At 42.1% G+C, this 127,877-nt stretch overlaps 1 protein-coding gene and 1 pseudogene across 1 annotated transcript; one reads left to right on the forward strand and one right to left on the reverse strand.

Annotated features, from left to right (window-relative positions):
- Window positions 1-2,157: 2,157 nt before the first annotated feature.
- Hacd2 (3-hydroxyacyl-CoA dehydratase 2) lies at window positions 2,158-83,436 on the forward strand. Its single transcript, XM_090345281.1, has 7 exons — window positions 2,158-2,355; window positions 6,842-6,959; window positions 14,440-14,458; window positions 52,368-52,456; window positions 75,913-76,034; window positions 78,279-78,457; window positions 83,150-83,436. The coding sequence occupies exons 1-7, from the start codon at window positions 2,198-2,200 to the stop codon at window positions 83,230-83,232; spliced, it is 768 nt and encodes a 255-aa protein (XP_090201407.1). The 5' UTR covers window positions 2,158-2,197; the 3' UTR covers window positions 83,233-83,436.
- On the reverse strand, window positions 63,105-75,791 carry LOC150069232 (transcription factor 7-like 2 pseudogene; annotated as a pseudogene).
- Window positions 83,437-127,877: the final 44,441 nt, after the last annotated feature.

Here is a 127,877-nt window from a genome sequence, read left to right on the forward strand (position 1 = left end):
ACACACACACACACACACAGAGAGGTTATAAACCAGTCAGGAGCTATTCTGTAATCCTAGGTAGTTATTAGAGAGCTGAAAATCGGAAGATTGTGGTTCAAAAATGTCCTCCAGACTCTATCACTAATTAACTAGCAAAAAAAAACCCTTGAACTCAGGGCCTGAGCACTGTCTCTGAGCTATTTTTGCTCAAAACTATTCCTCTACCACTTGAGCTCCAGAAACCAGCCTTTTTGCAGGGTGCTTCTTTTTTCTTGAACTGGTAAGGCTCCAAGGAGATCTCCAAAGGGGGAGACCAGAATAGTCCTCCAGACTCTATCTCTAATTAACCAGTAAAAAAGCCAGACTGGGAGCATGGATGGCTCAAACACCAGCTGTGAGCAAGAAAGTACAGTGGGGATGAAGCCTCAAGGGAGGGGAGGGGAACGGACTTTGATCCTTTTGGTTCTTTTGGTTAGGAAGACAAATATGAGAGATTAAATGAAAAATATTACAATTTTGGAAGATGGAAAGCAAAGAGTGGGTAATTGACTCTGAGCAGAGAAGCTGTAACTAACACTGCAGGGGAAGAAGCCAAAAGGAAGGCAAGGGGGCTTGTCCTGAAGAATCTGAAAAGGCTAAAAGGTGGTAGAACCCAGGAGCCTATGAAATGTAGTCTCAAGTGAATGTGAGTGTCCACTCAGCTGCAAAGCAGGAACTCCAAGGCCAAGGCCAACAGTTCAATAAGGGATCAAGGCAGAGGGAGGGGTTGGCCGGGAGTTAGGAGAGCAAATCAGGATGATCTGAATACATCAATAGTGTCTGCCAAACAGCAGGAGAGAGCCTGATTTTAGAAGGACATTTGATCGCTCAAGTCATTTTAAAAGGCAGATTTTGAAGTTAGGTGCACTTGCTATCCCAGCTACATCAGAGGAATCAATAGGAAGACGGAGGTGCGGTCAGACCAGGGGAAAAACTGAGAAGCTATCTCTAAAAAAATCAAAGCCAAAAAGCATTGATGGAGTGGCTCAAGTACAACCACGTTCAGTGCAGCATTATTTACCATAGCTAAGACATGGATTGAACCCAGATGCGCCTCCGTGGATGAACAGATCAAGCAAATGGATACACAGCGGAATCCCAGGCTTCCGTCAGGAAGAATGCCATGGCCCCTTTCTCGAAGGAAATGGAAAGACTTGGGGAAAAAATTCTTATCAAATGAAATAAGCCAGACCCAAAGAAACATACATTCCGCGGTTTTCCCTCATTTGTAATCATTAGTATATGTGTGGATCTTCCCGGCAGAGGGCCACACTAGCTCCATAAGCGGTGCACGTACGGCCACACAGGACATGGCCGCAAGAGGCTTCCCTCCATGACTGCTTTTGATATACTCCGCCAAGTCATTTCTTTTCCTCCCCCGCCCTTTCCCCGGTCGTCACCGTATTTGATTTTGGTGCCCTGTGTCTTTTTTTTTTTTTTTTTTTGCCAGTCCTGGGCTTGAGCTCAGGGCCTGCGCACTGTCCTTGGACTTTCTCAAGGCTAGAGCTCTACCACTTGAGCCTCAGCACCACTTCCGGCTTTTTGCTATGTATGTGGTACCGAGGAATCGAACCCGGGTCTTCGTGCATGCTAGGCGAGCACTTTAACCACTAGGCCAAACTCCCGGTCCCTGCCCTGTGTCTTGTATATATGTTTCTGTGAATTAGGGAAGGGAAGTAATACAAAGGACTAAGAGCGAACCAATGCACCGTGATACCAGACGGTCTGTGGAAACGATCTTTACAGGAATGGCCAGGAGAGGGCGCCGGAGGGAGAGGGAAAGTGGCAGGGAAACGGGGAAGGGGTGACAGCGTCAGACGGGACATGAACGCACTGCCTTAGGTAACCTCTCTCTGTGTACCTACCTCGACAATAGCATTCCATTTACAGATAATAAATTCAGCCAGAAGAAAAGAAGAAATGGCTCCCGGCAGCGCGCCGGGGGCGGGATTACCCTCCCCCAAGATGGCGGCGGCCGCGGAGGCGAGCGGAGGCGCGGGAAGCGCCGCGGCGGCGCTGCCCGCACCAAAGATGGCGCCACCACGTGGGCCAAGCCCCGGCTCCGCCCGGCGCCCCGCGCCCCGCCCCGCCTCCTCCTCCGCCCTCTCTCCGCCCCCTCGACCTATAGCGTCCAGCGGGGCTCGCTCGCGCAACCGAGGGGGCTGCGGGCACTGACATGGCGGCGGCGACGGTGACTGCAGCGGCCAAAGGGAATGAGGGCGGCGGTGGTCGAGCCGGGGCTGGCAAAGCCGGCGGCGGCACGCGGAAGAAGAAGGGCCCGGGGCCTCTGGCCACGGCGTGTCTGGTCATCTACAATGTGGTGATGACGGCGGGGTGAGAGGCTGGCGCTCAGCTCGGGGAGCCGGGGAGCGTGGTGGCGGCGCGGTCCGGCCCGGGCGGGCGGTGCCGGGCGGGCGGTGTCCAGCACCGGCGCCGCTCAGCACCGGCACCTGGGCGTGGAGACGAGGCCTGCGTGCTCCGGGGCGGGGAGATTTGGCCGGGCCTGGCGTGGGCCGGCGAGCCGGCCGCAGCTGCAGGTGTGGGGCGGCGTGGGGGACGCGCGGGCGGCCAGTCCCGCCCCGCCGGCGCTCGCCGGCCCGGGGAGCCGAGGCCGGGGCCGGGGCGGCCGGGGCTGCGGGGAGACCGTGCGTTCCGGGGTTGCTGCCGAAGTCCAAGTGGAGCTTTTAGCCGAGATGTGCAAGCGGGGAAAGCGTTCAAAGTTTTCGGCCTGCTACTGTGCTGCAGGCGAATGTAGACGTTTTAGGGCGTATTTGGGTGGAGAGAGGGAATTAACTGGGGTGTCACAGGCAGAGTTGCTAGGGGAGGGAGAAAGAGACCTTTGGAAGGAATGGTCTCACCTCTCGGGTCTCCCCCATCTCAGTCCATCCCTTGTAAAGCAGGCTTTTAGTACTAGTTTTGACACTTACTCGCGGTGTGACTTGAATAAATCTCCTTTTCCTGGGCCTCCTGTTTCTTTTTTTTAATTTGTATAATCTAAAAAAATCGGGCTAAGTGATATTCAAGATTCTTGTATCTCTGCAGTCTTTTGATCGCAACATCAGGTCATTATTATGAAGTTTTAAATTGTGTTCATTTATTTAAAAATTTTAAATCTCTAACCTATTTTTTAAATGAGAAGTTTCAAGCATACAGAGAAGCCTAAAAAATAGTATATGGAGCATCCAATTTTGATTTAGACTAGGTAGTACATTGTCAAAATTCAAGATAGGCACAAGATACACAGTAAAAAAAAAACACCTCAATTTCCATTCCATCAGACCCCCAACCCTGAGGTAGCTAATTTCATGTGTCCTTCAGATGCTGACACAAATACATGACTGGATAGAGTCACACAATTGTTGAGATAAATTGATAGTTCAGGACCTTCTCTTTTTCATGGAAAAAATAATCTTGGTAGAATCATGTGTCTTTTGCTTGTGTTACAAATGATAGGTGTTGAAGTCTAGGCTGAGAGAAGTTCTGGCTGGCTGGAGACCATAGAACTTCGTAGACATCCTGGATTTAGACTCAGATCGACAAAAAGTTATCACAGATACAAGTTTTATTTCATAAATAGCCACAGATTTTAAAAAAAATCACCTTTGGAACAGAGCAATAATACTATTGATGAAAATGATCAAATTAAAAAAGAATATTCAGAAATTTATGTGTTAGGGTAAAAGATGTTTCTCTTAGCAAAGGCATTAGTAGGAGTGATTTTAACATTGTTGGGCAAGGAGAGAGGTTTTTATTGCCTGGAATGAACATACTCAAATAGAAAGTAGAGGAGTGGCTTTGTAAACCAGACAGGATTTAGAGTTGTGAGCGGCAAGTGATACTTTAATTTACTGCTAATAAGTTATTAGCAGAAAACATACACTTCTGCATATCCTTATTTGATATTCCTTATGCTGGTTTTGCTTTTTTTTTTTTTTTTTTTGTGCTGGTCCTGGGACTTGAGCTCAGAGCCAATGTGCTGTCTCTGAGCTTTTGTGCTCAACACTAGTGCTTTACCATTTTGAGCCACAGTATCATTACCTGCTTTCTGATAAGTAAGATGGAAATTCACGGACTTTCCTTCACAGGCTGGCTCTAAACTGTATCCTCAGATCTCAGCCTCCTAACTAGCTAGGCTTACAGGCATGGACTACTGACACCTGGCTTTTAGAAGTAACTAAAATTGCATATCTTATTGCCTAGTTGATATCAAATAATTAGGCAAATCTATAATTCTTTTTCAGGAGACATGCCATAATAATAAGCATCAATTTATTCTGATAAGGAATTTGACAAAATTAACAATGCTAAACATTTTTTTTGGGGGGGAGGGTGGCCGTCATGGGACTTGAAACTCTGGGCCTAGGCACTGTCCCTGAGCTTTTCAGCTCAAGGCCATCTCCCTACCCCTTGAACCACAGTCCCACTTCCCATTTTCTAGTGGTTAATTGGAGATAAGAGTCTCATAGTCTTTGGTGCCCAGGCTGGCTTTGAACCTCAATCCTCAGAACTCAGCCTCCTGAGTAGCTAGAATTACAGGCATGAGCCACCATGCCCAGCTTAAACATTTATTTTTGAAAAGTAACTTGGAGGCAAATGTAATTTTCACAGCTGTGTGCCTGAGCACTTGTTTTGTCATTTTCTAATAAACAGGCCTATTGATTTGTCTTTTCTGAGTTGGTTTGGGGAAAATTCAGCTAAAAACCACTATTTAAAGAGCGAACCCTTAAGCCAAGTGTGGTGGCTCACGTCTGTAATCCTAGCTACTCAGGAGGATGAGATCTGAGGGTCACGATTCAAAGCCAGTTTGGACACTGAAGACTGTGAGACTCTTATCTCCAATTAATCACTAGAAAATGGGAAGTGGGACTGTGTCTCTAGGGGTAGGGCGGTAGCTTTGAGCTGAAGTGCTCAGTGATAGCGCCCAGGCCCAGAGTTCAAGCCCTGTGACCTACAAAAAACAAAAATAAAAAGCCAACCCTTAAAAAATTGTTTTTGTCATCCCTTCCTTTGCTTTTTTCCCAGTTATTCCCTCCTATCCCACCAAAAAAAAAAAAAAACCAAAAAAAAAAAAACAAAAATCAAGCCAACCTTCTATTATTTAATTTGTAATTTGGGGAGAGTATGTTGCAATGCAACACTTGTGAAAGTAGTTTCAAACATCTCTTGTTTCCAAAGGCCCTGTAACTACACAGGCCATTTAGATTTTTTTCTTAAACATTTTGTTCCCCTTTGCCCCAGATTTTCTTTTTTTGTCTTTCCTTTGCTTCTTTCTTTCTTTCTTTTCTTTCTCTCTCTCTCTCTCTCTCTCTCTCTCTCTCTCTCTCTCTCTCTCTCTCTTTCTCTCTTTCTCTCTCTCTTTCTTTCTTTCTTTCTTTCTTTCTTTCTTTCTTTCTTTCTTTCTTTCTTTTTTGTGGGTCTTAGGGCTTGAACTCAGCCTGCTGTCCTTGAGCTTCTTAGCTCAAGGCTACCACCTTGCCCTTGAGCCAAGCCACACTTTCTGTTTTCTGGAGGTTAATTGGAGTCTCAGGTCTTTTTTGCCCGGGCTGGCTCTGGTCTTTAATCCTCAGATCTCAGCCTCCTGAGTAGTAGCTAGGATTAGAGGCATGAGCCACCATGCCCAGCTTTTCTTTCTTTTTGGTGGATCATGGGGCTTGAACTCTGGGCCTGGGCGCTGCCCCTGAGCTTTTCAGCTCAAGCCTACCACCCTACTCCTTGAGCCATAGCCCCACTGTTGTTTTCTAATGATTAATTGGAAATAAGAGTCTCACATTCTTTAGTGCCCAAGTTGGCTTTAATCTGGGATCCTCAGATTTCAGCCTCCTGTGTAGCTAGGGTTATAGGTGCGAGCCATTGGCTCTAGCTTGCCCCAGATTTTCTGGCACCTGATTTCTCTGCACAAGGACCATTTTAGCTTCTTGTTCCTTTCATTTTGTCCTTGTTCTGACCATACAATATAGCCAAAAAGGCTAGTTCCAGATGGGGAGGTGCCACAATACTTCTGCCAAGTAATTTGAGTAGGATACTGTTGGTGTAGCCTTTCTTTTCACACTTAGTTCTTATGTTAGTCACTTAGACAACTCTACAATAGCTGTGCCAATTACCTTATAATAAGGTAAGGTTTACTTTGGCTCACAGATTTTGATACTCTACTCCATGAACATCAATTGCTTTGGGCTTTTGGCAAGGTAAGGCATCATAGCAAGAGTGGTTGCAGAGTAAGTCCACTTATCTTGAGGCCAGGGAGCAAATGTAAGAAAAAAGGAAGGACCAGAGACCTACAATTACCTTTCAAGCCATACTCTCAGTGCCTTATAAGACTTCCCACTACTCAGGCCCCAGTGACTCACACTAGTCAAGAGGCTGGTATCTGAGGATCTCGGTTCAAAGCCAGCCAGAACATAAAAGTCCATAAGACTCTGATCTCCAGTTAACTGGAAATCAGAAACTTCCAGAAAACTGGAAGTGACTCTGTGGCTCAAGTGGTAGAGGGCTAGCCTGGAGCTGAAGAGCTCAGGAACAGCTCCCAGGCACCAGAGTTCAAGCCCCATTGACCACTAAAAAAAAAAAAAAAATTCCCAATGCCTTTTAAAGTTTCCATTATCTCCCAGTAGTGCCACCATAGAGACCAAGCCTTTAACACATGGATGTTTGCAGGAACATTTAAGATATAAACCATAGCATTTGATAATCTAAGATCATTGATTCTTGATGAAGAGGCAGAGCTGCTAAAGAACTAGGTCTGCCACATTTTTTTTTTTTATTGTCCTAAGGTCTGCCTGCTTTTTCTCCCCATCCTGATTGCTTTTTTCTCTCTTACTAGGTGGCTGGTTATAGCTGTTGGTCTGGTCAGAGCATACCTGGCTAAGGGAAGTTATCATAGCCTTTATTATTCAATTGAAAAACCTTTGAAATTCTTCCAAACTGGAGCCTTACTGGAGGTAGGTTTGAGATTTTGTTAACTCATTTCAAATGTTATGAAGTGGAAAGCTACTAAATTATATCAGAATAGCAATATGTGTTGCATTTGCATTGGGTTTTGACATTTTGAATTGATACTTAAGTTATCTTTTTAATTTATGTTTTAGATAAGATAAAAAACCCATTTAACTTGTATACTTGAGATATATTTTATATTCTCCTTTCCTTGGAAATCAAATGATACAAGCTAATTAAAATTTTTACACATTCTAATATCCTAGGAAAGTGTTGCCAAACATACTTTGAAGGTTTGTGTAATGGTTAACAGAGCAGTTGGTAGGCATAGTGTATGAGGAGTGATAGGAAAGAGAATCTATCAAAAGGTCTCCAAATTAAAAAAAAACAAAACAGAACAAAAAGAAGTTGTAAAGGACAATGTGTCAGAAAATTCAGAGACTTTAAGGTCCCATTTAATAAAAGCAATGAAATTGGTGATTATAAATGTACTTGTTATGGTTCCCTCTCCTGGAATAATATGTTAGGATTCAGATTATTTTGAGGAAAAAAGGAATGTTTTTTATTTTGTTTTGCCAGTCCTAGGCCTTGAACTCAGGGCCTGAACACTGTCCCTGGATTTTCTCAAGGCTAAGAGCTCTACCACTTGAGCTACAGCACCAGTTCTGGCTTTTTTCTTTTCTATGTATATGGTACTGAGGAATTGAACCCCGGTCTTCATGTATACTAGGCAAGCTCTCTTCCACTAGGCCAAACTCCTGGCCCAAGAGAGGAATGTCTTATAGATGGGTTTGTTTCCCTGTAAGATAAAAGGAACCAACTGAAGATTGAGAATCAGGATTTGACATTGCCAGCTCATGTGTTTCTGTTCATGTCTGCTTATTTCCATTTCTCTTTGAGTGTTGTTCTGAGGCTTCTGTACTGCAGGTGCCGGTGGTGGGAAGTAGAGAAGAAGGTGATTTTTCTCAGGACCTGTGCCACAGTTGTAGGGAAGGTTCATGGTTGGCCCTGTTTGTACTTAAAGATTCTTCGCATTAATGTAAAGCACTTGATTAGTCCTTCTGCCAAGGAAGATTGTGTTAGTGGGAAAAGGGAAATAGGAACATTTTGGAGCCTGTGAAATCAATAGCCATTGTGGTGAAAAACCTTTAGGTTGCAGGGAAGATCTGCTACATCATCAGTTTCATTTCCCTTAGCTTTCAAGACAAGTCTATCATGACATTTATACAAAAAGGCAATTTTTACAACCTAAACCTGTGGCAGATAATGGCTGAGATTATAGTTCATTCTATTAAGAGAGCCGCTAATGGAAAACAGAATCTTGCTCTCAGTTCTGCATTCCAAGTGAAGGCTTAAGTAGCTTGAACTAAGTGTAAATTCCTGAACCAATCACCTGTAGACATGAACAGAGTCACAGTAACAATACAGGAGGAAAGAGAGAAAAGGTACTTGGTAAAAAGGCCAAGAACTGTTCACCAAAACACCCATAACACACAAAATACAATGAAGATTAGAGTACTTTTATTTATTGAATTTGCATCTCCCTAGGTTGCCCAGTTTGTTCTCATGTTCCTGGACTTAAGGAACCTACTTCCTTGAGTCTTCAGTAGCTGGGACTCTAGATGGATACCAGCATGTCCAGCTGTGATGTGATTTATAAGTGGACTTAAGTGTTGATAGTGTTCTAGGACAAGAAATCAGTTTGTGAATAATGTGTCTTGAGTTGAATCGTAAATAATTCTAAGAACTAATTAGCCTAAACCGTAAACACATGTTTGCAAAATGCTACAATAAATAACAAAACTGATATATTCATATCTCAAAAATGAAATACTAATAGATGTAATACCTACATGACCCTTGAAAGCATACTGTGTAAAAGAAAGCAGACACAGAGTCACATAGCAAGTGCATAATTCCATTAAAGGGAATATCTAAAACAGATGAGTCAATACAGAAAGAAGGTAGATAGCTGGGCACCAGTGGCTTACACTTATAATCCTGGCTACTCAGGAAGTTGACATCTGAGGATTGCAGTTCAAAGCCAATGCAGGCAGGAAAATCCATGAGACTCTTATCTCAAATTAACCATCAGAAAGTCAAAGTGGAAGAGTACTAGCCTTAAGCTCAGGGACAGCACCCAGGACTTGAGTTCAAGTCCAATGACCTACGAAAAAACAAAGTAATAATAGGGAAGAGAGGATGAGGAGTGACTGTCTAATTGGCTGATGGTTTCCTTTTAAAAGGGTTACACACTCCTTTAAGTATATCTAAAAGTACTGAACGCTTTGGCAAGACAAATTTTATGGAATGTAAATTTTATCTTTTTTTTTTTCTTTTGCCAGTTGTGGGGCTTGAACTCAGGGCCTGAGCACTGTCCTTGGGCTTTTTCCTCAAGGCTAGTGTTCTGCCACTTGAGCCACAGCACCAGCTCCAGCTTTTCTATGTATGTGCTACTGAGAAATCAAACCTGGGTCTCCGTGAGTGATAGGCAAGCACTCTACCACTAGGCAAAACTGCCAGCCCTCTGTTTTTGAAATTGCTATTTCTCTCTAATGAGCAATAGGTGAATTTTCATTTTACTTCATTCTTTTCTTGAATCCATGATATTCATTGATAAGGCAGACTGTTTTTGTAGCTTTGTTGAATAGCATAGGTTGATGGCAACTTAAAATGATTTATTTCTAAATGCCTTTGGTTAACTAAGACTAATTATAATAGACATTTTAAATATGCGTAATTGTTAATGCCTCTTGATTGAGAGTGAGGGTTCAAATGGGTCACAGTTGCTCTGCAAAGACTTCAGCAGATGTTGAGGCTCTTACAGACTGTCCTCCACCTGTGTGTACTGCTATGCATGTGGTCTACCTGCCACTGTCCTGGGAATGCCTCTTAAACCACAGAACTCTCTTTTCTTCCTATTCCCTCTCCTGGAAGGAAAATTAACAAAGGCTACATGGCCTCATTATTTAATTTGAAATTTTCTTTTGAGAAAACAGATCTTAAAAGGAGATACTTACAAAGCTAGCAGAACCAGTCCCTAAAAAGAGATACTTACAAAGCTAGCAGAGCCAGTCCTAGTGGATAAATCCCAGAAAAGTCTGCTTCAGAAGCAGTGTGAGAACCAGAAAGGAAAAAAATGAACTTGAGTGTAATTAGTGAGTGTCACAGCATTAGATGGGAAGAACTTGTGGGAAACAGGAACTCACCCACACAGGCCTCATTGCTTGACAACTTAAGCAAATAGAAGTAAAATGAGATGGTGTTCAAAGAGGTGAGAAAGCTAATGATTGTGTAATAGGATGTACTGAAATTAAGAAAGGGAGAAAAAAAAATAGCTCAAAATAGCTATGGTAGTGTAGGGCAGAAAAGAGGCCAACAGCATACAAAAATGGGTAAACCTGGAAATTCAGGAAAGGCAAATATTCCCAGTATTAGATTGTCTTACCAAAAAAAAAATTACAAAGCAGAAGCTATTGAGAAATGTTTGGAGTTCACCATTTTAATATACTTTAAAAATTATAAAATTTGGAATGCCCATTATGAAATTTGGAATGTCTGGCACAGCAGAGTCTATCTGTTCATGCCAACAGAAAAAGGAAATATATAGAAATTCAGCCTGACACCTATTTTTAATCTAATCCTAGCTAATCCGGAGGCTAAGATATGGAGGAGGAACAAAAGGCTAGCCTGTGCAGAAAGGTTCTTGAGACTCCATCTCTAATTTAAAAATAGAAGCAAAATCTTGGTAGCAAGCATGAGGCTCTGAGTTCATACCTTGATACCAGCACTATCCCTGAGCTTCTTTTGCTCAAAGCTAGCACTCTACCACTTGAGTCACAGCACCACTTAGGACCTTTTCTGTTTTTGTAGTACTGAGGAATCCAACTCAGGGCTTCATGCATGCTAGGCAAGCACTCTACCCACTAAGCTACACTCCCACATTCCCAGCCCCTTGCCTTGACCTTCTGATGAAGAATTTTTTTTTTTTTTAAAGCAGCACAAGGATCTGTACTTAGGACCTTATGCTTGCCAGGCTAGTGCTCAATCATTTGAGCCATGTGCCCCCAGCCCTTCTGTTTTTATTTACTTTTGCACTACTGAGGATCAAATCCAAAGCCATGTGATAGAACTGCTGTTGTGTGTGTGTGTGTGTGTGTCTGTGTCTGTGTCTGTGTCTGTGTCTGTAATACACTGTCTCTGAACTTTTGCCCAAGGCTAGCTAGCACTTTCACTTGAACCACAGCTCCATTTCCCGCTGTTTTGGTAGTTTATTGGCGATAACAATCTCATGGACCTTCCTACCCAGGCTAGCTTCAAACCATGATCTTCATGTATCAGCTTTCTGAGTAGTTAGGATTAGAGTCATGAGCCACCAATGCCCAACTGAGAACTGCTTTTCTTTTAAAGGACTTTTCCTAGTTTGATTAGATCTGCCCACATAAATAATCTCTGTGCCTTAAAATCAGTTGACATGAGACTTTTTTTCATCTTCATATTCCTTATTCTATAGTACCTAAATGAGTGTTTGATTGCATAGCTAAAGAACCGTGATCTTAGGGGATTGTCTTCAGATTTGGTCTAAACAGAGAAACTTACATGAAATGAAGATAATATCTTGGAATAATTTGTTCACTCTGTACATTCTGTTCTTCTGGAAGTACTAGAGCATTTCCTGGTAGCATATTTAGTTGAAAGGGAATCTAATGTTTTAGTATTAGTACTGTAAAAGTAATGAGACTGATGAAAACATTTATCAAGGGAGTTGAAATTCTTGCTCACTTGTTATTAAATTAGTGGGAATGTTTGAAAAGTGAGAATCTCATTAGATTTTTTAAATTTAGACAACTCCAGTAAAATATTATTTTGTGTGTATGTGTTAAAAAATCTTAGTCGTGAAATAGTTTTATTTTGAGCTGCAGATTTTCATTTTATCATGAATTATCCCCAATTTATTACAAAATTGCTTTTAAAAATGTGATCTCCTAAGTCTTTTTACAGGTTAGGCACTAGTAGTCCTTAACAAGATTTAAAGAGAGAAGGATAGGTTTTCTGAGATCATTTCAGTTTACACCAGTCCTTGGCATAAGCTAGGGGATTATTTTGACACCATACTCTACTTTGTTAACATTTTGATTATTATATCCTAATACTGTTTTTCCTTCTAGTGTTAGTTTGTACCTCTCCTGTTTAATTCTTCTATTCTTAGTCAGTTTTTACTAGTCATTTTATTTTTAAATTCCAAGCTTATTCATTGTAAGTTTGTATGTATACCTGGCTGCATGGCTGTCATTAGACATCTAGCTATTTACACATTGAAATACATATGAGCTAAGTGCATGGTTCAAGTGAAATACCTATGACTATGTATATGTATAATATACATTTGTCAGTATGGACTTATGTGTGTGTATAAATGTAGTATATCATAGGTGTATGTGTTGTGTCCCATTGGGTATTACTGGAGTTTGAAGTCAGGAATTTGTACTTGGTAGGCTGGTGGTCTTCCACTGGAGCCATACTTCTAACCGACTTTACCCGACTTTTTGCTGGTTAGTTTGGAGATGGAGCCTAGTGACCTTTTCTGTTCTGTGTTGACCTGGAAACCATAGCCCTGCAGATTCCAGCCTTTTAAATAGCTATGATTATTAGCTTGAGTTACTGGCACTGGTTAGAATACATATTTTTCTAAATAAACTAATTTCTTTTTTTTTCTGTGTATGTGTTTGTTTTTTGGGGGAGAGGGGGGTGGTTGTTGTTCTTTTTGTTTTGTGCCAGTACTGGAGCTTTGAACTTAGAGCCTACTGGTTTTGCTCAGCTTTTTCTGCTCATGCTGGTACTCTGTCACTTGAACCACATTACCAAAAGTCTTGTCACCTATGTGAATACAATAGCAACTGCCTATGCCTTTTTACCTCACAGCGTGTTTTTTATTCTTGACATTCATTTCTCATTTTAATCTAGATACACTTTTGTTTTCCTCAAAACAAAGTAACTAGAGGTTCAGCTTATCTTTTAACATTGAAAGTTTTTTCATCTTCTTTTGAAAAAAGATTATGTGGTTTCCAGTATGGAAAGGCTTTTGTTCTTTTCTCAGTTATCAGCAAATTTTTACAGCTTATTTTTTAATCCAAGCCCTTTCCTCTATCCCCCTGATAAGAAAAGAAGGAAAAAACCCTAGTTGAAGTATGGATTTTGAGCAGTCTTACCAGTCATGTTTTAGATAAAATTTTGTCAAGCTCTGGCCTCTATAGGTATCTCATAATTAGTGCATAGTGAAATACTAGGACAGAAAAAGTAGAGAGATAGCCATAGTGCACACCTATAATCCCAGCTATGTAGGAGACAGAGATCAGGAGATTGAAGCTTTAAGGCCAGCCTGGGAAAAAAGTTAGCAATAGTCCACCTCAACAGCAAGGAAGACATATTAACATATATATCTGTACTCATACAGACATAGGTATATACATATATAGACATATTTGTATAGATACAGACATTCACACACACACACACACACACACACACACACACACACTGCTATTACCAGGGCTAAACTAGTGCTATGGATTAGAAAGCAATTTAGAAGAACCTAATTGGTTGTTTGAGAAACTTGAGATAGGATGGAATGGAAGTTCACTGAAGGCACTATAAGGATCAGAGAAGACAGCAGCAGGGCTTGGAAAGCATTTTGTTTTGTTTTGTTTTGTTTTTTGGGAAAACTTTGGCCAGAATTTATTTTTTTTTAAATTTTTTTAATTTTTTTTATTGTAATTAGTAAAAGGGTTACATGATATTTGCCAGATAGAAGGTGCATTAATTCACATAGGAAAGCATTTTGAATTGGGCTGAGAAATAGCTCTCAGCTATTTGGGTGATCACAGGCAGAAGTTACAAAGAACAATGGGTATACTTATCAGAGCCATGTTTGAGCTGCTGCTAGTGCAGTAGATGGCTAGTTATAAAGCAGTTTGGAATGTAGGCCTGGAGCCTGAAAGATGCAGGATTAGAACTGGATCAGGAAATACTTAGAAGTAAGATAACTAAATGAAGCATGAAGGGATTGGAGGTAGAGCCTTGTGGAGTGAATGTGTGTATTGAAGGGATAACAAAGGCCTTCTGACCACCTACTGCGTAGTCTGTGACAGTTCTTTGGAGAATGAGACACTGATGACCTCAATCTTACGGCTCTCTGAGATACTTGTGTTACAAAAGAGACCTTTGATCTCTGACAAACCCCTGAGTAATGATTAAGTCTCCCTTAGGTTATCTTCCAAAGATCCACTAAGTAAAAGTGAGCAAACAAATATAACAAGAATTTACATTTTGTTCAATGTCTTATAGCTAAGTTTAAAAATGGAATGTTTTATTTTTCAAATTCAGCATTGCTGGCAGACACTGTTCAGTTCTTACTAGAAGTTTATATGAAATGAAACTATGATACTGATCCTTACTAATTTTTCCCTCCCTTTTTCCCCTCTCTAGATTTTATATTGTGCTATAGGTAAGTATGAAACTTTCCTCCTTTTCTATATGGTGAATTGTGCCTTTAAAAAATGATACACAGTGAATTGTGCCTTTGTTGTAAGTCAAGGATAATAGGCTTACTTTGATTGTTAATGAATCTCATAAACCATTTAATCATATATAAAGTTTCTCAAATTGAAATGGCTTTTATTTTCTCATAGCAGAGATACTATTTAGTTGTTATCACTGTCACAGTTTTTTTCTTTTGGAATTTAAGAAGTATATTTCCCCCCTTCTCAGGACAGGGTATTAGAGAAATTTATATAAGTATAGCTTGGGTCCAGGTTCTGGCTGTGTTGGAAGGCTCTCTCTGATCATTTACAGGATATATTCTCTGCTTATCCTTAAAATAGGAGCACTGTGTATATTGTCTTCCTCTTAAGTGAGTATTATATGAATATGAAAATATAAAGATTTGTAATGCTAAGGTAAGGGATTTCTGCTAAAACCACACATTGTATACATTGTATCTTCTTTGTGTGTGGGGGGAGGGAATATTGTATTCTGCCTTGGAATTGAGGCATAGCTTCCAGAATAGGAGAGATAGACCTTTCTAGTTAAATTATTAGCATTTTGGAAAGTTACCAGATCCTGCAGAGCAAGCTCATAGCACTTGCCATGCATTCTGGGTCTGTCAGAATATGAAGTTGATACTCATTCAGAAGCACTGGAAATCTGAAAACTTGAGAACTGTGAGTCCAAAGTCTTATGGCTGTGATCATTTTAGCTCCCATCTAAAGTGTACACTTGCTGGGCATGGTGGCTCACGCCTGTAATCCTAGCTACTCAGGAGGCTGAGATCTGAGGATCAAGGTTCAAAGCTACCCTGGGCACAAAAGGACCTGAGACTTTTTTTTTTTTTTTTTTTTTTTTTGCCAGTTTTGGGTTTTGAACTCAAGCCTGAGCACTGTCCTTGGACGTTTTTTTCTCAAGGCCAGAGCTCTACCCTTGAGCCATAGTACCACTTCCAGCTTTTCTCTGTGTATGTGGTGCTGAGGAATCGAACCTGGGTCTTGGTGCATGCTAGGCAAGCACTTTACCCCTAAGCCAAACTCCTGGCCCCCCCCTTTTTTAAGAGTTTATTAACGTTGATTTTTATATCATATTTCAAATGACGTATTTAACAAACAAGTATTCAAGAAGGGAATCTCTGTATACAATCACTGGCACTAGATTTTAGAACATAATTAAACTTAGGCTGAGGGTTTGTATTTCATATATACATACTAATCTATGTAATAAAACATGTCTATAGAGTCATAAATTTTTTTTTTTTTTTTTGCCAGTCCTGGGCTTGAGCTCAGGGTCTGAGCACTGTCCTTGGACTTTCTCAAGGCTAGAGCTCTACCACTTGAGCCTCAGCACCACTTCTGGCTTTTTTCTATGTATGTGGTACCGAGGAACTGAACCCAGGTCTTCATGCATGCTAGGCAAGCACTTTAACCACTAGGCCAAACTCCAGGCCCCTAGAGTCATAAATTTTTATGCCTATATAGTTGTGTTTATATTTCCAATACCATATCCATAGCATTGGGTATGCAAATATTGAGTCCTTGCTCTTGTACTATTTGGATCTAATAGCCACATATTAAGAATACCATGCGCCTTTTGTTCCTTTGGTCTTGACTTGTCTCACTCAACATGATTTACTCTAGATTCATCCATTTCCCTGCAAATGCCATTATTTTATCTTGTCTGTTGGCTATGTAGAATTCCATTGTGCATATATACCACATTTTCTGTATCCATTCATCTGCAGTAGGGCATCTAGATTGTTTCCATCGCCTGGCTATTGTGAATAGTGCTTAGATGAATGTAACCGAGCAGGTGTCCTTATCATATCTTGGATTATGATGTTCACGATAGATGCCCAGGAGTGGTATGGCGGGATCATAGGGAAAGTCAATTTTCAGTTCTTTTTTTTTTTTTTTTGCCAGTCCTGGGCTTGAGCTCAGGGTCTGAGCACTGTCCTTGGACTTTCTCAAGGCTAGAGCTCTACCCCTTGAGCCTCAGCACCACTTCTGGCTTTTTTCTATGTATGTGGTACCAAGGAATCGAACCCGGGTCTTCATGCATGCTAGGCAAGCACTTTAACCACTAGGCCAAACTCCCGGCCCAATTTTCAGTTCTTTAAGAAACCTCCACACTGCTTTCCAGAGAACTAGTTTACAATTCCACCAGCAGTCCAGGAGGGTTCCTTTTTCTCCACAACCCCGCCAGCATCTGTCATTGTCTGAGTTCAAAATCTTGGCCATTCTTGTTGGGGTAAGGTAGTATACTAGGGTTGTTTTTATTTGCATTTTCTTTATGACCATGGATGATGAACATTTCCTCATATGCTTCTCTGCCATTTTAACCTCTTCTTTTGATAAGACTCTCTTTAGTTCCCTTGCCCAGACTCTCTTTAGTTCTCTTGCCCATTTAGTGATTGGTTTGTTGGGTTTTGGGGAGGGGGTTAGTTTCTTGGGTTTCAAGTAGATACTGGATATTAAGCATTTGTCTGATGTATTATTGGTAAATATCTTTTCCCAATTGGTTGGCTGTCTCTACTTTAGTGGCTATGCTTTTATCTATGCAGAAACATTTTATTTTTAGGTCGTCCCATTTATCGAGTCTCTCTCCACAATCTGTTGTGACCTTGGGATTCTGTTCAGGAATCTTTTGCCTTTGCCTGTGAGTTCCAGTGTCTTTCCAACTCTATCCTGTAGCAGTTTCAAGGTCTTTGATCCATTTTGAGTTAATGCTTGTGCATGGTGAAAAGCAATTTCTGCATGTGGCTGCCCAGTTTTGCCAGCACCAGTAATTGAATAGGCTATGTTTGTTCCACTGTGTATCTTTGGCTCCTTTGTCAAATACAAGTTGACAATAGGTATATGGTTCTATTTCTGGATCTTCTATTCTGTTCCATTGATCTCTGGTCTATTTTTGTGCCAATACAATGCTGTTTTTGTTATTATGGCTCTATAGTAGAGTTTGAAGTCTGGTATTGTAATACCACCTGCCTTGGTCTTTTTGCCTAGAATTGTTTTGGCTATTCTAGGTCTTTTCTTGTTCCATATGAACCTTTGGATTTTATCTTCTATTTCAGTAAAGAATGTTTTTGGGATTTTAATGGGGATTGCATTGAATTTGTATATCAATTTTGGCAATATGGCCATTTTCACTATATTGGTTCTCCCTATCCATGAGCATGGGATGTCTTTCCATTTCCTGGTGTCCTCTTTAATTTCTTTTATTAGGCTTTTATAGTTTTTATTAAATAATTCCTTTACATCTTTGGTTAAGTTAATTCCTAAGTATTTTATTCTTTTGGGGGCTATTGCAAATGGGATCATTTTCTTGATTTCGCCTTCTGTTTGTGTATTGTTGGCATACAAGAAGGCTACTGACTTTTACAGGTTAATTTTGTATCCTGCCACTTTGCTAAAGTGGTTTATTAATTCAGGATTTGGGGAGTTGGGTCACTCAGGTAGAGAGGATCATGTCATCTGCGAATAGGGATAGTTTAATTTGTTCTTTCCCTATGTCGATCCCTTTGATGTCCTTCTCTTGCCTTATTGCTCTGGCACTATATTAAAGAGAAGTGGAGAGAGTGGGCATCCCTGTCTAGTTCCTGATTTTAAGGCAAATGTTTCAGTCTTTCACCATTTAGTACAATTCTGGCTATAGGTTTTTCATATATGGCTTTAATTATTTTAAGGAATGTACCACTTATTCCTATTTTTTCTAGTGCTTTCAACATGAATGGATGTTGTATTTTGTCAAAATGCCTTCTCCGCATTCAGAGATATTATCATATGATTCTTATCCTTAGCTCTATTGATGTGATGTATTACATTGATTGATTTGCAAATGTTAAACCAGCCTTGCATCTGTGGGATGAAGCCTAATTGATTGTAGTGTATAATTTTTTAAATTTGTTTCTGGATTCTGTTGGCTAGTATTTTATTGAGGAGCTTTGCATCTGTGTTCATTAGAGAGATAGGTCTGTAGTTTTCTTTTTTTGTTGGGTCTTTCCCTGGTTTGGGGATGAGTGTAACATGAACTTCATAAAGTGAGTTTGGTATTGCTCTTGCTGCTTCTATTTCTCGGAAGAGAAATAGAAGACTTTAAACGTCTTGTAGAATTCTGCAGTGAAACCGTCTAGACCTGGGCTCTTTTTGGTTGGCATTTCTCTGATTGCTTCTGTTATTTCATTGTATGAAATTGGCTTGTTCAATTTGTTTACCTCATCATTGTTCAATGTGGGTAGCCTATATTTAAGAAGTCATCCATTTCTACTATATTTTCTTGTTTTTTTGAATATAGGCCCTGGTAGTACTGATAATGGATTGAATTTCTTGGGAATCAGTTGTGATTGTTCCCGTGGGGTCTCTAATCTTGTTTATTTGCGTTTCCCCTCTCCTTTTTTTGATTAATCTTGCCAGGGGTCTGTCAATTTTGTTGACTCTTTCAAAGAACCAACTTTTTGATTTATTAATTTTGTGTATAGTGGATCTTATTTCAATCTCTGATATTTCTGATTTTATTTTTGTTATTTCTGCGCTTCTAGTTGTTTTAGAATTAACTTTTTCTTGTTCCTCTAGGTGCTTCAACTTCTTTAGGTTATTTACATGCTCTTCTGTATTTTTAATATGGGCTCCTCGTGTGATAAATTTGCTCCTTAGAACTGCCTTTGCTGTGTCCCATAAGTTCCAAGAAAGTTTTGAATTTCTTCTTTGATCTGATCTGTAACCCAGGAGTTATTCAAAAGTATGTTCAGCTTCCAAGTGTTTGAATGTTTTTTGACTTGTACTGCATTGTTCAGAGCTAGTCTGACTCCACTGTGATCAGATAGAATGCATGGGATTATATCAATCCTCTTATATCTGCTGAAGTTTTCTGTATGAACTATTATATGATCTATTTTGGAGTATGTTCCATGTGCTGCTGAGAAAAATGTATAAAGTTTTGCCATTGAATGGAAGAATCTGTATATCTGTTAAGCACAGCTGGGTTATAGTGTCGTTTAAGTCGATGGTGTCTTTGCTTATCTTTTGTTGAGTTGACCTGTCATTTGGTGAGAGTGGCGTATTGAAGTCTCCCACTATGATTGTGTTTGAATCTATCTTGTTCTGTAACTCTAAGAGAGTTTGCTTGATGAATTAAGGTACTCCCGTGTTGGGGGAGTAAATGTTTATAACTGTAATATTCTGGGTATGGATTGTCCCCTTTACTAATATGTAGTAGGCATCTCTATGTTTATGTACTGATTTTACTGAGAAGTTAATTTTGTCAGAGATTAAGATTGCTACTCCTGCTTTTTTTCCCAGTGCGTTAGAGTGGAAAATTCTTTTCCATCCTTTCACTTGGAGTTTGTTTCTGTCCTTGGCAGTGAGGTGGGTCTCTTGGAGGCAACATATGGATGGGTCTTGTTTCTTAATCCAGTCTGCTGCTCTGTGTCTTTTGATTGGATTGTTCAGCCTGTTCACATTTAGGGGAAATTATAGAGAAGTGGTTAGTGTTCTTTGTCATGATTTATTTTTACTTCTGAGTTTCTCTCTCTCTCTTTTTTTCCCTTTTGTGTTTACTGATTTATAGGTGATTACTTCTTGATGGGGGTTCTTGCTGTTCTTCAGTTTGTTCTTGATTATTTAATATTTTTTGTAATGCTGGTTAGTGTGCATGTATTCATATAGCTTCTCTTTGGGATGAAATATTCTTGTTTCTCCCTCAAATGTAAATGCTAGTTTCGTTGGATATATCAGTCTGGATTGGCAGTTGTTGGTCTTCAGGGCATGAATGATATTTTTCCAAGCTTTTCTTGCATTTAGGGTTTGTGTGGAAAGGTCTGCAGTTATTCTAATTTTTTTCCCATTGTAGTATAGCTCTGTCTTTGTTTTTGCGGCATTTAAGAGTAGCTCCTTAGTATTTGGGTCTAGTGTTTTTACTATGACGAGTTCCTTCCAAGATCTTGCCTGCTTGGAGTTGTGAAGTCTTCAATAATGTGAGTATTTTCCCTTTTGAGGTTGGGGAAGTTTCTCTGTTATGATTTTGGTGAATAAGTTTTGCATTCCTTTATTAATGAACTCTGCCCCTTCATCGATCCCTATTATTCAAAGATTAGATTTCTTGGCTGCGTCTGCGAGGTCTTGGAGTTCTCTTTGGTGAATTCTGACTGATTCCTCCAGATTGATGATTCTCTGTTCCAGCTCTTGCGTTTTATCTTCCGTTCCTTCATCTCAGTCAATCTGTTGCTTAATGCCTCCATTTTTGTTTGCATTGTGGACACTGAGCTGATCATGTCTGCCATGAGGGTATTAATCTTTTCTTCTAGGGATGTATACTTTTTTTCTATTTCTCATTTGAATTCAAGGAGGTCCTTTAGTCATGTCCACAATCATCTCCTTGAATAGAGTCATGTTTCATGTCTCTTCAGGTGTCATTTCTTGGGATGGTGACATCTCTCTCGTCCCTTCACTCTTGTTTCCTTTTGGGCTTTGTGTGAGACTTTGATTATTTATATATTTCGTGATTTACCTCTGCGATTTCTGCCACATTTGAATCGAGACCATTGTAGGTTCGCTCTGTGGTCAGTAGGTGGTGGTCTTGGTTTGGGACTGGTGGTTCTGGGAATCTGTGTATACGTGTGGTTCTTAGCCAGATTAGTTCCACTGCTGACTAGGTCAGAGTTTGCAGCTTTTACAGGGGTGTTGGCCTGTTCCCAGAGGCTGTGTGCCGCTGCACAGCTAGCTCTCAGCCCAACCAGTGGCTCCACAGTGGGCTGTAGGATGGAGTTGCACACTTCGGTCTCAGCTAGTTTGGCAGATGGCTAGTTTTCCTCCCCTGTACCGAGGGGCAGGGCCCAGCTGATGATGTGGGGTCCGCGGGTGGAGCTGCACCTTTCTGGCTCTCAGAGTGTGAACTACTGGGCCCCTGCTGGTCTGCCCTTCAGTTCCCATCTGTGTTTCAGGGAAGTACCCGTTTCGGCTGAGAGTCTTTCTGTGACTCTGTTGGGGGCGGGGGGAGCCCTTAGTCTTGTCTTTCTGGAAGCTCCCAGCAGGAAGGCCCCCCACTTAGGTTTGGGTCAGTCAGATGCTGGCACGCAGATTCACACCCCCCACACCACCACCTGCTGTTGGGAGGCAGGGTCTTAGCACCCCTCAGTCTCCAGTTTCAGTGGCCTGGGAGAGGAGGCTGTTGGGCAGGTGGGAGCAGGGACACCTCTGCCCCTTTTGGTGGGGTGCTGGGTCTTAGCGCCTGCCCGCCTGTCAGTCTCCAGTCAATGTCTGGGCAAGGGGGCAGTTGGGGAAGGGACAGGATTCTGAATTCCTTGCCCCTCTGCACTTGCCAGTCTTTCTTGGGCGGAGTGGAGGGGTCTGGGTTAAGGTGTGTAGCTCGCCTCCAGCTCTGCTTTCCCCATGGGTTTGGGGAACCCACTGAACTACTTACTCATTGGGGTTTGGTTGTGAGCTGCTCAGCGGTGTTGGAGGGTCGTTCGCCTCCCCTCTGGTCTCTGCCGCCATCTGCGCTGCCCGTGCCCGGTCTGTATGGGATTCCTGCGTCTAGAGTCCGCTGCTTTCTGGAGTTCCAGGCTTGCTGGTGCTGGCACTGGCCACTGCCGCTTTTGTGCCTGGTCTATGTGGGCTTCCTGTGTCTGGATTCCACTGTGGTCTGTGTAAGGTTCCTGAGTCTGGATTCTGCTGCTTGCTGGAGTTAGGACCTGAGACTCTTTATTTCCAATTAACCTGTAGAAAACGGGAAGTGGGGCTGTGGCTCAAGGATAAGGTGTTAGCCTTGAGCTAAAGAGCTCAGGGACAGCGCCCAGGCCAAGTTCAAGCCCCATGGCCCACAAAAATAAAATAAAGTGCACACTTACTATATTCAGTGCATTGACCTTGACACTGGCAACTTAAAGAGCCTTATAGTTAAGAAGGTAATGACTCCACAGTGATAACTGGTCCCACAACTGTTAAGGAAGACAAAACGTCTTCATTGTTTAAAACTCTGCATCTTTGCTGGTTTCTATTTTGTAGTTTGTAGGTGGAGTTCAGGGATCCCTCACAAGGGAGATGGGGATGGGGGAATTCATAGTTAATGTTAGATTCCCCTAAAAGCTTTGAAAATGCTGCTTTAGAACTTTTTTTTTTTTTTTTTTTTTTGCCAGTCCTGGGCTTGAGCTCAGGGCCTGAGCACTGTCCTTGGACTTTCTCAAGGCTAGAGCTTGAGCTTGAGCCTCAGCACCACTTCCGGCTTTTTTCTATGTATGTGGTACCGAGGAATCGAACCCGGGTCTTCATGCATGCTAGGCAAGCACTTTAACCACTAGGCCAAACTCCCGGCCCCGTCTTTTTTTTTTTTTTTTTTTTTTTGCCATTCCTTGGCTTGAGCTCAGGGCTTGAGCGCTGTCCTTGGGCTTTCTCAAGGCGAGAGCTCTACCACTTGAACCTCAGCACCACTTCCGGCTTTTTTCTATGTATGTGGTACCAAGGAATCGAACCCGGGCCTTCATGCATGCTAGGCAAGCACACTACCACTAGGCCAAACTCCTGGCCCCACTTATTTTTTTAATAAAGAATTTATTAACATTGATTTTTACATCATATCTCAAATGTCATGTTTAACAAACAAGTATTCAAGAAGGGAATCTATATACAATCACTGGCACTTAGGTTTTAGAACATAATTAAAATTAAGATGAGGGTTTATATGTCATAGATACATATTAATATTTGTAATAAAACATGTCTATAGAGTATATAGCCCATCATAGATGGAATGTTTCTTCATATTTCTATAGGCCATTCTTTCTTCTTCAGAGACGTCTGTCTTTAAGCCTTTAGCCCACCTTTTAATGGGATGGTTGTTCCTTTGAAGATTTGTTTTGGAGAGATTCAATTTTTTTAGCTGTAGATACATCTTAGATATGAGGCCTTTTGTTTGTTGTGTGGCTAGTAAAGATCTTCTCCCACTCTGGGGCTTTCTATTTAACTTGATAGCTATGTCCTTTGCCATTCAGAAGCTCTGCAGTTTAATGCAGTCCCATTTGTCCAAACTTTCTTTAATTTGTTGTGTTTCTGGGTGTTTATTAAGGGAGTTTCTAGCTGTGCCAAGGAGACCTAGTATATCTCCTATTCCTTCTTGTAAAGTTTTCAGGGTATCTGCTTTTACCTCAAGGTCTTTGATCCATTTGGAATTAATCATGGTGCAGGGTGACACAGAAGGAGTCAACTTTAGTTTTCTGCAGGTGTTTAACCAGTTCTGCCAGGACCACTTGTTGAAGAGGCTTTCTTCCATTCTATTTTTTTGGCTCCCTTACCAAAGATTAGGGGGCCATAGGTCTGGGTTTTTTTTTTCTGGGTCTTCAGTTCTATTCCATTGGTCCTCAGGCCTGTTCTTGTGCCAGTACCAAGCTGTTTTGGTTACTATAGCTTTGTAATAGAGTCTAAAGTTTGGTATTGAAGTTCCTCCTGCACTGTTCTTTCTGCTAAGGATTGTTTTTGCTATACTGGGTCTTTTATTATTCTATATGAAATTTTGGATTGCCTCTTCTATTTCTTTAAAGAATGACATTGAGATATTGATAGGTATTGCATTGAATTTGTCATTCTGAAAGTTTTTATACAACAGTCTAGTTGTTTAGAAACTTACTTTAGAACCTTGGGGTATTTTATTTTGCCTCTACACTTAATAAAAAGACAAAATTCACACTAACTTATTTACTGTGAGACTCCAGGAAACAGTGCAGCTCTTGTGCACCATTTCTCAGTAAAAAGAGGATATGTATCGCTATCTATAAAACTAGTTGGAAACTAGGTAGAAACTTACTTGGAAAACTAGATGGACCCGCAATGACACCCACAATATCTGAAACATGGTGAGTTTGAAGCTATTGTTATTAACTAAAGATATAATGCCATAGAAGGTTAAAAGGTTTTTTTCTAAGTTTTATTCTGAATTTATACTGAATAATATTCAATATTTACTTTTACATAAATGTAAGTCTAGGTTTATACATGTAACTTTCACATTCCTGTTTTTCTTAAATGAGAACTTTGTCAGTGAGCATTCCAGAGTCGCTTACTCTTAGTGTGGTTTGGAGTTTCATGTTGTTCGTGGTTGTGGTTGTGTGTAACTTGGAAAAAATGGCCTACAGAGTCAAAAAGCTCAAATTCCAAATGAGAGGTCCATTCTGTGAGGACGTAAATGAGTTTCCTCGTCTCAGCTTTTTCAGAGTAGGTTGTCTTCTGTTAAGAATGCAGGGACAGAAGTGGCTCTTCCCAAATGCCTAGATCTTAGCCCTCACCCTTAGGCTTGCAGTGCTTCCTGTTTCCTAGGTGTTTTTCCCTTTAGAAATGAGAATTCACCAGAACCCACTATGAGAAATGTTTTCGCACAGCTGTACAGAAGAGCTGTTTCTTCACCTCTGTGTAACCTTGGGTTCTTTTTCTCTGGGTTGTCCTGTAAAGTGTGGTGGAGACATGGGATGTGAGGTAGTTCTCAGCTTGTTCTCCCCTCTCACTGTGAAAGTTGTAAGTAGTGGGAATTGGTAAGATAGGAAATTTTCTGAGCATTTGGTAAACCTTCCTGTTGGAAGTTAAACTGTTGGCATTCTTCCAGTTGGTAGCACTAGCATAAATATCTGAATAGGAGCTCAGTCTTTGTCTACAAGGTAGAATATGTATGTTATGTATTAAGGCTAATCACAGGGACAAGGCCTTTTTACCTAAATGCCCTGGAGTTGTGTTTCTCTCAAACAGATAAGATACTTTTTGTTAGATTTCTGGAGGCTGGGTATATAATACATAATAAAGCCTTTGACTTTTATTAAGTGCAGTTTCCAGACCCCCAATGTTCTTTATCAACACCATATGAAACCTTAATCTTTCCCAAACAGGTTAAACCCTTGAGACAAGACTGCCTGAGCCTCCCTCTGACTAGCTACAGTTCATTCCATTGTCTGTTGATCTTTTCTTTTCATTCCCACTTCCAACAGGGAGAGAAGAGAAGAAAGCTAGTGTTGACACCTGCACCTTCTGCTCCTGGCACACAAGGCTTTTAGCTCCTGTTCTCTGAATAAGTGCTTTCTGCACATGATTTCCTTTGCTGGGATCACCCAGCTTCATTGGTCGTTCACTGCTCAGTGTGGATGTACTAAGATGAAGGGATACCAAGACGCCTACATGGCCGGTGGCTTTCCCAGTTCTGATGTGCACTACCTGGCACCTTGTGAGTCCTCATCCTGGGCAAAACAGACCAGGTACCAGTGGCTCACACCTGTAATTCTAGCTACTCAAAAGTCTGAGATATAAGGTTCAGTGCTCAAAGCCAGTGAGGCAGAAGAGTTCTCAAGACTCAGTCTCCAACTAATCAGCCAAACAAAACTAGACTGAAGTATGGCTTGTGTGGTAGAGCACCAGCCATGATTGAAAAAGCTGAACAAGAGCACAAGACCCTGAGCTCAAGTTCTAGTACTAGCACAGAACAAAACACCATCCCCAAGAGGTCGGTGCCTGTTTATAGTTGCAGTTGAGAAGAGGAGGCCACGAAGAAGATTTTCTTTTCTGCTGAAACAGCTTGATAGTTTGATTTGACTGGGCTTGTGTGGTCAGGCAGGATGACTACTACTCAGCTACTCAGAAAGTAGAGACTGGGAGGATCATAGTTCAAGGCTGAAATCAGCAAAAAGTTAGCAAGACCACCCCCAAATAAGCTGGGTATTGTGTTTCACACCTGTAATCCAGGCTATAGAAGAGGCATAAGGAGGATTGTGGAATGAGGCTAGGGATGGACAAAAAAGATAACTATATCTCTAGAAGATGCTGCTAAGCTTGATATTTAGCCATTAGAAACCACGCTTAGGCAACCTTATTAAAAATCTTGTCTCTGTCTCTCTCTTTCCTTTCTGATGCCTGCTTTCACTTACTGGCTGATGTTCTGTGACCTGGGCCATACTTCCCACCCCTGAATTCTTTTCATGGTTTTGTTGTACTGGAGTTTTTTAACTCAAGACCTTAAACTTGCTAGACTGGCATTCTAGCACCTGAGTTATGCCCCTGCCCTAGGAATGTTTCCAGATGTGTGACAAAAGCATGATCCCAACTGGTTTCGTTTTCACTTCTGAAAAATAAGATATTGAAGAAGATGCTTGATCATTAATGTTCTAAAATTTCTTGAAACCAGTATCACTTCAGAGATGGAGTAGGGATAGCACCGTGGCATCTAGATTTTTCAGAGTAACTGTAAATGAGTATTGAGAGAGTAATGTCAAATACAGTAGTTTTTATTACCTCCCCCTCCCATACAGTATATTTTGAAAGTTATACCAGAAAGCAAAATTGGGATAGGAGAAACAATTTTCTCAACACATTAGTACAGTCATCACTAGATGGCACCCTTGTATTGGTAAGATTTTCCCCTAGAAGTTATAGCTCTTAAGGAGGCCTTTTCTATGGAAGTAGATGTAAGACAAAAGCTGAAACTGAGGAGGCCAAAAGTTAACTAGAGGACAGAAGCATATTTTTCTATCTCTTTTGTGACTCTATCATTAGTATTTAGGTAATTTAAAAAATTTAAACTTTCTACATTGCCTTGATGGTTATAGAAAAATTTTAATATATTTTCTAACTATAAAATATCTTTGCCTGACGTGGTGGGTCACACCTATAATCCTAGCTACTCATGAGGCTAAGATCTTGAGGATCAAGATTCAAAGCCAGCCTGGCACTACAGACAGTGAGACTCTTATCTCCAGTTAATCACTAGAAAACCAGAAGTGGGGCTGTGGCTCAGGGGTAGGGAAGTAGCCTTGAGCTGAAGAACTCAGGGACAGGGCCCAGGCCCAGAGTTCAAGTCCACAAAAAAAAAAAAATCTTTAAAATTTAAAGGTGAACTTCATTTTCTTATCATTTCCTTATGAAAAAAGATGCCATTTTTCAGAAGTTCTCTACTAAAAATAGTTTTGGCAGTCTGAAGTCAGTAAACTTTCCACTTACTTTCTTTTTTTTTTTTGTGGGTTGATTTTGGTATTTAGAAGATTTGGGGGTTTGGGTTTTGTTTTGTTTTTTGCTCGATTGTCTTGTAGCTTATTTTTTACTTTAATTACCTCAGTCATCTATTTTGTCATTTTTTACTTTGTGAATTTTTGTTGTTGTTGTTGTTTTTGTTTGTTTGTTTTTTGCCAGTCCTGTGCTTGAGCTCAGGGCCTGAGCACTGTCCTTGGGTTTTCTCAAGGCCAGAGCTCTGCCACTTGAGCCACAGTACCATTTCCAGTTTTTTTCTATGTATATGGTACTGAGGAATCGAACCTGAGTCTTTGTGCATGCTAGGCAAGCACGCTACCACTAGGCCAAACTCCCAGCTCTACGTTATCAATTTTTTAAAATATATTTTTATTGTAATTAATAGAAAGGTTACGTTATATTCGCCAGATAGAAGGTGTATTACTTTTACAAACATTGCTACCCTTTCTCATGTTTTTGTCCCCATTACTTTGTCAATTTTAAAGCTATCTTCTAACTCCTACATGTTGCCTTTGCAACAGTTATTCTACTTTACTTTCTTCCTCCTCTTCCTCCTCCTGCTTCTCCTCCCTGCCCCCCCCCCCCGCCTTTTTTTTTGCCAGTTCTGGGGCTTAAACTTGGGGCCTGGGCATTGTCCTTGAGCTTTCTCAAGGCTAGCACTCTACCACTTGAGCTGTAGCACCCCTTCTGGCTTTTTCTTTGTACGTGTTACATCGGAATCATATCCAGGGATTCATGCGTGCTAGGCAAACACTTTGCCACTAGGGCACGCTCCCACTCTTTCCTTCTGTTTTTACTTTTATTATTTCAACCTTTTCAGAAGACATGAACATTTATATATTTTTCTGTCTGTGCCAACCTTTTTTTTTTTTTTTTTTTGCCAGTTCTGGGTGTGACCTCAGGGCCTGAGCACTGTCCTTGGACTTTGGACTTTCTCAAGGCTAGAGCTCTACCGCTTGAGTCTCAGCACCACTTCCTGCTTTTTTCTATGTATGTGGTACCGAGGAATCGAACCTGGGTCTTCATGCATGCTAGGCAAGCACACTACCACTAGGCCAAACTCCTGGCCCTGTGTCAACCTTTTTAGTCTTAAATTCACATCCGTGTTCCATTAAGTATTCTCAATCCTTTTGCCCAAGTTTTTAATCATTTTTCAGTTCTCCAGTGAGAAGTATCAGGAACTGTGAAAGGAAGGGTCAGATATTTTATTCTGCTTTTGAGCTGGTAAGTTTGCTTGTTACTATTTCATGAGTGTTTACCAAAGATGTAACATTCCAGGCAGAGACAAAGGATGCATAATTCTTTATAACAAAAGCAGTAGCCATAGCTTCATCTTCATTTTCATTAGTTCTACTCATTTCCTACATTCTGTGAGGATGGCACACGTAGGTTTTTACAGCTTATCTCACCAGGTTGCTTCCTGAAAACAGAGCCCTAGAAAATGAGTAGGTGAAATGCAATTAGCCTTTTTCCTTTTGGCTTACTGTGCAGAGATACCCTGAGCCTATGGCAGATATCTTTTTCCAAAATTTCCATGAGGGGCTCATAGGCATGATGTTGCTGAGTTCACACTTAATGTCTGTATCTGAAACTGATTTGCTAGCTCTTTCTTTAAAATGTTGCTTCATTAATGCTTTGCTTTTAACTTTCTCTTTTGAAGTCTGGTATCTATTATTTTTGCCCTTTTGTGCTAGTGTTTTTACCAGAAAAATTCTGTGTGTGTATATGTGTACCACACACATATGTGTATATAACACATCAGAAAGGGCTGACTTACTGCAAGACAGAGCTGGCTGACATAATACTAGACACTTTCCCAGGTACACAGTAGATCTTTTGAGCCTATAGATCGAGATCTTCTTTTTCTAAAAAGTATTAGACTGTGGTTTTAATTTACTTTACATTTGTAGAAGTTCATTGTTTTTCTTTCTTCAGTGTCTTTATTTTATTTTATTATTTTTTTGCCAGTCCTGGGCTTGAGCTCAGGACCTGAGCACTGTCCTTGGACTTTCTCAAGGCTAGAGCTCTACCACTTGAGCCTTAGCACCACTTCTGGCTTTTTTCTATGTATGTGGTACCGAGGAATCGAACCCGGGTCTTCATGCATGCTAGGCAAGCACTTTAACCACTAGGCCAAACTCCCGGCCCTTTCTTTGGTGTCTTTACATATATGTATATTGGTTCAACTTGTCTTCTCTTTCACCTGCTTTTGTTTTGATCTTCTGTATTTGACCTTTTCATTTATTTATTTTGTTTCCATTCTTTAGTGTTTTCCATTGAATTTTCAGTTAAACTTGTTTTCTTCTGGACACGCTGGAATTCAAATATAATGGTATGTTTTTCTTGTATTTATCAAGCTCAATTTTTATTTTACTTCTGGTTGATTATTGTTCATTTCTAGTCTCAGTTTTTGAACTTTTGATTAAACATGTGTTTTAAATTCCCACATGTCTATTTAAGGATATTTGATACTTAAGGATAAGGATACTGTCTTTGGAGTACATTTTCATTAGTTAAACTGTTTTCATTCCTTCTTTTTTGGAAATTTCACCTGGACGTTGTGTCCAGTGTTAGAAACTTGGGTTGGCTTATAAACTTAACAGTTTGAAAACACTCTATTTATAAATGTAGTGAAACTAATGTCCTCACTGGGTAGATTTTTATGGAGTGGTCAGTCGGAAAGAGATGTAAGTACTGGTCATTTTAGCCCTTCATTTGAATTTGCTTGATTCTGAATTTTCTTTTCTTTTTCTTTTTCTTTTTTTTCTTTCTTCTTTTTTTTTTTTGCCAGTCCTGGGGCTCGAACTCGATGGCCTAAGCACTGTCCTTGGCCTTTCTCAAGGCCAGAGCTCTACCACTTGAACTTCAGTACCACTTCCGGCTTTTCCTGTGTATGTTGTACCAAGGAATTGAACCTGGGTCTTTGTGCATGCTAGGCAAACACTCTACCACTAGGCCAAACTCCTGGCCTGATTCTGAATTTTCTCTTTCACCATGTAGTCACTAGAGGGCAGCTCTTTCTTTAAACTTGTTTCTGCCTCAGAGGCAATGCCTCCAGATTGCTGCTCAAGTCCTGTGGACCAATACTTCCCTGTAGTTGGTGTTCTTGTTGAGAAGGAATTCTTTCAGTGGTCTTGTACCTATGTTCTTACTTTAAGAGTTAATTTAAACAGATTCAGGCCTTCTGCTTTGCTTTTCATTCATCTACTCCATTTTTCCAGATTCTCTTTCCACACAGGTTTGCAGTGGGAGTTCTAGAGATAGTGCTGGGATTTTTTTTTTTTAATGTACAGATTATTTGTGCCTATATTGGTCTTTTAAGTTGCAATGAGAATGTTTACATGGTTTTATTCTTATTGTTGTTTGTTGGTTCAAAAAGATGTATAGTGTTCAGTTATATACATATGTTGTGATATTTCAGCTAGTACTGTATTGGTTGGATAAGTTAGTGGATTTCTTGTTCTGTTTTGTTTTGTGGTACTGGGGATCAAACCCAGAATTTTATACATAAGAGATTGTTAGTATACCTGTAGCTATATCTTTACATATGTGATTAGTCTATATTGATAAATTCCTAGAATGGGGTCAAAGGAAATACCAGTTTTGAGCCTTTTACTAATGTAAACTCCCTAGTTGCCTCCCAGAAAACCCACAAGCATGTACTGAGTGTGGACTGATGACAGGCATAGCATTGAGGACAGAGAATGCAACCTCAGACAGGCTCAAGCATGCCCAGGAATGTGAAATACTGCAAAAAACAGTATGGTGAACTTACCTCCCAAAGGTTAAACACAAGTATAATGGAGGAGCAGAGGGGCAGAGGCCCTGGTGCCCTGTGGAGCCCTTTCCCCTTAGGAACAGACTCACCTGTGTCTTTTCAAAAAAAATTTGCGGGGGGAGGGGCTAGGAGTTTGGCCTAGTGGTAGAGTGCTTGCTTAGCATGCACAAAGACCTGGTTTTGATTTCTCAGTACCACTTACCACATACCACATACATAGAAAAGTCGGAAGTGAGGCTATGGCTCAAATGGCAGAGCCCTAGCCATGAGGAAAAAGCCCAAGGACAGTGTTCAGGCCCTGAGTTCAAGTCCCAGGACTGGCAAAAAAAAAAGTTACTTTAAGGGTTATGTACAAAGGGATTACAGTTACATAAGTCAGATAAAGAGTATATTTCTTTTTGGACAGTGTCACCTCTTTTTTTTCACTCCCCACCTACAAGTTCATTTTTAACAGAGTCTAGTATCACTGCTGCATTTGTTCACCCTTTGTCCCTCCATTTCTGTGCTCCCCCTCTTACCCTTCCAAAGACAGATTTTGGTGAGTATTATTTTGTATGATCAGAGGCACATAGGCATTGCACCTTTGTGTTCCTCCTGTACGAGTTTCTCACTGTGTGTGATTACCTCTATTCCAGAAGACTCTGGCTTTCCTGCTTTAATGAAAACCTGGCTCTCCCCAGGACAGCACTCCTCTATCTGTTTCTCAAGATGAGAACATTCACTCTCCCATCTCTAGTCTGTCTTCCAGCTCAGATCCTGTGTCTTCAGCCACCTGACATGCTTCTTCTCATGTTGTCAGTGTTGGTAGTCCTTAACCTTCTTTTTTCTGAGACAGTATCCTTGTTACTAGCATACTTCTCTGGACCAAGTGGCCTCTGTATAGTTACTTCCTGGCCCCATCATTTCCTCAAATTTCCTTCCTCACTGCTTATTTGGACATCTCTACTTGGTTTCTCTGTAGACCCCACAAACTCAGTATAGAACCTTCTTCATCAATTTACCCCAGACTGCTCTGTTAGTGGCACCACCATCTTCTATGTAGTTCATGGTCAGAAAGCAGGCGGGGTAGGGGGGTCAACTTTTGCCTCTCATCATTTGCCTTTGCTTCTTGCTTTTCCTGTTTTCCTCCAGAAAACATATGTCACTGCCTTTTTATGTTTTTATCCTTTAAAAAAAAATCCGATTTGTGCTCAAGTCTACACTAAATGTTTCTTTCCCTTTCTTCTCTATATTTTTCTTTCCTCTTCCTTTTTATTCCTTTTTGTTTCTCTTCCACTTGCTTCTCTATGTGTTTCTGTCCTCAGCTCCTCTCGCCTCACTTCCTAGGCATCAGTCTGTTTATCACTGTGTTCTTCTAGTAGACTTTGAGTTGAGGTGTGACAGCTGAAGACTGTCTATTTCTAAAGCAGGCCTAGGATAGGTGGGGGATCAGGTAGGAGAGGATGGGTAAGCAAGCAATGCATTAAATACTTCATTTAGAAACCAACTCACTGCTTTACCCCTTTTCTTTCTATACTAAAAAGGAGGCTAGTATTTGAGTTTTGAGCCCACGTGACCACTCTGATTTATAGACCACAGTTACCACTTTGGCACAGGAAACATCAAGTCTGATAGAGGATTTCTGAATGATCTTTAAATAGTGAGGGCGTCCGAGGAACATCAGTGAGTGAGCAGCAGCTAATCTTGATGTTTTTGATGGTGGCTCTTCTGCACAGCCTTTTAGAGACAGGGTTTATCTTTAGTTTTTATCCCTGTTGTAGCTTTTAGAAGCATGACTAATAATTCCAGGAGGCTGTTGGGTTGAATAAAGTGTTTCAAACTCCTAAGTTGTTCTCTTAATGACAGCTACTCAGAAAGGAATCAAGGATCTATAAATAATGGTAGATTAGCAAATTGAATAGACTATTGAGGATCAGATAGACAGCTTATTTTTATAGATCTTTGGAGGTGGAATATATTGCTCTTTTATTGACTTACAGGAAAAGAATAAGGAAAAGGCATGGGAATGTAAGTCAAAAATAATTTTCCAACATATACTTGTTGCTGATTGTTGTTGTTATTATTATTATTATTTGCATGGGGTGGCCATACATGAACCCAGGGCCTTCATACATGCCAACCACATTTTGCTGTACCCAGCAGCCCATTTACTGATGGAGTAGAGCAGAATTTCAAAAACTAGTTCATTATATTCTAGAAAGAATAAAGGGGATATGTTGTTCTTTCCTTCTCAGTTATCAAAATGGTTACTACTGCTTCCAGGGAATGAGCAGACAGACGTACAAAATCATTAAGTAATTACACAACTGATAGCTTACCTAAAAGTGATTGATATTGGAAATATGATTCTGGTGATAGATTCTATAGTATTAAGTCTTTTCTGTAATGGTAGTAGCAGTAGTAGTTTTACTTCTAAAATTATAACGAAACCAGGTGACTTAAAACAACAAATACTTAATTGTCTCATTGTTTGAGCGTCAGGACTGCAGAGTCAGCTTAACTGTCTGGTTCTGGCTCATTCTTACGAGCCAGTCAAAATGTTCTTTAGGACTATAGCCAATCGAAGATGTAATTGAAATTGGAGAGCCCTGGAGCAGGAGGTCTCTCTTCACAACATGGACCTGTCCATGTAGGGCCACTGAAATGTTCCCCAAAATACAGCAGCTGGCTTACCCCTCAGAGTGGGTAAGGAGGAAGCTACAGTGCCTTTTATGATCTAGTCTATTATATCTACTACTTCTGCTTTTTTATTTCAAAGGGGCAAGTTACTGAGTAAGGGCTTATCACCCAAGAAGAAGACAGTTAGGTTCTACCTCTTGAAGGGAGGGGTATCATAAAGTAGGTGGACATATTTTTTTCATATATTTTTATTGTAATTAATAGAAGGGTTACATTATATTTGTCAGATAGGAGGTGAATTACTTCACATACATTGATACCCTTTCTCATGTCTTGGTCCCCATTTCCTTCCCCCCCCACCCCCACCCCTCATCTTGTTTTCCCCCCCTTCCCTATCCAATTTCAAATAACCAAATACAAATATATCCAATATATCAGATAACAAAGTGAGATACTGTAACAATATGAAATAACCAAGGGACAGCAAAAGAGATGAGAGATAACATAGTACATTAAGGACATCAATCACTCATTATATGGCTTTTGTTTCTATATCCTAGAGGTCCTTTCATTTAGCGTCATACTATATGGCCTTATGTATCTAGGTTTTGCTCTATTGCAAATCTCTGCTATGAGAGCCCCAGGTTTCTACTGATTATGACAAATGAGGGAAACCATTGAGTGTAAGTTCCTTTGAGTCTGGTTTACTTTACTTAATATGATTTTTTCTAAGTCTTTCCATTTCCTAACAAATGGGGTGATGTCATTCTTTCTGAGAGCAGCATAGAATTCCATTGTGTACAAATAAGGTGGACGTATTTTAACATCACTGCAGTCTTGCTTTTGCCTAATTGTTTCTTGCAGAGGTTGGAGATGTAGAGTTTACTAGTTAAGAGCATGGACTCTGAAACCATGTGGCCGTAGGTTTGATTCTGCTTCAAATACTTGCTTGTGTGTGATTTAGTCCTGTGTGTCATCAGGAGTAGGCCTGATGAGTAATGCCCTTACTAAGTAATGGCCTTTAATAATGTAGCAATATAGCCCAACTTATTTCTGAATAGACTATGGCACTGTGGGAGCTAAGACATCGCACCTAATATAATTTGGTCATCTTGATAAAACTTTTAGGTTGAAGTTAAGTGTGCTGATAACTCTTGCTTTAAAGTCCATGTATAGTAGAGATAGCATATGAGTGCTTACAACTTTGTGATGATGCACCTTAAGGAAAATATCTTCCTTTCCATTCAGAAACTCTAGCCTGGAAAGGGCTTACTGCTGAACTTCATAGAAACATGCTGGAGACCTGTGATCTTTGTGTAGTGTCTTAAGAACATACTCAGTCTAGAAGTGGGTATAATCTTCTTTGGTTTGGAAACCAGAGGGCCTCCTCACAGTATTTTATTTGTCATGATAAATCATGTATAATATGTATATATTTCTAGCTGTGGGAAACATATCTCCTCTCATATAACATTTTTTTTTGCCTTAGATCTATGTCTGATTTACTTAGATGATTGAAGTATAGTACTTATGGTTAGAGAGTTTTTTTCATTAAAACTGTCTGTGGAGGACAGAGTAATTACAATTCTACCACTTCTAAAAGAAAATTATTTATTGAAGGGCAACCAACTATTTGTAACAATTATATGTTATCATATATATATATATATATATATATATATATATATATATATAAAAGCAACAGTTCTAGGGCCTGAACTCAGAGCCTAAGTGCTGTCTCTGCTCCTCTTTGTGCTCAAGGCTAGCACTCTACCACTTGAGCCACCGCACTATTTCTTCCTTTTGGGGGGAGGGAGGGAGGAGAGTAGTTAATTTGAGATAAGAGATTCACAGACTTTTGCTGAAGCTGGCTTCAAACTGCAATCCTCATATCTCAGCCTCCTGACTGCTAGGATTACAGGCGGGAGCCACTGGTGCCCAGCAAAAGTCTTGCCTTTTAACTCTGGTATAATTTGTTCAACTTCTTAAGTCTGTTTAAATTCTCTTCAGATTTTGGGTTTATTTTCTCAATTATAAAATGATAAGGTTTGAGACAACCCAATTTTCAGGGCCTGCTGCTCATTCTCCTGAGTGAATGGCCTTTATCTCTACTAAATAAACTTTACTAAATATAAGCTCTTTACAGCTGTGCGGGGTGGGGGGAAAGGATAAGGATTGAGTTACTTTGTATGAACCACAATTCTGACTATTATGGGTTTAACCCACAAGAATTCTGTTTTCCTCTCTATCATCCCTAGTTTGTGACTTCTGTCTTTGTGCTGTTGTCCCATGGTTACAAGGCAGGGCTTATGTGGTATCATATTTACATTCCAACAAGAAAATGGCTGCACAAGCAAGGCTCTCTAGACATTTAGTTTATTTTTCATAAAATAACAGGGCCACATGGAATCCTGAAACTGCAAGGTTATGTCAAGGTAGAAAGTCTGTTAGCAGAGTACTTTGCTGTCTCAAAGATGAACAGTGCTCTGTTAATGAAGAAGAGGGAGCAGTCCCATAGTAGTGGAAAAGCAACTTGAATTGTCTGCCACCAAAGATTTAGATCTTTCCAAAAATCCGGATTCAGTAGAGCAGTCTTTCTTTTCATCCACTTCACAGTAGAATATGGTGGTATTGTAGTACTTGATATGAATAATTGTTTTATTTTCTTGAAGTTTTGATTGAGGTACAAAAAACATAGATTGCTTTATCCTTAGGTGATACACCTTGTCATAAATCTCAACAGTGAATCATGATCCTGTAGGCAATCTTTCTCCCTCCTCCCTCCTCCCCCCCTTGTCCCCCCCTCCTTGCTGGTCCTGAGATTTGAACTCAAGGTCTGGGCCCTGTCCCTGAGCCTTTTGCTCAAGACTAGTGTTCCACCACCCAAGTAATAGCTCCATTTGAGGCTTTTTGGTGGTTAACTGCAGATGAGAGTCTGCCCAGGCTGGCTTCAAATCACCATCCTCAGATGTCAGCCTTCTGAGTAGCTGGGATTACAAGTGTGAGCCAATGACACCTGACTCACGGACTCGCAGTCTCTATATTTTTCCCAGCAAAATCATTCCTATAAGAAGTAGTGCATTTTTTAAAACTCTTTTCAATTTAGATTGATTTCTTTCTTTCTTTTTCTTCCTTCCTTCCTTCCTTCCTTCCTTCCTTCCTTCCTTCCTTCCTTCCTTCCTTCCTTCCTTCCTTCTTTTCTTTTCTTTTCTTTCTTTCTTGGGTCGGGTGCCTGAACTCAGCCTGGGGGCTGTCCTTGAGCTCTTCACCTCAAGGCTACCCACCCTACCCCTGGACCTGGGTGTTGTCCCTGAGCTCTTTTGCTCAAGGCTAGTGTTCTACCGCTTTGAGCCACAGCGCCACTTTCAGTTTTCTGGTGGTTAATTAGAGGTAAGAGTCTCGTGGACTTTTCGTGCTTGAGCTGGTTTTGAACCACGATCCTCAGATCTCAGTCTCCTCAGTACCCAGGATTCACAGATGTGAGCCACTGAGCCCGGCTGCCTTGTTTTTTGCTAAGATGATGCAAATCAGTTTGTGATGCAGTTGTTACTATTCTTTTTTGGTCAGTCATGGGGCTTGAATTTGGGGCTTGGACATTGTCCTTGAATTCTTTTGTTCAGTTCTAATGCTCTACCACTTGGAGCCACAGAGATCACAGACTGGGCATCAGTGGCTTATGCCTGTAATCCTAACAATTCAGGAGGCTGAAATCTGAGGATCGAGGTTCAAAGCCAGCTCAGAAAAAAAGTCCCTGTGAGACTCTTATTTTCAGTTAACCACTCACAAATCAGAAGTGGTGCTGTGGTTCAAAGTGGTAGAGAGCTAGCCCTGAACACCTCAGGGACAGTATCCAGATCCTGAATTCACGACTCACAACAGACAGAAAGAAAGTCTCATGGATTTTTATTTTTGTGGTGGTAACTTTATTTTTTATTGAAAAGGTGGAGAGCAGGGGTTTATAGTCACATAGCGAAGGGAATGAATACATTTGTTTTTGTTCATTGTTCCCCTACCCCTCATTTTCTCCCACTTTCTCCTCCCTATCCCCCTTTCTCCCACAGTTGTAAGGTTCATATCAAACATAGAGTCAAGTGAATATCAATATTGCATTGGTTTATCCTTTGTCTTGCAGTTTCTGATTCCCTTTTCCTTCTACATATCGAATAATCTTACGTACAAGACACAAGGTACAAAAAACAAAGAGAAAGGGAAAAGAAAGAAAAAAATACCTACAGAACATTGTAAGAACCTCTTGTTTCCATATGTTGGAGCTCATGTTGATATACTTCATTATATGTGGTCCTATGCACTAAGCCTTTGGATTATGGGGATCCCTGTTAAGAATATCTTGAACATATTCTAGTTCTTGCAAATGAGGGAACTCATGCAACCTACTTTTCTTTGGTCCTGGCTTACTATAATTTTGGTTCTGGCTTAATATAATTTTTTCCAAGTTTTTCCACTTTCTAACAAGTGGGACAGTGTCATTCTTTCTAATGAGGCATTGAACTCCATTGTCACATGGACTTTTCTGCCCAGTGTGGCTTTGATCAGCGATCCTCAGATCTCAGCCTCCTGAATAGGTAGGACAGCACTCAGCATTATTATTGTTTCCATGGAAACTTTACCCTTTTTTATTTTTAACAGTTTTCAGTACAGTGGCTAGTAAATCAAGCTGTAGTAAATTATTTTAGTGAGAAGACATTATTCCTAATATAGAAGTAACACACAGTTTTTTAAAAAAATCATTAATCTAAGACATACGAATGTTTTTAAAAAACACACACACAGTTAGTCCTACCAAAAAATACCATTTCACCTTATGATTGTACTTTCACACTTTATTTTAGAATAATGTAGGAAATATATTTTAGGATTATTAGTGAACATAATTTCATTGTGAATAAGTATATTAGCTAAGCTGTCTTCACATAAAAGTCTGAAAGATTAGTTAACTGCACTTCAACATGTAAAAAGTAAACAATAGCTAAAAAAGTGTCATTGATAAAAAAATTGACATCAGTAAATCATTGAGATTTTGATTTGTAACAAGAAATGAAAAACTACTTCAAGTCTAGGACTTCCTTATTTTTCCTTTAGGCCTCTTATTTATTTTGGAGGGCTCACAATTGAAATATCATCAGAATAACAGTGGATGATTGATGTGACAATGTATTTTCTCACAATGACCATTTAAAATTCTGTGTGGGTTGGGTCTTTCTGTACCTGAACACTCATTTGCCTATCATTTTCAAGCTGCAGATGTATTCCACCTCTCTAGTTAAAATTAGCTGAAGAATTGTTAGGTTCGGGTTATAATTGCTCTTTCTCTTCTCTTCACTTTCCCAGCCTCTGCAGTACTTTGACAAGCTTCACTCCTCCTGCAAGCAGTGTTTTCAGTGTGTGTCTTTTATGTGCTGTCGACAGGCTCTTTCCATGTGCTGCTGGCCTCCTACTCAGTGAATGCCACCAGCATCACCACCCCCTTAGCAGTACAGGGAAGGGGAAATTGAGCTGGTAGAGTCATGTCTACTTTTCACAGGCCTCTGAGAGCAACTACTGAGCAGGCCTCAGTGGCTCCTTTCTATCATGCCTCTTGGATCTCCTGTATAAACGCTCAAGGTTTCCCCAATCTTGATGCTTTGACAGGGGACCTAACGTTCAAATAGCCAAGCTTTCCTATGGTACAGATAATAGTGAAAAAAGTGTTTTCCATAGGAATGCCCCTATGACATTATTTAATAGAAAAATAACAGTAAACAACACTAAAATTCATTTTCATAAAAAATAATGACCATAAATTTTGTTATTTTGGTCAACTTTTTTTCTCTTTGCTTCTAGATTTGAGCCAAGCCCCACTTCCCATTTTCTAGGGGTTAATTGGAGATAAGAGTCTCAGGTCCTTTTGTGCCTGAGCTGGCTTTGAACCTTGATCCTCAGATCTCAGCCTCCTGAGTAACTAGGATTACAAGCATGAGCCACAGCACCTGGGTAGAAAGTAAAACTTTGAATACCATAATAGATGCATTTTTTTTTTTTGCCAGTCCTGGGCTTGAGCTCAGGGCCTGAGCACTGGCCTTGGACTTTCTCAAGGCTAGAGCTCTACCACTTGAGCCTCAGCACCACTTCTGGCTTTTTTCTATGTATGTGGTACCAAGGAATCGAACCCGGGTCTTCATGCATGCTAGGCAAGCACTCTACCACTAGGCCAAACTCCTGGCCCTAGATGCATTATTTTTATTAGAAGATTTTAAGAAAAATATATTTAGCTCAATTTCAGGTTTACGCAACGCTTTAATTTTATTAAGGGTATTAAGGCAATACCTCTTTTTTTGTTTGGTTGTTGTTGGTGGTGGTGGTAGTGGTGGTGGTGTGTGTATGTGTGTATATACACATGTGTGCATGTGCAAGCCTCCTGCCCTGGCTGGCTTTGAACCACAGTCCTCAAATCTCAGCCTCCTGAGTAGCCAGGATTATGACATGAGCCATTAGTACCTATCTCCTGTTTTTTTGTTTTTGTTTTCATTTTTAGTTTTTTGCAGTACTTCACAATTCTTAAAGCTTAGTATTATTACTGTTTGTATCTTTTATTCCCAGACTCATCCACTTTTAATTTATGTTCTTAATTCATTACTGTAGTTTATGTTCAGTAATGAAAATTGCTAGACTTGCTAATCTTAGTGTTATATTTGAATAGATTCGGTCTACTTTGGGTCCTTTTCTATGTTGATTGACTTCACTCTCATGAATTACTAACAGCATGTGTTTCTCAGTAAGGTCACTACAGCATTGTGTGCTGAGTTTTCCTTTTTTATTGATGTCTTTGCCTTTTACACAAAAATGACATTTGAGTGGGTATAATATTCTTGGACACACTCCCTTTCCCACAGGTTTTTGCATTGTTGCTGCGTTGTCTTTGTATGAGTGTGTGTGTTTGTGTGTGTATGTGTATGTGTTAGTACTTTATTATTATTATTTTATCAATGTGATGTATAGAGGACTTGTTTTTGTCTTCCATTGCTTTAATCTTTAACTTTTCTTCCTCCTCCTTTAACTTTCCTTCCTTCCTTTCTTCCTTCCTTCCTTCTGTGTTCTTGCTGTGCCTTTTCACTTTACAAGTTTCCAACAATTTTATTGGCTGTGATACAAGTAGAGCCCAAATTCTCCCAACCCTATTTCCATAGCATTTGGGATTTGATCATCTTCCCTTCTGAACTATAGTTTAAATTGAAGGGTTTTCTACATCATTTTGCTTTGAGCACAGAGGGGCAGAACTTAGGACTAAAGATAGATAGTAAAACATTACAGTCTTAGTAGTAAAAATTTATGTACTAATATAGAAAGCTCTTCAGGATATAGTTTAATAGGAGACTAGGATATAGAATGTTGCTGTTATGTTAAAAAAAAAGACTAAATCTACATTTACCTACATATTTGCTTCCTATAGCTAAAATAGGTTCTTGGCCATTAATAGCCATTTGTCTATGAGAAATGTGCCAGGTAATAGTGGAATGGAATTGGAAGTAGATGTTTATGCATATCTTTATAATTTGGAATTTTAAAACAATGTGAATGAGTTATATGTCTAAAAAAATGTGGGCTCTTCTGAAATTTGTTAACACAGATTGTTCTGCCATGGTATTCCTCAGCCCTGTAAGAAGACCATCTTGGGCTAGGAGTTTGGCCTAGTGGTAGAGTGCTTGCCTAGCATGCATGAAGACCCGGGTTCAATTGCTTGGTACCACATACTTAGAAAAAGCCAGAAGTGGTGCTGAGGCTCAAGTGGTAGAGCATTAGCCTTGAGAAAAATCCAAGGACAGTGCTCAGGCCCTGAGCTTAAGCCCAGGACTGGCAAAAAAAAAGACCATCTTATTTTTCCAGGTAACTTTATGTTCATCCTCCCTCTGAGAGGAAGGCCTGAAGGGCTCAGTATGCATGAGATGTACCACTGCTCAGTTCCCAACCTCACCATCACTTTCTACTGCCGTTTCAGAGAGAAACATGTATGTTTCTCTCAAAATCTGGGCCTGTATCTCACTTTTTTGGGAGGAGGTCTGTTCTCTATGGTAGGAATGGGTCATAATACATTTTCTCTCCCTTCTCCCTTCCTATCTCCTCTTCTCTTTTCCATGCCTCTTCTTTTTTACCCTGATCCTCCACTCTTCCTTCTCTTCTTTCCTCCTTCTTTTTATCTGTCTTCTATTCTCCATTTTACTCTGTTCTGCTATATTCTGCTGTATTCTTCTGTATTCTATCTGTCTCTGCTATATTCTGTCTGTCTCTGCTATATTCTGTCTGTCTCATCCACTCTTTCCTTTTTGGTTGCTGATGATGGTTGTGTTGCTTTTATTCAGTGTGTTACCCTTGATACAGTATATTGGCATTTGGTTGAAGAGATTCTGCAATCTAACTTACTTATTAGCATTTGGTTTTATTTTTTGGCACTGACTTTCAATCTCCTGCTTGGCTTTGGTCTGGTCTCCATTACCCTTGCATTCTTCAATGGTTGGCACCTTCCCATCCTACTGAACTCCTTGTTCGACTCTCAGTCTTGTCTTGCCTTTAAGATGTTTAACCTTCTTCATGTTAAATCTTCATCATGGTTGTAGTCACATGTGGCCAATCTCCTAGTTTTCCCCCAGCCCATGGTTAATCTGGGTAGGGAGATCTGCAGGGCTTAGTAGTTCAGACAGTCCTGAGTTCTGGGAAACAAGCAACTAATTGCCAGATCCCCTTTATGTAGCTTTTAGCGTACACACACACACACACACACACACACACACACACACACACACACACACACACGCACGCACGCACACACACACGCACACGCACACACACATGCACACATACACCACCGCTGTTTTTCTTTTTTTCTGCCAGTGTTTTGTTCACAAGTTGTTTGTCCTTTCAACATAAATTCCCATAATTATTTCTCAACTTCTGCCTTTGCCTTGCCAAAAGTTTGTGCTGCTGGCAGATACCTTTCTGAAACTAAGATAGGATCATGCCATTCTCCTGTTTACAAATTTCTAGTACCCTTTCTTTGCCTTCAGGGAAATGTCCTCAAAATAAGAACTATTCTGCAGCCTGTTTGTTAGTTATGTTCCACATAGAGAACAGTGATGGAACAGAAGGTCCTCTGATAAATAAATGTACAATGAAGTGACAGTAGGTGCCTACTAAATCTTTCTTAAATGAAATTTTTTTTTTTTTTTTTTTTGCCAGTCCTGGGCTTGAGCTCAGGGCCTGAGCAATGTCCTTGGACTTTCTCAAGGCTAGAGCTCTACCACTTGAGCCTCAGCACCACTTCCGGCTTTTTTCTATGTATGTGGTACCAAGGAATCAAACCCAGGTCTTCATGCATGCTAGGCAAGCACTTTAACCACTAGGCCAAACTCCCGGCCCTCTTAAATGAATTTTAACCTATAGTTTAATGATAAGATTGTAATCTGAATGCACCTACTTAAGTAGCTAGTAAAAAGAACATCTGAAGTTTGGGTTTTAACAAATGAGGGTGATAGGATATAAATGCAAACACAGTAAAATTGACTTCAAGAAGAAGTGGAAGGTCTAGTGTGCCTTCTCTCCACATTTTACAAGGAGTGTATGTGGTAACATACACAAAATATAACAGTGTCTATGTTTTGCCTCAAATGAGGCTCCAACTTTCTGGCTACTGCCAGGTAGAAAATGGAAGCTGAGTTATACAAGGAAGCTGAGTAATAAAATTCTTACCACTAGAAAAGAGCAAACATTTTATAACGTTAAGATCCCAGAACAAAATTTCCCACTGGGCTTTATCTAAAAGGCATTGACTGACTGTTATACATTATACTATATATCATTCCTCCAGTAAATTAGGTAGTATTGTGACTGTTTTTTATGAAACACACAATAAGTCCAAGCTGTAGCCTTTTCCTGTTTCTCAACTGAATCCACGGATAGATTCAGAGCTACTTTTGGATTGTCTTCCATAGAGGTGGGCCCCTTCTACTGCTGGTATTTTCACTGGTCCGATGGGGTAGATGGTTAGAGATTGTGTTTTCAGGTTCTAGGCTATAGTTCGCTAGATGGTGGGTAAAGATGAATAGATATGCCACAGAAATTGAAAGTTGGGGTGAGTGACATCATTTGGGGAATTTAGTAGCCTAACTGGGTAGTTTCTTTGGTTTAAAAACAGGAAGAGGTCTAAAGGGAAGCCTATGTATTTTCTCAATATTTGTGCCAAACTAGAAAGCATTGGTTTCTTACCATTGATAAGTGCACAGAACTGTGTTATGCATTCTTGCATATTGCTAGTAGGATTATAGAGCTCCTTTTTGGAAAGCACTTTGACAGTATTTGGCACGAGCCTTGAAGATATCTGTACCATTTAACCTAGTAATTCTGAGAAACTGTCCTAAGAATATAAAAATGAAGGCACTGGGTGCCTGTGACTCACACCTGTAATTCAAGGTACTTAGGAAGCTGAGATATGAGTGTTGCCGTTCAAAGTCATGCTGAACAGGAAATTCCAGGAGATGTTTATCTCCATTGAACTACTCAGAAAAAGCTGGAAGCGGTGCTGTGGCTCAAGTGGTAGAGTTCTGGCCTTGTGCACAAGGAGGCTCATGGACAGTGCCCAGGCCCTGAGTTCAGCCCCAGGACTGGTTGAAAACAGGAGAAGGAAGAGGAAAAAAGATCTATGCCTCAGAAAATTCTAAGTATAATCCTTGAGCAAAATGTATCCAAGGGCAGTGCCCAGGCCTTGGGTACAAGCCCCAGGACTGGGGGAAAAAAAAAAAAGAAAAAAAACCCTAAAATTCTAAGTGTAATATTTCATTCCATCACTTATATGGTATCAGGAAGTTGAATTGACCCCCACAGGGAAACAAAAATGATGTATTCACTACAAGGAACACTGTGACTCAAGTTAGAGTGTTTTGAACAATGTGGAGAAAATACTTAAAATTTTGAGTGAGTATAAACAGAACTTAACAGTGTTTTAAAATACGCCTAGAGGAAGAGTGGTAAATCATTGTATCTGAATACTAAAATTCGTTTTAAGAAAAACATTCAGAGGGGCAGGGAGTTTGGCCTAGTGGTAGAGTGCTTACCTTGCATGCATGAAAACCCAAGTTCAATTCTTCGGTACCACATCCATAGAAAAAAGCCAAAAGTGGTGCTGTGGCTAAAATGGTAGTACCTCTAGCCTTGAGAAAACCCAAGGACAGTGCTCAGGCCCTGAGCCCAAGCCCAGGACTGGCAAAAATAAATAAGAAGGAGGAGGAGATGGAGAAAGGAAGAAGGAAGGGAAAAAAAACATTCTGATGATTCTTTTTAATTTGGGGGGAGGGTTCGTCTTGGGGTTTGAAGTCTGGGCCTAAGCACTGTCCCTGAGCTCCTCAGCTCCACTTCCCATTTTCTAGTGATTAATTAGAAATAAGAGTCTTCATGGGGCCGAGAGTTTGGCCTAGTGGTTAAAGTGCTTGCCTAGCATGCATGAAGACCCGGGTTCAATTCCTCGGTACCACATACATAGAAAAAAGTGGTGCTGAGGCTCAAGTGGTAGAGCTCTACCCTTGAGTAAAAGTCCAAGGCCAGTGCTCAGGCCCTGAGCTCAAGCCCAGGACTGGCAAAAAAAAAAAAAAAAAGAGTCTTCATGTTCTGAAGTGCCTGGGCTGGCTTTGAACTGCAATCCTCAAATCTCAGCCTCCTGAGTAGCGAGGATTACAGGCTTGAGCCTCTGGACCCAGCACATTCTGATAATTTTTGTTTAGCATTTTTTCAAAGAAAGACAACTGAAATTACTCATGTTGCCTTGAAAGAATGCTTCTTTTGGAAAAGGATACTTTTTTTTTTAAGGGGTAATTAATACTCCAGTGCAGTCATGGGGCATAACTCAGTTATAGCACCCTTGCCTAACATTCATGAGGCCACCATGGTTCTATCACTAGCATCACACATAAACACACATACACAAACGAATTCACCTGCATTTGCAATATTTTTCTCCAGACTTTCTAGATCTTCTATTTGATGTCATACTTTGTAAATACTCTGCTTTTGACATAAGAAAAAAATACCACCAGATGAGGGTCTCCAAAATCCCTCTTCTACAGCTTTCTCAAAGGCTTTACTGTTACTATAAATGAGTAAGTTGATGTTTGGGTTTATTGCCTAATTTCTCATGGCTTTGATTATTGTGAGTAAGTCTCCAGAGCCTGATTCTTGCTTGCAAATGGAATACAATCCAGATTTTGAACTTGAAAATCTGAGGTCTGATTCTGAACTTTTTATTGCTCGCAAGCTTAGAACACTGTTGTCACTATTAGCAGTCCAGTCCATTGTTCAGAGGGAAAAGTGTCAAGGAAAAGTCATGTTTTCATGTGCTAAGCTGGTTGTTTAAGAATGGAGTAGGATGGCCGGGAGTTTGGCCTAGTGGTTAAAGTGCTTGCCTAGCATGCATGAAGACCCGGGTTCAATTCCTCGGTACCCCATACATAGAAAAAAGCCGGAAGTGGTGCTGAGACTCAAGTGTTAAAGCTCTAGCCTTGAGAAAGTCCAAGGACAGTGCTCAGGCCCTGAGCTCAAGCCCAGGACTGGCAAAAAAAAAAAAAAAAAAAGAATAGAGTAGGAACAACTTGAAATATAACCTTTCCTTAAGCAGCAAAGACTTAATAACTCACAAGAAAGTCATTCTTAGTATTTTTTTTCATATTTTCTTACTTGAAGTATAGTCTAGTTGAGTATACTATATTCACTAAATGACATACCAAACTAGTTTCTTTAGCAATAGTATAATACATAATTATATAACCAGGGTGTACACTTCACTGGTTTTTTTTGGTCAGTTGTGGGGCTTGCATTCTGAGCCTGGACACTGTCTCTGAGCTCTTCAGCCCAATGCTAGTGCCCTACCACTAAAGCCACAGCGACATTTCAGGTTTTCTGGTAGTTAATTGGAGATAAGAGTCTTATGGACTTTCATGCGTGAGCTGGCTTTGAACCAAGATCCTAAGATCTCAGCCTCCTGAGTAGCTAGGATTATAGGTGTGAGCCACTAGAGTCCAACTTCATGTTTTTCTTTTCTTTTCTTTTTTTAATTATAACTGACTTTTTACATCATATTTCTGCTGGGGCCTACCGGCAGCAAATTGGGGTTCCTGAAATAGGGGGGGCAGGGACTGGAAAAAATAGAAGAGAGACAAACGCATGGGGTCTGGGAGGTCTGCAGCCCAGGTAAAAACTGCAGCCCCATTTATTCTCCACTCCAGGCTATATCCCTTCTTGAAACCAGGGAACTTCCAGGTGATACATTCATATGGTAAATCTCAGGTCATTTAAACAGAATAAGGCCAGAAAACAATAAGACAGTAAAGCAATTGTCTGATGCAAATTAAGGTACAGTTTGATTCTGCTCTGGCTCCCAACATATTTCAAATGTCATATTCTGCAAATATTCAAGAAAAAAATCTATATGCAATCACTGCCACATAAGTTTAAAAACATACTTAAAATTAAGCTGAATCTTTGTATATCATAGATACATATTGATCTATATATCAATATATGTCTATAGAATATATATCCCATCATAGACCTATATGTCTGTGGTGTACCTGAGTATTGAGTCATCGCTCTTGTATTGTTTGGATCTAATACCCACATATCAAGGAGACCATGGGCCTTTTGTTCCTTTGATCTTGGCTTATCTCACTCAACAAGACTTGCTCTAGTTCCATCCTCTTTCGAATGCCATATCTTATCTTGTCTGGTAGCTATGTAGAATTCCATTGTATATATGTACCACATTTTTGTATCTCTCTGTAATGGGGCATCTGGGTTGTTTCCATTGCTTGGCTATTGTGAATAGTTTAGCAGCGAACATAGCTGTGCAGGTGTCCTTATCATATCCTGGGTTATGATGCTCAGTAGATGTCTACGAGTGATATGCCAGGGTTGTAGGGAAGGTCTATGTTTAGTTTTTTGAGGAACTTCCAGATTGCTTTCCAGAGTGATTGTACTAGTTTACATTCCCACCAGCTGTGCAGTAGGATTCCTCTGTCTCCACATCCCCTCCAGCATTTGTTGTTGTCTGAATTTGGAATATTGGCCATTCTGATTGGGGTAAGGTGGTAACTTAGGGTTGTTTTTATTTGCATTTCCTTTGTGACCGTGGATGATGAGCATTTTCTTATATGTTTGCCATTTTTACCTCCTCTTCTGACACGTCTCTCTTTAGTTCCCTTGCCCATTTAGCAACTGATTTGTTGGGTCTGGGGGAGAGTAGTTTCTTAAGTTGCCTGTAGATATTGGATATTAAGCCTTTGCCTTATCTATTATTGGTGAATATCTTTTCCCAGTTAGTTGGCTGTCTTTCTATTGTAGTAGCTATGTCGCTATCTATGCAGAAACTTTTTATTTTTAAGTAGTCCCATTTGTTGAGTCTCTCCAATCTGCTGTGAACCTGGGACCCTGTTCAGGAAGATTCTGTCTGTGCCTTTGAGTAACATTGTCTCTCCTACTCTGTCATGTAGCAGTTTCAGAGGTCTTTGATCCACTTTGAGTTAATGTTCATGCATGGCAACAAGCTGGGCTCAACAATTAGTTTTCTGCATGTGGCCGCCCAGTTTTCCCAGCACCAATGATTGAAGAGACTTTATTTCATTGTATATCTCTGGCTTCTTTGTCAAATATAAGCTGACTATAAGTATGTGGCTTTATTTCTGGATCTTCTGTTTCACTGATCTTCTGGTCTTTTTTGTGCCAATACTATACTGTTTTTGTTAATATGGCTCCATAGTAGTTTGAAGTCTGGTATTATATATCATTTCTCAGTATGACCATTTTCACAATATTGATTCTCCCCATCCATGAGCATGGGAGATCTTTCCATGTCCTAGTGTCCTCTTTTAATTTCTTTCTTTGGCCTTTTACAGTTTTCATTAAATAATTCCTTTACATCCTTGGTTAGGTTAATTCCTAACTATTCATTTTGGGGCTATTGCAAATGGGATCGTTTTCTTGATTTCTCCTGTGTACTGTTGGTGTACAAAAAAGCTACTGATTTTTGAAGATTGATTTTGTATTCTGCCACTTTGCTAAAGTGGTCTATTAGTGCTAAGAGTTTGGGAGTGGAGGTATAAGATCATGTAATCTGGGAATAGGGATAGTTTAATTTCTTCTTTCCCTATGTGAATCCCTTTGATATTCTTCTCTTGCCTATTGCTCTAGCTAAGGGTTCCAACAATACATTGAAGAGAAGTGGAGAGAGTGGGCATCCCTTTCTTGTTTCTAATTTAAAAGTAAATGAATGTACCTCCTATTCCTATTTTCTCTAGTGCAGAGAAATAATAATATGACTCTTTACCTTAGCTCTATTAATATGATTAATTACATTGATTGGTGAATGTTAGACCAGCCTTGCATCTGTGGAATGAAGCCTTCTCAATCATAATGTATAATTTTTTAAAAATTTGTCTCTGGATTCATGTTTATTTTTTAATCACAGCTTTCTTCAGATAATAATTTAGAGTGCGTAATGAATTGTGCAACCATTTCCACTATTGACTTAAAAACACTTTTATTACCCCCAAAATAAATCCATTAGCAGTCACTCTATTTCCTCCACACCTCCAGCCCTAAGTAACCACCACTCTGTTTTCTATCCTATAAATTTTCTTATTTTGGATATTTCATGTAAATTAAATCATACAGTATGTGGCCTTTGGTCACTGACTTCTTATCATTCGGTGTATTATCTTGAAGATTCATCAGTATTTGGATACATCATGACTTAGTTCTTTTTTCCTAATATCTTATTCTTCCCTTTTGTGTGTGTATGCCAGTACTAGAGCTTGAACTCAGGGCCTGGGTATTCACTCTTCACGTTTTTGCTCAAGGCTAGCAATCTACCACTTGAACCATTGTTCGATTTCTGATTTTTTTGGTGCTTAAGTAAAGATAAATCCCAATCTGATTTCTCAGTCTCCTGAGAAACTAGGATTGTGGCCATGAGCCACCAGCACCAGGCTTTAATCTTCCTTTTTAAAGACATACATTTTATTTAGCCATTCATCTGTGGAAATTCTGATTTCCACTTTTTTTTTTTTTTTTTGTCAGTCATGAGGCTTGAACTTGGCCTGGGTGCTATCCCCGAGCTCTTCAGCTCAAGGCTACGGCCTTACCCCTTGAGCCACAGCCCCACTTCCTATTTTCTAGTGGTTAATTGGAGGTAAGAGTCACAAGGTCTTTAGTGCCCGGGCTGACTTTGAACTACAATCTTCAGATCTCAGCCTCCTGAGTAGCTAGAATTACAAGCATGAGCCACTGCCTCCAGCTCAATGATTTCCACCTTTTGATGCATGTTCTTAGTAATATTCATGAATGTACATATTTTGTGGTAGCATATTTTCATTTCATGTGCACATATATGTATGCCTAGAAGTAGAATATGGTAACTTTATATTTTCATATTTTGAGGCACTAGCAAGTGTTTATAAGTAGCTGTATTATTTGTACAGTGCCAGGCTACCAGCTATATTTGAGAATTCATTTTCTTTAAAGCAAAGTTTTTAAGTTTTATGAAGACCAGTTATTTTGTGGTATTATACCTCATAAACAGTTGCCTAGTTCAAACCTACAAGATTAATACTTATATTTTCTAGTTTTAGCTCTCTATTAGTTTTTTAATCTATTTTGAGATTAAGTATGTGTCAACATCAGATTTAGGGCCTTGTATGCATGCTCGCTAAATACTGTGCCAGTACACTGCATCCTAGTCCTTAGATGGATTTTATATGTGATGAGATCATCCAGTTTTGTTGTTGTCGTTGCCGCCATTTCCTGGAATTCATTTTGCTAAATACTATTTTTTAGAGACACATGGGCATTGCGCTTTTATATTCCTCCCCTAAGAGTTTCCTCCTTTAGTCTCACTGTGTGTGCAAGCCTAGAGTAGTTTATTTATTTATTCTTTTTTTTTTATGTGACTTTCCATTTGTCTGGCATTATTGGTTTGGGTGCTATTTTGGAAATCAAGTGACCATAAATGTGAAAGCTTATTTCTAGACTGTCAGTACAATTTAAATATATTACATTTATCCACATTCCTTGCATTATCTATATGTGCAGATAATATGTTATATAAACATATGTGCACTATGAATGGTAGTGTATATATATATATGTATATATATAGAGAGAGATATATACAGATAGATATGTATGTATGTATATGTATATTGGTAGTCGTTTGTGTCTTGATGGGGATTATGCTCATATCAATTGAAGGTATAGGCCAAAGAGCTGTAAACATAGCAGAATTTGGTGATTTATCTAAAATAATTAAAGATATTCCAATGTTTTAAATTGAGAACATTGGAAAGATAATTATACAATGCTTGTACTGAACGGCTTTAAAGATAATAATCTTTTATTATCTTCTTGCTGGCAAAACATGCAAGTAGATAATAAAGAGATACAGAACTTAACCATTAAAGAACTATCATGTCTAATATTCAGGAACTTTCAGCAATCACTAGAAACAGAGGGCTGATCTCTATCCATTGTTGCTTATTCACTCTAAAACACATACTTTAAAATAAACTTTCTCTGTGCTATTTAAAAGTTATGTAGCCATTTTGTTTTCTGTGTGTATGTAAAAAATACTGTGCTTGGTCTTGTTTTATTTTGTGGGGGGGCATTGCTGAGGTGCGGAACCTCTCACCTCTTAGACAAATACTCTTCTATTTAAGTTGCATCCCCAAACTTTCTTTGCTTTAGATATTTTGCAGATAGAAGCCCACATTTTTGCCAGGATTGGCCTTAGGCCATGGTCCTCCTACTTACACCTCACCTATAGCCCGGATTACAGGTGTAAGTCACTGTGCCTGGCCTTAGTAGTAGATTTTGAAAGGCTTAAAAAAGGCTCCCAAGCCAGGTGCTCTTACCTGTAATACTAGCTACTCAGAAGGCTAAGATCTGAGGATCACGGTAAAAAGCCAGCCCAGCCATAAAAGCCTATGAAACTCTTCTCTCCAGTCAACAACCAAAAAGCCGGAAGTTCTATTATGGCTCAGAGTGCCAGGGACAGCACACAGGCCCAGAGTTCAAGCCCCAGGACTGACCAAAAAAAAAACACCTTTTTTAAAAAGGCATCCAGGAGGCTTGGAGTTTGACCTAGTGCTTCCCTAGCATGCATGAAGACCTGGGTTTGGTTCCTTGGTACCACATATATAGAAAAAGCCAGAAGTGGTGTTGTGGCTCAAGAGGTAGAGCTATAGCCTTAAGAGGGAAAAAAACCCAAGGACAGTGCTCAGGAGTGCTCAGGTCCCAGGACTGGCAAAAAAAAAAAAAGGCATCCAGATCCCATGGTTGCATAGTGTGATGAGCAAAACTTAAGTTTTAATAACTCAAGATTATTTTGACCATAATTTAAATTTGAATGTCTTTTAACTTTTAAATGTATCTGATAAATATATGTCCTTATAAATTTCTTTCAGGAATTGTTCCATCTTCTGTTGTCCTGACTTCTTTCCAAGTGATGTCAAGAGTTTTTCTAATATGGGCAGTAACACACAGTGTCAAAGAGGTAAGTAAAATAGTAGCAGGAACAGCAGTTTGTCTTCTGTACATGGTTGGTATGACTGAAGGTCATATCGAATAGCCAAGAGAAAGTTCACATGATCTGTAGGACATGGGTCCAGATCTGCAGTGTTGCTAAAGATACAACTGAAACTGGAGGTGGAGAAGCAGCTCATACCAGTGAGAAGGCATCAGGATCAAGTTTGAATCCCAGTCTTGGATCTTAAAAAAAATAATAAAGAACAGAACTAGTAGTGAAATCCTGGAATAATTTCCCCTGAAGGTTTGGTGGGGGTATGGTCTGCAACCCACACTAAATCCAACACACTAAAAATCTACATCCTTGAGGTGGGAATGGAGAACACTGACTCATTCTCAAAGCAGTTCTATCTTCATGGGACCAAGAGAAACAAAACTGTTTCCACCCAGCCCAGCAGGGCGAATTGAATTGCCAGGTGTGCTGTCTAGCTGTTCTAAGAGTGCTGCATACCAGGCTTCAGGTGGCAAATGCAAGGATGACCAAAGGCATTCACTGGGAGGATTTGGGAAAGAAAGCCATCATTACCATGAGTATGAATCCGCAACTGACTTGGATTTTTGTTTGTTTTGTTTCTTGTTGTGGTAACAGGGCTTGAAATCAGTGCCTAGTGCTCTCATTTAACCTTCTTGCTTATGGCTGGTACTCTTATCACACATACCTCTAGTCCAGCTTTATTGCTGGTTTATTGGAGATGGAATCTTACAGATTTTTCTGCTAGAGCTGTCTTGAATTATGATTCTCCAAGTTTCATTCTCTTGAGTAGATAGGATTACAGGCATGAGCCACCAGTGCTTAGTCTGACTTTGATTTGCTTTGTTTGGCAGAGGTAGATGACAGGAGTTACTCTAGTCTTTAAAATTTAGTTATTTCTTGCTAATGTCACCTTAAGGTATGGTAACTGAGCACAAGAAAGATTTTCTTTTCCATTTCCTAGTGACAGTGAACTATATCACTAGCATTATTGGATTCTTTGGCGTTCATAAAAGTGTTTGTCAGCATTATTCTGGTGTGTGTCTTATCCTCTACTATTCTTGAAGTCTCTGTCAGAATATTTTGTTTTTCAGGATGTGCTTTGACAGTTTCAATTGTATGTCAACTTAAAGAGGTTTTGTGTTGGCCTACGATACAGATATTAAAATGCACATAGTTAATGAGTTCTTAGCCAAAGTCTAATCAACTTTGATTAAAAAGCTATTTATTACATTCACGTGGAATTTGCAGATCCTGGACTTTGTCTTCTAAGTTCTCTATCACTTATTAAAGATGTTTTAATTTTCTATGCAGAAAGAATGCAAAATAATTGGATATAGTATTACATTAAAGAAAAATAGGGAATAAATCCAAATACAACATATCGCCTTTTGTTCTAATTTCTATGCTGTTAGGAAAGTAATATTTATAATGTCATCTTTTGTTTCACTTTGACTCCTTTCTACACATCATTTTAAACCCATTTTCCTTCCTTTCATACTTAACTATTTCCATTTCATTGTAATCAAGAACTCAGGATTTTATTTTCCAACACTTTTAAGTAACCTAACATCTGTCCTTAGTAGTAACTCCTTTTCTTCACTTTTCTTCTTTCTTTCTTTTTTTTTGATAATGCTAGAGATTGAACTCAGGGGCTTAGGCATGCTAGGTGAGTATGTCTCAAGAATGAATTGTACATACCCTCATCCCTCATCCACATTATTAAGTATGTATTTATGTACTTTCAGTGAAATATGAGGTAAGGACTGTTCAGTTTCATTGCCAGCATATACAGTAATGATCCAAGTTCTAATGATAGTCCATCTGCTTCTGTAGCCACTCCTACTTATTAACATGTCTTCAAAAGAGAGCAAGAACCTAAAAAAATGCTAGGAATTCAAATATATAAATATATATACACATATTATATGTACATGTATATATGAATGTATACACATACATGTATGCCAGTACTGAGGTCCTGGGGTCGGAACTCAGGGCCTCATACTTGATGCCCTTGCCCCATACAGCCTTTATGACATATAAGTATTCAGCCATCAGCTATTGTGATACCTTGACACCAAGATGTTCAGGAAAAAATGTGGTCTCTGTAATCAAAAGGCTTTTTTTTTTTTTTTTGGTGGGTTTGAACTCTGGGCCTGGGCACTGTCCCTGAGCTCTTTAACTACTACCCTACCCCTTGAGCCCCAGCACCACTTCCGGTCTTTGGGTGATTAATTGACAGGTAAGAGTCTCAGGGTCTTTAGGTCTTTAGTGCCCGGAGTTGGCTTTGAACCATGATCCTTAGTTCTCAGCCTCCAGAGTAGCTAAGATTATAGGCGTGCACCACTGTACCCAGCATCAAAAGGTTTTTCTTAACCTAACTAGGCAATGTCTCTCCCACCTTTTTTTAAAGACCATATTCCAAACCAGATGATGCAGGCCTGTAATTCTAACTGTGGAAAAAAGAGTAGAATAAGAGGATCATGGTCCAAAGGCAGCCTGGAAAAAAGCAGAAGTTCCTATCTGAAAAGCCAGAAGGAAAAAGAGGGCAATGAGTTATTCTTCTGTGTCTGGACCATAACTATGCCATTCTGTCTTGTGGTCCCATGCCCTTAACACTGTGACATGCCATCCTAGTTAACAAAATCCATTGAGTTGCACTGAATATCCTGTGATCCCCTTGAAAGAAGAATGTCTAAAGTTCTCCCATCCTATTCCATCTATTTCCTTACTTTCTATTTTGAATAGTTCTGTAGGTGGATTTACATCACTTTTACTTTTAAAATTAGCTCCACTCTTAAAGGTAGAAATATTTCAGTAGTTAATTGTTAAACTGACACTGAAACTTTAGACAACTCAGTGCTACTTTTATAGCTCTTAACCATGGGCGCCTAAGGATGGTCTTACTTATCTCATTGCCAGATGGTTCCTTTTGTACAATCAGTGTTTAGTATGGCAATTTTTCTTTCAGTGTTTTTCTTACCCATTTCCAATGTTTTCTTGTCCTGTGCATAAAGGATTTCAAACTACTGAAAGATACTTAGATCCATTAGATTTGATGTAGGTTTGCTTCTGTCATCCCATGTTGTCTCTTTCTTCCACTTCTTCGTTTCTTTTTAGCCCTCAGAAATCCCACTGGAATTCAATTGTTGGTCAAATGCTGATTAATCTTTGGTTATGTGTTTAAACCATGGAGCCAACATCAACACCCTTTAATACAGAGCAGAGTCCTTCTTTGTCAGTTTATAGTTGAATGGTTCTTAACTCAGCTAAGTCAGAAAGTTGGTTAGATCCTTCTTAACATCCTCACCATGGGAACTTTGCCTCCGTAAACAGCCAACACTTGAAACATTTCTCAGGGCATTTTCTTTTGCTCTTGTTCAAGGGCTAAAGTCTGACATTTACCATTTCTAGTTGTCCATTTCTGCTTGTGAAGGGGCAGCTACCCCCTGTGAATTTCCTGAGAGGCTGTACAGTTGTCTTCATTTTGAGAAATCTCGCTCAGGGGAGAAAGGACCAGGGCCTGACCTACCAACTCCAGAGGCAAGTGTCCCATCAGGTTCCTTCTGGATCCAGAGCTGGTCCTGCTTTGACTCAACCATTCCAGACTGTCCAGGCAGTTACCTAGTCCCTTCAGACTTTGAGTGATCGGCCTCTTCTTGTTTTTCTAGGGAACGGAATCTCTCTCCCGTTTAGTTCACATTCTCTGCATATCCATGCCATCTCCTACATTGCACAATTTTTGATGACATTTTTCACAAACTAATTGTTAAAATACATCCTCAACCATAAGGCATATCGATACCATGGTATATGTGAATCATCTACAATGTATATCCTACATACATATGTACTATAACATGTGTATGGTTGCTCTTTACTGATAGTGGGCAGCTTGTTCAAGGTTAGTTCCTAACAGTCTTAGAACTAACAGATGCCTGACTTTCTGCCATTAGAAAACTGTCATAGAAAAGGAACAAGAATGAAGGAAGAAGAGTGATAGAAGAAAATAATTGTCATCTTAGGCTTAAGATGATGGTTTTCATGTAAATCCCATGAATGTAGTTGTCTCAAGAGATTTGCAAGCTACAAGCTGAGTTTTAATTCAGTTTTAACTAATTGTTTCATAAGTTTGGATTTACAAATAATTTGCAGAAACAAAGTTCTGTGTCATAAAACTGTGCCTACATGTTTTATTATCACTGAAAAATCATCAATGAGTTCAAACCAACTTTTTTTTGTCTTTTTTTTTGTTGGTGGTTGTGGGCTTGAACTCAGGGCTTGGACATTGTCCCTGAGCCTCTTTGTGTTCAAGGCTAACATACTACCATTTTGAGCCACAGCACCACTTACAGCTTTTTTTGAGTAGTTTATTGGAGATAAAAGTCTCACACACTTTCCTGCTCAGGTTGGCTTTGAACCATGATCCTCTGATCTCATTCACCTGAGTAGTTAGGATTATAGTTGTGAACCACTGGAGTCTGCCTCAAACCAGCTTTTATCCATAGTTTCTAAATGAAATGGATTAAGATGCTTAGATTTAAAGTATTTCCAGCCGCCACCCCCCCCCCCCCAAATACCACTTTTTAATTCTATGCCTGTGTTGAAAGATGTTGGTTACTGCCAGGTGCCAATGGCTCACACCTATAAATCCCAACTACTCAGGAGGCTGAGATTTGGAAAGGGCCTAACAGGCTTCACCTTTCAGGGCTGGGTTCACTGTGATGGCATATCCCTGGTTCACCCTTGAGAACCATGTCACGTGCTGCTATTCTCTGACTTAAGTTGAGTGATGCCATAACAGTCAGTGCTATAATTGTGATGAGTTGAAGAGTCTTGTTTTCCAATGTAAAATGAGGTGATTGGCGTGCATCGTGAACATTGCTAGAATATGTCAGCAAAGCCAAGAGAAGTTAAAAGTTCTTACCTATAAACTGCCTTGAAGCAGATTTGCTCTATAGTACACTGAATGGCATTTTTAAAGTGTTGATTAATAATCACTTTAAAACTTTTAATTTGCAAGGGAAGGAACCTGCTTCTTTACTAAAGCAGTCTGTAATTTTTTCAAAATAAATTTATTTTGAAGCCTTAGTATAGGGTGTACCAGACAAATTTAAAATACACATACTTGGCCAGGCATTATAGTTCATTCCTGTGATCCCAATTACTCACGAGGTAGAGATGGTGGTCAAGAGTATGGTTCCAGGTCAACCCAAGCAAGAGTGTTAGCAAGGCCCTATCTATGCCTATACTATAATTGTAGCTATGCCAGAGGGATAGATAGAAGGATCTTGGTACAAAGCCAGCCCTGGGCTGATAAATAAAGCCAAAAGAGCAAGAGGCAAGGCTTAAATGATAGAGTTCAAACCTTAATACCACCAGAAAAAAAAACATACACATTTAATGAAAATGCCAGTACTTTCCACTTCCTGAGAGTTACACTGCACAGTGAATGCAGTCAAGCAACTGGCATCATTGGAAGTCTTGAAACCACAGGAGAACCCAACCTCTGTGTGTGTGTGGGGGGGGGTGTACAAACATTTGTGTGTGCACGCACACACAGACAATATATATTTATGTATTAAGGGAAGTGGGTTCAGTAATTATTTTTTACTTACCCATGTCAACAATCCTTATTCTCAGAAGTTCTCATTGTAAACTGTGGCATATCATTAAAAATATATATATATAACAAGGTATATCACTAAGTTATCTGCATTTTCCAGAGAGAGGACCCTTTCAAGTCTGGAGTAAAACCATGGTGCACTTCCGGAATTTGTACGTCGTGACTTGGTACACATGTGGATATGCGTTGTATGCATGCACAGGGCATGTTTTGCCTACACTCGGGAGAAAAACTAATAATTAGCTTTACACATGACAGAGTTTTAACTTTGGTTTTCTTCAGAATGCTGCCATAAATGTTTGGTTTTTAACAGGACAAATTTCTGCCCTTTGCTTCAGCTTATTGCCAGAGTAACCCAAAACTTGAAACTTGTGCATCTCTTTTGCCCTTTGCCGCTGATGCTGTCTTACTGGGTCAGGTTTAAAGGATCTTCTGTTGAGTTCATCTCCTCAAAGAAAATTATGTTCAGCATTCCAAGTGTAAACATTAGTCAGACTTTTAAAAATAACATTTTCCAGTTTTTCAGGCATGTTGCATTATATTGGTGTAGCAGCACTTTACCATTTAAAGCAGAAGCTATCAGCTAGTGGCAAAAGTCTTTCTCATAGATGGTTTTAAAAGAAGCACCAGGACACTGGAGGTGTAAGCTGTCTCTCAAGAGCAGCCAGTGGTCCTCCACTAGTGGTAGGCTGCCAGATCCATTGCTCATTGTTAGACAATCTAGATTTTTTTTTTAAGACAGAAATCCAGATTTTATTTTGTTTTTTGCCAGTAATGGGGTTTAAACTCAGGGCTTGAGCACTCTCCTTGGGCTTTCTCCAGACTAGAGCTCTATCACTTGAGCCACAACACCACTTCTGGCTTTTTATATGTATGTGGTACCAAGGAATCGAACTTGGGTCTTTGTGCATGCTAGGCAAGCACTCTACCACTAGGCCAAACTCCCAGCCCCTAGATTTTTTTCATCAATGTGAAATCTCAAAGTTTTTTTTTTTTTATGGCTATACTCGTATAAATTTTTATTGTAATTAATAGAGGGGTTGCAGTTATATTCACTAGATAAAAGGAGTATTATCTCACACACATTGATACATCTTCTCATGTTTTTGTCCCCATTTTCCTTCCTCACGCCCTCCCTCTTCTTGTTTTCCCCCCCTCCCTTTCCTATTTCAAATAAACAAAGAAACATATATATAATATATCAGATTACAAGGTAAGATTCTATAACAATATGAGAATAACCAAGGGACAACAAAAGAGATGAGAAATAACAGTACATTAAGAACAACAATCACACATTATATAGCTCTTGTTTCCATATCGTGGAGGTCCTTTCATTTAGCCTCATCCTATATGGCCTTATGTATCTAGGTTTTGAGATATTGTAATCCTCTGCTGGGAGAGTCCCAAGGTTTGTACTAATTATGACAAATGAGAGAAACCATTGAGCCTATGTTCCTTTGGGTCTGGCTTACTTCACTTAATATGGAAATCCTCAAGTTTTTAGAGCATCGTCCAAACCCAAACAACATCTCCGGATGGGGACCTTTGGTCACTATTTTGCTATTTTTACTCAGGAGATGTTGTTTACAGCCTTTATTTTCATAGTCTTTGGAATTTTTAGTTACCACACTGTCACAGAATGAAAAGAACTATGTGATTTCACAACATATACTTGTCAATTTTGGGGGGGTGGGTGGGAGGTGTGACATTTTAGTTACATGATTGGCAATGATATCCTCTCAGATCCTCTGTTAATGGGACACATTGGGATTCTGCATTTAGAGATTTGTGGGCAGGTCCTTCCATTAGGAACCATAGGAACTCGTTGTTGAGAAACGTCCTCTGGGCTGTTGCTATAGCTAAAGAAATAACTATCTTGGGGCTGGGAATGTGGCTTAATGATGGAGTGCTTGCCTAGCATGCATGAGGCTGTGGGTTCATTTCCTCAGTACCATACAAATAAAATTAATTTAAAAAAATTTAATTATCTCATAGGATACCTAAGTATCCTGGCTTGGATATGTAAGGCCAAAGTATGTGAGACTAGATATGAGCCCATTCTGAGACAGGCCTGTGGGTGGGATGAATTAGAGGTGATAGTTGCATGAAAGTTTTCCAGTTAGTAATGTGCCCTTTGGAGGTGAGAGTCTCAAGCAGGACTAGGGAAGAAAGCTGGAAAAGGCCCATAGCAGGTGAGATCCCTGTATATCCTGAGGTTAACAGTTGCCTAGTAGCTATCAAGGAGGGAAGTGATGGTCTATCGTACCAATATTTAAGCATTGAAACAGTATTGTTGACAATTAAGACTAAGATTGTTGAGTCCTAACAATGACTAGCATAGATAATTGGAACTCAGTAAATGTTGAACTTTTCCTTTTCTGGAATAATAATAATAACTGATAATTGAATAAGCATGTTGTAAATGCTTATGTACTTATTCCAATCCCACAACAACTGTGCAAATACTTCCAGCTGATTCAGGTAAGTATAACTTGTTCTGGTACTGCTAGGCAGAAAATACAAAGTTTTGTTTCATTCCAGAATTGTATTTGGTTGGAAAAGGGGCCAGACAGTAAATAGCTAACATACCTGGGCTTTCTACTTCAGTTTATTCCAGAAAATAAGGTGAACATCATTAAGGTTGGACAAATGAAAATCTCTGAGCATTCAGAGTTGCACATAGGGCTGTATCAAAAGGTACAAGGAAACACATTGTTTGTTGACTGCTTGCGTATGTTTCTTTTTTTCTTTCCTTTTTTTTTTTTTTTTTGTATGTGTGTGACGGGGTGGGGTGGGGGGTGTCATGGGACTTGAACTCTGGGCCCAGGCTCTGTCACTGAGCTCTTCAGCTGAAGGCTACTGCCTACTCCTTGGGCCACAGTCCCACTTCCCATTTTCTAGAGATTAAAGATGAGAGTCTCCTGGTCTTTATTGCCGGGCTGGCTTTGAACCATGATCAGATCTCAGCCTCCTGAACAGTTAAGAGTATAAGCATGAGCCACCTTGCCTGGACTACATGTTTCTTATTGGAGAAGAATTGATTTCATGAGTTGTTTTGATGGGACAAAGTCATTTACATTAGGAAAAAAAATCATACTAGGGTGTGACACACGCCTGTAATCTCAGCATTCAGGAAGCTGAGGCACTATGGGCCAACCAGGGTTACATAGTAAGACCCTGTCTCAAATAAACATGCAAAATAGTTCTTTATTATCATGATGTTATGATAGGAACTTTTTAACCACTTTTCTTTGTCACTATAACAGCTTTTAACTGTGCAGCACGGACATTTATTCATTACAAAAATGGCTTCCAAACCATTCAAAATAAACTTGGAATAAGAGCATAAAACGGAACAGTAACATCACAACTGTTAGGAAACATTCAAAGTATTCCCAAAAAAAGAAAAAAAATGTTATAGTTAGCATTTTAATAAACCAGAGAAAAATTGGAGACAGTTTTACAATTGCTTCATGTCAACTACAATGGCACTGAATGAACAGGTCTTAGCTTTATACAGCATTTGCAACATCAACATGCCTAGTTTTTATTTTTAAAGTTCGCTACCTAGTTTTTATTTTTAAAGTTTGCTACCTACTTGTACGTAATATATGTCCATAGAAGTGGCAGCTGGAGTTTTCATTTAAGAGTAATCTAATATACAGAATTTTGGCCCTTAAGGGTTTCCACCTCTTCATTTAACATGCTTTCTGGACAATCTGCTATCAGACACATTTTGTTATAGGTGACATTAAAACTACATACAAATCTACCTATATAACATCATGGCAAAACATGATGAACAGAAAGTACAGCATCAAAGAGGGAGAAAGCTAAGGTCACTGAGAATTTTGGCACATAAAAGTTTTACACAGTCAATACACGTCCTAAGGGTTCAGGGCATCTGACTAGGATTCAAGGGTGGGGGCAAAACAAGGGCGGTTCCCCTGCTGCTCAGACAGCATCTAAAATTCCCTTACTGCAGTCCAAGTCTTGTTTTACTTAATGGCTTTTAAAGCAACTTTTGTTAATGCTGCTGATCCTGGATGCAACTATTTACGTCCATTTGGCGGTATCTGGGTTTCAGACAGAAAAAAAAAATAAAAGTCAAAAAACGGAAACTATATATATATATATATATATATATATATATATATATATATATACACACACACATTTTCATATATAAACTTAAAAACCTTGTACAAATGAGTTGTTATAAGATGCTTATGCTAAGGGGGGGGGGAACTTTATACAGTTCCAAGAAAAAGGGGAAAAAAAATTAAAAAGAGACAACATAGAAGTACAACAAGCAACCTCTAAAGCAATAAGTACTACTGGTCCAACAGCATGAAGATTCCATTAATTGTTGAGTAGCAACCCCCTCCCAAAAGAACACCATCAAGGAACAAGATATATTAGCACATTTTTAACCCTTTGTTTCTGTACATTTAAACAATGACAATGTCACAACAAAAGTTGTTTTACACAGAGAAAATAGAGGTAATGACACAGCATCCATTGTGCCCTTGTGGTTCAAAAACCAGGTGTAAAATGGATTCACAAGCTCGTATTTAATACAAATAATACAGAACCAACTCCTTCTGGAGGGTTGCTTCAAAATGGCTTTCTCTCTCTCTCTCTCTCTCTCTCTCTCTCTCTCTCTCTCTCCCTTTTGGTTTTTTAATCAGTCTTTTAAAACTAAGCTATCAGAACTACCTAACAGTTGTGTGTGTGTGTGTATTAAACACTACAGAGACTTTAAACAGCTGTTGATAAAAATTTTGGTAGAATCATGAGGTTCTTCTCTCATCTACCTAAAAGGAAAAATTGAAAATAAGAATGGGTCAAATATTGACCAATGAACTCAATAAACATCAACTCATGTAGCCATGTGGCACAAAATTAAAGAGTACAAAACAAAAGCTTTCCAAGTAGGGGTGAGGGGAGAGGAGAGGAGCAAATGAAGAACCAAGAAAAAGCACTCATCAGGCAGGGCTGACAAAGCTAAAGCTATTCTAAAGACTTGGTTAGGAGGGGCCCAGGCTGGGGCTGGGGCCCAGTCAGCGAGTTGTGGGAATGTAAGGAAGATGTTGATGGCTGTGCCAGTGATGAGGACGGGATGTTGGGCAACTGCAGGGCGGCAGGTGACAGGTCCAGGTCTGCCCCGTTGGGACAGAGGGCAGAGGCCTTGCCGTGGGCAGATGGGCCAGGGGGTCAGGCTTCAGGGACAGGAGGGTGGCTGGCTCTGCTCGGTCTGCTGCTTCTGTCTGGAGGGCGGGCTGAGGCGGCTGCCTTCACCTTGTGTGTAGCCCACGCACTTTTATTTTTCTACACTGGTCTGCACGGGAAGCCGCCGCTCCCTCCGGGCCAGCCCGTGGTACTTGCTTGTTCTTCTCTAGACGGTTTCAGTGTGCACTCGGCCACGACCTCTGCTCTCCTTTCCTTCCTATACAGCATGAGTGCATTGAGGGGGTTCTTTATGTGGGGTTTCTTCTCTTCCTCTTCCTTTCCCGAGACCTGATGCTTTGAGCTGTGCAGTGAGCCAGCCTCGCTCTGGGAAGATTCCTGTTGGACTGTGGGGGTGACTGTGGCCGGTGTAAAGTGTGATGTGGTGGGAGCGTGTGGGGAGGGAACCTGGCCATGGCAGCGCTGACAGCCCGTGCCGTCGTGTTGGGTACACTGGTTGACCTGGCCGTCCTGGTGGATGGGGAATCTGCCCTACAGCGCCGGGCAGTAGTGGATAATACGGAGATCTATCAGGAGGGTGTTCAGGCCGTGGGTCTCCGTCGGCTGGTAAATGTGGAGGTGGGTTTCCGGGGGTCAAGTGTTGGTTGCTGGAGGTGATGAGGGGCGTGAATGGGTGGACGTGGCCGGGGTGCCGCAGCACGCGCACTTTGTCGACGGGGTCGAGCATCCTCGAGGGCCTGTCTGCGCTGGAGGGGCCCTGCTTGGCCATCAGGCAGTGGGCGCTGGTGAGAGGGATCCGTTGGGGGGTCGGGGATCATGATGAAGGGGTAGCCGGGGTACGGTGGCCCCTTAAAGAGCCCTCCATCTTGCCTCTTGACCGCTTCTTCCCAACTTTCCCGGGATTTATCTCGGAAACTTTCGGATCGAGGTGGAGGCCGTCTTTCCGCCTTCCCAGAGGGGTAAGAGGGGGCGAGGGGCAAACGCCACGCCGAGAGGAGGGGGAACAAGGTCTGTGGGGGGTGAGGGGGGCAGCTTAAACAAGTTTCTTTTTAAGAAATATTTTCGTGCATAGTTTTCCATCCGCTATATAGGATAAGTATTAACGTTTTAAATGTAATTTAACCTACGTTTTCAATAAAAAGGGGCAGTGTTTTCTCATTTGTTTGCTAAATACACGGTCATGATTCAATAAATATGAGATGGTAAAGGGTACTTTATACATCAGATCGTCCTGTAAAGAATGATTAATAGTTTACAAAACCAAATGTCTTTGTGTGTACACACGCATGCGTGTGCATGCCAGTACTGGGATGCTATTCCTTACCTTGTACACTCAAGGCTAGTACTCTACCACTTGAACCACAGTTCCACTTCCAGCTTTTTTAACAGTTAATTAGAAGATAATAGACTCACTTTTCCTGCCAGGTTGGTTTCAAACCATGATCCCTAGATCTCAGCCTTCTGAGTAGTTTAGGATTACAGGCATTAGCCACTGACACCCAGCGCAAATATCTGTCTGCTTGTAACTACCATGTCAATATTCGTTGTATTTCATTTTCTCTTTTTCTATTTCTTTTTGACAGCTCTTGAGCTTGAACTCAGGGCTTGGGCATTGTCCCTGAGCTTTTTTACTCAAGGCTAGCTTTCTACCACTTTGAGCCACACCACTACTTCTGGTTTTCTGTTGGTTAATCTGAGATGAATCTCACAGACTTTCCTGCCCAGGCTGGCTTTTTAGCTGTGATCCTCATCTCAGCCTTCTGAGTAGCTAGGATTATAGGCATGAACCACCAGTGTACCTGGCTTATATCTGTCTTATGAAATATAAAACTTCTTTAAAATAGATAGCCAAAGAAGTTGTATTTTTGTTCAAAAAGGCTTAATAAGGTTAGAAAAAGGACCAAAGTTGTCCTGGGGATTCTTCTGTTTTCTATCCCAAGCCCTCAGCCCAGCCAGGCACCAGCAAGGCCCCATTAAGTTCCCGCTAGTCCAGAATACATAGACTTGGATATCTATCCTGTTTTCATTGGCCTGAGAAATAGCGTATCTGAAAAGGGGAAACATTGTCATCACCCTCAAAGTGCAAGTACAAGTGCTAAGTACACATCCATCAGAAGCAAAATGGCAGTTAACAAATAGCACCCTTGGACCATCCAAGAGTCACTCAGTCTATTGTAGCCTCCTAGGTCCAATAGCCTCGTGGAGTGGTTCTAGAGGGTGCTATGAGTTAAATGTACAAATAGATTAGAACAGTGCCTCTCACTAAGTGCTCAGTAAATGTTCACTACATATTAGCTACAATGTGACTCTTCTTTTCAGAACTTTTTATTGACAAATATGTTTAACTATTTTGAAATCTTTCCTATGTCCTGAGGTTATAACAAATATAATTGACTTATCGAATAGAAAGGAATATGTTCTTTATACTTATTAAAATAGTTTCACAGTAGCGGGTGAAAATTTCCACTTAATTACTTTTATCCTACTTAAGGAAAAATTAGCCCTGCTAATGGGAACTATCATTATCTTAATCATCATTATTATCCTGATCTAAAGGCATTTATTAAGAATTTGGTTTTGTGGGGGGGAGGGAAATGGAGACCATGACATGAGACAGGGTATCGATGTTTGTGAAGTAATGTACCTTCTATCTGGTGAATATAATGTAACCCTTCTAATAATTACAATAAAAAATATATGGGAAAAAAAGAATTTGGTTTTGTGTTTTAACTAAGCTAGCCCTTCTTCAGAGACAGTTTGTGGCCTTGTTCTTGGGGTACTTAGGGTATAGGCTGTTGTAATTGTGTAATTACAATAGTAAGGTGAGACCTAAGTGGAAAAGTCACCTGGCACTTCACTGGGCACTGAACACTGCTCTGCTTGTAAAGTTTGTTTTGCTTTGTGTGAGTTCCAGGGCTTGCTCTCATTTGGTGCTTTTTGCTCATAGTATTTTTCCACCTGAGCTGCACCTCAAGTCTAGCATTTTGCTGGTTAATTAGAGGTAGAGCCTCATAGACTTTGGGTAGAAAAGGGCTACCTTCTAACAATAATCTTGCAGGTCTCAGCCTCCTGGAAGGCTAGGATTATAGCTATGAGCTATACGGACAACCAGCATTGCAAAGCTTTTGTTTATAAGACTTGATTATAAACCTCTGCATAAGTGGCCAATTAATTTCTTTTTTTGTTTGTTTGGGTTTTTTGTTTTTGTTTTTGTCAGTCATAGGGCTTGGACTCTGGGCCTGGGCACTGTCCCTAAGCTCTTCAGCTCAAGGCTACTGCCCTAGCCGTGGAGCCACAGCACCACTTCAGTTTTCTAGTGGTTAATTGGAGATAAGAGTCTCGCTGTCCTTAGGGCCTAGGCTGGCTTTGAACCGAGATCCTCAGATCAGCCTTCTGAGGAGCTAGGATTGCAGGCCACTGGCGCCCAACTCTTAGAGAATTTGAACTGCCTTCCCAGAGATGGTCCTTTCCAAGATTCTCTGCCTCATCTCCCAGAGGGTGGCTGTGGAGCTGCTGGATGGGACCATCCGATTTAGATCTCAGCCTGTGACTGACAGGGATAATGTGGTCACCTAAACAAGTGACTACTTGGTAGCTGTTCATTTTCTATTTGTTGAATGCTGGATGCATTTAGTGAAAGACTGATGTGGCAGGGGCAGGTTGGCATTGTGTGACTCTTCCATGTTCTAGTCCCCTAATCCTAGGGAAACTGTGTGGAGTGGGGCACCAAGCAAAAACACAGCTAGGGGGTTAGGGGGAACAGACATCTTAGCTGGCCTCCCTCGGCAGGTCAGCTAGTTTGAGGGGCAGAGGACAAAACAGAACTTTAAAAGCGTTATGTTAACCCTGCCTACTCCTACCCCAGAGGGATAGACACTGGATGATTCCACTTATGTAAGGTACCCAGAATAAAGAAATTCTTAAAGGCAAAGTTGAATAATGGTTACCAGGGGCTGGGAGACAGAGGCAGGGACTAGGATCTTTTTTTTTTTTTAATTGTAAGGGTAATGGGGATTAGGATCTTAATGGGTATAGAATTTGTGTGTGACATAATAAAATAATTCTGGAAAGGACTGTAGGTATAGTTCAGTGATAAAATCCTTACTAACATGTGCCTAGGTTCAATCTCTTAACATTCATACGCAGCCTAAAATAAAATGGATAGCGATGATGATTGCACTGCATTGTAAATGTACTTTATCACACATACACAAAGAATTCTTTTTGTCTGCCAGTTCTGGGCTTAAACTCAACCTGGCCACTGTCTATGGGCTTTTCTAGTCAAGGCTAGTGCTCTAGCACTTAAACCACAGCTCCACTCACAACTTTATAGTGCTTAATTAGAGATAAGAGTCTTATTGATTTTTCTGCCCAGGCTAACTTCGAACTGTAAAACTCTGATCTAAGCCTCTTGGAATTACATGCATGAGCCACTGGCATGGGGCTAAAGAAATATTTGAGACTTTAAGATTACACAGCATGCCTATCTGTATTTTTTCAACAAGTACTTGCTTTTTCCAATGTGTCCATTGACTATAGATACTCATCATTTAACTGTTTTAGGTCAACAGTGAGCTGTTTAACAGTGTTCTAAGATTAAAATGAGCTGAAAAAATTTCTATTGCCAAGTGATCTTTGGTATTGTAGCACAGCATTTGGCTGAGAAGCTCATGGTGAAACTAGTATAAACAGACCCACAGTGCTGTCAATTGATAGGGTGTTGTAGGCTATGTCACTTGTTTGTGTAACTACGTTATGATGTTCACACAATGATGAAAATCACTTGACACGTTTCCCAAAAGGCATCCCCAACCGTTCAGAGACCAATTCTTCTATATCAGCTCCAGGTCCCTCCCACACTATCTATTGAGGGCTGGACAAAGGTAATTTTTCTGTTAAGAGAAGACGTAGAATCTAGTACAGACCCAAATCAAGCCTACAATTCATCATTGTTTTTACTTTGGTGAGAGGAGAGGGTATGTATTGCAGGTCCTAGCGCTTGAACTCAGTCAAGGCCTAGATGCTGTCCCTGAGCTTTTTTGCTCAAGGTTAGCGCCTTGCCGCTTGAGCCACAGTTCTATTTCTGGCTTTTTGGTCATTTATTGAAAATAATTTCATAGATTTTCCTGCCAGATGGGAACCATAATCCTCCGATCTCAACCTCCTGAGTAGCAAGGATTGGTTGTGAGCCACTAGCACCAGGCTTACTTTTACATTTTTTATAGATGGAAAAAAATCAGTTCCAGGAGCCAGTGGCTTATGCCTAAAATCCTAGCTTCTCAGGAGGCTGAGAGCTGAGGATCATAATTCAAAGCCAATGTGGGCAGTAAAGTTCTTGATGCTCTTGTATCTTGAATTGGTTACCACACAGCTAGAAATGGCATTGTGACTCAAAGTGGTAGAGCAGTAGTCTTGAGCACAAAAGTTCAGAGAGGGTTCCCAGGCCCTGAGTTCAAGTCCCAGGACTGGAAAACAGACACACACGATAAAACATGTGACACAGTCCTAATGTAATGCACCAGCTGTTATTTATAATCTGGATCCCTTTACTGAAAGAACATCCAGTCTGTGGTCCCCTTCCTCACATACTCACCAAATGTGCACTGAAGCTCTAAGTTCCAAAGTAAGTTCATGGTATTTGGAGATGGGGCCTTTGTGTGATTAGTACTATTTGGACAAGATACCATTGAGCTCATTAGCTCTTCCAAAACCTCCCCCATGTATGGGTACATCCAAAGGGAGCTATCTACAAGTCATGAATAGTCTTTACTAGCACTCCCATGCTGCCACTTTGGTCTAGACCTCAGCCTCTAGCATGAAGACAGAAGTGCTACCCAATGTCTAGAATGTTTCGTTAGGGCAGACTGAACAGGTATTTTTTTTTAATAGCTTTTCAAAAAAACACTCTCGCACCACCATCACAGGTTCTGCCATAATCACCTCTATTTTCACCCTCTTCTCTTTCCCCTCATTCCCTCTTTGCTCTTCCCTTTTCCTCTTACCATAACATTAATTTTGAGGGGGAAAAGTGGGGAAAGGAGACAGTGGAGATTGAAAAGGCAAAGGAAAGGACAGGTTCAGCTCAGTTGCCAAGTCTTCATGCTTATCATAAAGCTTAGACAGAGCTCTACTCTATGGAGGTAAGCAGTGGTCCCAAAGTGCCAAGAAAAAGAAGGTTTTTACAATAGCAGCTTTTTTACGTACACCATCTGTTTTTCTTTGAATGTAACCAGTGACAGCTTTTCATGTGCTGATACTCCCTGTGCCTTTTAAAGTCAAACATATGATGCTATTTGTGTGTAAAGGTTTTTCTCTGTGCCCATTTGTTTCTCCAGCTTGGATTTCTATGTAAACTCCCTTGGCTAAACCGCACAAGCCACCCACACCAGGCCTCCTCTTCAGAGCAGGGCTGGTAGCAGCATCTGTGGTATACGGCTAGCACCAAGCACACTGCGCCTGGGAAGGAGACTTCCCCAGGCCATGGCTGCCCTCCTCCTGAACATGCAGCTCTGAAACCCAGCCTGAACCTGCCCTTTCGTCTACCTCCTCTCCTTTGTAAAGCTTAGTGTATAATCCGATAGTTTTCAGTAAATTTGTTAAGTTCTGCCCTCATCTTAATAGGGCATTTCCAGGCTGGACACCTGTGGTTCACAACTGTAATCTTAGCTACTCAAGGCCCAGCACCCATGGCTTATACCTATAAACCTAGCTACTTAGGAGACTGAGTTCTTGGAGCTGGCCTCACAGACAAATCTTAAAAACTCTTACCACTATCAACAAAAAGCCAGAGCCAGATTATGGCTCAAGTGGTAAAGCACCAACTATGAACAACAAAGCCCTGAAGTCAAGCCGTAGTAATGAATGAGTTACTTAGAACATTCATGGCAGAGTAATGTCTCGTGCCCTTTAGTAGATAAGTCCCACGAAGCTCCTGGCAGCCACTTATCTACTGTCTGTCTCCATAACTACCTTTCTGGACTTTGTTTTTCTTTTTCTTTTTTTTTTTTTTCCCCCAGTTGTGGAACTTGAACTCTGGGCCTGGTCGCTGTCCCTCAGCTCTTCAGCTCAAGGCTACTGCTCTACCCTTGAGCCAAGCCTCACTTCCCGTTTTCTAGGGGTTACTTGGACGACATAAGGGCTGGCTTTGAACCTTCATCCTCAGATCTCAGCTTCCTGAGTAGCTGGGATTACAGGCGTGGGCCACCGCCTGGCTCTTTCAGTATGTCTTGTAACTAAAGTTGCATAATATTTGCATGCAAGTAAGTTTGTAGGTTTTGTTTTTGAGTCTTCTTGTATAATACAGGTTGGCCTTTACCTTGCCATCCTCCTACCTAGCTTCCCAAGTGGTAGGAGTACAGGTACTCGCTATCACCCCTCTCCTATGCAAATCATTTTTCAAACATATTGTCTTTTTTTTTTTTTTTTGTGGGTCATGGGGCTTGAACTCAGACTGGGGGTTGTCCCTGAGCTCTTCAGCTCAAGGCTACTGCCTTACCCTTGAGGCAAGCCCCACTTCCTGTTTTCTAGAGTTAATTGGAGATAAAAGAGTCTCAGGTCCTTTTTGTGTCCAGGCTGGCTTTGAACCTTGATCCTCAGATTTCAGCCTTCTGAGTAGCTAGGATTACAGGCATTATTAGCTGCCAGTACCCAGCTAAATCTCTTATTCTTGATAAAGTTGTATGTTTATAGTTTTTAACTCAAAAGCAGCTGAGTTAACCTTTTTGTAATTTCTTGTCTTTTGCCCGTCTTCCTAAAGTAAATTATCCTTTTTTTTTTTTTTTACTGTAAAGCTACCGATTGACTTTCTCTTAGTATTAACTTTGATAGGAGCCGCACCCCCATTTATTAGAAAATATTCCCAAATCTTGCTTTCAAAATAATAAAAATAAAAACCCTCCAACTTACGGGGCATTGATTCCTACCCAGACTTACACCAAGTGTGAGGAGGGAAAATGGTGAGATGTGGACCTTTAAAGACTTTACTTATCAAGAAAAAGATAAAACCAAGAGAATTATTCCCATTCCACTCATGCAGTGGTGTCAGTATATCATTTTTTGGTATATTGGGTTTTTTTTTCCTTTGTGCCAATACTGGGGCTTGAATTAAGGGTCTTGGTGCTGTCCCTGCATTTTGCTTTGAAAAAAAAGGTGGGTTTTTTTGTTGTTTTTCCCAGCCCTGGGGACTTGAAATTAGGGCCTGGGCACTGTCCTTGGGCTTTTCCTTAAGGCTGATACTCTTCCACTTGAGCCACAGTGCCACTTCTCACTTTTCTGTGTATGTGGTACCTAGGAACCCAGGGATTCGTGCATGCCAGGCAAGCTCTCTACCACTAGGCCAGCCCCTCTCCCATAGTATTTTTGGTTTTGCTTTTGTGTTTTCAATGCAAGGCCAGTGCTCTACGCACTTGAACCACAGCTCCACTTCTGGCTTTTTGGTGGTTAATTAAAGATAAGAATCTTACAGATTTTCCTCCCAAGCTGGCTTCAAACCAAGATCCCCAGATCTCAGCTTCCTGAGTAACTAGGATTACAGGAATGAACCACCAGCACCTGGCTCAGTAAATCTCTTATCTTCTGCTTGCTTCTTTTTTTCTGAGAGAGGGTATTCCTGTGTTGCCCAGGCTGAAGTGATCCTCTCATCTTAGCTTGTCCATAGGTAAGCATATGGCTTCTCCCAGCTCCTGTCTTCTTGATCATTTTAAGTACTATTGAATTCTCTACCCATTTCCCAACTTAAAATAAAATTCAGCTCGTGCAAGGGAATTATTGTTAGCCTCCGTCTCCCACCTTTTTAACAGAGAGGTGATATGTTAACCTTTATCTAGAAGCCCCATCTAGTCCCCCTTTCCATTGCAGGATTGTCTCTGTTTGGATATATGATTGGGCCCTGGGAGCACACAGTCTCATGGGCTGGTCTATGTTATTAGTCTGTTAGCTTGTTATACAGATTTTCTTAAACTGCTGATTTTATCCATGTTCTGGCAGAGACTATAGTATTGAAGTGGCTGACTACTGGTCATTTGTTTGATAACTATCTCATGTCCTGTTGGTTCCCATCAAGCTTGGAGCTCCGAGAGCTAAGGTTTTTCCAGTCTATACCAAAATTGCTTTGTTGCTTAGTCATCGGTAACTTTACATTCAATTCTGTTCAATTTTTTCTTTTCTTTTTTTTAAACTTCAAGTATGGTAAAAGATACAGACTATGATATGACATTTACTATTCTGCTCCTTCCTATCATTGCCCTCCATTTCCAGAACTCTCTTCATCTTTTCAAACTGAAGCATACTGATTAAAAATTACCCCAGCTCCTGGCAACCTGCTGTCTCTACTTTTTGTCTCTGAATTTGACTATATGTGAATGGAAGCACAGAGTATTTTTCCTTTTGAAAGTGAGCATATATTTATGGTTCATCCATGTTATAGCATGTTTAAAAGTTTCCTTTTTAAAGTTAAAAATAATACTCCATATAGCATATGCTATATTTTGTTAATACATTCATTCTTTGGTGGGCATGTATTTGCTTCCACTTTTGACTGTTATGCTTCTATAAACATGTACAAATAACCAGTCTCCTGGGTCTCACTGGTTTTAGCTCACTGCATTTTGCCCTGTTTTGTGTTATGCTGTATAAATTATATGCAATTCCAGGGCCTTTACACTTGCTCAGCTCCCTTGTTTGGCTGGCTTGGGTGGCATAAGCCAATAAGCCTCTTGCGCTTTCTTTGGCTAAAATTTTGGAGATAGTCTCACAGACTTTTCTGCCTGCCTGGAGTAGCTTATAGTACAGATATAAACCACCAGTGTCTAGCCAACTTATTTTTTTTCTGATGAAGACAGGATCTCTCAGGTTCATGTGTAACTCACTATCCCAGACTGGCTTTGAACTCTCAATCTTTCTACCTTCATACCCCGAGTGCTGGAATTCCAGCTGTGTGCTACCACATACACCCAACTCTAATGCCTGACTTTATTCAAAGCTCTTTTTAAAAACAATGGTGTATGTTCTACCATTCTGAAGTTATCATTGCACAAAATGACTGTTCCTGTCATCCTCACACCCTGGCCTTAACAGATGTACTTTGGGAGCAGACTTGGGTGGTGGGAAAGCTCTCCGTTCTCAGTGTCGAGTTGTGACGACTGTGTCAGAAGTCTTAAACCAATGGGTATACTAGTTCAAAGAAAGGGGGGGGATAGAAAGGGGGATGAGAAGTAATGTACCCACTACTTGACAAATGTAACTGTTATCCCCCCTCTATACATTACGATGTTTATTTGCTACCTGCGTGTGTATGAAAATTATTAAGAGTATTCACAAATTGTAATCGGGCATCAAAAATAAGGAAATAAGTCTTACAGTGACCAGATTAAGTTGCATTCTTTTTCTTCACATATATTGGTTGAATTTCTATTTGTGGGAAGTACCAAAGTACTTTTTAGAAAACAAAAGGTAAATAAAACATTCTCTGTGCTTTCAAGATGATTTATAGAAAAAAATACTGGAGCAACTTCCTGTTCTAGCCCAGATGTCTCTTTTTTTTTTTTTTTTTTTTTTTTTGCCAGTCCTGGGCTTTAGCTCAAGGCCTAAGCACTGTCCTTGGACTTTCTCAAGGTTAGAGCTCTACCACTTGAGCCTCAGCACCACTTCTGGCTTTTTGCTATGTATGTGGGGTACCGAGGAATCGAACCCGGGTCTTCGTGCATGCTAGGCAAGCACTCTACCACTAGGCCAAACTCCCAGCCCCCCAGATGTCTTTAAACTAGGCTTCTCCTTTGTGTATCACCCTCAGGTGAGAAGGATTACCAAACTCATGAAAAACTAATGAAGGGGACTAAGAGAGTGGCAATCCCTGGGTTCGATTCCTTGGTACCACGGACACAGAAAAAGCCAGGGCTCAAGTGGTAATGCATTAATCTTGAAAAAGCTCAAGACAGCACTCAGGCCCTAAGTTCAAGTATAAGGACTTGTTAAAAACAAACAAACAAAAACACCTAATGAAAGGACCCTGAACTTTACATAGATAGGTTTTAAGCAAGGATTTGTGGAAAGACTGAAAAATCTCAGCATGAAAACATTTTAGGTATTTAGCTTTCACTTTACTTTGGTTTAGTAGAAAAGCACCAGGAAAACAAAAAGTACTCTTGCTTTTGACAGTATGAAATTCTTATTATTTTTAGAGAATAGTAACTATGCATTTATGAAATTCTTTGTCAGATCAATTTAGTTAATAGCTATGTAAATGACTATTACTTTGCTGTGTAGGTGGATCACTCCGTGTACACTTTCTCTGAGAAAGAATGTAAGTGCTAAAAACTTAGCCCTGAGACAGAAAGAAGCAAAAGTGAAGCCACAGTGCTGTTAGTAAGAGGTGAGAGGGGTAATGGCAGTTTCTTTGTTTTGCCAAGTGGTATTACTTACACACATACAACTTACGGATTTCATTTATTTATTTATTTATTTATTTATTTATTTATTTATTTATTTATTTATTTGGCCAATCCTGCCTGGGGCTTGAACTCAGGGCCTTGGGACTGTCCTTGGACACTTTCTGCTCAAGGCGAGCACTCTTCCACTTGAGCCACAATGCTACTTCTGGCTTTTTCTGTATATGTGGTACCAAGGAATCGAAACAGGGCTTTGTGAATGCTAGACAAGCAGTTTACCACTAGGCCACACTCCCAGCCCTACTGAGGAATTTCTTAAGATGAGTGGAAACTGAATTGTGTCTTTCTTTCTCATTCTTTTTTTGAGGAAAAAAAAAAGATTGTTATAAACCAGATTGAGTGGGATAATGAGGCAGTAGAAGTTCACGCCACAGTCATAAATACCTGTGTAAGAGAATATTTCCTATCAATCACTTGAGGATTTTTTTTTTTTATGTTATTGGGCTTGGGGTTTTTTGCTTTTGTTTTTTTGTTTTTTTTTTTTGTTTTTTCAGCATAAAAGTAGCTTCAGAGGAGGTTAGCAGTGCCAAATCTCTTAATTGTTCTGGCTGCCTCCTGTGATCATCATGGAAGCTTCTATACTCTGGAAGGGGTGAAACGAGGCCAGGTCTTGGGAAATAAGCCAGCAGTGGGCCAGCATAATTGGCCCTGCCTGGTAGATGGTCTCTAGCTCTTCCCTCACTTTAGCTCATCCTGTTTACTGAATGAACCTCCTCTTAATTTGTGCTAGAATTACTCCCCTTCTGTGAAATATTTGCAAGTTCATAATTATCACATACACTACACTGAAATCCTTTGCAATAGATCCCAAGCTTTGTATCAGGTTTTTTCCTTCCCAGCCTCCTCTCCTAACTTGTTTTGACTAGCATCAGTTTACTTTACCAATGTCAGGGTAGCAAAGGGACCCACAGGAACTCACTGCTTCTTCCTGGAGGTAGGACTCAATTTGCTCTCTTCCCTTCAGCTCCTTCTCATCAGTACACCAAGTCGTTATCATTCTGTCGTTATCTTCTGACAAAGCACCTAGGTCTATAAATGGCAGGCCCTTTCTAGGTGATGATGGCATGGCCACTGAGGATAGAGACTAATTGCTGGGTCCTGCTGGCCGTCCTGTGGGTACTGTATACTGAGTGCCTCTTTCCTAACATTCATATGTTTGTCGTTGTGTCTGTTTCCTTTTCCTCCAGGTGCAGAGTGAAGATAGTGTCATTCTATTCGTTACTGCCTGGACAATCACAGAAATTATCCGTTACTCTTTTTATACATTCAGTCTGTTAAACCATCTGCCTTACCTCATCAAATGGGCCAGGTAAAAAAAGAAAAAGGCTATGAAGTGAAAACTGTTGGAATTATCTATCACTACATGTGCTCATTGTTGCCTAAGTACTCTGTGTGTGTGTGTGTGTGTGTGTGTGTGTGTGTGTGTGTGTGTGTGTGTGCCCTGAGTGCTATATCTGTTAGCTTTTTCCCCCTCAAATCTAGTGGTCTACCTCTTGAGCCACAGTTCTCTAGTTCTGCCTTTTTTCTCACCCCCCCCCCCGTTTTTTCTTCCTCCTTTTTTCCTTCTTTTTTGCCTGCCTGCCTTCCCCTTCCCTTTCCCCTTCACCTCTCCCTTTCCCTTTCTTTTCTTCCTTTCCTTCTCTTTCTCTCTGTCTTCCTCTCTTCCTCTCTCTCCTTTTCTTTTTCTTTCTTTCAATTGGAAATAAGTCTCACAGGCCTTTCTGCCTGAGCTGGTTCAAACCATGATCCTCAATTCTTAGCCTCCTGAATAGCTAGAGTTACAAGCCTGAGGCACTGGTATCTAACCTAAGTATTGCTTCTTATGTTTCTGGAAATAAAATTGGATAGTACAGATGTTATAGAGAAATCCAGTCTATAGATTTCACCAGGAAAAGAATTTTATCCCTATAGAAACACTAAAGTTGTATGTATCTGTGTCTGTGTGTGTATCCACATGCATTCACATGCTAGGATCAGGGCTTGAACTCAGTCTTACATTTTTCCTTGGCTTTTTTTTCTTTTGGATGGTTATTTCTCTGTTTGATTGGTTAATTAGAGATAGAATTTCTTGGGCTTTTGTACCTTCCAACCTCAATTCTAATCTCAGCCTCCTGAGAAGCTAGTATTACAGGCTTGAGCCCCCAGTACCCAGCTTAAAGTCTTTATGTTTACTTAATTTTTTTTTTAATGTCAGCTATGAAGCTTCAACTCAAACCTAGGCACCGTCCCTGCGCTCTTTTGCTAAAGGGTAGTGCTCTACAACTTTGAGCCAAAGTGCCACTTCTGGTTTTCTGGTGGTTAATTAAGGATCTCATGGACTTTCATGCCCAGATTGGCTTCTAGCCATGATCCTCAGATCTCAACCTCTTGAGTAGTTAAGATTACAAGTGTGAGTCACTAGTTCCTAGCATTAGATTATTTTTTATCAAAATTGGGATATTATACCAAAAAGAGATATTGTCCTGTTTCATCCTGATTTTGCCAGTGAACTTCTGCTATTCTCGTGGCTTTGGACCAAACCAATTTTTCTACTCTCAATTTTGTGAAGTTTCTGACTGGTACATTAATTTTTATTTAATAGCAAACATTATATGTTGTGTTTGCCTTAGTTTTTATTATTTTTACCAGTACTGTTCAATTATGACTTGAACAAAGGGTGATAACTTATCATTTATCTTAACCAGTGAGATGGCTGTTAGCTGTTTGCCACATTGGAAAAGCTGATGGAAAGCCTCTTTTCATTGAAGGAAAACAATGGTTACTAGGCATTTATGAGTTCAGTGATTAAAAGTTATTATCCAACAGTTATTGTTTTCCAACATTTGAAGCAACAAATATTTTTGTTAGGAGATTTTTTTTTATGGTAAATACTTTTATTAGGAAAAAAGAATGGGAAACCAACCTACCAACCAGCCTATACAGCCATGAGCAGCCAGAGCTGACTCCTCAGTCTATAGGAATGTTGTTGACAGAACCCTGATTCTAATACCTTTCTCTTGATGCCCTGCTATGCCCCCATTCCCTTAACCCTTCACCATAAACCCTGACTCAGTGCCACTGTGTTACTAGTATATGGAATAACCTGGATTGCTTTGAAGAGTTGTTTACTTTTTTTTTTTTTTTTTTTGCCAGTCCTGGGCTTGAGCTCAGGGCCTGAGCACTGTCCTTGGACTTTCTCAAGGCTAGAGCTCTACCACGTGAGCCTCAGCACCACTTCTGGTTTTTTTCTATGTATGTAGTACCGAGGAATCAAACCTGGGTCTTCGTGCATGCTATGCAAGCACTCTACCACTAGGTCAAACTCCCGGTCCCAGAGTTGTTTACTTTTTTAAGGCTGATTCAACATACTTATTTTGTTTTAAAGCAGAAATATACCTGCTATGGGCCCTTTTAGAAAACTGTCTTGTAAAAGCTGAATTTAAACAGTAGATAAACAGGAAACATACAAATAATAGCTTTTGTGAAAGACTAGTGCTGAGTGGAAAGTAGGAGTGAGTCTTTATGCTCACTGTGGCGTTGAGCCTCAGTAATAAGAAATCTTGTCCTGTTTCAGGTACACACTTTTCATTGTGCTCTACCCGATGGGAGTGTCAGGAGAATTGCTTACAATATATGCTGCTCTGCCATTTGTCAGACAAACGGGCCTGTACTCCATCAGTTTACCAAACAAATATAATTTCTCCTTTGACTACTATGCATTCCTAATTCTGGTAATGATCTCCTACATTCCAAGTAAGTAAATAGTGCATGTACTTATCTGTGTTTTAAGTTTTGTCTTTGCAGGTACTTAGAATTTAATGCATTTGATTATCCTTTCCCTTATCCAAGTAAAGGTAAATCTCATTCTTTGGGAACATTTTTATTTTTTATTGACTGTTGACTGTCAAAGAGTGTTTTCTTTGGTAGTAATTAAGTAAAGAGAAGCCCCTCTTGGTGTAGCTGCCAAAATACAACCCTTCTTGGTGTGTAGGTTTGAAATTCTGACTACTAGGATAGTTGAACTATGTATTGAGGGGGTGTGCGGAATGCTGAGTAAAAATATAAATGCTATTAAAGACTTTACCTTGGTTTTATTTTTCTGTCTCTTGAGAATTGCTTATTATGGTTTTTAAAAACAGTGTAAAAGGATTCTTGCATTGTTTACTGTTTCAAAACCATTTTACTTCATCTTAAGGGATCAGTAGTTAACTAGAAACAAATATCAGAATAAAAATAGGGTTGTTATTTTTTCAGCATTTCTCATTTTCTTGTTGAGCACTAAAGCCCTGTGAGTGGGACCTAATGTTCCCTTCTGATGGCTTCCAGATAGTCTGGTAGTACTGCGGAAGCAGAGGGGAGGTGACCTGCTTTATTATGCCTTTGGGGGAGGGCATCCTTGGTGCCGAGGGCAGGCATGTGGCCTCAAGTGTGTTCATTCTCCTTTCCAAGGACATATTCATGTTTTCCTCATTTAACCATTTCTGTTGCTAAATTCTGAATCTTACCTTAGTCTTTCCTAACCCCCCGTTAAGTTCAGGCAGTGATGAATTTTTTTTCTGTAGCCCCAGCATTATCTTGAATGAATCATCGCAGCAATCATATGTGACATGTTTGTGTCTCTCTGTGGAAAATCACATTTCATGCATTGTGGGGAAAAAATTACATCCAGATTTCAAGTGAACATTTATTTTAGAGAAACTCTTGGACCATGGTCCTGCTTTGTGATTCATTTTCTACTCTATTCATACCAACTCTTCCCTCTTTAGTGGTAGATAAAGGCCATTTCACTTCATATGAAAACAATAGTTGGTTTTCAAACAAAAGACAAATATAGGAGATGAGATGTTTAAGTAATAAAACTAAAAGTAGGTTTTTTCAAGTAAAAAATCCACAACCAAACTTTTTTTTACCTTTCTAATTTCCCCCCATTAGATTTATTTCCCATTGGTAGAGCTACAATACCTAGTTGTGCTTTTACCATTGTAGCACAGTTTATTATCCCTTGGGTGCCACAGGGTTTGTTTCAGTGCAGCATAACATCTGGGTGGATGGGAGATACGCACCACATTGGTTAGCTGGGAAGGGCACAGATGGGATCATGAACTTACTCCTGCAACAAGATGCTGCCACACTACCAGAAACTAGGGGACAGCTTTAGGGTAGATTTCAAATGAAGGCTTAACCATTTCCTTAGGTCACTTACGTGCATCTTGGCAGCCTAACCCAACTCCTGCTGCAATCACCACACATATTTGCAGTGGCCTCGGAGGAGTTCAGTCATTCAGGGTATTAATACCAAGACAAGTTTGTACTATACATTTCCAAGTGCTCAACATTTTTGTATTGATAAGAAAATAATGCAGAATCAAGCAAGTTTGTTGTTGATATCGCAATCTTTTTCACCAAATAGGGCTTTCTTCAGCTTCCAGTCCTCTTTGGTAAGAAATTGGTAATAACTCAGGTATCATTTAAACAAACATCTTTTCTTTATGACCTTGATCCATTGCTGCCTGTATATTCCATATGACTCATAGGCCTCAGCCCCAATTTTTTGAATTGGGGGGGTCCTCTGAATCACTGGCCAGGCATTTCTTCCATGCATGTTCCAGCCTATATATACAGCAGCCCCACAATACACCGTCTGCAGGACTCAACAATCATCCAAGTTTAGTATGGGAGTAAGGACCAAAAAGGCTGGAAATGCCGGAGGGTGGGGACCAGAGAAGTTAGCACTAACCAGATGGTCCAGGATCTCAGCCATATGCCACCCCTAACACACAGAGGTGGGCACACACATGCATACGGTATGTGTCCTGAACTGGAAAGCCAAAGGTAGAACTTTAACTAGCCTGTTTTTTGTTTTTGTTTTTAATTTTATTGTAAAGGGTTATAGTTACATGAGTCAGGTAATGGGTACATTTCCTTTTGAACAGTGTTACCCCCTCCCTCAGTCTCTCCCAGGTTTTCCCCTCCCTACTTTCCTCTTCTGCAAAATTGTATAGTTTATGAACTAGCCAGATGTTGAGTTGAGATTTTCTTGGTGGTTCTATTCATTGTAGCTCCAAGTAGTTAAAGATATAGGTATGTGACTGGAATTGTTCCACACATTTTTCTTTCTTTCTTTTTTTTTTTTTTTTTTGCCAGTCCTGGGCTTAAGCTCAGGACCTGAGCACTGTCCTTGGACTTTCTTAAGGTTAGAGCTCTACCACTTGAGCCTCAGCACCACTTCTGGCTTTTTTTCTATGTATGTAGTACCAAGGAATAGAACCCGGGCCTTCGTGCATGCTAGGCAAGCACTCTACCACTAGGCCAAACTCCCGGCCCACCAAACATTTTTCTTAAGGTTCAGCCTTGAACTCAATTGTAATGGAGACTCTCAATGTTCTGGCCACTAAGAAGTCACTATTGGCTGAGCAAGATAGTTCACACCAGTAATGCCACCTCCTTGGGGAGTTGCAGTTTGAGACCAGCCCAGGTGCAGTTAGCCAAAAGCTTGTCTTTAAAACTTGAGGGCATGGCTCAAAGGTAAAGCACTTTTCTAGTACACCAAGCCCTATTGGGATCAATCCCCAGAAGCAGGAAGTAAAATAAGGCACTGCCAGAGATGTAAATAACAGCCCAAGAGCCTCCAGCCATCTGGCCTCCCACGCTTATTATCCTCTGCTGAGGATTGTAAAGGAATGAGAAGGAGGCAAGTGAAGGACATGGCTGGCGGGCTTTCCGAAGTGTGTACTGGGTAGCTTTCAGGTCACTAGCCTCCCTCGGGTCTCCTGAATTAGCCATGAGGCTGTAGCACTCTGTGGGGCAGTGAAATTACAACCAGAGTCCAGCATGCTCAGCTCACAAAGTTTCCTTTCACTGAAGTAAACCTAGAAATGACTGGCCCATGTTTTACAATTAGCATTCCTTATGGCTTAATTATATCTAATTCTACATTTTAGATTATAGAACTTGTCAGATATCCTGGCTTTTGTACCAAAATGGTTCTGTCACTCTTCTACATAAGCTGGGTCTTTTCCTATGAATAACTTCCTGCCAGGAAATCCAAATGGAATGACGTTCAGTAGTGCTCAGCGCCTGAATCTCCTGTGCAATCCATCAGATCTCTGTGTGCACCTCTTGGTTTCTTGGTGTACTTGGGAAGTAACATAGAAATTTGGCCAACTTGGAATCCCTTTAAAAAGATAGACACTATTGGGCCTGGAGTTTGGCCTAGTGGTAGATTACTTGCCTAACATATATGAAGACCCGGGTTCAATTCCTTGGTACCATGTATATAGAAAAGAAACCGGAAATGGTAGAGCCCTAGCCTTGAGAAAGCCCCAGGATTGGCAAAAAAAAAAAAAAAAAAGACACTGTCTCAGAAATTATCCTCCCTGAAATATAGATTACTATCTAAAACACAGAGATGGAGCAATTGGGGAGGGGTAGAAAAAGTATGATACACCAAAAACCATTTTATCCATGAAGGTGTTTACATAGTGATTGAACAGAATCCAAGTAAAGGCTAGGTATCTCAAACTGGCAATTCTCAGCAGGGCATTTGGGATGGGCAGTTCTCAGCTGGCCGAGTTATTCCACATTGCAGGATGTTTTAGCATCATACAAAATGTCAGGACCTTTTCATCCTCTCTCCCATTTCCAAATGTGTCTTAAGGAAGAAGAAATCTACCAGTTAATTTAAGAATTTTTTTAAAAAATGCCTGTGAAATGACCATAATCAGAAGATTACAGATATTGGCTTCCTTTCCAGAATGACTTGTTGTTGTTTTTAATAACTGTCTTTGGCTTAGTTTTATTTAGAACAGATAAATGTTGCCCACCTCCCCAGTCTTTGCTGAATGAGAAGCACAGCCTTTCTCTGGAGATGCTCTGGGGAGATTCCTTTCCCTGACCCTCAGTATAGACTGGACTGACAGGAGCCCAGTGCATGGTCCTGACTGTCAGTGACTTGCTATGGGACCCTAGCCAAGTTGCTTGCCTTCTGTGGAGCTTGAGTTCATTCTTGGAAACGAAAAGAACTCCATCACTACTCTGCTTTATCCAGTTGTGAAATTAACCAGAATAAAAGTAAAGCGTACATGAGAGACTGTTATTTAGCAGGGCTGAGAACATAGCTCAGTGTCTAGTCATGTACCATGTTCTGAGCTGAGTCCCCATTACTACAAAAGGAAAATCATAATAGTAATAATTATGACAAGGATGATGTTATTTGGGGGCTCTGGGCATTTTGATTGGTCATGGTAGTCAGGCAGTCCACTCTGAAGCACTTTTCTTTAGCTAAGCAAGAAAGACATGTCTTAGAATGTTGTTTACCCTCCCCAAATTTGCCGTAATAGTTCCTTGGTCACTGGATCAGAGAGTAGACCCAGGGTCAGAGAGGACTATGAGTCTTTTAGCAGAACATAGTGTTAAATGATCTTTTTAACTTCTTCTTTTTTCCAGTTTTCCCCCAGTTATACTTCCATATGATACACCAGAGAAAAAAGGTCCTTTCTTATACTGAAGAACACAAGAAGTTTGAATAGTTCCTGCTTTCTGCACCATCTCAAAACCCCCAAACCAAACTTTCCAGTGATCAAAAAATGCTGCAGACTTTTTGAGTTCCCGATATGTTTCATAGAAAATAAGTAAGAACTATTTTTAAAATATTTTACGAAAAAGGAAAAAAAATCCAGTGTCATATGAGCCTGGGGTTTTATAAAATAAACAAATAAAAGGCTGTTATAAAATGTCCCGTCCGGTCCTTTCAGCATGCTTTTCCAACCAAGAGTTCCCAATATGACGGCCCTAAGAAATGGATTTGGCATTTTACCTCCTCCTGTGCCCTTCATGTATGTGATAAATAAAGGTTTGTGATACTAAGTACTTGAGGGTTACAGTCTGCATTACAGTCATAAGTAATGTAGTTGCGCTGACTGACTGCCCAGCCTGTGGTAGGAGTTAAGTTTCAGTCTGCAGTGTGTTTAGCATTCCCTCCTCAAAGTACTTGGCTGCATGCTGGAAACTTTGTACTTTTGAAACAGCAGATTTTGTCCTCTGGAATGATCTGAAGTTCTGGCTGGGCCCTAGCCCTCATATCTAGTGAATGAATTATAAAATGTATATGCCTATGAAGCTTTGGGGTAGTGCCTGTAACCAGAAAACTACTAGGACCCTTTCGTTTTCAGTTGAGTCACTGCCTGCCACTAAGAAAGGTGCTTGAATTTATTAAGTATGTGGATATTGTAAAGAACCTTCCTTGCCTAGAGCAAATGACAATGCTCAGAGAGGGACAGCTTAATAGCCAGGACTTCTCTCACAGCACCTCTGAATAATGCCAGCATCCGTTCTCATTTATGGACTTGAAGCATGTCTTATCACACAGGCATAGGGAATCTGTTGTTAAAAACACATAGGTGATAGTGTTTTAGAAATGCAGTTGGTAAATCATTTATGCAGTGTTAATTTTTATTTGCTTTTCTGTTCAGATTTTTTTCCTAATTATAAACCTGTGTTAATTCCCACCCAATTGTACAAGTCCAGAGGCATGTTCTAGGTGGGCAGACTTGAGCTAAAGCGGTAGATACCATCTCCACAAAACACTAGGACCCTGTGCATGTTGTCTAATTACCACCATGTCTCTCTGCATGTGGTGATACATATCTATATCCCAGTTTCTCAGTGACAGACCTTGGGAGGATCATAGTTCAAGGTCAGCCTGAACATCAAAAACATTGGGTAACCCCCATTTTAACAAGCTGGGCATGGCACATGCCTGTGTTCCAGCTACAAAGGAGTCACAGGAGGATCGCTGTCTGTGGCCAGCTTGGGCAAAAATAAAAAGGTTAAAGGTGTGGCTTAAGTGGCAGAGCACCTTCCTAGCAAGACTGAGGCTCTGTGACCAATCCTCAGTACCACCAAAGAGGAAAACAAAACATCGTGTCTTTAGAGCATTTAGCTGTTCATATGTATTTAAAACCCCTCCAGAAAGGGTTAAGTAAAAATGAAAAGCCCAAGTTTAGATACACTAGATTTTAAACATGATGTCTTTTCAGGGAGCCTTTCTTTTTCTTGGTTGATCTTGAAACTTTAAAAAAGTCTATCGTAGTGAGTAATTGTCATTTAAAATATAATTGCTAATACCAGAGGCAAATAATAATGAAAAACTAAGTTTTAAATGCTTATTTTCATAGAATCTTGAAAATCTAATACAAATGTAATGAATTATTCTTAAATTGAACATTAAAATTCTCTTTTGTGAAGTCAGCACTCCTAACGTGGGTGTGTTGAGATTGGATGTCCTGTATTCGATACACAGCAATGTGGGAAAGATGATTTCTCGTGCATTTTCTCCCTCTTTATCCAAAATGGATTTCTCCTGTAAAATAACTTGGTTTGTATTAGCCTCATTCCTTTATCTGGTTAGGATGGTTTCAGTTCTCAGGTGGTTGCAGAAGATAATATGGCAATTGCACATTTTCCGGCATTACAAGACTGGAGCTTTCTTCAGGCGTCTGGATTGTAAGTGGTCACTTCATGAAAAACCTTCTTTTGTGGCCAGTGGTGTTGCATTGACCCAAACGTGGCAATGAGAACACAGGCAACAGCTTACTTTTCAAGAAGTCTGAACCCCAAGAGTGTTTTTGGACATTAACTTAAAATACGTCAGATAAGTACGGTGTGTCACTGTGTCCTTCAGTAACCTCGCTAAGCAATTGGGTTCTTAAATCTCTAACATGAATTAATTTCTCCTTTGAAGTACTGGTGTTCTTTTATAAATTGAGAACATCCACCTCGACAGATGTCACATCTCATGAGGTGGGAGGAGGAAGGTGTCTTTAGTGGGTATTTTGACAAAGTAGGTGGTTTCATTTCAGCCACAGTGAGACACCGTGCCCTCTGTGCCCACTCAATGGTGTGTCTCAGATCCCCAGAGGGGCCTTCTTCTGAAAATCCTTTGAGGCGCACTGCAGTGCTTTGTAGACACGAGCTGCTAATCTGCATCTTGCTGTGTTTTGTTTGCTGAGCTTGAGATCACTCATTTCACATGTTTCCACTGTAGTTCATCAAAGCCCCCATGGAGTCAGCCATGGAGTAAAATGCTATCCTCCCAGACCACGAAGTTGCTCAGAGGGAAGATGTAAAGAGGCAAATGAAAGGTCATGCCCTCATTTTTCACTTGTGTTGGCAATTCATTTATAATGAAAGACTGGCATTGATGTGGTCCAACTTGCAAATTATTCTTCATTCTTAGTTTCAGATAAACCATTATAAGACTTTAAATTCTCGGTACACACAATTTTGAAATTTGGGCAGAAAATTAGACAAACATATACAGTCATTTTTGTATTTTTTCTATGTTGTGAAAACCAAAATTGTAATTTTATAAAGTCTTTGATTCACTAAAATTATATAATTTAAATGTATTTTTTGTATATTTAGAAATAAGGACTTCAAAGACCATGCTTAACTTTCTATGCATGCATTTGAAAGCTGTTTTTACCTGATAATGTTAATATAGTAATAACTTGTATTTATAAAATACTGATCTTGTTGCATTTCAAAATAAACTGGTGTGTGCTCTGCCTGGATTTGGCCTGTGTTATGAGGATATGAAGGGTTCCGGTTCTGTCAAGGATTTCAGCTCATTTCTTAGAAAATTTCTAAATCCATTTCTGCCATCCTTAATAGTGCTGTGCGTAGTCCAAAACAATAAGCAGATTTTATTAGTTTTCCAAAAGTTCTTCCCCTGTCAATCAGTCTTCAAGCTTACAAAGCCAGGCTCCAAGCTTGCTGCACAGGGATAGGAGGCATTCCCTATGTGGAGTCAGGAAATCTTAAGAAATTAGCCTTTAAAAAAAAAAAGTAAGAGCTCTTGTCTTCCAGGTGGGGGTTTTGTTATTGTTTTAGTTTGTTTGGGCATTAAGTTGAAAGTTTTCTTCTTTACTCTAAAGTTGAACAAGGACAGCACAGCAGTGTTGGCCTTATATGAAAATTAGATGGGGCACTCAAATGCCTCATCTTGAAAATGGTGCCAAATCTAGAACATTCCCAGGAGTGTCTTCCCTCACAGCTGTCAAGCTCATGGAGCCTCTGTTTCTTCCCCTCTCACATGGCTTTCCATGCTAGGCACTTTCTAATGCTCTGTGCCCCCACTCTGTGCATACTCCTACCTGATCTTACTCAGAGTTAAGTTCTCTTGGAAAACTTCTTCCAAGAGGCTGTCTGCACCCAGGCAGGTGCTCCCAGCAAGCTGCTTAGACCACCCCTCTCCTTGCCTAGATGCATTCTGTACATAGGTTGCCTTTCATTTATAAAAATTCAAATAAGCTGATCACAGAAACTGAAGAGCTTCGACAAAGGTAATAGCCAAGGCTACCCTACACTCTTAGGGTGATGTTGGGAACCCAGGCTTTCTAATTTGTCATTGTCCTATTTTGTGGCAATTATGTATGTTATGTTAACATACAGTTTAGCTTGGAGGAGGTACTGTTCGTATAATTGAGATCTACTGTTACACACAGCATTCCAAAAACATTGCTATGTTGTCCTGTTCCTGTTGACAAAAATGAAAACTAGCTTTGCAATTCCTCACACGGTGTGTGTGTGTGTGTGTGTGTGTGTGTGTGTGTGTGTGTGTGTGTGTGTGTGTGTATTTAATCCCAGCCTCACATATAGCCTGGTTCATTGTCATACAGTTTAGTGTTGAAGAGCAACTATTACCAAAAATAGCCTTACCTATTAACATTTGCCTGACTGCAACTAAAAACCAGAGTTTTGAGTTCCTCCTCCCCCACCTCTTTTTCAGAGCTGTGCTGTTTTTTGCCCAACATTTTCTTTTAAACACATGGGACTGTTTCAATTTTTTTTCCCATTTACAGTGATACCCTAAGTGTTATTGAGGCAAGTCTCATTACCAAAAATAATCTTTTCCACAAAAGGCAATTCACCATAAGTGTCTCATTTCATGAGCAAAAATAAAAATGTGAGAGGCTGTGTATTTAAGCACCTACAGCACGTCATAAATCATTTTATGTGGGGAAGTCACGTTTTCTGCAGCCCAATTCCAATACATAGACTTATTACTGTAGCAGCACTCTCATCTGCCTGGCCTTGGGTGGATGTAAATAAAATAAACCAGATTTGTTTGACTGCACTCAGCTAAAGCCAGGAACGGCATTTCTTCCTCCACGTGTAGCCTTGCCTTCCCGCTGGGGGGCAGCACCTCACAGGCGATCTGGCTTTGAGAGCCACAGGAGTTTGAAAAACATCTTCAGGGCCTGGACAGAAGAGGGTCAGAATGGAGTGCTAATGAAGATTGGTACGGGACTTTATTTTCCATATAAAACAAAGATAGGCAGGTTTTAAAGCATATTTTTGGAGGAGTACAGAATAGCAATTCATAAAGAAAACTAGCCTTAGTGCAGGCCTTGAGGCTCAGTCTATTTCCTTCTGGCTGTGATGTCCTCCCTATCAGAGATCCTGTGGCCTGCTAGGTTTTAAAAAGCCAAGAAATTTTGTAGCTGGGTGCCAAAACAGGTATTAGCACTCCTGTAGCAAAGAGCCTGCTGGGTAATATTTGGGATGTCCAGAAAGACCAGTTCCCACTACGACTCTGTCTCTGGATATTTTTGGAGGGCAGTCCGGGCCATGAGAAAATGTCAGGCCACCTTATAAGGTGGTGTCTGAACCAAGTATCCCGACTGCAGCATGTTCAGTACACTCTGGACTTAAGTTAACTTGACTCTTGGACTGTGGATTTTCTCACAGATTTAAAATGTTTCTGCCCATGCCATGGATTTTTCTCACTGTTTAACAGACCGAAAGTCTTCCTTCAGAGACAGCTGTTTATAGAATGGCCATGCTGAACATACCAAGGAGCTAGCCAGATGTCCGTCAGCCACTGCTGGCTCTAGCTGAGTGCTGATAGCAATGGCGGTAGGTATGGTCAGGAAAGAGGTCTGTGGTTTAAAGGAGAAATGAAATAAGGTTTTGCTCCTGTTAAACAATCAGTCTTTCTGTATGTGAGGGCCAGGGCTCAGACTGGGATCTAGAAAGGTTGTTCCTTCTTTCTATTTTCTTTTTCTTTTCTTTTTTTTTTTTTTTTTTTTTGTGCCAGTCCTGGGGCTTGAATTCAGGGCCTGAGCACTATCCTTGGGCTTTCTCAAGGCTAATGCTCTACCTCTTGAGCCACAGCCCTATTTCTGGCCTTTTCTATACATGTGGTACTGAGGAATTGAACCCAGGTCTTTGTGCATGCTAAGCAAGCACTCCTACCTCTAGGCTAAACTCCCAGCCCTCTACTTTGTTTCTAATGGTGTATTTGTCTCTCTTTCCCTCCAAACACGCAAACAACACACACACACACACACACACACACACACACACACACACACACATATTTTAGGAAATGAATTATAAATGGGCCAGATGTCCAGATACAAGTGGTTCTGTAATCTTAGCTACTCAGAAGGTTGAGATTTGAGGATTGCACCTCAAAGATAGCTTGGACAGGAAAGTCTATAAGACTCATCTCCACTAAACTGCCAAAAAAAAAAAAAAAGAAAAGAAAAGAAAGAAAAGCCAGAAGTAGGGCTGTGGCTCAAGTGATAGAGCATTAACCTAGAGCAAAAGAGAAACTTGGGGAAAGTACACAGTTCAAGCTCAACAGTGAAAAAAAACAATGGGCCAGATAGAGCTGGGTACCGACAGCTCACATTTGTAATCCTATTTGGATCTGAGGATTAGTTCAAAGCAGCCCAGGCATCCAAAACCTAGAGATTTCGTTGCTGTTAACGAACAAATGGCAAGAAATGGAGGTGCGGTTCAAGTGGCAGAGTGCCAGTCTTGAGCAAAAAAGCTAAGAGCTCAAGGACCTGAATTCAAGCGCTTAGTACCAGCATAAAAAGTAAAGATAAATAGATCCACACACGGATCTGCCATTTGCTGTTTTCCAGTGGGTGTAAAAGGTTCCTTCCAATGTATGTGAACTTGTCAGAGCAGACAAGCCAGCAGCCCCTCCAGTGCCACTCAGGCTAAAAGACCTACGCTAAGACAGGTGCCCTGTACTTCACCCTTGGGACTGCAGCCTGGCACAACTATATGTGATTTCCTTAAATTCCAACCACCTTTAATAGGACTTACTCTCAGCCCTGCGTCTCCCCCCCCCCCCGCCCCTTTCACCAAGAAAACAGCCAATGCACTATAATCCCAACTTTTTGCTGTCAAGTCTCTAAACTTGCATGTATTGGGTTCATCCTTTCCTCATGTTAAAAATGGAAAAGGTGACCTTTATCCAAAGTGCATTCCCTCTCTCTCTCTCTCTCTCTCTCTCTCTCTCTCTCTCTCTCTCTCTCTCTCTCTCTCTCTCTCTCTCTCTCTCTCTCTCTGTTTCCTCCCCTCAGTGTTGACCCCATGCCCTTAACTGATTCCCTCTTCCCTCCTGTTTTCTCTTCCAGCCTGTCTCTTCCTATTATGCCACTGACATGCTTCTGTTCAATGTCACTAGTGGCCTTCGAATTATGAAACCTAGTGTGTACTTTTTAGTTCTATGGTTGAAACAGGGTGCAATCCTACTAGATATGAGAAATCTTGGTATTGCTGGTATTATGACTCGTGTATAATCTGAGCTATTCAGGCTGCTGAGATCTGAGATTGCAACCCAAGTGCTTGAGACCCCACCCCCCAACCAATCAAAAGTTGGATGCAGTAGAATGTGTGTATCATCCCTGCTACATGAAAAATACAAATACGATCTTGGTCCAGTCTATTAGGTAAGAGTGAGGGACCAAAACCCTATTCAGGACATGACAAAAGCAAAAAGGTTGGTAGAGTTTCCGCCTAGTAAATGCAAGGCTCTGAGTTCAAACCCTAGTACAGCCCCTCCCCAAGCCCAGTCCTACCCTAGAACTGTCATTTCCCCTCCTTGCATCCCCAAAGAAGGCATGCACAAAGAGGCAATGGGCAAAAAGTGTTCACTGTGGCTTGACACCAGGACACAGTTGAGTTCTCATAGAATATTCCGTGACATAGTGAGACATCACTTAGGCTAAAGCAAATTATGAGGTCTGCCCAATTTATCTTTTTTTTTTTTTTTTGGTTGGTTGTGGGGCTTGAACTCTTGGCCTGGGCACTGATCTGAGCTCTTCAGCTCAAGGCTACAGCCCCGCCCTTGAGCCACAGCGATATTTCCAGTGTTTCTAGTGATTAATTGGAGATAAGAATTTCAGGTCCTTTTGTGCCCAGGCTGGCTTTGAACCTTGATCCTCAGATCTAAGCCTCCTGAGTAGCTAGGATTACAGGTGTGAGCCAATTTGCATGGCTCCAGTTTATCTCGTATCCCTTCATCCCACCCCATTCTAATTCATCTGCTCTGAGAGGAGCAGAAAGGCTGATCCAACACTACCAGGTTTTTTTTAATTTTTAAAATAGTTATGAAAATGATACACAGTGCCAGGTGTGGTGGCTCGTGCCTGTAGCCTTGAGCCGAAGAGCTCAGGGACAGCACCCCGGCCAAGTTCAAGCCCCATGACCCAACAAAATAAAACAAAGCAAAAAGATGCACAGAGAGGCTACAGTTGTATAAGTGACGTAGGGAGTGCATTTCTTTTTGGACAGTGTCACCCCTTCCCTCATTCCCAATTTTTTTCTCCCGTTTTCAACCACAAGTTATAGAATTCATTTCCAACACAGTATCCAGTGAGTACTGTTGCTGCATTTACTCCCTCTTTGTCCCTCCATCATCCGTGCTTCCCCTTAGACTCTCAAATACATATAGACAAACAACAAAAAGAAAAATAGCAAAAAAAGAGAGAAAACCTCTTGTTCCCATTTCTGGAGTTCGTTTCAATCAGGTGCCCATAGGCATTGTGCCTTTGTGTTCCTCTCCTAAGAATACCCTCCTTTGCTCTCACTGTGTGTGAATGCCTAGAGACCTAAACAATGTATTATGTTGATCCTTGACTTAATTCTTGCTTGGCTTTTTTGCTCATGGCGGGCACATTATCACTTGAGCCATGCCTCTAGTTTCAGCTTTTTTGCTGGTTCATTGGAGATAAGTCTCTTGGATTTGTCTGCCCAGGTTGGCTTCCAACCAGAATCCTTAGACCTTAGCCTCCTGCAATCATGTGTCACTGTAAGATGGGATATAAGCTTGGCACTGGCACCTCCAGTTATTAAAGGGATGAAACCACACTGATGTGGTACCTGTGCTACCACCCTTGGGACTGGCCTCTACTGGTGGAGGCTAGAAAGGAGAGGAAGATGTCTGGGGAGAAGGCAAGCACTTCCCTCCCCTATGCTTCCCACTGAAGACTGGAAGAGCTGGAGGGACTCACACCCTCCGATACCAACTTCAGTGTCAGTGAGCTTCACTCACTTCCACTAGCAAATATAACTTCAGGATCTTGATGGTCAGCATTTTCCTTAGGGAGACTCGAACATGTGCTAGGGGAGTCAGAATCCCTCCCAGGAAGCCAGCATCCTTCCTGCTTATCAGCAGCTGTCTGCCTCAGTCCCCTCTTACTTCTCGTCAACCTGCTCTTCTGAGTTTACTCCCACCTCCTAGGCTGGACTTTCCTCAGTCTTATCTACGTTCTGCCAACTCAGAGGATCTCAAGCTTGGGTTTGCTCAAGAATTCCCCAAGTTGTTTATTACAGTCAGCCTACTAAATTAGAAACGCTGTTAGGGCTAGGCACTGGTGGTTCACATCTGTAATCCTAGCTACTCAGGAAGCTGGGATCTGAGGATCATGATTTGAAGCATACAGGAAAATGTGAGAGAATTTTGTCTACAATTCACTACCAGAAAAAGCTTCGTGGTAGAGCACTGGTCTTAAGCAAATAAGCTAAGGGATAACACCTATGCCCTGAGTTCAAATCCCATACCAGCCCCAACCCCTCATTAAAAGAACTATAAATGGATCTCAGGGTCTATTTTTAGATGATCCCGTGGTGGTTCTGTTTATAAGGCCTGGTAGAGTAATCCAGGACTCTTTTCCAAGGGCTCCCGAGAAGTTCTGTCCCCTCTTAACTTCAAGTCCAGCACCAGCAGGCCCCACAGCAGGTATAAGCATGGACAGGTTCTGCTGGGCCCTCATGATATGGAGTTTTCTTTTATATGGGGGAGTACTTGGGTGTAAGAGGGACCTCAAGCACTGCATTGCTAGGCAAGCACTCTATCGCTTGAGTTCTCAGACCTCCTGCCTCCACTCCTAAGTAGGTGTGATTACAGGTGTGTACCATCATGCTCGCATCGTTTTTTGTTTGTTTGGCTTTGCATTGAATCATTCTAAACTTTAGGGATGTTTATCGAGATCATCTAGAAAGAACCAGAAGGTGAGGAAGCGGGCGTGCACAATCACACCTGGCAGGATAGGTGGCAAGCCGAAAGAGTCGTCCCCGTTGAATCTAGTGCTGGGGAAGGGATGGAGTTCAGCCTTCAGTGCTGCTCGTTCAGAGACTGGCACATGCCTGGCCCTGCCTGCCCGAGCAGACCCGATAGACACCTGAAACAGACCAGAGAGCAGCACAGCTCCCCTGCTTTGTGCTCCATCTTGGTGCTGTGGATTCAGATCCTAGCTCATACTTGAAGCTTCTTCAGATCTCTCTAGCTATCTCCACTATGATCCATGGCACGCTAAGCTCAGCTCATAATCCTCTCCTCTCTTCTCTTTGCTACAAATCTTCTCCCCCTTTTCTTCTTCTCCATTCCTCCTGGTTTCTGAGCCTCTGAATAGCCACCCATCCACCAGGCAAGAACCTGAGCCCTCTTGTTGACATGTTGATTCTCTCCTGAGGATGGGCCCAGTCTTTTCCTCCCTGCTGCCACCTCTTGAACAAGCCACTCTCTTCCAGCAGGACGCTCTGAGAGGCTCCTAACTGGCCTTAGCTGCCTCTGCCCTGGAGCGTTCTCTCCATGGCTACCAAAACAATCTTTTAAAAAGGTAAATCTGGGCTTGGTGCTGGTAGCTCACGGCTGTAATTCTAGCTACTTAAAGGTTGAGATATGAGGATCAAGGTTCAAAGCCAGCTCAAGCAGAAAATACTGAGACTACTTTGTGTATTGATTGGTCCCAGGGCTTGAACTCTGGGCCTGAGTGCTGCTCCTGAGCATTTGTGCTCAAGGCTCCATGCCTGACTTTTTGCTGGTTAATTGGCGAGAAGAGTCTCAGAGACTTCCCTGCCTGAGCTGGCTAGTCTCCTGAGTAGCTAGGATTACAAGTGTGAGCCACTGGTGCCCAGCAACATAGCAAGCCTTTTGTCTTCCAGTTAACTAGCACAAGAGTCAGAAATGGCGGTCTGGCTCAAGTGGTATGACAGCAGCCTTGAGTGAAAAAGCCAAGCAAGAATATGAGGCCCTGAATTCAAGTCCAGGTATCAGCACCACTCCCCTTATTCTCACTCCCAAAAATAAAGCCACGAAATCTGGTAATGTGTGTTCCTCTTTGCAAGCCTTTTATAACTCTGCTGTGTGTGGAGTATAGTCCAGAGCCCTAAGCAGGACCCAAAGACCTCCTTAGACCTAATAAACCCCTCCCTCCTCTCCCTATATGAAAAATACTAGGTTCTGGCTCTTGTACACTACAGTCCCTCCTCAACTGGCTAATTTCCATTCCTCAGGTGTGGCTGCAGCCTTACTTCCATGAAATACCGCCCTGAGGTCACGACTGGGTCTCCTAGATGCCCCATACTGCCAGGGTTGCCAGGACCAAACCATAGGAATCTCAGTTCAGTTTCAACTGTGGACAAACAGTCAGAGGATGCTTTAGCTGGTGGTATACAATATGTTTGCCAATTGAATGTGACCACAGAACTGTGCCTGTGCTTCTCTCCATGGTCTTCACCATCTTACCTGTGAGTTCCCTGAGAAGGGCTCGTGTAGTGTGAGCACCCACCACTCTACTGCAGGACCCAGTACACCACCACGGGCTGACAGACATCAGTGAACGATCAAAGTTGATCATTTTACATACCAGGTTCTAGGAAGAAACTTAGGCAATGGGATAAGCCACGCCTCAAGTCACAAAACCAAACACGGGGGCACAGTTGTGTAGTTCCAGCTACTTGCGAGGCTGAGGAGAGAGGACCACTTGACACTACTGTTCAAGATCAACCTTGACCTGCGTGACCTACCAAACCTTCACCTCTAAAAAAAATAAATAAATAAAATTGAGTTCAGAAGAGCAGGCTCCTAAGTGGCTGGCAGTCTTTCCTACTGCTTGGGACACTCTTGGACCCAAGCTCCACAAGCACAGTAGATGCCATGAGAGGTCAAAAGCCTAGGGAGGGCTCAGCCTCCATCTCAGGTATGGCCATCTTCATGGCTATCTCTGGTCTGTGCCCAAAGCTTGAAGCTTCCCTGGTCTCAGCTTTTTCCCTGGCCCTTGTCATTAGTAAAGCTGCTGACAGCTGGGTGTTTGCTTATGCAATTCCTGAAGGCCAGAATATTGGTTATATACAGCTGCCCAGGAGCAGAGCTCCCTCCCAAGGGCTGAACAGGGCCAGGACTGGCCAGAGCCCGGCTAGGCAGAGTGCCGAGGTGAGCACACCCACATGCCAGGGGGATCTCAGAGTACAACTGAAGTCCACCTTCCTTCCTTCCTTCCTTCCTTTTTTTTTTGTGGGTCAAGGGGCTGACCTTGGCCTGGGCTCTGTCCCTGAGCCCTTCAGCTCAAGGCTACTGTCCTACCTCTGGGCCTGAGTGTTGTCCCTGAGCTCCTCAGCTCCAGGCTACCACTCTATCCTTCAGCCAAGCCCACTTCCCATTTTCTAGAGGTTAATTGGAGATAAGAGTCTCTGGTCCTTTAGTGCCTAGGCTGGCTTTGATCCTTGATCCTCAGATCTCAGCCTCCTGAGTAGCTAGGATTACAGATATGGGCCACGGTGCCCGGATGGCTTGCTTTCTTGCTTGCTTGTCTGTCTGTCTTTCTTTCTTTCTTTCTTTCTTTCGGGTTGTTTGTTTGTAGGGCTTGAACTCAGGGCCTGGGTGTTGTTCCTAAACTCTTTACTCAAGGTTAGCACTACCACTTTGAGCCACAGTGCCACTTCTGGATTTTTCAATAGTTATTTGGAGATAAAAGTCTCATGGGACCTTTTTTTCTGCCCTAGCTAGCTTTGAACCACAATCTTTAGATCTTAGCCTCTTGGGTAGCTAGGATTACAGGTGTGAGCTCCCAGCAGCCAGCTGAAGTCCACATTCCTTCAGGTCATCTTGGCCTACATTCTGTGAAGCACCTCTGCATCTCCCAGCAGGCACTTGGCACTGCCTGCCAGAGGCTGGGCCTCCCTTACCTCAGCCAAAGCCAAAGTGGCCCCAAACTCTTCTCCAACCTCATTCACAAGGTGCTGTGACACATCAGAGCTGGAAGACCTCAGACTGCCATTGTCACCTCCAGCCTCTGCTTACAAAGAAGTGGAGGCTGATGCTAAGAAGGGAACTGGAGCCACTCCTCAATGCCTCACCCCACAGTCTGTGGGACAGTGTTCAGAGTACAATCAGGTAGGGCAATGTGTACTCCTCCAGAGAGCCCTACCCAGCTGCCCCTGGGCCGTTCCAGGTGCTCCCTGTCATGGGGAGACCCCTGTAGGCTCTGGGGAAATGTGAATATGAGTGGGAGCCTGGAAAGCTGTACAGCTTGGGAAGAGCCAAGGAAACAGGAAAAAAGATGTCCAGGGCAAGGTTCTAGCCGGTTCCTCTAAAGGCATTGTGGTTGTATAGCTTCACCTGGGAGGTCCAGCAAGTGTTTACCCAGGAACGGAAGTCTGTGGGCTCCCATTCAAACTCCCTGTATCATCCCCTTCGCCCACAAATATGAAACCCAAGGAGTCACCTCCAGTCAGAAATCGCAGTTCTAAGCCAGGCAGCTGTTTGGCTTGGCTGGTATATTTAGAAAAGTCAGGCTCTGGTCTCTCTCTGCTCTCTTGCAAAGTGTGAACTGCACCCATCACATGGAAATATGATTCACTTCTCAGCAGTGAAGCTGCACTGCTTCCCACTGCCTCTGAGCGAGCACCCCTCCCCACCTCCTCCAGCACTGAGGGCCCAGGCTACGCCAAGAGCAGAGAGCTGGCATGACCAATGGCAAGACATCCTTTTGTGTCTGGGCTTGGTAACACAATGATCCTAGCTTGTTATCTCCGAAAATCTTGAATGCTTTTTCTTCATAGCTCCAACACACACACACACACACACACACATTCCTGCCGTCTTTCACAGACCTGTATTTACTCACCAACTAGTGGTAAGATACTTTTTTAAAGTATATTTTAGTTTTACCCAAATTAAAAAATTTTTGCTCGTCCTGGGGCTTGAACTAAGGGCCTGGGTACTGTGTCTAAGCTTCTTTTGCTCAAGGTTAGTACTCTACCACTTGAGCCACAGCACCACTTCCAACTTTTTTCTGTGTATGTATGTGGTACTGAGGAACCGAACCTAGGGCTTCATGCATGCTAGGCAAGTACTCTATCACTAGGCCACATTCCAAGCCCTCTAGTGGTAAGATTCTTGTACACACAAATCCAATAGGTTGAACACAAAACAGCTGCCATACTGTTTTCTATTTTCCCTAAACACTATTTTTAAGCTGTTTTCATTACCAGCATTTAAAAACTTTAGCTCACAGTTCAGAAAATTAACCTCCTGTTTCTCTTAAAGAGGTAAAGGGCCGGGAGTTTGGCCTAGTGGCAGAGTGCTTGCCTAGCATGCACGAAGACCCAGATTTGATTCCTCGGTACCACATACATAGAAAAAAGCCGGAAGTGGTGCTGAGGCTCAACTGGTAGAGCTCTAGCCTTGAGAAAATCCAAGGACAGTGCTCAGGCCCTGAGCTCAAGCCAGGACTGGCCAAAAAAAAAAAAAATGGTGAAACCCCTGTAACCTTGGGCCCGTTTCTCCACACCTCAGTGACCTCAGAGACTAAGTGAAGACCGACTCCCTTTGACAGAAGGCTTACCCAGGTCATCCAACCTGGCCGGTGTGTTCCTTTGTGTTCCCAGAAGTTGAAGTTTGGGAGTAACAGCCCCACACATTCTGGCCTTCTATTGCAACAGGTGTCCAGTAGCGTGGGAACACAAGGAAGGCCTGATTCCTCTGCTGTCTCTCTGAAGTTCTCATCCTCCACATTCCTCAGTCTTCTGAGGTTCTCTCCCTTCTTTGTCCTCTGCCACTTCTCTCCCATGCTCTATATTATTGTTTGTACACTTCTTTTTTTTTTTTTTTGTGGGTCATAGGGCTTGAACTCTGGGCCTGGGCGCTGTCCTGAGCTCTTCAGCTCAAGGCTACCTGGTTTTCTAGTGGTTAATTGGAGTGTCAGGTCCTATTGTGCCCGGCTGGCTTTGACCCTGGTCCTCAGATCTCAGCCTCCTGAGTAGCTAGGATTACAAGCATGAGCCACCACCCGGCTTGCTTGTGCACTCCTATTTTTGCCAAGCACCAATCTCTCCAGCCCCTGACTGGTTCCTTAGAGACAGAGCAGCAGCTCTGTCTTAGCTGGAGTCCAGCTCCACTGCTACTTGCTTTAGGAGAGAGCAAGGGGAGGCCAGGGCCTCCCTCCAGGACTGAAGGAAACTCTACCTTTTCCTACTCAGGTCTCAGGAAATACCTATGTACAAGTTGCTCAACCCAGAGGGGCCCCCAAGTGGCAATGCCGTCAACCTTGGAAGGCACCCCCACAACCCCTCAAGTGGCAAGTCTCATTTTGGACTAGACAGGCCTAGGTTGAGTTCCACCAGGAGGCCTGGCATGGCGGAAAATCAAGTCCTCAAGGTATGCTTTCTCTTCCACCCTCCGCCGATGTCCAAAGCCGGGTATCAGGCCAGCTTGGGCCTCAACATATATGCCTCAGATGTTCTACCATGCCAGGAGGCCACAAGCAGAAGGTCCTGGTTGCTCTACACCCATGGACCAGAAGTGACAGGTGGATCACCAGCAATTTCTTCTCCCTTTGAAGGTGTTGGCACGATAAAAGAACACTGGACTTTGAAAAAGATGGTACTATCCCTGCTTCCTACCTTGGGAATAGTCAGGGGGTATCAAACCTGTATGGGTGAAAGATATAAATCCAGAAAGGCAGAACTGAGACTCGAGAGTGAAAGAATACATGTCTGGATCAAAAATGACTTTTCCATTTTTAGCCTCAATCCCCAACTCTGCCCTGGATGTAATCTTCCCCCTAGGACATCACCCTGTATAGCTTTTGCTACTATCACAATAATGACAATAGGCCTGGGAATGTGGGAAGCTCCTTAGGCCAAAGCTACCCCCTCCCTGAGGAGCCAGAAGAGTCACAGCACAGACAGCCTTGGCCAGTGGAAGACATACAACAAGATCACCACCAGGTCTCTCTAAACTGGGCTGAATTAGACAAGCCTCTGGATCCTAGGGAAACCTTCTCCCCCACCCCCTCCCACTCTGATTCCTACTGCTGATTTGAGAGGTCCAAAGTGAAAGAGTTTGATGACTGGCAGGATCTTGGACAGAAGGAAATAGCAAAGAGTTGGTGAAAGATAGACTTGTCTGTCTTCTCCCCTTCTTCCCCAGGAAAGGCCTTGATCAGCTTACTGAACTTACTGCATGGGCAGAGGAAAAGCAGAGCCTCTTCCATTGGCCATTGCTCTGAGTGCAGAGCAATGACTCCTCACATACAGCTGTTGTTGCCAAGATGAGCTCAGGAAGTGTAGCAGTGGCTGGTACAACTCAGTCACTGTGCCAGACACCATACAGGCACTGATTTCTCCCATTTGCCCAACAATCCTATAGTCAACTTATCTTACAGATGAGAAAATTGAGGCACAGGAAGGTTAAATAAAGGGCCCAAAGTTCACCCAGCAAGTGAGTACCCAAGCCAGTGGTATTCTAGAACCTCTATCTTTTGCCTTTACCCTAATTATATTGTCTTTGCTGCAGCTCCAAGTCCACTTGGTGCAGAGATGAGCACTCAACCCCACAACCACCATCTTAAATTATCTCCAGCTGCAGCATCCCAGTCTACCAGTCTACTAGCTCTCAAGCTGGTCACCAAAGAGTTCCAACAACAGCACAGCCCAAACAACGTGGGCCACAGGCAAATGTCTTGAGTTTCGATTTCATAAAGCAGCCTCTCTTGTCAGGTCAAGCTCGTGATCCCCCAAGGAAAGCAGGGGCTCAAAAGTGAAGCCCTCCTTCCTTGGTTGCTTCAGAAAAACAGACCCACAGAGCTGGGAGTGTGGCCAAGTGGTAGAGTGCTGTCTAAGCATGCATGAAGCCCTGGGTTCAATTCCTTGGCACCAAATATACAGAAAACACCAAAAGTGGTGCTGTGGCTCAAGTGATAGAGCACTCTCCTTGAGAAAGCCTAAGGACAGTGCTCAGGCCCTGAGTTCAAGCCCCAGGAATGGCAAAAAATGAAAAAGGAAGGGAAACCAATGAAGTCTTGTGTGCCTCTTCCCTGTTTTTGTTTTCTAGCACAGTCATTGCCAAAAAAAAAAAAAAAAAAAAAAAAAAAAAGGCATGAATGCTAGATGCGGCTCCTTTGTAACTGCAGCTAGTTAGTGTCCCTGTCCCTTAGGACTGGCAAGGCTCTGTCTGGCTCCAGCCACAATCTCACAGAAAGAACATTCTCAGAACCCAGCACAATGGTAGCAACACTGCCTTCTTGCTTCCTGGAAGGGATGGCGTTCCGGGCAAGGGACGATGGATAGAAAACAAAGTGTAAGTCTGCTTGGATCTGCTACGCCAGGAATCCAACTCGCCTCTGCCTGCAATGCTGTCTAGGCTGTCTGGGCTAAGCATCATACTTCTGAAACACATTTTCCCTGAGAGCTTGGTGGCAATGCATAGGATACGCTTGGCGTTCTTGAGCCAAGCTCTGTGGCCTGTTAACACCTGAATCCTTTTTTAAACTACAGTTCCACTTCCAGTGTTTCGGGGGTAGTTAATTGGAGATAAGAATCTCATGGTATTTCCTGCCTGGTCTGGTCTTGAACTGGGGTCCTTAGACCTGAAGAGCTGGGATTATAGACATGAGTCAGGAGCACATGGTTGAGATTTCTATCCACTCTTATTTCATTTATCTTGTGTGTTCCCCAGATCTTGGTGACTGCACTTGCTTGGGGTAACAGCAACAAGGCCTTTCAGGCTGTTTGCAGAAGGGCTTCCCTGGAATGCAAGGTCCCTCAGCCCTTACTGAAAACCTGGATGAAAGAGCAAAACTAGGAAAATATGGTGGAGACACAGAAAAGTGCTCCTCCCTGCTCACACTATCTGATGATAGGGCTGGGCAGGCCTGCCCGTGGAGCCTAGATAGGCCAGGCAATCAGGCTTGCTGCTAATGGGAAAGCAGAGAACCCTAGCTGTGGTTCAGGTATGTCCCCTAAAAGTTCGTGTGTCACAGTCTTAGGTCTTCAGTGCTGCATGCTGGGAAGCAGACCCTCATGAATGAATCCATCAAGGCCTTTCTCATAGCAACATGTTGGCCATTGGGGAATACGGTTCCTCACCTCTTCCTGTCATCCTCTTACCCTTCTGCAAGGGCAACTCATTTTGAGTTGAAGCAACACAAATCCTTAGGCAGATATCAAGCAACTGCTGATGATGCGTGCTTGGAGTTTCCAGCCTCCAGAAGCCACTGTCTCAGGTAATCCGTTATAGTCACAGAAAGGGGAGTAAGAAACGTCACTCAAGCAGGAGCCCAGTCTGTCCTCTGAGGAAGCTTTCTTGGCCCACAGAACTGCCCTGCCATGAGCACAAGGTTGCTGTTCCCTTCTGAGAACAGGCTGTTCCTGGGAGTGGCAGCCAGCTCAGCTCCTGGGGCTCTTGCTTGTGTTGGTTGAGGCAAATCTGGAACTAATTCCCAGTGTCAGTTAATTGTCACCCCAGGAAGAAGGGGTAACCTAACTTTTCCTTGATGTGAAGGGAAAGACCTCAAAGACTTCTAGTGTGGAGAAGGCTGTGATCACTAGCCACTGGTTCCCCAGGGAAGAGCTTGTCACACTGCAGTTGGAAAGCAAGCGATAGGTAGGGTCATGTTCCTTCTGAAGGATCAGAGAAGAAGAATTTGCACTTCCCTCTTTAAGCTTCCAGTGGCTGTGCATTTCTTCTTGTATGGAAGCTTTCCCCAGTTTCTGTCAATCTTTACATGGCCTTTCTCCTGAGCTTTTGTGTCTTAAATCTCCCTCTCCTTTCCTTTTCCAGGAATAGCAGTTGTTGAATTTAAGATCTACCTTAAATTCAAATTGACATCATCTAGGCTGAGATCACAATTTCATTTTAGGATGTTAAAAGAAAAACCTCAGTCCTGAATTATATTATAGATTTCATTTTTCAAACACACACACACACATATGCACAGTCTTTTCCTATAGATACCTATGAAAAAGATTAATTTGAAAATCAGACACAGGAAGAGGTAAAAATACTGTAATAAAATTGTCAGTATCTGAAGCCCTGGGTTCAATTCCTCAGTCACATAAACAGAAAAAGCTGGAAGTGGCGGGGCGGCTCAAGTGGTAGAGTGCTAGTCTCGAGCAAAAGAAGCTCGGGGATGGTACTCGGGCCCTGAGTTCAAGCCCAGGACTGGCAAAAAAAAATCAAAATAGTAGGCATCGCTTCTCTTTTTGCACTCTAAAGCCATTATTAAGTTACATAAGGGTGCTTAAATATAAGTCTTCCAGTACCTTCAAAGTCTAATAACTGAGATGCATGCTGAGTGACAAGGGGAGAGCAATACACAGTGTGGATACCCTGGACAAAGGATGACTCATGAGCTGGGGTGGACCAAGCTACTCATAATGATGTAGAACTTAAAACATAAAGTGTTTATTTCTAGAATTTTCCATTTAATGTTTTCTGACAGTGTTAAATACAAGTCACAAAAACCCCATCTAAAGTCATATGTAAAGTCACAGTTACAGGTAGGTACTGGCGGTTAGAACTTGAGCGTATCTCTCAGAAGGAGACACACATCGGTGACCCACTCTCTTTCATTGATTTCTCTTTGAAATGGGGATCATGACCCCTGCTTCATAAGGTTGTTGTGAGAACTATGTGGGTTATTATGTACCTGGCACATAATAAGTATCTGGCACATAGTAAGTGCTCAATTAATGTTGATGCTCATAATCATTCCTTTCTCATCTCCCGATTCCCCCCCCCACATTTCCTCCTCCTCAAGATATAACTGGATATGACCTTCTCACCCACAGGTACCCAGTGGTCCACACATCTGTCTCCACAGATGTTGTAGTGCAGTGGGATATGGCCCTATTAGCATTATCTCAGACACTCATAAGCTTCACAAGGCTGGTTTCTTCTGCAGGCCTATTGGCTCCTTTTTAGCAACAACTGGATCTTATTTTTCTCTCTAAAAATATATTACTCTCTTGAAGTCCTTTAAAAATATATCCTGGGAGGTTGGGGGGTGAAACGGGGACAAAAACATGAGAAGGGGTATCAATGTGCAAGAAGTAATGCACCTACAACCTGAGGAATGTAACTGTAACCCCTCTATACATTAGCCCAACCCCCCCCCCCAAAAATATATATCCTGGTCACAAGCAACACTAGGGGTATAAAGACATTATGAAAGAATATCATTTCGGGCCGGGAGCAGTAGCTCACGCCTGTAATCCTAGTTACTCAGGTGGCTGAGATCTGAAAATCGTGGTTCAAAGCCAGCCTGGGCCCTAAAGTCTGTGTGATTCTAATCGCCAATTAACCACTAGAAAACTGGAAGTAGCATTGTGGCTCAAGGGGTAGAGTGGTAGCCTTGAGCTGAAGAGCTCAGGGACAGCGCCCCAGGCCCACAGTTCAAACCCCCTGACTGACAAAAAAAGAAAAAAAGAAAGAATACCATTTCATCCTCATGAACCAAAATGTTTTCATTTGGCCCTGCCAATTTAGCTGACCACATCTCTATCTCTGTAGCATCTAGCACGTAATCTGCTACATGGTAAAAGACCCACCAATATTAATTGGTGTATCAGTTGAATGAGGGAGGTGGTTGAAGGTCATGGCAGCACTGAACGAGCCCCTGCATGTCCTGCTTAAGGATGCCTGGCTCAGGGAATAGATGCAGGCCCTGGGATGACAGGAAGAACAGAGAGGAAGAGGGAAAAAAGACCTTAAGGCATCAAGCAACCAAAACACAACAGGAAAGTGTTAGCAGTTGAGTGCCACAGAATGCTACCTAGCATCAAGAAAAACTCTCACTCTGATCTGCGACACATCTTGAGGTCTCATGAGATCAAAAAGAAATAAACAAAAAAATAAAATGTCCACCGGCCTTTATAAAAAGGCTCTTCAGTTACCTTTGTTTTTGTGGAATGTTTGCTACTTAAGGACAATTACCATGCTGCCTCATAGTGGGTATGCATCTAATTACGAGGCAGATTAATTTTGTTATTAGCTTCCTTTGATTATACTACTCACCTTTCTACTAGCCCCAGACAAAAGCAGAACAACAAGGACATTGAAGCCCCACGGCAGGAGGTAGGTAGGTTTCTGGCCCAGCCTCCACAAGGAAATCCATTCCTTCAGCCAGAGTGGCTCTTGTGGCTGCAGCTGTTCAGAGCGGCCTGTCCTGAGCACTTGCTGTGCTGGGCTGAGTGTCTCATCTCCTCCCACACAGCACAGCAACCCTGCTAAGACCCACTTAACAGGCACAACACCCCTAGAAGCCTCACGGGAACAGTTCTCTCTCAATTGCTGGGCTAGGGAAGGGCTAGCTGGTTCCGTAGCTGGTAATTGGCTGAGATGACCCCAGAGCCCCCAGCAGGTGACCGTGCTCTCTCCAGTAGGGCCCACACGGCCATACCCTCTCTGTCCTCACCCCTGCCCATGGCCTGGCCACCAGCCCACCTGTGCTTCATCCCAGAGGTATCTTGTTCTCTGACTCTCCTCTCCCTGGTTTCTACAGTGACCAGCACTGGTAGCCAGAGAGGGGGCGCTGAGAGAATGCAGGAGCCAGGCAAGCTCTGCATCCACACTGTGACCCTGACATTTCCAGAAGGTGAAGAGTTCCATGGAACTGCCCCCACCCACCAGGCCACTGTAGATCTCACCTGGACGCTCTGTGCACCCTCCTTAAGGGAGCTTTTGGCAGCCATCCATCCTCAGATACAACACAGGCTGGCCTCCCAGCAGGCAGCTCTTTTGAGGAGAAAGCCCTTTGGAGGCCTGGAAGCCTTCATTCTCTCCCCACTGTCTCCTACCCCCAGAACCTGCGCAGAGCTCCTTCAATGATAGCTTTAGAGTACCTGACCTCCACAGAGCAGGGACTTCAGTCGTTCTTAGCTCACACTTGTGGGGCCTCCTTGCTCTCACAGGGCGCTGAGGCAGGCCATCAGTGGTGGCAGTCCTTCCCCACACTGGGGAAGTGGGACTTGCCTGGATGCACAGCCAAGGGGCTGCAGAGGCAGGTTTGAAATCTGGATCGGTCTGCTCTAGAAACCCAGACTTATCCTCAACACCACAGTGCTACTGTCCTGTCCAAATAGTCCACGGACACTTGTTGAGTGCCCTTTTGAAGCACTGGGTGCTGAGGATGGACCACAGTAAGAGATGCAGAGGGCTGGTGGAGCCAGGGCCCAAGCCTTGCAGTGCCCGGGGTGAGCCTTGTTCTCCCAGGGATTTGGTGGCTGAGATGCACTGGGAAGGGGGTGGTATCCCCAGTGCAGACTACATTCTCAGCCCACAGGTACTGTATCTGGGACAGCCAGCACCCACAGCACTCCGGAGGAAGCCTTGACTGGGCCAAGGCGCAGGCGCTGGCCTCAGAGGATTGAGGCTACCTTGTGCCCGGCTCTCATCCAGTCCTCATACCAGGTTTCAGGTGTGGCAGGTACTCTGGAAGACTAAGAAGAGTAAGTAATGGAGGGAGAGAAACAGGGAAAAATAGACTCTGCAAAGTCTTGTCATTTGCAAGGCCTTTCCCCATTTAGGAATTGCTCGGCCTCCATAGGAATTTCACAGATCCCTGGGATGCTCTAATCATGGCAGCCGTTCATCTGCCTCCAGCCCATGCCTGGGCAATTTCGCCACCTCATCCTAACTCCTCATCTGCTCCCCACAAGAAAACCTCAGCTTTGACTTGTGGCAGTGATTTATGCTCAGTGGTCAGGGAAGTTCTGAGAGTCTGACCTCTATTTTTCATATGCCATTTTAAGTCTCCTTTCCCCTCCCCTTGTATATACACTCTAACAATATCAAAGCTGCAGCCTTGCTTACAGACCATGTGAGTGGTTTTCAAGTAGGCTTTATTTCCACTGGGGCTGGCTTCAAACCAGTCCTGGGGTGTGAATTCAGGGCCTGGACTCTGTTCCTGAGCTGTTGCTGCTGCTGCGGTGGCAGCGGCGGCTTCTTCTTTCTTCTTCTTCCTCTTCCTCTTTCTTTTCTTCTTCTCTTTTTTTTCCCTTAGTCCCAGAGCTTCAACCCAGTGCTTGAACTCACTGCCCTTGAGCTTCTTTTGCTCAAGGCTAGCACTCTACCAGTTGAGCCACAGTACCACTTCCAGCTTTTTCTGTGTATGTGGTACTGAGGACTTGAACCCAGGGCTTCATGCATGCTAGGCAAGCACTCTAGCACTAAGCCATATTCCCAGCCCCATGTTCCTGAGCTTATTTTGCTCATAGCTAGTGTTTTACCACTTGAGCCATAATGCTACTTCGTTTTGTTTGAGTAAGTTATTGGAGATAAGAGTCTCATAGACTTTTCTTTCCAGGCTGGCTTCAAACCTCGATCCTCAGATATCAGCCTCCTCAAGTAGCTAGGATTACAGGTGTGAACCACTGGCATTCTGCTTTTTTTTTTTTTAAGTAGGAAAATCTCTTTTCCAAAAATTCAGAATCTAAACTCTAAATTAAGTTGACAAAAAGAAGCAGCTCTTTTTTTGTTGTTTTGTTTTTTGTTATGGGTCTTGAACTCTGGGCCTGGGTGCTATCTCTGAGCTCTTTAGCTCAAGGCTACCACCCCAGCCCTCGAGCCACAGCGCCACTTTCAGTTTTCTGGTGGTTAATTGGAGATGAGAGTCTCATGGACTTTAGTGTTTGGGCTGGCTTTGAATCATGACCCTCAGATCTCAGCCTCCTGAATAGCTGGGATTACAGGCGTGAGCCACCACATCAGCTTAGAAGCAGCTCTTATTAATGTAAGAGGTAGGATCTCATTTGTGAGCTATTCCTCAGCTGATCTAAGCCTAACACCATGCACGAGAAGACCCAGAAAAGGATGATGGTTTGCTATAGCCACAGCCAACATTGTTGGACCTCAAGGAAAATCAGTTTCAGATGGTCTGAAGATATTTGTGTATGTGTATATTTTGTGTATGTGTGCATGTTTGTGTGTGTGTGTGTGTGTGTGTGTGTGTGTGTGTCTGTCTGTCTGTACGTGTGCATGTATGTGCACAAGTCCTGGGGCTTGAACTTGGGGCTTGGGCTCTGTCCCTGAGGTTTTTGTTTTGTTTTTGCTCAAGGCAAATATTCTACTACTTGAGCCATAGCTCTACTTTTGGTGGTTAATTAGAGATAAAAATCTCACAGAGTTTATTGCCTAGACTGGCTTTGGGAACCATGATCTTCAGATCTCAGCCACCCAAGTAGCTATGATTACAGGCATGAACCATCAGTGCCCAGCTTTGAAGATATACTTTTTACTTTTTTATTTATTTAGAGACAAGAGTCTCACTATGTTGCCCAAGCTCAAATGAGCCCCTCAGAAGGCCTAGTCTCCTGAGCCTTGAGGTCTGAGATACACACCGTGATGCCTAACTAAAAAAATGTATTTTTGTAAATATATTTCAGTATCATCTAAAGGCTATGTAGTTATTTATTTTGATTTGTCTTCTACTTTATGATATCTGGTACTTCAATATGCCAGAAAAACCCAACAAGGAGTTGGCAATGCAAATTGTACAAACATGTTTTGCAAATCTCCTAATCTTTGAACGAAGATGGTCATCACATTTTCTCAAACATTTCCATGCAGTGAGGCCCATGTTTTTTGTGTTATTTACTCATTTATTTCTTTTGGAGTGCATTTGGAGCACAACCCATCCGATTGCAAGAAAGATCCAACTGGAATGAAATGGCAGTGCCCTTTGGCTGGGACTCATTAAGCGTCTCTGCCCCAGGGATTCTGGGATGCTCATGGAACCAATTTCCTTCTTGGGATCACTAACATTATCCTCGCATTGGAGTTCTGAAGGTCCTGTTTGTGGCCAGTGCAGTGGGCCTGGGCGGGCCTCTACCAGACCACATTCCCAAGCATCAAGACCAGGCCTCATTTCCGATTCCCACGAGATACAGCTCTCTGTCCCTCCTCCTTCACCTCTAGCTGGCTCCCAGAACCTGGAGCAGGGGACTGTGGAATGTCTCAGGTGGGCAGCTCACTGGTGTGCGCCACGACAGCACTTACAAGACATTTAATTTCCAGGCTGCCCTTAGAACCTTAGTCTATCTATGTATGTTGACAATACACATCATTAATAAGCTCCTAGTATATCCCATGCACTGTGACAGCTCATCTCATCCTGTCAACAAAGCACGACAGTATCATTTTTTCCACTGCACAAATGGGCACTCTGATTTGTGAGCCTGAGCCGATATTATTTCACTTAATGTTTACATATATTATTTCATCTAGTACTAAGAATAGTTAACTGTTGTGTTCTTACTGTTGTTGTTTCTGCCAGTTCTGGGAATTGAACCCAGGGCCCAATTGCTGTCCCTGAGCTTTTTTTTTGTGCTCAAGGCTAGCTGTCTACCACTTGAGCTGCAGTTCCACTTCTAGCCTTTTAATCGTTAATTGGTGATAAGAGACTAGTGGACTTGACTGCTTTGAACCTCCATCCTCAGATCTCAGCCTCCTGAGTAGCTGGTGAGACTAGTGAGCAAGCCATTAGCATCTGGGTGGTCCTCTTTCTCTTTTGCCTCTTGTTCATGAAGCAAGCAGTGGGCTTCATCAAGTGCTTCCTGCACCTGCCATGTGTGTCAGTTTTGCATTATAACAACAACAATAAAAATAAAAACAAACTCAGTCAGTCAATAAAGAGGAAAGGTTTATTTTGGCTTCATGGGTTTCAGTAGATGGTCAGTTGAGCAGGTTTCCTTTGGGCCTAGGAAGGAGTATGGTGGAGCCAAGCCACTCACCTCATGGCTGCCAGGAAGTGAATGGGAGGAAGAATCCCTACGTCTCCTTCAAGGGCATGACTCCAAGGACAGACCTCCCACCAACACCCATCTATTAAAGATTCTACCATTTCCTGAGTACTCCACTTTTGGAACTAAGATGTATCACTTTGGGGGCACTTACACAAACCTCGTATCATCTGGAACCCCCAGTAGAGGCCTAAAAACAATCGGTTGGTCAGATCATGGACTGGAACTGCTCAGACTATGAACCAAAAGAAGCATTTGTCTTTGCAGGTTATCTCAAGAATCTTGTCACAGCGATAGAAAGTGAACAAGTACAGGAAAGCTGACAAGTACAGCCTAAGTCTCTGCCCCTGACCCTCCTAGCGATTTTTCTAAACTTCTAAATTCCTGTAATGAATTCGGTTCTGCACAAAATAACTAGGGATCATTACACCTGCAGTTGAACCCTGACTGATTATATCATTTCATGGAAGAAGGTGTAGTTTAAGGCCAAAAATTAGAAAAACATAATCCTAAAGTGAAAGGTTTAAATTTGTTAAATCAGCCTCAATGAAAGACCCAGTGCCTCCTTTTTTTTCTTTTTTAATTTTTGCCAATCCTGGGCCTTGAACTCAGGGACAGAGTGCTGTCGTTGGACTTTCTCAAGGCTACCACCCTACCCTTTGAGCCACAGCCCCACTTCCCTTTTTTAAAAAATTTGTCAGTGAAACTTTAATGCTGGTAATAAGTCTAAAGGAAGAAGGGCAGTATGTCATTTATCAAGTACTTAGCCACAGCACTGGAGGAACATGGCCCTGGTACCCACAGTAGCCAAGGCCCATTTCAAATGCCACAAACAATGTTTCTATGCATTTTTTTCCATTCTGAACCAGAGTTGGAAGCCAATGAGGACTTTTGATGAGGAAAGTGGGCAAGAGTAACATTTGAGTAGGTGTTGTTTGTGTTCATTCTCAGGGGCTGGGGATGGAACCAGGTCCTTGCACATGGTAGGCAAGTTCTCTGTCCCTGAACCACACCTCTTAGGCCTAGTTTGGTATTTGAAATGGAAATAATAAGTTCAAGGAAAATAACTCTGGAAAGAAAGTGAGGAGGCATCTGCCCAGCCATGGCTGGATCAGCATAGAGGAGACCTTGGTGCAGAAGCATCGCTGAAGAAGGAAGGTTCCAAACTCGAGGTTGGAAGTAGCAGAGGAGGGGTGGATGGTTACATATATTCAACCAACTTGGTTCACTTAGCTGGTGCTCTACCACTGGAGCCACTTCCCTGGCCCAGCTTTTTGCTGGTTCCTTTTGAAGAAGAAGTCTTGTGGATTTTTCTATGTCAGGCTTCAATCAGGGATCCTTCCAACTCAGCCTCCTAGAATTATAGGACTGAGTCAGTAGTGCCAGGCTGTGAAGAGAATCTTAATGCCTTCAGCAGAGCCTGGCTGGTAGGGACATGAGAAGACTTGATGCTACAAGATGGACTTACAGAGACAGGAAACAGCAATCATCTGCAAGGCCAGTATTGTGATAAATGATGCCACCTCTCCCACTCTGTCTGTGTCCCTGTCATGTCTCTGTCTCTGTTCCTGTCATGTCTATTTCTCTCTCTGTGTCTCTACCCAACACTTTAAAAGGGAACATTTCAAATATGTACAAAAGTAGAGAAAATGGCATCACAAATCTCCAAAGCATTCATTTCTTAACAACCCAGTGACGCTAAAGTGGTTTCAGTCTCCGATTCGCTGTTCAAATACAACCCTATGTGTGAATAGCTGGATCAGATTATGGAGTGTGAACTCACACCCTTCCTCTTTCCCTTCTCCCATTTAGTAGTGATTGAGAGTATGCCCTGCCATCTCTAGGAGAATGTAGAGGATCTGCCAAGGGAGGTTAAGAGAAGGAAGGGATCTCTGTAGTTGTTAGGGCAGAAGATCAAAGCATCTCAGACTTGATGGCTAGGACAACAGAAACTTAGTTGCCTACTGTTCTGTAGATGAGAAGTCTTGAGAGCAAAGTATGGGCACAGTAAGCTCCTTCTGAGGTCCTCAAGGAAGGGATCTGCTCCAACTCTCTCACATTAGCTTATAGACTACTGTCTTCTTTCTTTTCTTTTCTTTCCTTTTCTTATTTTGTTCCCCATTTGTTCATGGGACTTGATCTCAGGGCCTGGGTACTGTCCTTGAGCTTGTTTTGTTTAAAGCTGGCACTCTACCACTTTGAGCCACAGATCTACTTCTGGTTTTAGGTGGTTAATTGGAGATAAGAGTTGTATAGACTTTTCTGCCTGGACTGGCTTTGAACTTTGGTCCTCAGATATCAGCTTCCTGAGTAGCTAGGATTACAGGTGTGAACTACCAGAGCCCAGTTAGACTAATGACTTTTTAAAAAAATCACTTCCTATCATATTTCCTCCGTGAGTGCCTGTGCCTACACTTTCTCTTATATAAGGACACTGATAATATTGGATTAGGACAGAATCTGGTGATTTCATTTCCATTTGATTATCTTTATAAAGCTACTTTCTCCAAAGAAGCCACATTCCTAGGCAATGGGGGTTAGAATTCCAGCAAATGAAATTTTAGGTGTTGCAATTCAGCTCATAACAAGTCCCCTGGCTTAAGCTGAATGAATATCTTGAAGAAACACACGTTGATTTTCATTGGGCCTGGAAAGGTTTTCTCAGATGGGAGGACTGGCAAGAAGGCTTTTTGGGATGAGGAAAGTGAGGCAGAGGGGACAGTGGTCAGCTCCCAAAAGGCATTCTGTGCCTAACATGGCATAAAATCATCAGGAACAACTGGGACAGTCAGGATCACTGGACAGAGACATGGCTTGTGAGCATCTAGAAGTGAGGTATTACTTGGGAAGGAAACCCCAAGAATATTCAGGGTGAGCACTTCATCCAGGCTCTGGGAATGAGTCCTAGGAACTGGAAATTAATTTAGAACCTTGGGAAACTTAGCCAGATGGTGGTGCCTCACTCCTGTGAGTAATCCTAGCTACTCAGGAGGCTGATATCTAAAGATCATGATTCAAAGCCAGGCTGGGCAAGAAAGTTGAAGAGACTTATCTCCAATAAGCTACCCAAAAAGCTGGAAGCAGAGTTGTAGATGGAGTGGTAGAGCAATATCCTTGAACAAAAGAAGCTCAAGAACAGCACACAGACCAAGTACCAGGATCAGCAAAAAGAAAAGAAAATTTGAAAAACTGACAAATTTTCCTTCTGGAAAATATGTAGAGTCCACGCTACACTCCTATACGCTATCACAGTGGCACCAAGGCTCAAAGAGGAAAGTACTTGGCCATGGACAGGCGCTGACAGCAGAACTCCAGAGTCCTGATTTCCATCAGGACACTTGTCTTTCTCAAAGATTGCCCAGGGAAGCTGATGCTATAGTTGTGATCCACAGCCAGGTCTTATCTGAGAGGTGTCTCTCTGCATACCAGAAAGCTGGTTTCCTGAGTTGTCTTGGAATGGGCCTGGAATCACTTCTTGGGATCTTGTCAGGCTTTTGTTGTTCTGTTGTTTTCACCATTGGAGCAGATGTGTAGTGTGCTGTGTTCTTTTGACATGCTCCCATCAGTCTTTCAGGCTTTCTAGCTCAATAAAACTTTCATTCCAAATTCACCTGAACTATTCCCTGCTCTGGAATAAGCAAATTATCAAAGGAACCTTAGTTCTAAGTTGAACTTAAGTAGCAACTTGACAAGAGGGAGATTTGAGAACTCATGCTGCATTAGGGCGGAAAACAGCAGTAACTAGATATTTCTATAATGATGATTTCATTTTTTATCCAATTAGATAATTTTGCACATAAACTAAGTCCCTTTGCAGAAATGGCTGAGACCATCTTTGCAGAACTCATCCCTAGCAGTTTGTAATGGATTCCTTTCTGCTTTGGCTGGTTAGAAGGGGTTCCTTTTTCTGGGTAAATAACCCTTACTAAAGAGGTGATCCATACTGGGAGGGTGGCAAGCAGCCGCCAATCACAGAAATGAAACTTGGAAACTAGATCTTTGTCCTATCTGGACGGAAAGGCAGAGATCCTACCAGCAGTAGGAGAGAGCATCTTGGCACTCCACGCTCGACAGTGGGCCCTGGATGATCACCTGTGGGCAGCTAGAACAAAGATAGTGCTTTAGTAGACACAGGGCTGCAAAGTCTGGGGTGGGGACTGGCCGTTTCCACAGTGTCTAACGGAATAAATTACGAGCTGAGGATTTTTCTTTTTTTCTTGGAGAAATTGTTTGCTGAGATATAACTAACACAAATAAAATGATCATACCATGTATAACTGGATAAGTTTGGACATATTTCCATACAGTTGTCTCTCAGGCTTCATGAGACTTTAATTCTAGGACTTCCTAAGGATTCCAAAATCTATGTATGCTCAAATTCCTTATATAAGTGGTGTAGTTTCTGCATGTATGTTATGTACATTCTCCTGTGTATTTGAATTCATCTCTACATTATTTATAATACCTAATATGATATAAATGCTATGGGAATAACTGTTAGATTATTGTATAGGAGGTAACGATATTAAAGTCTACCATGTTCATTCAATACAGATATACCTAATTTTTTTTTTGCCAGTCCTGGGCTTAAGCTCTGGGCCTGAGAACTGTCTTTGGACTTTCTCAAGGCTAGAGCTCTATCACTTGAACCTCAGCACCACTTCCGGCTTTTTTCTATGTATGTGGTACCGAGGAATTGAATCCCGGTCTTTGTGCATGCTAAGCAAGCACTCTACCACTAGGCCAAACTCCCAGCCACTATATCACATTTTGTGTATTCATCCATTTTTGGTCAACCAGGTTAATCCCATAACCTGGGTATTGTGAATAGTTCAGCCAGAAACATGGATATGCAAGTGTCTCTATAATAAGTTGACCTTGTGTAAAATACCCAGAAGTGGTATAATTGTATCATAAAATTCCTATATTTGATTTTTGAGGAAACTCCATACTCATTTCCATAGTGGCTGAGTTATATTTCCACCAGCAATGTATAAACATTTGTTTTCCCCAGTACCCTGGTCAACTTTTGTTGATTTTTGTAAAAAGGCCAGATATGAAGCACCATAGCTTTTGTGGACTACATGATTTCTCTCACAGATATACAGCTCTATGGTTGCAAACCATGGCTGTTTCAATAAAACTTTATTTACAAAAATAGGAAGTGGGCAACTCTATCCCTTGAGTCTACTTCTGCCATGCTCAAAGGTCTTCAATACAAGGTTCTGCAAGAGGATGCCATGGGGGCTGGGAGTTTGGCCTAGTAGTAGAGTGCTTGCCTAGTGTGCACGAAGGCCTGGCTTTGATTCCTTGGTACCACATACATAGAAAAAGCCAGAAGTGGTGCTGAGGTTCAAGAGGTATAGCTCTAGCCTTGAGAAAGTCCAAGGACAGTGGTCAGGTGCTGAGTTCAAGCCCAGGACTGGCAAAAAAAAAAAAAAGAGGATGCCATGGCTCTCCTGTCCTGCCTTCCACTTCTTTATTGTCTTCACACCTGTAAATAGGATCAGTTTTGGTTTTCTATATGTCCTGGAAGACCAGGTAATGCAACTGACACAAAAGAGCTGTCTATGTGCCAAGGTCTCAGGTGCACAAAGCAAAGTGCTGCCAGGGGTGTGGTGGCTCAAGTCTGTAATCCTAGCTTCTCAGGAGGCTGAGATCTAAGGATCGAGGTTCAAAGCCAGCCCAGGCACAAAAGTCTGTGAGACTTTCACTTCCAATGAACTGCCAGAAAACCGGAAGTGGTGCTGTGGCCAAGTGGTAGAGCACTAGCCTTGAGCTGAAGAGCTCAGAGTCAGTACCCAGGCCTAGAATTCAAGCTCAACAACAACAAAAAAAGGAAAGTGTTATATCATCCAGCTTCATCCTCTCTGCCTGCTTTGAGATGATTTTAGAAAGAACTTTAGAAGGTTATATCAAATTATGTTCCTAATACTGCAGGATCTTAAATTACTTTACTTCTCTGTTTGTACCCCATCATGAAAACGTTTATTTTTCCTAACATTCTTCATGTTACTGAGTAGACAAGAATGAGATATTTCTTACCTGTCTTGGTTTACTCTCTGCTCGACAATTCCAGCGCTGCCTTCTCCTAAAGCTTATTTTCTAGCTTTCTTTTAAAAACCACTATACTGATGTGTGGCATTATTATTATTGATTATTATTATTTATTTTAAAATTTGCAGTAATACTAGAAAGCCCAGTCCTAGGATTTCACAATCTGTCACCATCCTTTGGTGGCCCAGACTGTTGCCAGGGAGAGAGATTATCTGGGTTTGGGGAAGGTCAGCCAGTCCCAGCACGATCGCTAACACAGCTTGGCTTGCCATCCCCCGTCACAGATTCAGAGGCAGAGCCACTGAGCCTGAGCCTGGGCCTGGGCAGGAACTCTCCAAGTAGCCACTGAGCTTTCTCCAGCTTTCTCCAGGTCATTCTAATCACCACCCACGCCTGCAGAAGGATGAAGCTTACTAGTCTGCACACAGGCTGCATGCTGTCAGGATTCTGAAAGAGGGAATGTCTTTGAGAACCAGGGCTTCATCTACATGGCCCTGGGGGCCCTGCTTTGAACAGAGCAGAGATGAAAGATCAGATCTCTAGACTATGAGAGGAGATGGAACACAGACAGCACAGACATGAAAATATTTATCACAGACCTCTATAAATGTATGCAAGAGCTGGAGATCTAGAAATGTATCTTGTTCCAAGCCAGCCTCAGAAATGAGCATTTGCACCTATGAAGAATAAATGTATTCATTTGTTATTCTAAAGAATGCCCCTCATTTTACATGAGGATGAATACTTTGAAAAGGATTTTCACATCATTATGAAATTCTGTGCTTCATAACAAGTCATTCTAGGAGGCAGGAGAGCATTATTTTCTGCAGTGGGTCTGCAGGTGACAGGTGCAGCGACTTGTGTGGAGGGAGCACAGTTGGAAAGTAGTAGGTCTGGTGTAGACCCTCCACAGAGTATGACTCCAGGCTTAGTGTTCTGCCCCAGAAGCCTTCTGTGTGGAGTAGGGAACAGTCAGTGAGGATACAGGAGAAAGTGGAGAGATGAGCTGACAGATGAACCATACAGCAGAGTTGGCTCTGCTTCTAGACTAAGTCCAGACACTTCCTTCTGCTTCTTCACGTGTGTGTGTGGGGGGGGGGGGGCGCGCGTGCACGTGCGGGCGTGCGTGGTATTGGGGTTTGAACTCAGGGCTTAGAAGTGCCTATACAGGTGGTCTATCACTTGAACCACTCTATCATTATCCTGTACCCTGTGTTTCCTTTTTATTTTTTTGAGATAGGATTTCACTTTATAGCTCAAATTCTTCATCCTCCTTCCTCAGCATCCTGAGTGCTGGGATTACAGGTGTTACCCACCAAGTTTGGCCCTATTTCCCTCTTCCTTTTTATTTTTATTTTTTTGCCATTCCTGGGGCTTGAACTCAGGACCTGGACACTGTCCTTGGACATTTTTGCTCAAGGCTAGTGCTTTGGCACTTGAGCGACAGCACCACTTCCAGCTTTTTCTGTGCATGTGGTACTGAGGAATCAAACCGAGGCTTGGTGCATGCTAGATAAGCACTCTGCCACTAGACCACCCTCCCAGCCCTATTTCCTTCTTACCTTGCAACATTTCAGAACCAACATATTTTAAGAACAGAATGTTTTCTTGAGAAGTGGGGATTGGCTCAAGGGTAGGGTGGTAGCCTTTAGCAGAAAAGCTCAGGGACAGAGCCCAGGCCAAGTTCAACCCCCATGAACCCACACACAAAAAAAAGGGACAGAATGTTTTCTCTTTTTTCTTGAAGATTTACTATTGAAAATGGAAACTCCTCTACATTGCCTTTATGGTAACAATTTTTTCTTTAAAAACAAAACAAGAGAGCTTTTAATAGTAAAGTCCTGTGGGAAACAAGATTGGGGAGACACAACTTAAGGAGACATCAGTATAAGGTATGAAGTCTCAGAGTAGTCAATTACATGTGTATAAAACTATTGGGATCTGTGGTCCCAAGGGATGGGATCAAAACCTGATAGGAGTATAGGTGTCTGACTCTCTCTGATGGCATTTAAGGGGGCTGCAGGTTGACAGCATGAGTGTGTCTATGGAGGTGCCGTCATGGGAAAAGGCATATACGTGCGTGGTGGGGAAGCCAGGCTTTCAGAACCAAACCCAAACTTCATTGATGCTGCCTTTCAAGGTTGCCTTTGACTTTCCTAATGAAAAATTAATAGCCACTTATTTTCTGCTGCCTTTAATTACGTTTGCTAGAGACAAGTGTCTGCCAACCAGCATGGCTCGGGCTGGCTTCCTTGCTGGGTCTGTTCTCAGCAAAGACCATTTGGTTTGAGAGGAAGAAGGATGCCATTTTGGCTGAACAGCTTGAAGAGGCAGAATCATCTTGGGGTGGAAGTCTTATCAGAATTTCTGCTAATAGATCCTGACGCATTAGCATCAACCTGACCAAAGAGCTGAACCAAACATAGGTTGGTAGGGTATGGACCAGGCTTCTAAACCTGTGGCTGAGGTCTTCTTAGGGAAGGTCTATGTGCACACATAATAAACATGCCCCCCACAAGTAAATGCAAAGCCACTTTTCTTTGCTTTTTTTTTTGCCAGTCCTGGGCTTGAGCTCAGGGCCTGAGCACTGTCCTTGGACTTTCTCAAGGCTAGAGCTCTACCACTTGAGCCTCAGCACCACTTCCGGCATGTGTGGATACTCCTAGGATTGGTGAAATACTAAGGCATTTAATTATTAAGTTTAGTAGCAGCTTTTAACCTTTATGTGTTATTATTAGCTAAAAAACCTAGTTAGATGTGGTGGCACACACTATAATCCCAGCTCTCAGGAGGCTGAGGCACAAGAATTTAGGAGTTGCCAAATGGAGCAAAGACCTCGAAGTAAGAGCAGATGCCCTGAAAAATATTACAGGAAGGGGTAAGGGATGTACTAGGGCTTCTTGGCACAGGTTGAAACTTCCTAAATAAAGATCCAGAAACACAACAAATCAAAGAAAGGCTGAATAAATAGGATCACATTAAACTGCAGAGCTTCTTCATGGCAAAGGGCATAGCTAGCAAGATAAATAGTTCACAGATCGGGAGAAGATCTTCATTAGCTATGCAATAGGCAAGGGCCATATACAAAAATATTCATAGAGTTCAAAATATTAAACCCCAGGCCAGAAGTTTGGCCTAGTGGTATAGTGCTTCCCTAGCATGCACAAAGACCCAGGTTGGATTCCTCGGTAGCACCCCCCCACACCCACACACCCACACAAAGCCAGCTGTGGCTTAAGTGATAGAGCTCTAGCCTTGACACAACCCAGGAATAGTGCTTGGGCCTTGAGTTCAAGCCCCAGAAATGGCAAAAAATACCCAAAACAAAACATTAAACCCCTCAATAACAAATATTCAAAGAAACAACCACCCCATTAATAAGTGGGCTAAATAATTAAAAAGAGAATTCTCTGGAGAGAAAATAAGAGTAGCTAATAGACACATGAAGAAACATTTAACATCTGTGGCTATAAAAGAAAAGCAGATCAAAACTACATTGAGATTCCACCTCACCCTGATTAGAATGGTCATTATCAAGAAAACAAATAATAGTAGATTCTAGTAGAGATGCGGCTGAAAGGGAAAAGTACTACATTGTTGGTGGGAATGCAAATTGTTTCAACCACTCTGGAAAGCAGTATGGAGTTCTCAAAGTTCCCTATGATCCAGCAATCCTATTCCTGGGCAAATAAATGAACACAAACAAGGCCACACTAAAGCTGCCAGCATAACTATGTTCATTGCAGCATTATTTACCATAGCTAAGATATGGAACCAACCCAGATGCCCCAATGGATGAATGGATCAAGAAAATATGGTATAAATACACAATGGAATTCCATACTTCCGTAAGAAACAATGTCTCTCCTCATTCATAAGGAAGTGGAAAGATCTGGAAAAAAATAGTATTAAGTAAGTCAGACCCAAAGAAACATAGGCTCCATGGTTTCCCTCATTTGTAATATTTATTATGTCTAAGATTGTTCTAGCAAAGGATCACAATAGCTCAATAGCTATGTACATATGACTGTATAAAATGATGCTAATCAAAATGAACTCCAGGAAACAAGAGTTTTTGTTGTCGCTTTTAATGTACTGTATGAAGTTCTTTCTTTTTTCCTTTGGCTTATCTTCTGCTGTCACTGTTTTTGATTCTGGTATCCCATGTCTTATATGTACATTTATCTGATTTGGGGAAGAGGAGGAAAATAACAAGATGGTGAAACAAGGACAAAGAGTGAACAGTGTTACTTACAAGACAATATATTGGAAATAAACTTTACAACTTTGGGAGAGGGAAGTGGGGGGTGGGATAGTGGGAGAAAAGCAAGGGAGGGGGTAACATTGTTCAACAAGAAATGTATTTATCACCTTACTTATATAACTATAATCCTTCTGTACATCACCTTTACAACAAAATTAAATTTAAACCAAGATTTGAGTTGGGCTATGTAAGACCAAAATCCTACCAAAGAAAAGCACATATGGACTTCTATGAATTGAGTATTTCCCCCTAACCAAACTCACATTTGGAAACTTTAAATTCTCCCATTCAGTAGTGTTGAGAGGTGAGGCTTTCTCTAGTGGGAGGTGAATGGATTCTTGCCTTTCTGGAAAGAATGGATTAATCATCTGGGGCACTTTGCTCTTCTCTCCCCTGGCATATTTCCATTTTGCATTGAGAGGTAAAGCAGCCTGAGGTCCTCACTAATCCTGAACTTACAGTTTCTAGAACAATGAGCAAAAAGAAAACTCTTTCCTTTTCAAGCTACTCAGTTTTAGAGATTCTGTGATAGCAGTACAAAGCAGAGCAAGAAATTATGCGTGTTAGGTACTTGAAGTTTTCTCTTTATCTTGCAAAAGGGCTTTCAGACAAGAAAAGAATAAGAAGTTTATCATCAGGACAGCCTCTTTGTAATTGTAAAACAGGAATACTAGAAGAATGGGTTTGTTTTTATTAATTTTGTTTTTATTAATATAACTTTATTGTTATTAAGGTGTTGTATAGAGGGGTTACCCTTTCACAATTCAAGTAATGTCTACATTTCTCTTTTGGATAATGTCATTCCTTCTCTGGACCCTGCAAAAAATAGTGCTGTTGTTTTTTTTTTTTTAGTTCACGTTCCCTTTTCCATTTTTATCATCTTTGGTGTGATATGATTTATGTAACATAAAATAAGTACACATTTAAGTGTGGAATTCAATGGCTTTTAGTATATTTACAAGGTCAAGGGGCCATGACAACCAATAATCTTAGAGCAGTTTTCAGCATCGGCCTATACTCACTGGTGATTACTCCTTATCCTTTACCTCCAGCCATCCAGGCCTAAGTACCCACTGATCTACTTCATTTCTTTAAGATATTTCATAAAATAGGATCGTACAATACCAGAATCTACTAGCAGAATCTAATCTCTGTATATCCCATACCAGAAACAGGATAGATAGGCAGAAGGGAAGAAGAGATGACTAGAGGCGACACAATCATAGAAGTGTATTACACCAACAAACACAATCAAGGGACCACTCATGGTCAAAATCCAGACCACCCAAACTAAGGTCAATATGGTCGGCTGAAAGGGCTGCTTCTTGCTTTTTGTTTCATTATAATGGCCCCTGTATCATTAATGCTGTGGAATGGGTTCTCCAGCTTGTATCTGATACTCTGCATGAGCTGCATGGCCCATCTCTTCTGACCCTGGTGTGCTTGCTCTCTGTTCTGAAGCTCTCAGTGAATTGCTCACTTTTAACTTAATGGGGGTGGCATGCTGCTAGCATACTACTTGGGCTTCTTCCACTCAGCTGTGTGTAGTATCATTTTCTGCTTCAAACTGGTAATTGGTTTGTGTGTTACAGAAGAATAGGATTTTTAGGAAAGGGGATTTAGGAGAAAACACAAGGAAAGAAAAGTAATACCAAGGATGAGAATAAAGATGAAGTGTAGAATGTGTGGGCATTAGTCCAAAGGTTGGCCAGGGTAAGGCAGGCCTTGTAGGATACTGGAGGGACAGTAAATGGTCCTTGGAGGCAATGGGTCTCCCACTTACCCTTGGTAACAACCAAAGAACATATCAGTCTCTCCAGCTGGAGCCTTTAGCTGCCTTCATTAAAATGCAAATGTCAACATGGTATCCTTTTCCACTTAGGCTCCACTATGAGCTCTCATTTCCTATTCCCTGAGGCTCGGAGGTTAAGAGGTGAGTCTGCTAGGGAAAACTTTAGGGCCTGGTTCCATAGGTGACTAACAATAAATTTATTATCTTGGCTTCCAGGGAGCCAAAGGTCAAGAGTGAGAGCTAATGTCATTCACTCGCCCTTCAGAGTTCATGTTTGGGGGGAAGAGGGGAGACGAGTTTGGTTTGGAAGAGGAACCTCAGACATTTGTGGCCTTGGGTATAAGTCCTAAATTCTTATGGATAACCAGCCCTCAAGGCACCCAGAGCTCTTAACCTGCTAGCAACTCTGGGACTTGGGAATTACATAATTCTCTGTAGGAAAGGCAAATGTTATAGTTTGAAGCATGGAACTTGCTCAGAAAGCATAAATGGGATCTGTATCTAATTGTAGGAATGGTCTTTAAAATCCTTCTCACCACTGTAGTGTACAGAAATGGTACTCAAAGTACAATGCTTGGGCATAATGAATACTTTAAACTAAAGGAGAATCAAAGTGACACAGAATTTTCTGCTGTTACTCTCCATGGGCAGAGCTCACACAGCCCTTCTGGCTTCACAGTTAGCAGAGACCACTAGGGATGCAGCCTGCAGTAGGCAAAGCTTACACAGTGATACAGCTTAGTGGTAGACAATACCTGCAAGTGTTGAAGCTCTGAAGCCAGTGCTGTGAAGCCCGCATTGCTGGGTCTCCTCTAGTCTCAGGAATTTGGTGAATGAAGTACAGAATAATGGATGATGAGTATGAAGAACTTTATTCAGAAGCGATGTAGCTTGATGACTGCTGCTATTCTGTCTAGTTGTCACCTGTTCTGTCAGTCATCCATCTTTTCTTTAAATGACTGTCTTTATGTTTCTGAGTCTAGGTTTTTTACACCCTGGGCTATGCTCTGATTGCCACTATTATAATTAGGTATTCATAAGGTAGCATTTCACTAGTCTGGTTCTACAATGTTTGGAATGGCTGGTAATTCTTAATTGTGTCCCTTACGCAAATCCTCTTCCTAGGTTCCCAGGAGGATATAGAAACTAGAAGGGGCTTGGGATGGGCAGAGACAAGATGTTCTGACACAGTTATTTCTTTAGTATCTAGATTTGGCTTGCTAGGTTAAAATGCTGTGGTGGTGGTGGTGATGGTGGTGGTGGTGGTGAGGGCCTGTGTTCTAACTAAATATCCTTTGAAAAGTTTCCTGGCCTTCTGCTCTCAATCCTGTCCTTTCGTCCTTTCATGACTGACCTGCAGTAGATTTCTCTGTAAGTCCCCTGTCAACCTAAAGACTGGATCCTCCAGCAAATTAGCTCATAGGAAGAATACTTAGAGCAGAGCTCAGGTGAATTAGGTCCCAGGATATTTTCTGTTCTTTGGGTCCCTTCAACGCTGCTAAAAATTATCTAGTTATTTTCCCCAAAGATTGCCTATACTTGACATGGGCTCTGCAATACCTTCTGGGGCCATCTCCTAACATGTGTGGACTTGCTTTCCGTGATTGAAAACAGACCTGGTCACAACTGTCCTCAAAACCAGGAGCTCTTCTGCACTGATGAATACAGCCCACCTATCCATCTCCATTCTCCATCTCTAGTTCCCTCCTTCACACACACCTGAAGCTCCATGTCAAGTAGTACTCGAAAGAGCTGTTTGGTTTTTTTTGTTTTTTTTTTTTATCAGTGAGTGAGCTTCTCCTGAGTGCTGGGCAACAGGCTAAGCACTGGGCACAGAATGAATGTCAACTCTGCTTTGAGGAGTTCAGCTGACTGTGGAAACACTTAGGTAAATGAGTCAATATCACGTAACAGACATTACAATGGTGACATGAGGGAGGCACAGTGGAGTGGAGGATGAAGGGTGTGTATCCTTCTGGAAGAGGGGTGGCAGAGAGGAGGGAGCATTCTTTTAACTTGTGGAAGAACAGGGGATGATGTCTGCAGAGGTATAAAGGACAGGTTAGGGTGGCATGGGGGAAGTGGAGGGTGGCGAAAGCTGGCAGGTACAGCTTTCCATGGAGGATATGATTAGATGAGGATGCAGTAAAGGACAGGTTTGAGGGGAAGCAGAGAGAGTTGGTGGCTATCCAGGAAAGAAAGGGGAGCATCTGCACAAGGTAATTGTGAGTGAATGTGGAGGAAGAGGCACCTGTGCCCAGGCACAGTAAGGAGGAGCCATCACTCTCAGTGAGTTGGGAGAATTGACTTTAGCTTTAGATACGTGGGACCAGGGTGCCAGAATAGCATACAAAGGCAGGGGGGGACCGGAATTGGACAGGAAGGCAAGGGCTGAAGATACAGATGCCAGAAATGCCTTAGGGGAAAATATGTGCTCATCCTTTGACCAATATTACTTGTAGGGATTTCTCCTAAGGATATAATAAAGGATGCATGTGAAGATTTATCTACAAAAATGCTCACTTTTGGCCGGGAGTTTGGCCTAGTGGTAGAGTGCTTGCCTAGCATGCACGAAGACCCGGGTTCGATTTCTCGGTACCACATACATAGAAAAAAAAAAGCCTGAAGTGGTGCTGAGGCTCAAGTGGTAGAGCTCTAGCCTGGAGAAAGTCCAAGGACAGGGCTCAGGCCCTGAGCTCAAGCCCAGGACTGACAAAAAAAAAAAAAAGCTCACTTTTTAAAACAGTAAAAGGCTAGAACCATTTTATAAAAAGCTATGACAGTGAAAAATGCCTAAAAGTAGAGGAATAGTTAAATAAATTATGCTATACCATAAAGTAAAATTCTAGTTTGACACTAAAATAGCTATTAGATGGACATGGGTACACACTTGTAATGATAGAACTCAGGCTGGTGAGACAAATGAACCATGAGTTGAATACCAGCCTTGGTTCCAGAGTAAGTAGGCAAGGTGACTCAGGTCTGTAAGTCTAGCTACTTGGAAGGTAGAGATTGAGGATCATAGTTTGAGGCTAGCCAAGGGAACAAAAAGTTCTTCACACCCCATTTCCAGCATTACAAAGTGAGTGAGGTAAATGAGGTAGTATGTGCCTGGTATCCCAGCTACATAGGAAGCATCTAGGCCTTCACTGGTATAAACTTGTGAGCCTATTCAAAAAATAAGTAGGATCTGGGAGCGTAGCCTAGTGGTAGAGTGCATGCCTAGCATGCTTGAAGCCCTGGGTGTGATTCCTCAGTACCACATACATAGAAAAAGCCAGAAGTGGCACTGTGGCTTGAGCGGCACAATGCCAGCCTTGAGCAAAATATATCCAAGGACAGTGCCTTGAGTTCAAGCCCCAGGATTGGCAAAAAAAAAAAAAAAAAAAAAAAAAAAACAACAAAAACTCTCCCAAAAACCTAAAGCAAAGAGGAATGGTTCAAGTGGCAGAGAACCTGCTTAGCAAGCAGAAGAATTTAACTTCAAACCCCAGTATCACCTAAGTAAATAATGCTTTAATTGATTAAACAAAAAACACCCAGTAACATTATCTGTTAAGTAGAAAAAGGTAGACTCTAAAATGTATGCAACAAAATTCCTGGTTAAGAATAAATAAGACCTGTTCTTTTTCTAGAAGGTACAATTTCTTTTTCTCCTCCTCCTCCTCTTCTTCTTCTTCCTCTCTTCCTCCTCCTCCTCCTCCTCTTCCTTCTTCTTCGTGGGTCATGGAGTTTGAACTCTAGGCCTGGGCACTGTCACTGAGTTCTTCAGCTCAAGGCTACCACCCTATCCCTGAGCCACAGCCCTACTTCTCATTTTTCTAGTGATTAATTGGAGACTTTAGTGCCCGGGCTAGCTTTGAACGGCAATCCTCAGATCTCAGTCTCCTGAGTAGCTAGGATTATAGGAGTGAGCCATCCCACCCATCTCCTTCTCTTTTTAAAAATTTCTTAAATCAATCAGAAACACCACATATGGCTTTTGTAGTAGGGCAGTTTTTAAAAAAAAATCAAGTAAAATTAGAAGGAATGATATAGGAGGAGCTCAGGGAATGAGAAGAGGATTGGAGTGGACCCTTTGATCACTACCACTGATACTTTTGGCTGTCTGGTTCTATGTCCTGAGTGTCCATCCATACTGTGTTTGCTACGTAGCTGCATGATAGCAAGGAGAGGACTTATGTGAGCAGCAGGCCTTGGGCAAACCTCATTCTCCCGGCCTCAGTTTCTTTATAGTGAAGACAGTAACATTTTCCTCAAATGATTATATGAACTGAATAAAATTTAAAGGAGACCACTGGTTTGGATTGAATTCCTTATACTTGTCCCAACAGACCTAATCAAAATGGAGTTGCTCATGATCATGCTTGAAGTCCCAGGCCACCAAGCTGAACTAAGTTCCAAGAAAATAGGGGGGGGGGTGGCATGGGAGAGAACACATAGGAGTAGAATTGCCAAACAAGGCAGCACTAGCTGGCAAGATATGGAAGTGTCCTTGGATTTACCCAGTACCAGGGAAAATGCCTTTGAAACAATCTGTGCACTGTTTGTTCTAATGTTTCTATTTCTTCAGACCTTTTCTGTCCATAAAGTCAACCTCTTCTGCTCAGCTCATTGGATCAATCCATTTTATAGAATGAAGTGTTGCCTGATACTTGAAACACAAATAAAAGCCAATTAAGATTTCTAAATTAAATCTGTAGAAGTCTTGTCTTTTGGCACTGTCAAAAGACTATTTACAAAGAATGCACAGTAGTTAATAACAATTAGCCTGTCTTCCCTTTCTTCTTTCTGATGCTTTCTGGCTGGACCTGGATTTCACCCCAGAGTCTTTTGGGGGCTTATAGCAGCTTACAGCTGCTGCCTGTTTCAACAAGGGACATTATCTTTACCTCCCTGAACACCGACATGCTTTTGGGGTTTCCCTAAACAATGGACCTGGGGATAAAGGCTAGCTCAGCTTCCTTAAAAAAGATCCTGGGCCAGATTGGTCATCTCTCCTTCCTGAGAGCACCAGGCACAGAGTTTCACATTCTGGGGGTGTTTAAAAGTTTTTGTTGACTAAGTATATGTTGCTTTTTTTTCAATTTAGGTAATCATCAAAGTCATGATGATTACTCAAGGCTTAGTTTACTCAGATCTCTTGGAATTTTTCTGCTCCCAATCTGCAGCTCTGGCAAGGTCTGTCTTCCAGTTGGCAAAAAGATGACCAGCAGAAAGAAGGCAGCTCCCTCAGACCTCTAGACTTCTTGCCAGAAGCTTTAGGGAACAGGGTTGGAGGATGAAGAGGGTGGAGAGAAGGCTGCTACTCCCTTCCCTGGGTGCGGTCACTCCTCCCCCTCTCCCGGGGGGAGAACACCAGCAGGATTGCTTAGGAGCCTACAGATCTATCATTCCGGAAGTTTAGGTTTTCTTTGCCTGAGTAAAGTCATTCTCACCTCTCCCTCACTGACATCTTGCTAGGGTTGGGCATCTTTCCTGCGAAAAGCTTGTTGGTTTGGGGAGGCCGCTGAAGAACGGTCTCTGGGTTCAAGTTAGGTGACCTGAGTGACTTAGGACAAGTTGGTCAACTTCCTAGAGCCTGTTTCCACATCTAGAATAACCACACAGACACGGTCCCCCGTCACAGAACCAGGGTTCTTGAGAACCAAATACAAACTGAAAACGTAGGAATAGCCAAAGAGCTTCTTAATAAATGCCAAGTGTTCCTATCGCTGTCTACGGGGCTCTCCCGGTAACTACCCACCGAAGTGGTCCTGTCCGCCCCGCCCTGGCTGCATGGGCCTCACCCACTGCATCTCCATCTTTTTCGTCGCTGTCCTCCAGCGCCTTGGAGATCCTCGATCTGGGCATCTCCCGGTCCAGCTGTGGGGCCGCTCCGACCTCTCCTGGGACCCGGGATCTGGCTCCTGGAGACAGTCGCTGCCCGGACGCCCCCCGCCCGGCGCGCCCTCCGTTTGCACGGTCGCCCGGTCAGAGACTCGCCCAATAAGAACACCGGAGCCCAGCCTGACAGCTCGGGGAGCGGCCAATCGAGCCGGGCTAGGGAAGGGGGCGCCGCGCCCGGGCCGAAGTTAGGTGGAATGGGGGGTGGGGGGGACTTGGTGGATGAGAAGGGATAGAAATGAGGGGAGGTCGGTTTGGGGGTGCACGGACCCAAGCCGGGGGCGGGGGCGGAACGCACGCCGTTCGGGTCCGGCAGAGCGAGCGCAGGCTAGTCTCGGCTCGAGGCGCCAGGCAGTCAGGGAACGAGGGAGGGGGGCGCAGTGAACATTTCAGGTGAGGCAGGGGAACCGGGGTTCCCGTGGCTTTCCGGGCCTAGGCCTGAGGATGCCCGCGGAGCCCCCAGCCTGGGGCTGGGGCCCAGCCGAGGGCGGAGGCGGCCGCGCGCCGCTGTGAGCCGAGGCCCGAGCGGCGCGGGGGGCGGGGAGGCGGCGGGAGGAGGGGATGCGGAGGGCGCTCCGGCGGCGGCGGCGGCGGCGAGCGGGCGACAAGGGAGGAGCGGCGCGAGCGGCCGGAGCGGCGCAGGGCCCGCGGCGTGCCTGGCGCGCCGCGAGCCGGGCTCCTGCGGGCCCCTCCGGAGCGCCCCCGGAGCGCCGCGGCTCTTTGGCGGGACCCTCTCGGCCGGCTGTTTTTGAGCCCCGGCCCTTCATCTCTGGATGCCGCGGTCCCCGGGAGAAGCCCGCCTGCGTTGGGGCAGAACGGCGGCGGCGCTGCGCCGGATTCCGCCCTCCGCCTAGCCGTGGTGCGCCCGGCCACGGTGGGCCCGAAGGCGGCGGCGAGGAGCCTGGGCTTGGGCGGCCAGCACCACAGCCCTGTGGACCGGCGGCCGCGGGCCAGCCCCGCTGGGTTCGGGGGGAGAGGGGGAGGCGAGAGGCGAAGGGCCGCGCCGCAGGAGCCGGTCCGCGCCCTCGCCCCCGCCCCCGCCCCCTGCGCGGACGCGCCGGAGG

Source organism: Megascapheus bottae, chromosome 1, assembly GCF_031878675.1.
Source record: "Megascapheus bottae isolate mThoBot1 chromosome 1, mThoBot2.hap1, whole genome shotgun sequence".
Lineage (NCBI taxonomy): Eukaryota > Metazoa > Chordata > Mammalia > Rodentia > Geomyidae > Megascapheus > Megascapheus bottae.

What these genes read in the sequence shown, in the direction of transcription:
- Hacd2 (XM_090345281.1), top strand. Translation starts at nt 2,198, where the DNA reads ATGGCGGCGGCGACGGTGACTGCAGCGGCCAAAGGGAATGAGGGCGGC. An exon ending in TAACACACAGTGTCAAAGAG is followed by an intron (nt 52,457 to 75,912) that starts GTAAGTAAAATA and finishes CTTTTCCTCCAG; the next exon opens with GTGCAGAGTGAAGATAGTGT. An exon ending in TACCTCATCAAATGGGCCAG is followed by an intron (nt 76,035 to 78,278) that starts GTAAAAAAAGAA and finishes GTCCTGTTTCAG; the next exon opens with GTACACACTTTTCATTGTGC.